At 36.0% G+C, this 140,538-nt stretch overlaps 2 protein-coding genes and 2 long non-coding RNA genes across 31 annotated transcripts; 2 read left to right on the top strand and 2 right to left on the bottom strand.

Moving 5' to 3' along the window:
- Nucleotides 1–18,311: 18,311 nt before the first annotated feature.
- jakmip1 (janus kinase and microtubule interacting protein 1) lies at nt 18,312–84,841 on the bottom strand. Of its 27 annotated transcripts, none has more exons than XR_015507257.1 (21): nt 84,723–84,841; nt 69,082–69,329; nt 61,096–61,590; nt 58,233–58,412; nt 57,973–58,086; nt 55,748–55,894; nt 51,985–52,134; nt 48,911–48,970; nt 46,617–46,745; nt 41,209–41,334; nt 37,664–37,747; nt 31,520–31,582; nt 31,318–31,412; nt 26,802–26,897; nt 25,729–25,782; nt 25,577–25,642; nt 25,424–25,492; nt 25,189–25,266; nt 22,356–22,559; nt 19,536–19,601; nt 18,312–18,760 (listed from the first exon to the last, which is right to left on the bottom strand). XR_015507257.1 is itself a non-coding variant. In XM_087281297.1 (21 exons), the coding sequence occupies exons 2-21, from the start codon at nt 69,223–69,225 to the stop codon at nt 18,601–18,603; spliced, it is 2,553 nt and encodes an 850-aa protein (XP_087137423.1). In that variant the 5' UTR covers nt 69,226–69,329; nt 84,723–84,841; the 3' UTR covers nt 18,312–18,600. The 27 variants fall into 27 exon arrangements, 23 of the variants coding, with proteins under 23 accessions (XP_087137423.1, XP_087137426.1, XP_087137425.1 ...); XR_015507259.1 differs by having other exon boundaries at nt 84,711–84,841; XR_015507258.1 differs by having other exon boundaries at nt 69,082–69,332; nt 84,711–84,841.
- A 13,771-nt stretch (nt 84,842–98,612) lies between these two features.
- LOC147833924 (uncharacterized) lies at nt 98,613–101,286 on the top strand. The gene is made up of 2 exons (XR_015507345.1): nt 98,613–99,860; nt 100,354–101,286. It is a non-coding gene; the product is annotated as an uncharacterized LOC147833924 (long non-coding RNA).
- Nucleotides 101,287–104,854: 3,568 nt separating this feature from the next.
- On the top strand, nt 104,855–123,338 carry wfs1b (Wolfram syndrome 1b (wolframin)). 2 transcript variants are annotated; one of them, XM_087281295.1, is made up of 8 exons: nt 104,855–105,015; nt 109,546–109,788; nt 111,295–111,371; nt 113,122–113,266; nt 114,753–114,920; nt 116,768–116,845; nt 116,958–117,109; nt 121,401–123,338. In XM_087281295.1, the coding sequence occupies exons 2-8, from the start codon at nt 109,554–109,556 to the stop codon at nt 123,231–123,233; spliced, it is 2,688 nt and encodes an 895-aa protein (XP_087137421.1). In that variant the 5' UTR covers nt 104,855–105,015; nt 109,546–109,553; the 3' UTR covers nt 123,234–123,338. The 2 variants fall into 2 exon arrangements, with proteins under 2 accessions (XP_087137421.1, XP_087137422.1); XM_087281296.2 differs by lacking the exon at nt 104,855–105,015 and adding an exon at nt 107,058–107,157.
- A 5,496-nt stretch (nt 123,339–128,834) lies between these two features.
- LOC147833925 (uncharacterized) lies at nt 128,835–132,544 on the bottom strand. Its single transcript, XR_015507333.1, has 3 exons — nt 132,322–132,544; nt 131,161–131,223; nt 128,835–130,572 (listed from the first exon to the last, which is right to left on the bottom strand). It is a non-coding gene; the product is annotated as an uncharacterized LOC147833925 (long non-coding RNA).
- Between the last annotated feature and the right edge of the window lie 7,994 nt (nt 132,545–140,538).

The following is a 140,538-nucleotide window of genomic DNA, read 5'->3' on the forward strand; positions in this document are numbered from 1 at the left end:
AGGCCTCAATCCCTTACTATAGGTTGGAGTTTACTCATATTTCATTTATACTTTTACAGTTCACAAATATTTAAAAAATATTAACAATATACTGTATCAGCCTAATGTAATTTTATGATTTTAAAGGATGTAGTACATTCACAGAGGGCAGAAGGTCTTACTACAGGTGAAACTTTACCCATATTTTTATTCATATGTTTACAATTCAGTTTTTGAAAAATATTTGCGTACTGTACCAAACCTAAAACCAACTTCACTGAGCTGTCAGAGCTATTGCCCGTTTGCAAATATTGCAAAATTTTTACATACAGTTTAAGACTCTTTTATTTGTTTTTAAATGTTTAATTGATCTTGCCCCACCTTATATCTCTGAGCTGATTCACCCCTATCAGCCCATTTGGGTCCTAGACTTCTCATTTAAATCAGCTCTTAAAACTCTTTTTTTTTTTTTTTTTTTTTTTTTGGGCATTTAACACCTGACAGAAATAGCTGGTTATTTCAATCTATATGCCGTTTTAGGTCGTTTAACTATAATTTGATCTTGTATTTTGTGTATTTTATAGACTACTAAGCTGCGGTCACACTGGGCTTTTCCTCCCATAGACTCCCATTCATACCCACGTGAATGTGTCAGACCAGAAACGCAGGGTCATGCGTTAAGTTTCGCAGGTTGCTGCGGTGCAAAGTTTAAGCTAGGTGAACTCTGACCTGCATAATCGCATCACTTGACTGCGTGAGAACAATCGAGGATCAAAACATGACATCTCTGGATGGAAATTTAAAACATGGAGAGATCGCTCACTTTTTTAAATGCCTACTAAGCTTGTTTAATCCCGCCCCTTTTCACAACGCCTTCTGACAGAATTTCGCACACACAAATTCTAGTGTGACCGCAGTTTTACGCTTATTTTGTTGTTTATTTTCTGTACAGCACTTTGGCTCACTTCTGTGTTTGTAAAAGGCTCTGTAAATACAATTTGACTTGAATAAAGTTTACCAGGCAAGATAGGTTAATTAGTCAATTATTAGTGACAGTGGTTTGTTCTGTAGCCAATCAAAAATAAATAACAATTTCCTAAAAGGATAAAACATAATATTAATCTTAAAATTGGTTCTAAAAATGTAAAAACTGTTTTTATTCCAGCCAAGCTAAAAGTAATAAGACTTTCTCCTGAAGAAAAAAAAAAGGTGAACATGTAAAAAAAATTAAAAATTCATAGGAGGGCCAATAATTTCATTTAGCTTTATTTTTCTTAGAGTCAAAATGAAATTTACTGCAACATTCTTTTGTACATTACGCCTACCAAAAGGGTACCCTTTGGCAGTGGAATGATGGAGTGATAATGGTGACACATACCGAATCATATCGTACTGTACTGAACATTACCCCTCAATGGAAACAAGGCATTAAAGAACCATTATACTTCAAACAAAGACACCAAAATGAAGTTCGAATAAGTCTGAGTGGCAATACATTCTGCGACCCAAATTCATACTACACCCTAAAATTATCTACTTTTTTAACAAAGTAAATGTATATACTGTACTTCTCAGTGTGTAACAAAAGAGAGCTTTGAGACATGCTACTTGCTCATAAACAGATCGTCATGCTACTTTTTTACGTCCCCAGTCAATAATCTCCACACATCATCCACATTTCTTTCATATTTAATTACCTACCTTATTGTAAAAGCAGCAGCAGGATAATCTCCCATTCTCTAGTCTTTCATGCAGAGAAATCTTTTCGGGTCTTTCGGTAATTATGCATTCAGAAGTTAAAATCCAAACATATCTTGATATAGTTCACATTGTTGTTGTAGATAAAACATAACATGGAAAACGTGATTTCATTATGTTCCAGTTGGCTAGATATTAATTAACAGTCATTCAAACAAATTTACTGAAGCCTCTGTACCTGACGGTTGGTCTCGCGTGTCTGCCATGTTTGTAGTTTGTTTACACTTTTTACCTGAGCCTGTTATTTTGTGCAATTGTATTGTGGGAAATATTGGCGGTTAGAGTATGGACGCTTCTACATTTTAAGTTTTTACCAGAAATAGTAAACCATACGGGAACCTTTTGCATACTATTTTAAACGTATGGTTTGGGACATGCTAATTCTATTTTCATATACAGTTTAGGATTGATAGTGTGCGAATTGAGCCACAGCAATAGTGTTTTTGAAAACTTTAAGGCAAGGGTTTTAGACTCAGCTCCTGGAGGGCTGCAGTCCTGCACAATTTAGTTCTAACTCTGCTTCAACACACTTACCTGAAGGCAGGGGCGTAGCGGACATTTTTAAAGTGAGTGGGGCAGCTGAATGAGATGGAAAAATTTACGTTCATATAATTAATATTTACCTGTTTCTAAATAGTCTGGCTCTAAAAGTGAGGGGGACATATGTATCCCCCCTCCCCTCTGTTTGCTACGCCCTTGTGTGTTATGTACTTTCAGGAAACTTTTAGCACTTCCCAGATTCTACTTTAGATTTAGGTTGTCAAATAATTATTTTATTGTGCTTGTGACCCCATATTGCCCTAATAATATTTAGGTCTGGACTCTGTGGAGGTCATTTCATGACTGTCTGTGTTTTATCAGCAGTTTTCCTCTCCAAATGATTTCACTGCATTAACATTGTGTGCTTGTGTAACTTCTCAGGATGTGTGTGCTTGTGTTTATCTAATTTAGGTGCTGTCCAGAGGGGGTGTGGCCTGACACCTTACACTTGTTTGAACACAGAGATAATTGTGTCTGGTGAGGTGGTGCATAGTGGAAGGCTCCGGTGATCTTCTTTGGCAAGGAGCTCGACAGACAGGCTGTGTTATGCTGAGCGTCTCACCTGGCCCTGACACGTCACTTTTATTTACATTCAATTTATGTAATTTTGCTTGTGTTAAAACAGTTTGTTAAGTACTGGTTAGTCTGAATGAGTGTTGGGGTAAGTTACTTCCAAAAATTAATTACTATTTGATTTCTAATTACATCATTCAAATTTTGTTTAAATAACTAAATAATATGCCTGGAAGGAAGTTATTTACGGATTTTAATTAATATTTAATTTAAGATAACACTTTTAGTTCTTTAAATTTGAGTCAAACATGGCCTTTTGGCCTTTTTAACAAATGTAATACTTAAGCAGTTTAATAACAAAATACTTCTTTACATTTAAGTTGTCAAATATTTCTTTTATTGTGCTTTAAACTCTATACTGGTCAAATAATATTCAGGAATGGACTCTGTGGAGGCCATTTCAGGATTGTCTGTGTTTTAATAGCAGTTTTTCTCTCTAAATGATTTCACTGCATTAACATTTTGCTTATGTAACTTTTCAGGCTGTGTGTGTGTGCTTGTGTGTGTCAATTTTAGGTGCTGTTCAGAGAGGGGTGTCTTGACACCTTACACTTGTAATGTAATGTAATGTAATGTGTATTTATATAACGCATTTATTGTATATGGCCATACACCCTACCTGTCAACCCTCCCATTTTTCCGGGATTCTATCTGTATTTTTCAGTTTTATCCCGCTATCATCCCGTAAAGGTATTTTCCCGTATTTCTCCCATATTTTCAGTCTTTCTCTGAAGGGTGGCAAATAAACATTAAAGGGCCATGAAACCCCCTCGTTTCAGCAGGGTGTTTTCACATCTCTACTTTGGAAAAAGTCAGAAAAGTGGGCGTGTCCAGCTCTGTTTAGGGGGGAGTGTCGGAGGAACTAAAGTGGGAGGGTGTGGGAGTGTCTATTTGGGCACGCGCGAGTTTCAGTCAAAATACACACAGTAGAAAGTGATGGTGTTTAACCTACATGGACATCTGTAGTCGAATTATTTGCCAAATTATTAAACATTGAACTTTAACTGCAGTTTGGCTCTTTCATTCAGGGAATTCATTCATGCCCCTCGCGACAAACGCGATATTTGATTCGAGGATCTGCTCTAAGCGTGTATTTTTCATGCAATGTTTGATACCGCACGGCGAATCAGAGAAAAAAAAAACTCCGCATTTTCCGGAAACTTAGATGCACACGGCAGGTAGCGTCAGAAAGCCGCGTGTGTTATTCCGGTCACAAAATGCGGTGCTAACATGTTTGCACTCAGTGCAATAGTTAACTTAATTCGATACGAACAAACTGAATAAACAAAGAGCACTGGTCGCTCACTTACCAAATCTGTAGAGACAGGACAATCCCCAGCAACTAGAGCCGCGTCTTTATGAAGAGAATACTACAAGCTAATCCAGATTTCAGCGTTTGCAGATGAGAACAGCTCTCAGGTAAACAATAATCCTCCTTAGACACGTAAGTTATTGTTGTCGAGCGTCGCGTACACTGTTAATCCACACGTGACTCCAGATGAGCTCTCACAGAGAGAAAATGAAAACGAAACTTAACGGCAGCAAACTATAAAAGCAACACTTCACGCTTGTTTTGCCAACACAACGTGGCGTCTATGTGGTGTAAACACGGTGACACTAATGAATATTAATGAAGTTGCACAATAGAGCGCGCTGATTGGTTTGAACCAAGCCTTACTCATGCATTAATGCATCACACTGTAAGACGTAATAAGACTCACTCTGGCTCAGACGCCCAGTCTGCACGCTGGAATACAACGCTATTATGTCATGACCGTGACGCAGCTTCAAAAATTCGTTTCAAACAGGAAGTACGAATTTGCTTGAAATAACGCAAAAACAACCAATTTACACTTTTTAGTGAAATATAGATGTCCTAATAGTGTTTTTAGCAGTGTGGGACACATATACGACTGTCAACAGCTCAAAACATGTGTTTTGGTGTTTCGTGACCCTTTAAAGAGCGGAGCCATCTCTATACGCAATACATACCGCCAAACCACTAGGGGCCCCCTATTGCTCTTAAATGTGAGTCTGTTCTGTGCTTTCGCTTTGTTTAGGCCATTGGTTTAGGTATGAAAACACTTCCTATTCATATGCAATCCTCAAAACAGTCATATAGCGGTGCATGACTTTCAGACGTGCTCCATAGTGATAAATAGTCACTGTTTCCCATAGGGATTCAGTACACGCGACTTGAAGCGGTGTGAAACTTTGGGTTTTGGGTGTGTATTTAAAGGTTCATGACATCCCCTACTTTCGGTTCAAGTCTACCTTAGAATTTTTCCAAAAGATGCATCATAATGGAGCTCTGCGAGCAAAGGGCAGGAGTGGGAAGCAGGGAAGTAGGAGGGGAGCGAACAACTGTTGTCAGTTAGCTCACAAAATGAGACACAAACCGTGAGGAGACCCTTGATTTTATAGTTTACAAAGTTAAAATGCAAATAAACAAACAGTATTTTAATGCCCTGCTACATTTGTTATTCATAATTTAATATACAGATAACCACAATTTATATCATTATAAAGATAATTATGTACATATAAACACTATAAATGTGGACTTTTCCCTCAATCCCCGGGTCTGAATTATAGGTCTGAATGCAGACTCAGTGCAGCAGGTCTTATGCCCTGTCTTTTTTAAACATTAGCCCTGGGAATCATCCCAGGCATCCCAGCATCACTGGGAAAAACCTGCAATAAACCATGTGGATCATGGAAACAAACACATACGACCCTTCATGAACAGCTAAATACTGTATGCCATGGGCCCTTGTCTCAGCTTGGCACTAGCAGATCTGTGTCTTGCCTTCGGAAAGCACGTGCAGTCATGAATAATTAAGAAGCAGGCTCTTCTCATAGGATAAGAAAACTCTGCTATGAATAATAATGAGAAACCACCGCGTCATCTTTGTACTTGCAGTTTTGCGCTACGTTCCCGATTTTGATCCTGCCCCAAAAATCATTTTAAACCCGAAAGCTGAAATTATTTGAAAAAAAGCTCAAAATTATTTCCTACAATTAAAGCTAACAGGTGCTAACATTGTCTTAACTGATGCTCAACACAAACAAATCTGTTAAAATCTCGAAAAAAGTACTCGAGAGTTTTGTGAACCTTCAGACAGACATATACACATAATAATAATAATATCTAAAGATGTCGATCTAGGTGGGGTTTTTTAAACACTACAAATGTTGTCCTAAATGAGCATAAAAAGTTAGAAAAGCAATCGAATGCTTTCATTATAATGTTAGATGTGTGCATTTTTAAAGTGACACCACTGTTATTTAATGTAATCTAAAGAAAAAAAATCTAAATAAATAGGATTCATTTGTTGCTCTTTAATCAGAATGTGTAAGTTATACAGTGCATATACGGCTAATGATTTGATAGCTTAATTCTATTTCAATATAATAGCTATTATTTTTAATAAGCTGAACTGTTTGCTAATGTATTTCCTGCTAATGTATGCTATTTATTTTTTCTTTTGTAAATAATAATAATAAAAAAACATATTACTGATCATTTAACTGCATGTTTATAATGAAACAGCTAATGAAGAACATATTTAGTAATTTGGGGATTTTTTTAAGGGAGGCCGGGGGAGTCCCTTATTATGGTGGGCATATCCCTTATTTTCACATCACAATGTTGACAGGTATACCATTGACACAAAGCGCTTCACCATCATAAGGGGGGTTTTACCACACCACCACCAGTGTGCAGCATTCACTTGGATGATGTGATGGCAGCCAAAGGACAACCACGCCAGTGCGCTCACCACACACCAGCTATAGGTAGAGTGGGGAGACAGAGATCCCCAATTCGGTGGATGGGGATGATTGGGAGGCGAAGGGCCGATTGATGGACTTTGGCCAGGACACTTGTTTGAACACGCAGAATAAAAAACTGCTAAAACAAGTTTTATTTATATTTTACAGCACATAAAAATTGGTGATGACTAATTTCAGATTCAGTACATTTTTTCTTAAAGAGCCCCAATAATACATTCAAAAGGATCATATTTCGGTTTTAAGGGTCTTCAACAACAGGCTGATATGCATGCAAGGTCAAAAAGCACTTTCACTGTCTTATAAAAAGCACTTATTTTTACCTAACCATCCCTGCGACTCCCATACCCTCTCAAAGCCCTCCTTAGCGCGATGCTAATCTGCACTGATTGGACCGATGACAGCCTGTTGCGATTGGTCAACGGTCAGAGTGAAATGCCCAGCACGGCAACAATATTGAAGTAGTCAGAGTACATAGTGTATGTGTAAGCATACCCCCCAACACTCCTTTTTTTCCGGGACTCTCCCGTATTTCAGACTTTCAGACCCATCTACCGCCACTCTCCGGTTTTGCTATTTATGATATCAACCTCTCAGTGTATATTATGAGCTCGTCAGACCAAGTGTACACTGCTTAATGTATCAAATGAAACAGACTATTGTGTGCATCAAGCAGAGTTTATACTAGTGAGTTTCTGAGATGAAGTGTGCACTAGTGAGTAAATCAAATGAAACAGACTACTGTGTGGATTGAACAGAGTGCATACTAGAGAGCTCATCCGATCAAGTGTAAACTACTATGTGCTTCAGATATATCAGACCATGTGCATAAGACAGTGTATACCAGTGAGATCATCAGATGGAGTCTACTGTACACTACTTAGTACATCAGATAAAGTAAGATAGACTACTGTGTGCATCAAGCAGTGTATACTAGTGAACATGGCAGATGAAGTGTGCACTAATAAGTGCATCAGATGAAACACTATTGTGTGCATCAAACAATGTGTAATTAGTGAGTGCATCAGATCAAGTGTACATTACTAACTGCATTACATGAAACAAAATATTGTGTGCAATAAGTCGAGTGTATTCTAGTAAACTTATCAGATGGAGTATACACTGCATCAGATTAAACACTACTGTGGGCATCAAACAGACTGTATACTACTGAGCTCATCAGATGGATTGTACAACTAAAACATAGACTACAGTGTGCATCAAACAGTGTGTGTGAGTGAGCCATCAGAACAAGTGCACATCACTAAGTGCATTACATGAAATAGAATGTTGTGTGTACGCTGTACACGTTAGTGTACACTAGTTAGTGCATCAGATGAAACACTATTGTGTGCATCAAACAGTGTATGATACTGGGTTCATCAGATGGAGTGTACACTACTGAGTGAACAATTTAAAACATACTACTATGTGTTTCAAGCAGTGTGTATACTCGTGGGCTCATTAGATGGAGTATACACTAGGTAGTGCATCAGATGAAACACTGTTGTGTGCATCAAACAGTGAATGAAACTGAGTTCATCAGATGGAGTGTACACTACAGAGTGAATCATTTAAAACATACTACTATTTGTTTCAAGCAGTACGTATACTAGTGGGCTCATCAGATGGAGTGTACACTAGTTAGTGCATCACATGAAACAGTATTGTGCATCAAACAGAGTGTATACTACTGAGTTCATCAAAAGGAATGTGCACTACTGTGTGCATCAGGCAGAGTGTATTTTAGTGTACTCAACAGATCAAGTCTACAGTACTAAGTGCATCGCATGAAATAGAATATTATGTGCATCAAGCTGAATGTACACTTTTGAGCTCAGCAGATGAAGTGTACACTAGTTAGTGCATTAGATGAAACAGTATGGTGTGCATCAAACAGACTGTATACTACTGAGCTCATCAGATGGAGTGGGCCCAACTGACTGCATCATGTAAAACAGACTACTGTGTGCATTAAACAGTGTATACTAGTGAGTTTATCAGATGGAGTGTACACTAGTTAGTGCATGAAGCAGTGTATACTAGTGAGCGCATCAGATAAACCCTACGCTTATCAGATGAAACAGTATTGTGTGCACAAAACAGTGTATATATGTATACTAGTGGTCTCAGATGGATTGTACACTACTAGAGTGCACTAGATGAAACAGACCATTGTGTGCATCAAACAGAGTGTATACTAACAATCTCAAAAGATAGAGTGTGCACTATTTGGGGAGTGTGTGCACTACTTGAATACATCAGATGAATCAGATGACTGTGTGCATCAAGCAGTGTACAATAGTGCACTTATTAGAGTGTACATCAGATGAAACAATATTGTGTGCAACCAGCAAAGTCTCTCCTAGTGAGCTCAGTACACTGAGAAACAGATGAAACACAAACTATTATGTGCGTCAAACAGAGTGTATAGTAGTGTAGAGTTTATCCGGTGGAGTGTACAGTAGTAAATGAATGAGACGGAGTGTATATGAATATATGCATCAGATGGACATCAGTGTTCTGCAGAATGAATGGAAGGATCATATATAGTGTGTGAAGTGAGGAGGGGGCTGGCGTGAATGACTGGAGCTGATTAAGAGTGTGCGTCAGCAGCGTGGGGGTCTGCACCCGTTCCTTCTCATCGTCCCCACTAAACTTCTGTTCCAAACTAAAAATACGACCTACCAGAAGGCTCCCAGAAAGACCACAGAATGTGTGTAGGGATAGTTTTAATGAAGGTATCTAAAGAAACAACAGATTAACAGTAACAAACTGTATCAATCGAACATATGTGAATTTAATAGCTATTTTTGTTGTGTTCGTGTCAGGTGTCCATCATGCATCATCACTCATTCATTTATCCCTCTAGATGAGTGCTAATCTGTGCTGGGTTTAATCATGAAGCTCACACTGATTAAGTCAAATCTCTTATTCTCTGGCCAGTTCTATTTTGGAAAAACAAGTTTGTTCAGGCTTTGACTGAGATCATCTCTCTGGCTCATGAATCTGCACACACACACACACACACACACACACTTGTTGTTATGTATTTTATGATAACTGTCCATACGTGTAATGTATTTATGCTGTAAAAATGCCTATTACTATAGGGCTGCACTATATTGGAAAAGTCTGGTAGTGCTGAATTGTTTGATATGAACGGTAAACTGTAAATTGTGAAGTACTGTAAACAGTGTTCTCCTAATCCCGATTTAATTGTAATGTTGTATATATTTTTTCACTCGTCAGGGAAATTAATCTTTAATTTCTTTGATTATTAATATGCAGGGTATTGAACTCGCATTTAAACGAGGACCAAATTTTGTATATTTTGCAATATATATTTTAATATGAATATAATTTCACCCGATGAGTAATATACTATTTCTGCGGAGAATTTTGGTAAAAATCTGCGGATTTCTGCGCAATTATTTTGGGAGTATCCAGCAGGGTATCATAACTAAAATCTTAATATATATTAAATAAAAAGAAACAAATTACTGAATAAAAACTGAATAAATTCAGATTTACACATTTACTCAAGTAAATAAACAGAATTAATAATAGGCTAAAAATCTGCAGAAATCTGCGGAATTCTGCGGAAAATCTGTGTAAATATCTGCGGAATTCTGCGCGCGCAGATTCCGTGTGGGCCTAGTAATATCTCTATTTGGAAAGAATTTATAATGTTAGATCAAACAATCGTAAACAATCAATTCATTTCCCTGACACATTTTTTTGTTGTGGTCTGAGCTCTTTGCAGAGCATTTCTGTATTAGCATGTGTTCTGGGTATTTTCATGCATAACATCCTATAAATATTATCAAGAAAATGATACAACAAAAATAAAGGGTTTTATTAAGTCCCGAGTCTAACTGTATTCAAGTACAGTAACTGAATGATACAAATAAAATCAATTTAATAAAATTAATCCTTATTAAATTCACTAGTGGTGCAATTTCTTATGCCTGAATGCTTAGAAATCATTATACAATTTAAGGCATCAAAAACATGCAAATGATAAATTATAATACAACCATATATCGTGCACCCCTACTTAATACAGTACATTCTATTACCATACCTTTACCTCTAAATTAAACCCTCATTGGAAACCTGTGGCAAATTTTAATTGTCAAAAGACCCCATTAAGTATTATTTTTAAGTGTTTCAAATGACAAAGAGCCAGGTGTTACTTTGTTAAGGTGGTTTACAAGCACATGTGTACCTCATTAACAAAGCAACACTTACAGTAAGTCATTATGCAATGACTACACACCGTATACAATGTGTCCTCGTAAATCACATAAACAAGCACACACACAAGCATTTTACAAGAACTTTCCATAGACATTGTTGGAATAAGAGGTCTATTATTCCATGTGTGTTCAATACAAACTCAGGCGGAGATCAATTTAAAATATATTAGTAATTTATTAACTACAAATTAATAATTCGAGGTGAGGCAGTGGCACAGTGGGTAGCACGTTCGCCTCACAGCAAGAAGGTCGCTGGGTCACTGGTTCGAACTTCGGCTCAGTTGGCGTTTCTGTGTGGAGTTTGCATGTTCTCCCTGCCTTCGCGTGGGTTTCCTCCGGGTGCTCCGGTTTCCCCCACAATCCAAATACATGTGGTACAGGTAAATTGGGTTGGCTTAATTGTCCGTAGTGTATGAGAGTGTGTGTGTGAATGTGTGTGTGTGGATGTTTCCCAGAGATGGGTTGCGGCTGGAAGGGCATCCGCTGCGTAAAAACTTGCTGGATAAGTTGGCGGTTCATTCCGCTGTGGCGACCCTGGACAAATAAAGGGACTAAGCCGACAAGAAAATGAATGAATGAATAATTCGATTAGGGTCCTGGGTCGCACAAATGTGTCCTATTGGTTATACAATGCTACACACCAGGTGCTCTGCAAGGGTTTTCTTAGGACTAAAGATATACACAGAAAAAGGAGAAGGCAGGTTGTCTCTGTTAGCTTTTCTGCACAGAAGAACTGGACCAGTTAAATGCACATGCTTAGAGACCTCCATAGGCTCCAATATGTTTTCATAAATGGTTACACAGGAAATCAGAAGCAAGAGACACATGCTATTTTTATTGTTTCTGCTGCATATTTCTTGTCCAAGATAACTCTTTCTGCAAAATGCCTCATTAGTTTGCAAAATATATCTCCTCAAAGGGCAGTTTCGTTTACCATATAATTTGACAGAGCATACAAAATATAATAAAGCATACACAACAAACTAATAGAGAATCAGGAATAACTCTTTGGAATGGAAAAAAATGAATATTTTCTGCACATAATGTTTTTTTGTTTATATATATATACTGAACAATCTGTATATTTTATCCCTCTACCCAGTGCTTAAATTGAGCCGGACCTTCATTCATTTTCTTGTCGGCTTAGTCCCTTTATTAATTAGGGGTCACCACAGCGGAATGAACTGCCAACTTATCCAGCAGGTTTTTACGCAGCTGATGTCATTTCAGCCACAACCCATCTCTGGGAAACATCCACACACACACACATTTACACACACACTCATACACTACGGACAATTTAGCCTACGCAATCATCTGTACCACATGTCTTTGGACTGTGGGGGAAACCGGAGCACCCAGAGGAAACCCACGCGAAGGCAGGGAGAACATGCAAACTCCACTGAGCCGAGGTTAGAACCAGCGACCCAGCGACCTTCTTGCTGTGAGGCAACAGCACTACCTACTGCGCCACTGCCTCACCTGAGCCGGATCTTGTTCCGGGAAATGTCACATGTATGTGTTTTGCGTTCCAGTATTTATTTTAATGGATCCAGCACTAATTTTTTTTTGGTGAACACCTACAGTAAGTGTGTGTGTGAGAGAGGGAGAGAGAGAGAGAGAGAGACAAACAGGGAGAGAGACACATGATGGTTGTCACCATGCACAAGTTAAAGCAAAAGTCATGTTAAACTATTGGCCCTCAACAATATTTTCATCCAATCGGCTTTCTTATGTTTACAATCACTCTTATTGGTTGGTTATTGCTTCGTGCACAGTGAGCAGCGAAAATAAATCATGGTACAGTGGCCTACCTAAATAATATCTATATTTTCAAAATGACAACAAGGCAGTCACGCATTTATTTTTTTAAACCAAGAGTAAATCTGATAATGAGCCTGATCAAATGAGGTTTAGAGATGATAAAACTGAGTGAATAGATCAGGATAGTGGGAGACAGAAGCAAAGCGATCTCAAGTCAGACAGAAAACATCACACAAGATGTAACAGTGAGCTCTTCTTGACTGAGTCATTTATTTATTTGTTTTTCACTTGGCCCATAATAGTGATATGAACTAAATAGTGACAGTGCACTATCACTGTTTAATGGCATCATGTTCTGGGAAATCTAAAATTTTTTGGTGGACGTTGGTCAGGGTATCTTTTATTTCTTGGTTTAGTTCCTGGAATTTTTTATTTAAAAATTAAGCACTGCCTCTACCCCAATTCTACATACAAACAATCAGCATTTTAAGCATTTCAAAAAACTTCTTTCTGTGTGATTTATAAGCCGTTTCCCTTAATGGGACCACATATGACCCCAGAAGGTCAAAATGTACTTGTATTGCTATTCTTGTGGGGACATTTGGTATCACAGTGTAAGAAATACAAGGTACACACATACACTACCTGACAAAAGTCTTGTCATCGGTCCCAGTTGTAGAGCAACAAAAATTATAACTTGACTTCTAGTTGATCATCTGGAATAGTGGCAGAAGGTAGATTTTTCGGATGAATCATCTGTTGAACTGCATCCCAATCATCACATATACTGCAAAAGGCCAATTGGAACCCACATGGACCCAAGATTCTCACAGAAATCAGTCAAGCGTGAGGGAAAAATCATGATTTGGGTTTCCATTCATTTTGGGGGCATGTGAGAGATCTGCTAATTGAATGGCAACATCAACAGCCTGAGGTATCAAGACATTTGTGCTGCCCATTACATTACACACCCCAGGAGAGGACAAATTCTTCAGCAGGACAGCGATCCTTCTCATACTTCAGCCTTCACATCAAAGTTCCTGAAAGCAAAGAAGGTCAAGATACTCCAGGATTGGCTAGCCCAGTCACCAGATATGATCATTATTGAGCATGCCTGGGGTAAGATGGAGGAGACATTAAAGATAAATCAAAGGCTCTTGGTGAACTCTGGGAGTCCTGCAAGAACAAATTCTTTGACATTCCAGATGACTTTATTAATAAGTTATTTGAGTCATTACAGAGATGTATGGATGCAGTCCTCCAAGCTAATGGGAGTCATACACAATAATCAGTCTTTTTCCACTGCAGCATGACTTTATATTCTAGACTGTACATTATTTCTCTTAAGTGACGATACTTTTGTCTAAGCAAAGTCAGACCTTACTGTCCTAATTAAATAATTAAAAATCAAGACATGATCATATTTTATTTAGCTAAAATAAACATAATCTAGAGGCCTTTGCCTTTCATATAAGCCACTTCTGATACCAATGATCAACTAGAAGTCAATTTATTATTAGTTGTTCATAAAACAAGACAAGACTTTTGTCAGGTGGTGTACACACACACACACGCACGCACTCACACACACACACACACGCACGCACACACACACACACACACCCTTAGTGGTTTATTTCCTGTTTATCAGTGAGCAAGAGAACATTATGATGTGTTCAATCTCACTCCTGCTGATTTCTTTTTACACTCTGCCACTCCTTCATTCATCATCGTCATCGAAACATGCCTTCATACTTCGTTTTTCTCACCTGTGACTATTTTTATCAATGGTCTGTCACCTTCTCTGATGGGACTGAGAAAGTTGTCATCTCCATTTGTTTGGCCCGGTTATATCAATCTTAGTTTAATTGAGTTAGAGCCTGAGTGTTTTTTTCCATCCGAAACCACATAAAGCAGAGGAATTACTCTTTACTGCCACCTGTTGGCTGATTTAAGCATATTTTTTGTTTTATTAGTCTAAAGAAAGTACTTTTATTCTCCTATACTTATTTTATTTAGATAGTAGTACCTTCATTATGTAGTTCCATGCAGAATAATACAAATGTTTGCAATGTATGAATATCAAGTCATTGAATGTATTCAATTAGTATCCAGTCATTAGTGCTAGTTTATAAAATATTGGTCACATTTTACAATAATGTTTCATTAGTTAATGCTAGTTAATGTATTTATGAACCTGAGTATGAACAACACGAGTATAGCATTTATTCAGTTATTAAATTCCTAGTTCAGCATGTATTAACAAATTATTAAATTACAAATTCATGCTTGTTCACATTAGTTAATACACTGTGAGTTAACATGAACTGTCACGATCACGAGCAATCTAACAACTAGAGATCAACGGTAAACACTCACATTCACATTAACGGTTTATAGACTACAGATCCCAGTCATGCAACACACACATTCACCTGCTCCAAGTCACCATTGATTAGACACTCACAGCTGAAGCTGCTTTTGCACTGATGCACTCTAAATACAGCACACTAACACACAGTTGTTGCTGAGTCTTGTCATCTGTTTAGTGACATTACAACGCGGTTTCCTTGCCTTGTCTTCTTTGTTTTGAATCTTTGCTTTGCTTTGTTTGATCATTCCTGTATGCTGCCTGCTTTCTGACCATTTGTATGCTATTTCGTCTACGACTCTGGATTTCCCTCATACATCTGTTTGCTCCTGTGTTGATCATTGTTTGCCTGACCATTCTGTTAATAAAATCCTGCATTTGGATCCTCCCCCCTGTTGTCAGTGTCACACTTCCCTTGTTACACTAACAATGAACAACTTGATTTTTATGAATTAATGTTAAGCAACTTGAAAAAATACTCCAATGCATGTATTGTTCACTGTTTATTCACATTAGTAAATATATTAACTAGCACATCCTTAAGTGTCACCACAAAAAAATCTACTAGTAAAAATAGGAATAATATTCACAATATTCAAATTATTCTAAAAGTCACTACACAGTAGCTGATGTCTGATTTCCATAGAAACCAATGGCAAACAGTTTGAATTTTTTACCAACAGAGTAGTTTCTAGTCTACATTGAAATAAGTATTAGTAACTAAAGTATTTCGGTCACACTTTATTTCGATGGTCCATTTGTTGAATTTAAGTTACATTGCAACTAATTCTCATTAGATTATAAGTAGACTGTTAGGTTGGAGTTGAGGTTAGGTTTAGTGTAAGTTGACATGTAATAGCAAAGTTTCTTATAGTCCGTTAAATGTCTTTTGAAGGAGCAGTATCAACAGACATTAAGCAGACAGTCAATGAATACTAAAATGAACCATCAAAATAAAGTGTTATCAGTAGTTCAAAGGTAAAAGTATATAATAAATAATAGCATCTAATAATAAATACCAATATAAAGAATAAGTTGTAGAATATAACACTAGTTTGCAATTAATATACTAAAAGCTAATGAGTACTGCGGGTACTTAATTGAAAAGATTGTGGTATCTAAAATAAGTTTTTGCAGCATGAAAACAAACTAGTGCTATATACAGTAGATTAAAGGTGGCATTTACAGTATGGCTCATTATATTGCTCAGTGCTGTTTCTGGATAATGTTGACTTTTTGTAGGTTACAAAGACTCTACATCTTAAATAAGGTATAGCATTTCTTGGCTTGTTATTCAAACAACTTAAAGAGATTGCTTGAGGTTTATCCTCTTACGTCTGATGTTGCGAGGTGCTGTCCAAGCAGGTGTTGCTGAATTGTTTGATATGAACGGTAAACTGTAAATTGTGAAGTAAACAGTGTTTACTTAATCCCAAATTAATTGTAATGTTGTATAAATTTTTCACTCATCAGGGAAATGAATCTTAAATTTCTTTGATTATTAATATGCAGGTTATTGAACTCACATTTAAACGAGGACCATGTTTTAAATCTATTCTCAATTTTTTTGTTATGTTCTCTGTAAAAGGGAAACTATTTTGAAACATAAGATAATTAGGAATGAGCTCAGCATCAGTTAACTAAAAAATACCCCGCCTAAACCATGCTCTTAAGTCTCAATCTGTAATCCGTAAAATCTGAGCATTTATATGGCTGCTATGACCAAACTTCCAATAAAATAATCCCTTTAAATAAGGTAGAATCTTTTCAAGACACATATTTAAAATAGCCTAATTAAACAACGGCTGTACACTACCTGACAAAAGTCTTGTCGTCGATTCCAGTTGTAAGAGCAACAAATAATAACTTGACTTCAAGTTGATCATTTGGAAAAGTGACAGAAGGTAAATTTTTCTGATGAATCATCTGTTGGACTGCATCCAAATCATCACTAATACTGTAGAAGACCTATGGAACCCACATAGACCCAAGATAAGTTTAGTAAAGAAAAAATCATGGTTTGGGGTTACATTCAGTATTGGGGCATGCACGAGATCTGCAGAGTGGATGTCATCATCAACATCCTGAAGTATCAAGACATTTGTGTTGCCCATGACATTACAAACCACATGAGAAGGTAAATTCTTCAGCAGGATAGCTTGCCAGGATTGGCCAGCTCAGTCACTAGACATGAACATTATGGAGCATGTCTGGGCTAAAATGAAGGAGGAATTAAATTAATCCAAAGATGAAATCTTAGAGTCTTGCAAGAACGCTTTCTTTGCCTTTCCAGATGACTTTATTAATAAGTTATTTGAGTCATTGCAGAGATGTATGGATGCAGTCCTCCAAGCTCATGGGAGTCATACACAATATTCATTCTTTTTCTACTGCACCATGACTTTATATTCTATACCGTACATTATTTCTGTTAAGTGACAAGACTTTTGTCTAAGCAAAGTCAGACCTTACTGTCCTAATTAAATAATTAAAAATCAAGACATGATCATATTTTATTTTGCTAAAATAAGAGTAATCTAGAGGCCTTTGGCTTTCATATAAGCCGCTTCTGATACCAAATGATTAACTAGAAGTCAATTCATTATTTTTTGTTCCAAAAATTTTGATAGGCGACAAGACTTTTGTCAGGTGGTGTATATACAACTTAAATAGTTTTATTCATAGAGCTTTAAAAAAAAAAAAAAAAAAAACAGTAATAAGGAATAGCTAAAAGTGATTCAGACCAACGGTAAGAAAGTATAACTTAAAGAAGGTATACTTAAAATAACTTTGGAAATACATATTAACAATAAGGTACACCTTAACATACAACTTAAGAATAATGTAGCCATAAGAGGTATTTGGAAACACAATCCAGATCTGTGCTGCGTCAGAAATTTCATATTTACACTCTATATAGTACGCTAAAAACAGTATTTGAGCCGAGTAGTATGTTCAAATTCATAGTATTGAAAATCAGTATGCGAGATAAACCTGGATGACCTACTTCTGCCTAGATTCTGAAGTGCACATCCGATGGACACTATGCTATCCCAGTGAAGTGATGCAACTGATGAAGGTATAGGTAATGTGATAATTCATGAGTTCCATTCATACTACTCACAATCATACTATATAGAACATACTTTTCTATTGGTTGTGAAGTAAATTCAAATTCAAATATAGTACATACTTACATAGTAGGCGATTTCAGATGGAGCACTGATGTCATAAAAGCAAACATTTGTCCATAATGAATCAAGTCTTCAAGAGCATGTGCAAAAAATACAACTTTATTTATTGAAACTAAAAGCAGTCTGACAAGTGTTGAAGTGTCTTTAAATACTCAATATAACAAATATTTAGGGTGCATTATATATTTTGTTCACACTATTTTCAAATGGACGGAACAAAATGAAGCAGCTTCAACTGGAACATTTGAAATACCAATGTTTCTCTTTGGAAACGTTTCATAAAATATTTAAAAACATGATGTTGTACAACAAACTGAGGAATGTTTGTGTCACCAAAGTTTCTAGTGGTAAGATGAGTTTGTATCTTTCACTCAGATACTGCACCGGTGTCTGTGCATGTGTGTGTGTGTGTGTGAGAGAGAGAGAGAGACAGAAATAGATAGAGAAAGAGAGAATGTGTTGTGTTGGGGGAGATCTTAAGGCCAGAGAATAAAAGCTAGGGAGAAAAACAAGAAAAGGAACAAAAACTATAAATTATAATAAACATAAATTTCAAACAAGAGAGAAGAGAGGAGAAGAGTCAGTCTTACAGCACAAATTAGCACCTTTTGCATTAATAATTCATTTCAGAATCGTGTATTTATTTAAAATGATGGGTCAAAGACTAAAAGGGGTTTGTAATTGTAATTTCTTTGTTCTTTCATCATTAAAAATTATATATATATATATATATATATATATATATATATATATATATATATATATATATATATATGTATATATATATATATATATATATATATATATATATATATATATATATATATATATATATATATATATATATGTATGATATAAATATATATATATGTATATATAATGTATATATATATATATATATATATATATATATATATATATATATATATATGTATATATAAATGAATAAATAAATGAATAAATAACAAAATAAATAAAATGGTACACTTTAAACCACTGTGTTTGTTATATAATTTAAAATACAATTAAAAATATTATTTCACATATACTTAAAAAAGTACATGTGAAATATTTAATTTTCACATAAATCCATATTTATTATGTTCATAAAAGTTGTTTAACACATTAAAATGGCCACTTTACTTGTATATAATATGCTTTCTATGTATATAAAACCCCTTGTGTACATGTAATTTGATGCAGGCACCAAAATGGAACATCTCGTCTTTGACCCATAAATATTTAAGCGACATCTATCTAGAAAGATAAATACGAGAAAGAGAGGCACACATTTATACACACCTTCTCTTCAATCTCTTTGATTTGTCTTCTCTGCATGTCAATCTTATCTTCAAGCTCCCGGATCCTCTGTAAGCCAAATGTAAAATTACTATATTATACAAAAAGAGATTGAGATGTTTTCATTGATTTACGTTCTTTCAATTTTGACTTGCTTCAGATCAAATAGCATTCAAACCAACAATTCTGCTATTGTATATGGGTGGCATGCATGGGTTCTCCTAGTTTGCCGACCTATTTGACCATAGAGGTTGTTCCATTTCTTGAAATAAACTTCCCATACCATCCGTTACTAAATAGAGCCCATACTGTAAGAACAAAACATAATAAAAACTCAACATGTGTGTACAGCTTGATTAGCAACGTATTGTGTTATAGTAGCACAACAGTCATGATTTTGTATCTGCACCTTGGATACAGTGTAAATCCTGTTTTAAATGTGTAGACTTTGTAAATTAGAAACAGGATAAATAGTTGGACAACAGACTGTCTTCTGACCTTATTGTCTTATTCGCTTCCTTTCATTCTGAGTCATAAGCAAACAGCTTTTTATTTAGCTTAATATTAAAAACTAGTATTTCCTTATTATATTACTTTCACTATATAAGCAGTGTCATAAACACATGTGAATGTAAAGTAAGTAGTTTGACCGGTTAATGCTGTTTGTTATTCCCAATGATTTTCCCCATAGAAACATTAATCGAAAGTCCTAAATCGATCCCAGAAAAGAGCTTACTTCCACATTGTAGCAGATAATGTGATGGATTTATTCTGCAATACACCAACTTATCCAGCAAGTGTTTATGCAGCGGATGCACATCCAGCCACAAGCCATCTCTGGGAAACACCCACACAAACATTCACACACACACTCATACACTACGAATAATTTAGCCAACCCAATTCACCTCTACCACATGTCTTTGGACTGTGGGGGAAACCGGAGCACCCGGAGGAAACCCACGCGAACTTAGGGAGAACATGTAAACTCCACACAGAAACGGCAACTGAGCCGAGGCTCGAACTAGCGACCCAGCGACCTTCTTGCTGTGAGGCGACAGCACTACCTACTGTGCCACTGCTTTGCCGACTTAATTTTTATATTTGCTAATTATAAATGCTAATTGTACTCACTTTTTTTAAAGTTAACTAATCCCTTTTTACAGTGTCAGACTGTTTTAGTTCTCTGTTTTCAAATAATTACTGTAATTATCAAAATATTAAATATATAGTGCTTTATTGAGACTGTAAAATCTACAATTATAGCCTGTTTTTAATTTGTCTGGAAGAGCAGATTTATTTTACTGTATGTCATTTTGCTAGATACAGAAAAGCTGGGGGGGGGGGGGGGTGTAATATAATAAAGGTGTATTGGACAAAAGTGTTCGGTCAACTTTTATTTTAAAAAGTGAAAAATTAAGTCAACTTAACAGTTTCAAGTTACAATGGATTTACTTACTTCATTTTTGTAAAGTCAGTTGCTTTTAAGGCAATTAGGTTACTTGCTTTAAGGAACGAATCACTTTTTACAGTGCATGGTCTAAGTTTAGTTAACTTAAAAGATTAAGATTAAAGATTATACTTAAATATTGAAGTTGACTCTCACATTCACACACACACACTAGAGATGCGCGGATGGGCTATTATTTCATCCGCAACCGCATGACAAAATTCATCATTCGTCCGCCATCCATCCGCAGTAACATTTTTGACCAATTTTTAAAACCGCACCCGCCCGCCATCTGCTGATTGGGCTCTTTATTTGAATGGCTTATTCCTTTTTATTATTAAATGAATGTTTCTTTATTGATCATTATAGAATAGAGAATGACTTTAATGTAGACATGCAGTTAATCCAAACGTGCAAGTCATTAATTGACGACGCTTTGAAGTGACGCTAAAGATACGAGGACGTGTCTTTTCACTTGATTCGATTCCTCGGTCCTTGAGTCTTTTCCTTGCGTCCTTCCCTCGTATCCCGGTGGGGTGGAAACACGAGGAAAGAAAGCAAGGAAAGGAAACGAGGATGCACAAATAAGAAATGAGAAGCACCCGAGCTCTCAGAATATCAGCAGTGAACTCCGTCTCCAATCGGCACACAGGGACAAAATTAAATAAGTAGCCTAAATTAAACGCACTGTACTATACAACTTTTTTTATTGTAGCCTAATAGAAAACGCATTGACACATCATTTCAACGTGCTGCTATTTAGCCTACTACTAAATGCCTATTTCACTTTATTTTTTTAGTAAATAGATAGAATAATAAGACATTTACATTATAGCCTAATAATGTTTACATTTGTAGTTGTCCATAGCAACCCCAAAAACGTACCTGCTTGCCTTGCACATCTAATTAATGGGCACAGTTTTTCGACTATTTTTTTATTTATTATTTTTTATTTTTTACTGTGGATGTTATTGAGCTTGTAGAAATCGGAAACAACACCAGTTCTGCGACACAGATGAACCTTTATTTATATCTCTATCAGACAATACCTATTTTATATGCTAAAAGAAACAGGCAGTAAAAAAATATTAACATAAATATCTTAATGTAGGCATAGGCTATAGTCGCATGCTTTGGCAAACAGTTGAACATTTTTTTTTATAAAAACGTCATATCGTGCCTAAGCCTTATAGGCTCAGTCACCCCCACAATTAGAAATTAAATTAGAAAAATAGATTTGCCATCCCTCTTTGAGCGAACATAAAGTCTACATAAAGAGCATAAAGAGAACTAAGACACAAAACTAAGACACTGAAAAGAGAGCAATCCGAACAAATGTGTTTTGGCTTTTTTTGCAGATGACAGATCCTGACCTGCTGTGCAGACTGGAGGAGCTCCATGCGCTGTTGTAGGACCAGTGTGTCTGCATGCCGGCTTTGCCTAAGGATCTGTCTCCGCACTGCATCCATCGACTCTGCCAGCTTTGCCCGCTGTCTGTCACTCAAACTCTCGCCCACACAGCTGTCTGGATCCTGCTGAAGCGCTGCATATAATGTGGCCTCCAGCTCCTGCACCCTCTAAACACCACAAATACACATGTAAAAACACCGTAAAAATATACACAATAAAACTGTCACATGTCATTCACATGATTCACATTTACTGTATGTGCTGTCATGTTTTTCTTAAGTCTATTAATATGATTTAGCATAACATTTTTGTTTATATTTATTAGATTTGTTAAACCAGAAAAAACTTAATAATTTTAACATATACTTTATTGGTTTATTAGACTTTATTAAACCCAAAATTACTGTAAAAGACTTACTAAACAGATTTGCTACTATTCAGATTTTTTAAGGTAGACATGAAAACTTCTATGTAGCCAGAATGCATTAAACTGATTTCTCATTTGAAACATTTCTAACTAACTAACTAACTAACTAACTAACTAACTAACTAACTAACTAACTACTATAAATAATAACATTTTTTTTTGTTTTTCTTTGCAAATAATATAAATGTCACACTCGTAGTACTGCGATATGGCAGTACATGTATATCAGCAGAGTGCCTTAGTGTCCCAGCAGTGCCGATATACAGCCATATCACACTACAATGAATGTGATAATGTTTATACAACAGTTCAATGGCATAATTGTGTATATAGAAAAGGAAATCAAACACGGAGAGTCTCAAAAACCCCTTTGTATGAGAAACTACTTTCTTCTGCCATTCATTCACCTCTTCAGCATACCGTCAAAACAGCAGAAACCTTTGCCAATAACAAATGTCACTTTAGAACTAGTATTTGAATGATTCTCTTGCATAATGTAGAGTCTTGTATTGTCTAAGTGATGAAAAAACATATGAGCTTGGTCACATAATAAGATTTTAAAGCTGAACTGCATAAAATGCCATCCGTCTACAGAGATCTCCTAGTAACTAGTTATACAGTTGATAAATCCATAAATCGACACACTTCTAACATTTTTTTCTCTATACATCAACACAATGGATTTGAAATTAAACGAACAAGATGTGCTTTAACTGTAGACTGTCAGCTTTAAATTGAGGGTATTTCCAAAACAGGTAAATTGTGTAGGAATTACAACAGTTTGCATATGTGTCTCCCACTTGTTAAAGGACCAAAAGTAATTGGACAGAATAATAACCATAAATCAATCTTTCACTTTTTAATACTTGGTTGAAAAAACCTTTGCAGTCAATTACAGCCTAAAATCTGAAACGCATAGACCATCACCAGACGCTGGTTTTCATCTCTGGTGATGCTTTGCCAGGCCTCTGCTGCAACTGTCTTCAGTTCCTTCTTGTACTTGGGGCTTTTTCCCTTCAGTTTTGTTTTCAGAAAGTGAAATGCATGCTCAGTCAGATTCAGGTCAGGTGATTGGCTTGGCCATTGCATAACATTTCACTTTTTTTCCTTCAAAAACTCTTTGGTTGGATTTGCAGTATGCTTTGGGTCCTTCTCCTTCTGCACCATGAAGCACTGTTCAATGAGTTCTAAAGCGTTTAGCAGAATATGAGCAGACAATATTGCCTGAACACTTCAGAATTCATCCTGCTGCATTTGTCAGCAGTCACATCACCAATAAATACAAGAAAAGCAGTTCCATTAACGGCCATACTGTACATGCCCAAGCCATGATACTACCACCACCATGCTTCACTGCTTAGGATCATGAGCAGTTCCTTTCCTTCTTCATACTCTTCCCATCACTCTGGTACAAGCTGATCTTGATCTCATCTGTCCATAGGATATTGTTCCAGCACTGTGAAGGCTTTTTTAGAACTCTAATCTGGCCTTCCTGTTTTTGAGGCTCACCAATGGTTTACATCTTGTGGTGAACATTCTGTATTCATTCCGGTGAAGTCTTCTCTTGATTGTTGACTTTAGCACACATACACCTCCCTCCTGGAGAGTGTTCTTGATCTGGCAACCTCTTGTGAAGGGTGTTTTCTTCACCAGGTAAAGAATTCTTTGGTCATAAATTACAGTTGTTTTCTATGATCCGCTGGGTCTTTTGGTGTTGCTGAGCTCACTGGTGCATTGTTTCTTTTTAAGAAAATATTCCAAACAGTTGTTTTGGCCAGCTAATGATGGCTTGGTCGACTGATAGTGACAGCTCTTTGGATCTCATCTTGACAGTTGACAGTAACATATTCCAAATGCAAATAGCACACTTGAAATGAACTCTGGACCTTTTATCTGCTCATTGTAATTGAAAGAAAGAGGGAATAACAAGCACCTGGCTATGGAACAGTTTAGAAGCCAATTGTCCAATCAATTTTGGTCCATTAACAAGTGGGAGGCACATATGCAAACTGTTGTATTTCCTACAGCAGTCACCTGATTTGGATGTAAATACCCTCAAATTAAAGCTGACAGTCTGCAGTTAAAGCACATCTTGTTAGTTTCATTTCAAATCGATTGAGTTGATGTATAGAGCCAAAACTGTTAAAATTGTGTCGATGTCTCAATATTTATGGACCTACAGTAACTATAGATGTTTTTTTTTACTAAATACATGACAAGTTCCCTGCTGAGCTTGCCATTTACAACAAGTTTTATGGTGTTACATGGAAGTTAATTCATAATATAGCATAATGTTTTTGTACCACTAATGCTTCTCCTCTGGTTATAAATATCCAATAGTTACACTGCTACCGTACATATGGTCCTACCAGTTGGGCATGATCCAACGCTTGCTTTCTGTAGTCAAGTTCCTCTTCCAAGAAGCCTTTCTGTTTACTGAACAGCTCCTGTTGATAACATCAGTACACCGAGGTCAACGGCAGCAGAACACACTAATGATACATTTTTAATCGACTGTCATCAGGCCTCATCTTTCACTAGACAGGCTGTGAGAACAAACAGTTCAGCACATTGATCTCAGATGGCAGAAGCGGATGTTCTCACCTTCTCGTTCTCCAGATCAATCATCTTCTGTGTCAGCGCCGCTTCAGTGCTGTCGATCTGCTTCAGCCACTGCGCTCACACACCAAAACAATAAAACAAAACTACTGCCAACATAATAGACATCTCATCTTTAGAGAATGAAGGAGAAGATACCTTTTCACATAAAGACAGCACAGTGCCCGCCTGAATCACCGTCACCTGCTCTTCGTTTCGCAGGTTCTGTCAGGTAAAGGAGAAAAGTGAATTTCTCCATTGTGAGATACAAGACAAACGAGTAGACAACAGCCGAAATGTACAATTCTTACCCCATTATCCCCAAGAATGTCAAGCTTTTTCATGAGGTCAGGAATGATGACATCCTAAACCAAACACATGTGAAGGTTAACAAACAATAAATGATTTGTTATCGCACAGCACATGTATGACTTCACCAGAATTGCGAGTATACATTTCAAGAATATTCCATTCATTTTCCTTGAACTGGATTGATATACTGTACAACAAATGTGTAATTTACAAATTATTAATGTAAAATCATGTAAAATGCTTAAATATGATGTAAAACATTTGATTCAGTTACTAATTACTGTTGACATTATTGTTAAACTTCTTAAACTACAGCATGTTTCACCATTTTGTGCTGTAGCTCAAGATGCTAACCTCAAGCTAGATACCACATGACATCTCTAAAACTGAATTTTACGCATTTTTCATATTGCTATTAATAAAGTGAATGAAATATCACAATAACATACTGTAGTTGACAGGTAATCAAACAATTTTTGCAATGTAAACATTTTATAAGAGAAGAATAGCCTAAATGCATCAAATCAGATTACACAACATCATCGGAAGCAGGTCACATGCCTGTGTTTTACAGGCTCTTATCCCAATGTAACAGAGTTGACCAGAATGTAGAGACAAACATACAACGCATATTGTTTTTTTTTATAACTGAAATAATACAGAAAATATGTTTCATGCATATTTTTATTAAACCTTAAGTAAACACATAATACAGAAACCAATTAGACTTAATCACTTCAACATAGCTGATGCTGAATGTGTGATTCTGGAGGCAGAGACAGTCAAAAATAGGCATAATGAGAGTCTCAAGGTAATATTTTCATGAAAAATGTCCCTAAATACACAGTAAAACATTGTTTAAAGACGAATAACCATAACCTGATAACATGGAGATGTAAAATGTAAACGCAAATCTCGCATATGCAACTCTGTCAAGTATGAAAGTTTTTGTTTTAATTGTATTTCATTTTTTGAACCTTTGTTTTCTTGGCTTTATCATCAGTCTCTGTTTTTCTTGACAGACTATATGTTATATTTGTGTGTGTGTGTGTGTGTGTGCACGGGTTTTTACCTTAACACCCTCTTGTTGGCAGTGTAGCTGTAGACTACTGTTGTTTTCAGAGGCAGAGATTTGCAGGTTAAAGGCAGGAGAACGGCGTTCCCTTTCCTATTGGTTAAACAAAGAATTGGTGGTGAAATATACAAAGTATTCATCTCTGCTGAGAAACTTTTAAAGAAAGAGCTTACCCTAAAATGAATAATTTCTGAAATTGTTCATCCAAAAGTAAAACTTTTTTCTTAAGTTGAAATCTTTGTCAACATTTTCAAAAAGATCCACATACACTTTTTCAAATCCGTAAAGTTGGTGTAACTTAAGCTTTTTTATCACGCAAAATAATTTCAATAATATTACAGACCTCTTCATTTCATGATGATCTTAATTTGAAATGCACCTTAATTTAAATACTATTTAATTCTTGTTTTAATAATCATTGGTCCTCCAAAAAGGTACACATTTTTTCTAAAATGATGTCTAACATATTGTAATACTGTAGTTTTACTGTAGTGTGTTATTTGATATATAATTTCATAATGTGATTTTTTATTTTACATTTCCTGTTAATAGTTTAATCAACTCACATATGTGCAATGACATTTTTTTACGTTATACATGTAGAAACAATATGTCACATATATAGTATATTTTAGTTGTCCATAAATACAGAACAATGAGCTGAACCTTTCAACCATATTCCAGGGGCAAAAGTATTATGAAATTAAGTATTCAACACCTACTTAGTGGGTAGAAACATTCAAAGGCTAAATTAATTTAGTCTAATATCAATTTAAACTATATTCAATTCAAATTTCTGTCAAAGTATTTACCTAAAAAGCACAAATTGCTAAATTATAGTTCAAACTTGTTCAAATCACATTAAATGCAAAGATATTATGAAACCGAACGTACACTGTGTATTTGACTGAACACTGGCTCTGTCAAAAATTGCTTAAGGTACCACTTTTGTAAGTTGCAATTTGGATAAAAGTGTCTATTAATGTGTAAATACGTGTAGACACCTCTGTCTGTGTGCATCACATGAGCTAACTGTTATAAGAAGATACACGATGAGAATGTTTTAGATGTGTGAAAACAACCAGAAGAATGGTGTATATGAACACAAACTTTTAATTTCTGTCAGCCAGCCGCAGGGCTTCCAGTTCATTGTCATCCCATACAAAATTGCCACGTTTAAGATCTGATTTCTTTAAAAACAGTGATTTTTACTGCCTGGCTGAGACATGATATGAAGTGGGTATCAGACCAAAGAAGAAGCATTGCCTTAAATTATATTTTTCTGCACCATACTTTTAAAACACGGAAATTAATTTGAAACAAGTATTTTCAATGGAGTTTCTGCGCTAGTCTGCTGCTAATGACGCCGCCTGCGTCTAAACATTTTTTCATCCCTTTTTACGCTTTAACAATCAAATAATTGTGTAAGTCTATTTAACCGATTATATTTGAATTACATTACAGCATCAATGCTGTAAAAGGAACCTTATATAACTGAAAATAGCCACATAAAGCTTTCACCAGAAGTGTATCATTGGCTGAAAAACACTAGCTGTGCATACAGTATATCCCATTGCAGACTGCTGAATGCCAAATTAATACACTTTTAAAAGACTGTGACACACTTCCAAATGCATTTTCATTTAGGTAATTGCTTACATTTTCTTAGATCGACACCAGGGATGCTCAACTCTGTTCCTGGAGATCTACCTTCCTTCAGAGCTCAGCTTCAACCTTGATCAAACTTATTTTAATTACTCACACCTGAAGTGCACAATATTGAGAAAAAAAATATGGCTACTTTCATCTCATGTTTTACTTTAAAGCCTTTAATGCTCTGCCTAGATGTTGTGTACATCACATCTTCAGTTACTATTAACTTTAAGCAACTGAAAAATATGATCAAATCAACTGATCGAAGTGTGTACTCGATTAATGTTACATCAAATATTTCCACTAGATGTCGCTGTGTTGTGAAATTGTTTACCCTAAAAAAATACCATCAGGCTTATCACTTCATAACACTTTTAACGATTTAAAGACTATTTATGAACGTATAATAATGTTTTATTTACCTAGTGTTATGTCCTAGAATGTGTTTAGTATTATAACAAAATTTGGATTTCATTTGGATTTCAAACTCAATCAAAATAACCTTTTGAGTTCATTGAACTTGTATTATGTTTACCTAACTTAATTTTATAACTTGCATAAGTTATAAAATTAAGTTAGAACATGATTAAATTAGTTTAATAAGTTACAATAAGCAAAACATATTTGCTGTAATGACTAAATGATCATAATTTTTTTACAGTGTGAGTATTAAACAGGCTTGCATGAAAGGAATTATAGGTTTTTATTATTTATAAAAGGTCACGCTTGACGATTCTCGTAATTAAAAACCTATTAGGTGTGACCTTTGCCTCAAACTGTTTTGCTTCAATAAAATTTGCTGCTTATTGTTAGTTAATAAGGTAGTAGCCAAATTCAGATATTGGGGAGGATTGGGGATGTAGAATAGGAACTTGCAGAAAATGTACTTTATTAAACAGCCAATAACTAATAAAAGTCATCCTAATAGGCCCACAACGAATTTGCAAGCGCAGAAATCCGCAAACCTTTAACCCATGATTGAGTCTATTTTTTACTTGTGTAAATGTGTGTAAATTTCAGTAATATTATTGATCATTATGAAAATCTTCAAATGTATTATGTATAATACAGTTTGTAAAGTAATATTTTAGTACATATATTATATGAGATACTTGCCTTGTTTACCAAATAAGTAGATCTAATGGTCTATTTGCACAGCTAGTGTTTTTCAGCCAATGATGAATTTCCGATGAAAGCTTCATGTGACTTTTTAATTTCATGAGGTTTTTTTTTTTACAGCATTGATGCTTTAATGTATTATATTGTTAATGAAATATGTATTGTCTCAGCCAGGCAGTAAAGATTACAGTTTTTTTTTTTTTTTTAAGAAATCAGATAGATCTTAGACGTAGCGATTTTGCATGGGATGACAATTAACCTAAAGCACTTGGGCTGGCTGACTGAAATTAAAACTCTGTGTGCATATAACCAATTGGATTTGTTTTGTAAACATTAAATAAAAGTTAAAAATGTGTTGTTATTTTTTTTTCATTTCACATATTTAGTTATAATACTCCCAAAATCATTCAGCAAAAATCCACAGAGTTTGTACAAAATTCTCAGCAGAAATAGCAAAAAATGTCTGCAGATTCTGTCTGGCCCAATTAATAAGCAACTTTAACAGTTAGAATTGGTCCCTTTACTGAAGTGTTACCAAATTAATATACATTTTACTGAATCTCTCTTTAAAAAAAAACACACATTTGCAACTAAATGATTTGGCTTATACAAAATAAATGAATAAATAGACAATATTTAGTCAAAGTTTTCATTATTGTAATAAAATTGCAAATAAAAAAGTTAAATAAGTGTAGTGCTATAATCTTATATTTCAACTCTATTACTTCTAAAAGATCACGTTTTGTGTAATTTCTACAATAAAATAGGTCAACAGGATACACTAAAATGTATACTGAAATCTGAAGAAATGTGCAGAAATACAATGATCTGAAATCTCAATCTGAAAAATATTCCAAAAAATAATAATAATAATTTTACAAAATGTTTTACAACATTCTCCACAGAAATAGAAAAAAAAAAACATCTACAGATTCTGTCTGCCCCTATTTATAAGTTAGTTGACAGTAAGAATTGGTCCTTTTACTGAAGTGTTACCAAACTAATTTCCATTTTATTGGATCTCTCTTGGCAACTAGTTAATTTGGCTTATACAAAATAAATAAATAAATATTTAGTCAAAGTTTTCATTATTGTCTCAATGTAATAAAGCAGCAAAGGAAAATGGCTAAATAATTAAGGGTAGTGATAGAATCTGATGTTTTAACTCTATTACTTCTAACAATTCATGCTTTGTGTCATTTCTACAATAAAATAAGTCAACAGGATGCACTAAAATGTGTGCTGAAATCTGAAGAAAGTGCTTTTCTAAATTGATATGTGCAGAAATACAATGATCTGAAATCTCATTATCAAAAACACAATGCTCACAAACAAAACAGTATAAAGACACAAAACTGTTGGGAGATGGATGATATACATACATGACAATTAAATAATACTGAAACTGTGCATGTAAACAAAAACTGGATAAACATCACACACAAATAAACCACAACATGCGGGAGATGCAGTCAAAACCAAAAGATTGATGAGGAGTTTCATTCAAATACATTTTATTCCAGCCAAATGTATATCTAACAAAACAACAGTGGTATAAATATACAGTTATTAAAATAGAAATACATTTAAAATGCGTATGAAAATAGATTTACCATAACATGAACACAAAAACAGTGCATGTAAAAGGGGTGAAATGGGTTCATGTGTGTAACTTGTGCAGATGTGGACCGGGTTTTGCCGCCATTGTTTGCTGCTGTGGAACCAAAACAGATTCTCTTACTTCCAGTTCTAGAATGCGGAATTCAAGTAGTTCGTTCTGATCCAGAGTGTCTCGAACTTCTGAGCGCAATCGGATCTCACACTGCTCCAGCGATACTATCTACCACACACACACACAAACAGAAACACACAGTAGAAGAATCGTGAATGTGTGGAGTATATGTTGAGGCCTGTTTTAGGATATTTAAAGATAAAGGCTGTACCTTTTCTCTGAGCTCCTGGTTTATCCTGATGAGATTTTGTTTTTCTTCCACCCACTTTGAGTCCTGCGTCACACAAACCCAAACACACACACACACCACTACACATTACACTACAAGAACTTTCCTGTTGATCACTACTAATCACATCCACACTCTCATTCAGTCGCGTCACAAACAATCAGTGCAAAATATTAACAAAATATATACAGCTGTGGAAAAAATTAAGAGACTTTTACAAAATCCTCAGTTTCTCTTGGTGTACTGGATTTTGTGATAAACTGTGTGGGCTTGAGTTAAATGTGTATATTTATTTTATTCTGTAATGGATTGATATCATTTGATGCAAATTAAATTCAAATAAATATATTGTCTAAAGTTATTGACACTATATAACCTGTCGTAAAAAGTTTTTTCTTTCTTTTTTTTATTTGGATTAGGACCTCTCCTTCATTTGATATTTCTAAATCCATTTCTAAAATATTTTCCAAATATTTTGAAGAGCTCACACTTAGCTGATGATTGATTATAAAGCGAGTATGGCATGCTGTCCCGGGAGAAAGCCCTGAGCTCATAAGATCTCCAGGGCTCCCTCTCGCTGACAAGGTGAGGAAAGGTGAGGGAAGTTCGAGCTCAGGTTGGTTTTGAGAACACCCCCCTTTGTTAAGAGCTGATGGCAGAATATAATTGCTATGTAGAAATACTGCTGGTTAAGAGCTTGACTAAATTTAGATTCATCAATTAACTCAAATGTGGGAGAAAACCGGAGAACCCGGGAGAAACTCACGCAAGCACGAGAAGAACATGTAAACTCTGCACAGAAACAACAGCTGGCCTGTTAAGGACTAGAACCAGTGACATTCTTGCTGTGAGGCAACAGTGTTAATCAATGGGCCACTGTGCCGTCCAATGAAGGGAAAGGTGAAGGAGTAAGGGTGGAAGGGGGATTCTTCAAGGCAAAGATAACTGTAGTGAGAAACCCTGCCTCTGTATAGTGAGTTAGGAACCATCTGATTGGTGAATCATGCATTAGGTAATGCGGAACCAGCTGTGTTCAATCATAATCACGTGATCCTCTCAAAACTATTCATTCATTCATTTTCTTGTCAGCTTAGTCCCTTTATTAATCCGGGGTCGCCACAGCGGAATGAACCGCCAACTTATCCAGCACATTTTTACACAGTGGATGCCCTTCCAGCCGCAACCCATGTCTGGGTAACAATCACACACATATTCACACACACACACTACGGACAATTTAGCTTACCCAATTTACCTGTACCGCATGTATTTGGACTATGGGGGAAACCAAAGCACCCGAACGAAACCCATGCGAAGGCAGGGAGAACATGCAAACTCCACACAGAAACGCCAACTGAGCCGAGGTTCGAACAAGCGACCCAGTAACCTTCTTACTGTGAGGCGATAGCACTATGCCACTGCCTCGCCGAAATTAGTTTATGAATAAACTTAATTTATTAAAAAATATCATTTGTCTTTTCTATTGAAAATCACTTTAGATCAAAGTTGTGTTGAAATTGTGCTCTGTAATTAAAGTTTGTCTTACCTCACCATATCTTTTTTCAGAAAATGATAATTGGTTTTATTTGTTGTGATTAAAAATGAAAATCATTCCACCAAATATTGCTTTAAAACTTTGGTAAGTCTAAAAATTAAAATCAATATGTCTGAAAACGGGACCGTATCTGTTATTTTATGCAAATTTAGATTTAAAATAAATCTAAATGACACCATTTTCCAGTACATTTGAAGATTTGAATATATTCGGTTTTACAGTATAAAACTATAACATATGCTTTACTCAAACATATAACTACAAATTCTATTTAAAGAGAAACTGATCATTTTATTCCACAGGTATATTAAATATGTACAAACAAGGTGTCTTAGTTACACATATAATATATGTATACTGTCTATACACCAGGGGCCTCATGTATCAATGCTGCGTACGCACAAAAACTTTGTGTATGCCAGGTTTCACGCTCACGTTTGGATTTACTAGCGATGAAATGAACGTGAGAATGTGCGTTAGTCCGCGCCAACTTCATGCCTGGCAAATGTGCATTTCTTGTGTGTGTTTGTTCAGCCTGATCTCACGAGAAAATGTAAGTATTTTACGTTTTGGCAGTTTAGTGGCTAATTTGTACGAATTCGTACGAGTTCAGTCGTAAGAAAATGTACGATTTTAAAAAGGAGGCGTGGCACCTAACCCCACCCCTAAATCCAACCGTCATTGGGGGATACGCAAATCGTACTAAAATGTACGAATTAGATCGTACGAATTTGTACGAATTAGCCACTAAATGAAAAAGTTAGGAATTGCCATGAGATTGTGTTGGTTTGTTTTATTTCCAATGGCGACTCCTACAGGCAATTGTGTTAAATTGTACACTACAAAGTCCTTGCAATGGCAGCTGCATCATCCGGGATCATCCGCATGATCCCGGATGCATGTCTAGCAGGTATATAAAGTTTCCATACCATGCAGTTGATCAGCCAAACATTAAATCGCAATTTAAAGCGATTGCCAGTTTTCCCAATGTAATTGGAACGATCAACTGCATGCACGTTAATAAAGGTGACATCTGAAGACGAATTTACATACTGTACGTGAATCGGAAACATTTTCATTAAATAAATGTGTTAATAAAATGTGATGTTCAAATGCTCTTAACAAATATTGTGGCAAGGTGGCCTTGGTTAACCCATGATTAATTCATCCTCACAAACCGCATGGTTGGGATGAGGCTCCAAGGTGGCAGGCACTCGATCAGTTGTAGAGCGGGCGATTGGGCAGCAGAAATGATGGTGGTGCTGCTCTGGTAAGAGCGGGAAGGGTTCTGCTATACCGCTCTAACAAAGTAGTCCTCTAATACATCTGTGTCTCCCACAGACACGGATACTAATCCAGACAGTAAAGTGTCGCCCACAATTGACGCAACTCTCTCCTCAAATGGTGTTAGTTCAACATCCCCTGTTCCCCTGCCTGTTCGATCCACACTTTGACGGTGCGCCACTGTTCTCCTTTTAACCTGCACCTTTACATGGGACCATTTCTTTTTTAATTCACTCACAGTGCGATGTTCAGACCCCACTGTGTTAACCGCATCAGCTAAACTCTCCCACTCTATTTTTTTTCTTGATTCCAGAGGACAAACTTGCAAATTTTCTTCGGTCTACCTCTGATAGGAGCACCTCCAATTCACATTCTGTGAAGTTTCTGGTTTTGCTTGCTTTTGCCATTGCTTTTTCGTTTGGTTTTGCCAAAGAGGAGTCATTACCATATTTATAGGGGGGAGGAGGCAAGGAAGGGTTCTGTGCTCGTGCATGTGCGCTCAGTTTTACGTTAATTCCGCATACGCAGTGTTTCATTCATCTGAATTTTTTTACTGCATGCGCATATTTATAGCTTTGTCCGTACGCAATGTTTTAGTATTAATTCAATGTAAGTCTTTGTACATGAGGCCCCAGATGTTCTTAAACTCAGTCCTGGAGGTCCATTGTCAAGTAGATTTTAGCTACAACGTGCCTCAACACTTCCGCAAGGATGTTTCTAGAAAGCCTATAAGAGCTTGATTAGCAAGCCCAGGTGTGTCTGATTGGAGTTCGATCTAAAATTTGCAGGACACCGGACCTCCAGGGTTAAGATTGAGAACCCCTGCTATACACTGTCAGAAATGCTGGGTTTCACACAATTTCTTTGTCATCTCAATGCATTAAGTTAACTTTTTTTTTTACAATTTTATTTTGTGCCAAAAAACCTTAAACTCAAAAACCAAAAAGCTTATTTTAAATAAAAACTGTGTGTTTTTGAGTGTAGTAATTGCAATTAATTAGGCATAATTACTTGTAACTAACCACAGACCTAACCTGCATTCTAACCCTGACCATATTGTAAGTGCATGTAGTTCATTAATAATTCTCAATACAATAATTAAACGAATAGTTAACAAGGACACCTTAAAACAAAACATGACCTGAAAAAGTAATAATTAATAAATAAAGAGTTAAAGATAAAGAGATGGCTGAAATTTATTAGGCTGCATGCAGATATGTCAATATCCATATTTTAAAGCACAAAACACCAAGCAACCAATTTCAGACGAGCAGAGAACAGAAAGGAAACACATGCAAGAGCAGTTTGACCAACGATGTACACATTAGGAACAAACCAATAGTTAAACCCAAAAATGTCTGTGCTCGGAATAGCATACTAATAAACTACTGGTACTATTTCAAATTTATGTAATATGATTATTTACTACAGTATGGTATACAGACTTCCTTGTCTAGTACAATAAAGAAAAAAGTTGTTTAATTAATTTATAGCAGCACGTGATGGATGAACTATCAGTGGAAGAACATGGAAAAAGTGCTCAATTGTAAGACATTTTAAGAACCTAATTTCTATTTTAATTTTTTTTAAGAATTCTGGTTAATTTTGAGCTTTTATGGCATATTAATCTTACAGATTTAACATTAAATCTTGTCAAACATTTTCCAGCAGTGGACATAGTAATGTATGTACACATGAAACAGAACTAAAATATAGTGTTATTTTATAAAAAAAAAAAAAACTTTGTGGAAAAAAAACTTTGTGGAAAAAATACTTCCAGAATAAAGTGAATAAGCCGTTTATGACCCTTAAAGAAACAGTAACAGTAAACTAGTACTCTATTCCAAGCAAATCACAGCAACACCATGGCAGACAAACAGTCTATTTGTGCCATGGTACAGTAAGGGATAATTTACCAAAACAAAATGAAAATTTACACACTGTTTACTAAATAACGAGTTTCTTTCTACTGTTTAACACAAAAGAAGATATTTTGAAAAAAAAAAAAACTGAAAAACTAACTGTTAGGGGGGTAACGGTACCGGCAACTTGATTTTATCAATTCTGAAACAACAATTCAATAAGCCAATCAGAATTAAGAGATATGTTTACCATTTATAATTTTTGGGTAAACTATCCCTGTAATGCATGCCGTGAAGAGAGATGGCATGGCACAAATAAAGCAAAATGAAGCTTATACCTTACAGTTTTTCTCAAGTGCTTTGGCACATTTTTCAAAACTCAAATGACAAAACAGTTTGGTGGAACTTCATAACTTTATTGCATGTCTGCAGTTGTAGTAATGTAACTTGTAAATTGTAGTTGTGAACTGTTGCTCTTGTTGGCCTGATGTAGCACAGGCAGGGGTAACATTGGTGCCGTGACCCGGATGAGAGTGAGGTTTAGGGGGTGAATGTAGCAGAGGCCAGTTAGTGAAGTGCTGTGCAGGTAAAACCCTTACTCTTTTGACCTCTAAAAAGTGCTCTAGTGACAGAAGCTAGAGGCCATGGACTTTAGCCTCCTTGTTAGAGCAACCAACTCATATGTGCAAGTTCGCCAGTTTGATCCCAGCTCGGAATAGATTGGGTGGCGTAGGACCAGCAGGGATTTAGGACCAGCAAACAGAGCTCATTTAGCAATTTAGCAGGCATTACAAGATCAATATCAGATATTTTATGGTGTAAACATGCATGTATACGAATGTTTGATAATTGAATAGTTTTGAGGGTGATGGCTTGCAGTAAATGATGAAAATGATTAAGACGTTGTTTGACAGTCTATAAGAATAGAGAAAATCGACTCATCAGTTTTGATCAACAAGCCATATGCAATTAGTGTTTGTCCAAACTACAGACAATTGTACTTACTGTACATGTGCCAAAGCATTGGCAATTTGCTTAAATGCCACTATGAAGTGACAAATGAGCTAAATGTTCAGAGATCTAAACATCATGTTTTGAAAACTAAAAATTTAAATCGAGAATTGAGCCTAAGCAGTTGAGAAAAACTGTAGTACTGACCACATTTAGTACAAAAGCTGTGCGACAGGTATGATCGATCGACAATTATACAAGAAACATGCATCAGTCAAGCAAAGAAGAAGTAAAGAACAAACACTCTGAGAAAACAACACAGTATGACTGATCCTGAGGGTGAAGTCACATGATTTGGAGCCATATCCTCTCTGTGTAGCGCCAGCACACAAGCATGGCTGTCAGAAAGACAAGCAGCAAAGCCAATGTGACTGGAGTCAGGGGTTTCTTCTCCCCGCCCTCTTTCTCATTTACCTGCCCCTTCTCTGCCAAGCTCCGCTCCAGGTCGGCAATCCGTGCCTGACAGCCAATCAGCTCCGTCTGCAGCTGCTCCCGCGTCTGACGGACAGAGCACAGAGCTAATAAAAGAGCCAGCCTGGGGCATACCTACAGTACGCATGATGGGTACGTTTACATGGACATCAGTCATTTCACTATTTACCTTATTCAGAATAAGACAATATTATGGTTAAATTGTTTATTTGAGTTGCTTTAAGAATATTCCTTTCATGTCTGATATGTTATAGTCAGAGTTGACAAGTTCACACTCACAGATATTTGACTGAATAGAATATGCTTATATGGCGTGCTGTCCGGGGAGAGGGCTCTGAGCTCGGAAAGACACCCTAACTAGGTTATTCCCCCAATCAGGATAGAAAAAGATAGGGTTTGAGTGCAGTGTCTAGCCCAGCTCCAGAACACTCCCCTCTCAGATTTAAGTAAGTATCGGGTTTAATGGTGTGGAGTTGGGGTGGTGGAGGGATGCTGAAGTCAAGAGAAAACAGATGCATGACGTGTTTGACTATTTATAAGGATTTGGTCTTGAGCTGATTAGATAATAGAATTATTGTGCAAGGTGAATTAGCCAGATTGTGCTCCTCCCGAATTCTGTTTATAAAACATCACATGGATTAATTGCACTCGTCATTACTACTGTATGTTCCCATGTAATGCCATCCAATGTTCCCTCTAGAATTTCTCATGCTAACGGGTGTTTTGTATGGTGCTGAAACTTTGGCATCTTAGATGTTCGTTTTTAATTTTATGAATGCATTTTTACATATGCAGTTAATTGTTTGTTGTGCTAAACTTGCTTGATACAAAGTTTCAAAACAGTTTTGTTAACTGTTGAACTGTTAAACTGTTGACTGCTGTCAAGCAGGGTTGCCAGGTCCAAGGATTATCTCTAGCTAAATGACAGTTTAAAACCTCCTCAAAAGGAATGACAAGTAGCCATTTTTTCCCCTTGTCCAGTCTGGATTCCTACAAATAGAAAGGGTTACTGTATTTTCTATGATATACACGCACCAGCCACTTTAATAGGTACACCCCATTTATTAGGAACCCCATTTTGCCTTCAGAACTACCTTAATCCTCCTGGGCATAGACTAAACAAGGAACTGGAAATATTCCTCCAAGATTTTGGCCCATAATGACATGATAGCATCACGCAGTTGCTGCAGATTTGTCAGCTGCACATCCATGATGTGAATCTCCCATTCCACCAAATCTCAAAGGTGCTCTATTGGTTTGACATCTGATGACTGTGAAGGCCATTTAAGTACAGTGAACTTTTTTGTCATGTTCAAGAAACCAGTCTGAGATGATTCATGCTTTATGACATGGCGTGTTATCCTGCTGGATGTAGCCATCAGAAGATGGGTGCACTGTGGTCATAAAGGGCTGGTCATGGTCAGCAACAATACTCAGGTAGGCTGTGGGGTTGACACGACGCTCAATTGGTACTAATGAGCCCAAAGTGTGCCAAGAAAATATTCACACTATTCCACCATCACCACCAGCCTGAAGCATTGCTAAAAGACAGGATGGATCTATGCTTTCATGTTGTTGATGCCAAATTCTGACCCTACCATCCAAATGTTGCAGCAGAAATCGAGACTCATCATACCAGGCAACGTTTTTTTCAATTTTCCATTGTCAAATTTTGGTGAGCCTGTCCGAATTGTAGCCTTAGTTTCCTGTTCTTAGCTGAGAGGAGTAGCACCCAGTGTGGTTTTCTGATGCTGTAGCCCATCTGCCTCAAGGTCTGACGTGTTGTCCGGTTATAATGAGTGATTATTTACTTTTGCCACTCTATCAGCTTAAACTAGCCTGACCATTCTTCCCTGTCTTCAAAGGCATTTGAGCCCACAGAACTGCCACTCACTTGATATTTTCTCTCTTCGGACACTTCTCTGTAAACCCTAGTGATGGTTGTGTGTGAAAATCCCAGTAGATCAGCAAATTCTGAAATACTCTGTCTGGAATCAACAGCCATGCCATGTTCAAAGTCACTTAAATCACCTTTCCTTCCCATTCTGATGCTCTGATGCTCGGTTTGAACTGCAGCAGATCGTCTTGACCATGTCTACATGCCTAAACGCATTGAGTTGCTGCCATGTGATTGGCTGAGTAGAAATTTGCTTTAATGGGCAGCTGGACAGGTGTACCTAATAAATTGACCGGTGAGTGTATACAGTACAATAAAATACAGTACACATTCTATCTGACTTACTATTTTCCTCTTCAGTTCTGTCAACACAATTGAAATTTACCAACACTGGCAAACTAAATTAACTCGCTAATTCTGATGTTATTAACTTTATTGATGTAGTTTGAACATTTGTCAATTTTTTTTTTTTTTTGGTCTTTTTGGTTTTCTCTTTTTTTCCAGATTTTAAAAATTCTTCTTACATTTACTGTATGTGGCCTATAGCTGCACAGAATCCCTTTGAATCTAACTTTGAATAAAACCATATGCAATATCTTGACTGTGTTCTTTTAAAGATTTGCATTTTATTGACCTAATTCTTCAATATGGAGGTGTACTCGTTTTTGCGATTGTTTAAGAACTTCCGAATCAGCTGCCTTTGGGAGAAATGACTAGGAATAATAAACCGCAACAAATGATCAAACTGCTTGCTCTACAAACGAGCTGTTTTTAACTTCTAAAAATGAATGGAAGTGAATGAGACCCGGAAGTCTCAAGCCAAAAAGATTTAAATGGCTGCGCCCCCTTGTACGCGAAGAGTAAGGTGAATACCACACTTCCTCAAGTGATAGTGAACAGATTCATTGGTCTGGACATTAACACTTGCTTACTTGCAGTGGTTTTTGGGTTGCCAGGTATGCTTTCCGGGATCAACGTCAATTAAAAAATGATTCGGTTAATATTTTGAATTTGTAGCTGTGAAAATAGCAATAATGCAACAGGCAGTTTCATATTTATTTTCCCACAAATATTTTCAAATTATCTCATCCATACAGGAAAACTGTGTTTTGTGTATTCTCTCATAAAATGAAATAAAAAATCCAACATGATGGAAATATTGTGCTTCAAGTGTGTACGTTTATACTGTAGTTTAATAATGTAACGAGCATGAGCAATGAATGGAGCATTCCATTATTTTAATTCGATTTTTGTTTACATTGAGTATGAGAGACATATGTAATCAAAAATCTGATTATATTATAGATTCTTAACCAAAGTATTGTCCTAACTGTGTTAATATCTGAATATTGTTGTTGTCCATGTAAACGTACTGATTGTCTATTGGCTTCTTTTGAATTTCAGATTACAAATTTAGCTTTTTCATTCATTTATTTTTATTTTTGAGGCAGGAATTTTCGGGCCATGCTTGCTACAATGCTGGCTGTAATATTTCAGTGTGGGGACAGGAGATTCTGAGAAGGTCTCGAAATGCATTTAAATGATTCAGATTCAGAAAAGGATCCTTCAGAATATCCAGTGTGGGAGAGGTTAAACATGCGTCTGTGGTTTTGCCGTCACAGCCTCTCACCCTGCAGTGTCTCTCGGGGTCCAGAGGCCCTGTGGTCTCCTGCAGAAGGGCATACGCTCGCTGAAGGGCCTGGTACTCGCGGGTCAGCTGCCGAAAACGCAGTTCTGCCTCCTCTCGGGAGAAGCCCTGATAAAGAACATATGCAGTCCCGTATGTTACATTTGTGCATGAAAACTTTGACCAAGTAATTCCCAGCTGTTATTGTACATGTAGAATATGAAATCATTTAATGATTCACTAGTAGTTCCTATACAAATTCAAGGGAGCTTCTACAGTACAGTACTGTAAGTTTGTCTGACACATCTTTTGAGTATTATTTTGCTTGCCTGAAGTGAAAAAATGTTTTGAAATGATGACAGTGGTGAGTTATGGTTGAGTGATGGTTTATTACTCATCAAATGAAGGAAAATATATGCAAATCAGACATTATTTACTCACCCTTCTGTTTTTCAAATGCCATATGTCCTTTCTTTTTCAAACCACAAAAGGAGGATTTTGTTATTCTACTTCTCATCATTTTATGCAGTTTATTACATCGAAGCCTCACACAGGCACACAATATTCATTCATTCATTTATTTTCCTTCGGCTTAGTCCCTTTAATCATCACAGGTCGCCACAGCAGAATGAACCACTATCTATTTCAGCATATGTTTTACGCAGCAGATGCCCTTCCAGCTGCAATCTAGTACTTGTAACCATCCATACATACTCATTTACACGCATACACTATAGACAATTAGTTTATTCAATTCATCTATAGTGTGTGTCTTTGGACTGTGGGGGACACCGGAGCATCCGTAGGTAACCCATGCAAACACCTGGAAGAAATCCACATGAAAATGGGAAGAACATGCTAACTCTACAGAAATGCCAACTGGCCAAATTAGCCTTCGAACCAGCTCCTTTCTGTGAGGCGACAGTGCTAAGCACTGAGCTACCGCGCACCCATGCACACAATATTTCAAAACCAAATTCATAATGAATTCATGGGCAATTTATGGATGAGTATGAGCAAAACATTTTCTTCTCCTTTTCTGGTATTAAAAGCTAGACAAAACTAGCATGTGGACATTTTTCTATTTTAATTTTTGGTTGAATTACTCCTTCGACCTCTCCTTGTTATAGCCTCCCATGCCAGAATCCCCAGGTAGAACCCTGCTCAGAGTACGCAGATCTTAGATTAGATTGGTGCCATGATCCGGATGGAAATAAGGATTATAGAGGTGAGTGTAGACCTCACCTTAATCTAAAGATGTTAGAACATCAGCCTCCCATGCCGGAAACATCATTTTGAATCCTTGTTTAGAGCTGATGAGTGGGTGTCAATTCAGTGTGGGTTTGATTTTGGCAAGTAGGATGCAATCTTTTATTAACATCTATACTGATCCTGAAACATCATTCCTGTTTGAAAATGTAAAGCATACCTAATCCCTACCCCAAACATAACCCTAACTGCAAATTTGCATGTTCTCCCTGTGTTCGCGTGGGTTTCCTCCATGTGCTCCGGTTTTCCCCACAGTCCAAAGACATGCGCTATAGGTGAATTGGGTAAGGTAAATTGTCCATAGTGTATGTGTGTGAATTAGTGTGTAAGGATGTGTCCCAGTGATGGTTTGCAACTGAAAGGGCATTCGCTGCGTAAAACATATGCTGGATAAGTTGGTGGTTCATTCAGCAGTGGCAACCCCTGATTAATAAAGGGACTAAGCCAAAAAGAAAATGAATGAATGACTAGAGGAGGTTTAACAGTTGGATAACAATAATGTTGAAGCACATAACTCAAATATACGTTTTAAACTTTTCCTTTAAATCTGATTGGCTGATTTGAATGTGGTTCCACAATCAACATAGATGTTGATTCAGAAATGTGTCCTACTTTTTGAATTCACAAAGTATAAGTAACAGTCGATCCAGATGGGTTATATTGGTGCCGTGAGCCGGATTGAATTTAGCTTTATTATGGTAATTGTAATGGAGGCTACTTGTTGAGTACTGTGATTAAACCTCAATACACTGATCTCAAGAGGTTAGAGCCCCCACCTCCCATGCCAGAATTGTTGCTCAAAAAAGCCATGTGAGTGTTGGAGTAACAAGTAGTTGTTACTTACAATATGGTTACTATGAAAATGTCAAATTATGATTATAGTGACTTTAATTATCATGTTATCACTTTTTTCAACACCAAGTTATATCTGTAAACGAACAAACTAAAACTAAACTAAAATGTAGAGATTTATGCATCTTTGTGACAAACAACAAACCTGGTTCCCTGCAATTTGGATTTCTTTACTTATGTTAGTATTACTTCATATACATCGTTTTTTGTGTGTTTTTTTTATAATTAAGGTATTGTTTGTTAAACCTACAGTTGGAAAACTGCTTCACAGGAATCCATATTTGCACTGCTTTAGTACTGCAAAAAGTTGCTTTATATAAGCCAAAAATGGGTTGTGTGATTTGACAAACATATGTAACTGCAATTGTTCTGACTGATATTGTGATTTAATTTGGCAAAGTCAATCTTCAGCTTCATATTATCAGTAGTGTGCAAGACACACTTTAAATCAAAGGTGTAAAACTCAGTTCCTGGAAGGCTGCAGCTCTGCACAGTTTAGTTTTAACCCTAATTAAACACACCTGATCAAACTAATTGAGTCCTTCAGGCTTGTTTGAAACTTTTAGGTAATGTCGCGTTCACATTAGAGTTTGTGTATGCGAAATTCTGTAGAATGGCGATGCATAAAAAGGCTGGATTAAACAAGATGATTAAACATTTAAAAAAGCGCGCAATTGGTCCATATTTTAAATTTCTGTCCAGAGAGGTCATGTTTTTAACTTTGTGATTTTGCAGGTCAGAATTCAGCAAGCTTGAACTTTATAACACAGTGAACTGCGAAACTTTTCGCACAAGCTTACATTTCCGATCTGACGCATTCGCATGCGTATGAATGGAAGTCTATTGGTGAGAAAAGTCCAGTATGATGGCAGTTTGAAACCTCTGCTTTAAATGAAAGGTATACAACATACTTTGCGAATAAAGCTTGCCTTCTAATACAGGAGTGAATCATCAATCGCTTTAGGCTGACGATGCTCCGGGGAGGGGCTTAGACCAGACATGAGTTTCTGCAGATTTTGTGTGACACAGATGTTTAGAAATGAAACTATAGAGACGGTTGTTGTTTAATTGTATTGCTGATTCCTAATATGTACTGTGATTGTAAGCTTGACAAGCAATTTTGGAGAATTTTATGTTTCCCCATTTAGGCAGAATACCCGAGCATACTGCCAGAGAGGCATTTCAAAGATGGGCGCTGAGTGAAATTACTTGTCTTAAAGGGACTTTGTTTATATCCAAACACACGTCCTATTCTTATGCCCCATATGGTGATCCATACATCTCCAAAACCCCACAGATGAACAAATCTAAATTTGTTTTAATTAAAAAAAATATAAATATGCATATATTAAATAATACTGCTATGAATATTAACATTATACAAATGCAAATGGTCATGATTAAGCTGAAAAAAGCCCCCCAGACACGAAAAAGGCATGGGGGTAGTGGTTTTATATTTATGTAGTAAATAATAATCTTTGTAACATGTTAATCCATTTTTTTATATGTTAAGATATTTGTGTCAATTATATATTGTATACAATACTGTGTGACAACTACAATTTACACTTTGCATGTTACAGTCATCAAACAGATTTTTATAACTGTAAATTAAATCTGAATTTGAATGTGAAGAAATTTTTTTTTAATGAAGAACAGTGTATTCAGGAGTGTAGAGAACACAAGAACACACTGTTATGATATGAGATCACCTTCTGTGTGCAGTTAATGACTCGTTTAAAATCCCGCTCCTCATTAACCAGCTCTGCATATCAGTAAACAACCTGCAGACGGAGGCCACTTATGAACAGGAGAACTGCTGAGACGCCTCTTCACGTTCCCTGGAGCACAACACTTAACTACATCTGACCAAATAATACCGCTAATTCAAATAAATGCTTTGAATTAAACAAACACACTGGATTTTGACATCCGTTTATGAAATGAACATGCAGGCTGCAGTTTTTTACTTTCAGATGAAAATCTAAATGTTATGGTGGGGTTAATTATTTTCAATTATTAATTATATTGTGGTTGTTAGGGTGTGCTGTGTTGTTGCTAGGCTGTTTCTTGCTTCAAGATAAAGTCAATATTTTTATTTTATATTTTATGTGTAACATTTTTTGTTGCTACACTCTCAAAATCAATCCATATATATCTGTAGCTTTTTTTTCAAAATTCTGTGCAGAAATAGCAACAAAAACAAAAAAAAGCCGGGCCCCATAATGATTACCAACTGTGATTAAGCTTTTCCTCCATTTTAACATACTGCTATTCTCTGAGGTTGCATGAACGTAATTGGATAGCATCAACACTAGTTTTGCATAAAATGATTGGCTGACACCTGCATCGGCGCTTGAACTTTGAATGTTTTTTAACTTCTGCAACATGCGACAAATCCAACACATTAGACAAACCCACAATTCAGTTTGCCAATGCTTGACGTCACTCCATTCAAAGTAAATGAGAAGTATTAACACAGAGGGCCCTATCATACACCCAGCGCAATAAGGCGCAAGATGTGTTTGGTGCGATTTGTTGCTATTTTCAGACCAGCGCAACCCTAATTGTCACATTTTGCACCACGTTGTTTAAATAGTAATCCATTTGCGCCACTTTGGGTGTGCCAGTCTATAAAGGTGGAGTGTTAAGGCGTATTGTTGGCACGTTGCTATTTTGAGAAACTGAAATTGACCACCCCATTGACCAAGTAAAAGATTGTTTAAAGTCCAGCGCAGAGCGTGTTAGTTACCATGAAAGTAAGGCAGTAAAGTAAGGAGTAAAAGTAATGTAAAGAGAAAGTAAAGAGGCCAAATGGAGGAGACTCGTTCTTTCTGTTTTCTCGCTAGTGAAGCATTTTATCCAGTTTTTACACTTACAAAGTCCACTATGTAATAGCAACTGACTCTTAAAAAAGGGAATGGGAGATAAAACTCTGATTGCTTTACAGCATGTTATGCTCAAAACACACCCATAACTCATTTTGAAAATAAGCACAACCCTGTTAGACCATGCGTCAGTGCGCACACCATATTTTTCCATCCTAACAATAGTAAAATTCGGACTTGGCCTTAATGCTTTTGCGCAATGCACTTTAGACTTTGCGCTTAGATCATTAAAATAGAGCCCAGGCACATTGTGTGAAGGAGGGTGAGAGATTTCTTACACAAACATCTTACCATCTTTAAAGATTTTAAATGATTCTGTTGTTTGTTTTGTTTTTTAAGCGAAAGTGTCTTCTTGTTAGTGTAGGGATTAAGGATTTGAATATAACTCATTGCATTACATACATCCTCAAGATCCTCTTCGGGTGTAGCAGGGGTGTAATCTGTGCGGTCTGTGTTATATGATGTCAGAGATGATGTTTCCGAATCCACAGATTCTTCATCAAATCCAAAATATGTCTCCACAACATGCCTCTGAAACAGAAAAAGAAGTACTTAAACTCTGCTTTTCAGTACTTAAATATTTTACAGGTCAAAAACAAGATATGCAGTTTTGGTGTCTAGTTTTTCAGCATAACAGATTTAACCACATAATTATTCTGACCAGTACTACAAATGTATGAAATAATAGGTGGTAATACAGTTTTACTCGATAATACATATACTTAAAATGATTAAAAACCTCTTGCTAACAAATGGGTAAAGCAATTATGGTTTAACAGTGTAAATATAAAGATTTAAAATTACAGATGATTAGTGTATAGGAACAGCATTGTAATCCTCACTGTGGTCTTTTAATAGAACATAAGATTTTTTTTTTTCATATTTAGAAACTATTGCTACACTGAATGACAGTTTGGTGGATTTGTTTATCTGTAAATTGTGGCAAAAATATCTGATGGGATTTTTGCTCTGAAAAACACAATAAAACAGGACATATCCAAACATTTATAGGTATTACCCTTTTATTGTTTGTGTGCTTAAAAAAAATGTTGTCCTGTTTATTCAAAAGGATAGTTCACCCAAAAACCAGTTCGACTGTCTTTCTACTGTTGAACAGAAATGAAGATACTTTGAAACTGGTAACATACTGGTAACAATTCTTGTAACAATTCTCATCCACGATAAGAATAAAACAATGGAAGGAATAGCTGCAGCAACATTCTTCATCAAAATATATATTTTCTGTGTCAAACAAGTCAAACAGAGAAAGCAAATAATGACAAAATTTAAATTTTGGGGTGAATAACCCCTTTAATCAATGAATCAATCAATGAATCAATCAATGAATCAATCAATGAATCAATCAAAGAATCTATCTATCTATCTATCTATCTATCTATCTATCTATCTATCTATCTATCTATCTATCTATCTATCTATCTATCTATCTATCTATCTATCTATCTATCTATCTATCTATCTATCTATCTATCTATCTATCTATCTATCTATCTATCTATCTATCACCCATCTCACACACACACACAAAATCCAAATGATGCAGTCCCATGAAATAAAAAGGTCACACAGAAGAACCTAGATGCCCTTATAATACACCATGCTTCGCTCTTACCATCGTGTTTGTAGGTCATTTCCTGACAGCCAGAGAAATACAGACACACCAGAGCACACAGACACAGGAACAAGGAGAGATACAGCACCAGCAGGACATACTCTGGCATACTGAAGCTTAAGATAGGCTCCTCAGTCCATGCGCTTTACCATTCCGAAAATTCCCTCGCCCCAAAAAACTACACAATCTTATCTATCCAAGACAACCATCTTCCCCAGTGGTCATTAAAAATGACAAACACAAACATGTGTTTAATAATAATGCCTGATGTTTTCTTTTACTTGTGTTTATAGTCAAGTGCACTGACTCCTCCTCCTTAGCAACAGTTCAGGAGAATGAACAACTAAACCACACCTCACAGCACCACACAGAAACAATTAAAGCCAGAACAAACAGTACCATATTATGTGAAGCTAGTCATATTTTAGTGACTATTTTACTACTTTTTTTTTTTTTTTTAAATCAACTGAAACATAATTGTATTTATTTTGAGATCATGTTGAATTCAGGACATCCAAAAATGCCCGCAATGAAGGGTTTGTCAGATTAAGTTTATAAAATTATATCTTAAAATGTCAAATCCAAATTGGTGGTCATTTTGTACCCAACAAACATTCGTAAAACCCAAACACACAACAATTATGATATTACAAATGTGTTATAAAAGCTTTGTATGTGTTTTAATTGACTATTTTGAGTAGTTTGAGTGAATAGCTTAACCTTTTGAACGAGAACAGAAATCAGAGAGCATTTCAATAATGTTAAGCATGAGAAATAAAGAAGTTGGCTTGATTTAAAAGTCTCTAGAGGCCAATTAATGTGCTGATGTTACCAGCAAACACACACACACACACACACACACACACACACACACACACACACACACACACACACACCCACATACACGAATGAACACACACAATCATTCACAATCCTCAGAGGAGACGGTTGCTTAGTGACAGTGTTCATATGCTATATAGAAAAGAGGAAATAACTACAGCAAAGCTTCCTTAAATTGGCACACTATGGTTTGGCTTGTTTATGAATGAAAGGATCAGCTCACCTTAGGTAGCTTGATGTTTTTTCGCCGGTTCTTTTTGTTGATTATCAGCCTGTCCCGTTCCTGAAAGCAAACCAAGTCATCAATATGTACTGTTGGGTTTCTAACAATACAGCAATAAAACACAAACTGCGCTCAAAGGCACAATTAAAGATTGAGTTAATTTCACATTAGATACACTGCATAAGTGTATCACTTTCACGTTCACACTAGTTTTCAAGAGTTTGAGTGGGTTTTTAAAATTTGTGAAAAATGTTTACCACTAATGCTCACCAAAGATGTATTTATTTGATCATACAGGCCTCCTCACCCTTGTGTATTACTCAACCGATATAAAGTGATAGCAGATCAATAAACACACTGCAGTTTAATAAATATTGCAGCTGTTAATAATGTAGTTGTTTAGATTATATCTATGCAGTTTTTTATAAGGATAGTGCTTATTTTAAATATTTATAATCTCTGAGATAAAACGTGTCAGGACCCATTAGCCAATCATAAACAGCAGAGCAAATACAGTTAACGTTCCGCCACAATACGGCGACAAAAAGCATAATAAGTCCTTAGAGGAGAAAAATGTTGCGTAATTTCAGCATTTCGTAAACTACAGCTGATCAAATCATTATAAAACTGGTAAGTGACTTTCTAAGTATATTTCTCTCTTTTGTATGGTGTAGTGCTGTATTTATACGATAGTAATCTGCAGCAACGAATTTAGGCATGGGCAATATGGCCGATCGCCCAGGCTGGCATCTTGCTAGAGAGGCGGCACGAGGAGACATTCCAAAAAAAAAAAAAAGTGCCCCAGTTTAAGTTTTAAGATATGATTTACTTTATGCAAATATTAATTTAAAGTAATCCCAGAACAAAAGCGTTAGGGGCCATTCACATTTGCCGTCTTTTGCATGCGCAAAATTGTTACTCTATGTGCAACCAAAACAACACTGGTAAACCAAACTGATGTATGCGTGTAAAGAACCATTCCCGCACTCCCAATGCATTGCTTCTGATGTGAATCCCGGTTGTTTACATGCACACTGATAAAATATGTGCCACCCATGCGCTGTGAAACTGGAGTAACAGCCTTTTATGCAGAGAGATGTCGACACGCAGCGAGTGTTGCAAGTGAACAGAACCAAAGTTCTATATATTGAATAGGTTGTTTAATACGTTAGTTATATATAATGACAAAGTTTGGCTATAAAGCAATAAGGTGAGATGATGAGTCAGTGAGTTAAGACTTAAAATTAATTATAGAAGTCTATTAAAATCCTTATAGATTGTCATAATATTCATGAAAAAGATTCTTAAGTGATTCCTTATCTTCCATATCACTCCAGTCGTGGAGACTGTTGTGGAAAAAATTACCTTTTTTGGGGTATTATTGTGATATTCCTATTGCAACAGAAAAATACTGGGGAATATCTGTAGACCGATGGCATTTTATGCTGTTCAGCCTTATAATCTTAAAATGTGAGTATTACGCTATGCTATATTACGCAAGAGATTCATTTAAAATACTAGCTCTAATGTGACGTTTGTGAAGTAACAATGGTTTCTACAGTTCTGAAGTCAGCTGCAGATGTGAATGAATGGCAGAAGAAACTAGTTACTCTTACAAAAGGATTTTTAGACTCTCCGTGTTTGATTTTGTCTGTATATCGTCACTGGTGGGACAATAACACATTGGTCTCCCACCAGTTCCAATATAAAGCCATATTGCACTGTTACTTGTGTGATATTGCTCATATGTAGTAACATTGTTATAAATGATTTTGAACTAAAATGTCAGATTTTATGGTGTCTTTTCTCCAACCTTCTGCAATTGTGTGTATTAGTTCTTTTGTTTTGCTGTAAAAATACACAAACATTTTGTAAAAATGGACACCAAAAAATCCCGGAGGGACTGATTATTATCATAATTAAACAGATTGACTTTTTCATATATAATGGTACTATCATATTCTTTTTAAAACTCTTTGAAGAATAGAGATTCCAAAATAGCTGCTTTTATTTTTTGACTTTTATAAATGGATTTTTTTGGAAAAACAATTGAAATTAGTTTTTTTTTAATAAATATAGTTTTTGTTACATTATAAATTACTCTTACTTTAAATACATTTTAGATTGAACAACTAACACAAATATTCATATTTCAAATAAATGTTTCAAATGCTACTTTTGATCAGGTTTTTGGAATTTAATGCAATCTTTGCAGAATAAATGCCTTCATTTCTTAAAAGCTGATGATTTTGCAAGTCGTGTGCTGATCTATTATTTTCAATGCTATAATATCAGCATGTGTGTGAACAGAAGTCAAGAGGGAGAGAACAGAAAAAGAAAGTGAGGCTGTAATTCACTTCTAATTAGGCTTTGTCCTAATGAAGTAAACAAACCAATTAACAGACACAGCGCTGATAACTGAACACAAATAATTACAGGGTGAGACCATTTAGAGAATAACAAGCACACAATGACACAAACACACATTTATAAAGCAGGCAAGGACGCAGAATGAGCAACTGGAAGTAGACTTAGAGTCAACAAGTATTCAAAACTGAGAATCTTTAAAATGAATACAACAAATAAACATTGATTCATTTACACAAATCACCTTTTCAATGCGGTTTATGTCAGATTCTAAGTGTAAACATCCGTGACATACATCACTTATTATAAGAAAAGTGAGGACATACAATAAAAATGTCAACAATGTATGAAGACATTTTAATAAAGCATTACATTGGTAGCATACACTGAGTGAGCAAAAGGGGCGGGCTCAAGCCAGTGTGCAGGGGATTGTGCAATCTGATGAGAGGCAGAGCTCCTGGTTCTATGCTGTAATTGAACTATAAATGCACAAAATACAGCGATTTTGATCATAAAAATGATTAAAATCATTTAAATCATACATAAATAGCATTTAAAGCACAGATCAGAGGACAAATATTTATTTTATCATTAGCATACTTCTCATGATGGCACTGGCTCATCTGCGCCCCCTGACCGCACGTCTATGGCATACACATAACATCTCCCAAAAAATGTGTAAACTCCAACGTATGTATGACACAAACCTGTGTGAGCTCGTCTATAACGCCACGCTGCTCGCTGATTTGCAAGCGCAGGTACTCCACTTCCTGCTGCTCGTGGGCCTGACTCAGGTCCGTTAGTGATGTGTGTCTCTTCAGACCTCCAGACTGTGAGCTCTGCTTGGATTTCTCCCTCTGAACAAACACACACACACACAGAGAGAGAGAGAAAGAGAGAGAGAGAGAGAGAGAGAGATATTATCTCTTATCTGTATTACTATTAATTTTTCAATGTTTTTAATATATTTTATATTTGAAGTGCTTTGGCAATACTGTACTTAATGTCATGCCAATAAAGCAACTTGAACTTGAACTTGAACTTGAGAGAGAGAGAGAGAGAGAGAGAGAGAGAGAGAGAGAGAGAGACACGTTTTTCTATGTTCTAACAAAAAAGCAACCTACAATGTTGACATTTATTTTTTTTGGGTTGTTTTACTTTCAAAAGGCACAATTACCAAGCATCTTCAATGTGTTTATTCAATTCAATTCAATTCAACTTTATTTGTATAACGCTTTTACAATGTAGATTATGTCAAAGCAGCTTCACATAAAAGGTCATAATAAATTGTAACAGTGTACTTCAGTTTTTTAGTGTTTAAGTTCAGTTCAGCAGTTTATGTAAGCAAGTTGCAAAATTGTTAATCACAAAGCTGTCCTGACATAGTTCAGTGTACATTTTACATTTTATCTATATTCTAGAATTCAGCTTAAAGGGTTAGTGAAGCCAAAAAAATTTAAATTTGATCATCATTTACCCACCATTCACTTGTTTCAGTTTTTTTTTTTTGTCAACACAAAGCATGGTTTTTCAAACAAAGCTGAAAACCTGTAACCATTGACTTCCATACTATTTATTTTTCCTGCTATGAAAGTCAAGGGTTACACGTTTCCAGCTTTCTTCAAAATAATTTATTTTGTGTTCAGCAAAAGAAAGCAACTCATAAAGGTTTGGAGCCACTTGACAGAGTAAATAGTGAGTAAGATTTTTGATATCATTTGAAAAGTCTCAGTGTGAATGGAACAATGGTCTCATTCTCATCATACAGTAGGTATAATCTAAATAAACACTTGAAACTTCAGGCATCTTTGACGCCCTGCCGAATGTGTGTCATTTGTTATCTACCCAAATTACCTCCTGATTCTAACAGCAGGTGGGCTCTCTACTTGGAGAATGTTTTACTATGGGTTGACTATTTAAGGAAAAGTGTCAAGAAGCTCAGCGCGATTCTGTATCCAGATTAGTCTGTATGCAGCTCTCTTGCTCTATAATATGTCCAGTATATTATTAAAAGTCAGGTATGCATATTTTGATCTTAGATTTATCTTTGAGGATTTTGATGTCTTGTATTAATTGTTTATGAATTGACTAAATAACTAGCATAATACACATTTACCTGACTATTAAAATGTTATGTTTGAACACATTCTTCTAACTCTGTAATAACACTGTATTCTTGTTTCCAGACTTCCTGCTTCAGGTCAGTAAACAGACTAAAATCCAGTTGAGATGGAGCATCAGGCACAATAACTGCATTTAAGGGATCTGACAGACACTTGATATTGATTCAAGTGTAAGTAGGTGGAAAAGGACTTATTTCCGTCTAGGGTAACAAGTTGTTGCATGACTAATCTAGATAGGGTGTCTGACCCTTGTTTGAAAGTAATGTTGTTCTGAATTAGGTGTACATGGGAATCCATGAGCTTGGCTAAACCAAAATTATTATACAGAACAGTAGTTGGTTATATTTATAATATTAGCCTTGACCTCTGATTTAAATTAATAGTACCTTTAATTCAAGGGTGAACATCTAAGGAGACTAATCAAAAATACTGTAGAATGAGCAAACAAAGGAGAAGCTATCTAAAAGTATAACATTTGTTCAATAATCAAGACTGACGAGAGTATGACCTTGAGGGATGCCACCTTTTTTTCACTGAGCATCCGAATGAACAAATGCAATAGTTACAAGAGAAAAGGTTCAAACATTCATCTAAATTATATATTCATATAATCCTCTTAATGTTTTATTATTGGAGTCAGATAAAGCGAAAGATAAATATATTAATATTCTACAGTAAATCACCTCATATTAAAATTGGAGTCAGATACGAGCTTAATTGAAACTAAAACAATATTGTGCATCCACCTTCATCCACCAGTGGACACCTTCATTGGACCAACTTGGTGGACCTTATAGTGAGTAAATTTAAACCTTTGTGTGAACAACTCCTTTAAACTGTTGTCCATCAAAATGCCTTGTCTGTTGTTGATACACACATATTTATAAGTGATTGGTGCTTGATTGCCATCTTCATAAATGTCTAACCAAACCAAACTCTGGTAGAAAACGTGTCAGGTTCTGAAACACAAGATCCAAACCAGGCTAATTAAAAACACCTGTACTCACTAAACACCAAAATAGCTGGATTGAGTTGACAATTTCCATCCCAAAAGTTCTCCAAATCGCTTTCACTGCTAGAAAAGCTCATCCAAAACATTCACTGCCATAAAATGTGATAGAATTGTGTTTACAATTTATATAATAAGGCGCATGAGGACACTTTTAGCTCCTTAAATCTAAAGAGTGACAACATAAATGTATACAAGTAAATGAAAACATTTCCCAGGTAATAGAACAACAAAAGGAGACAAAATATGGCAAAAATATGGCAAAATTTTTGAAAATCAGCAAACTGATCCCAATTCAGATAAGCCAACCACCAAAACAAATTTTAGTCATGAAAATACCACCCAAACTGGATAGAAAGCCATCCATCGAACACTGTCAGAAACTACTTGTAAATTTCACAAGCAAATGCATCAAAATGACAAGTTACATAGTATATTAAATATTAAAATTCGAAAAACAAAATAGTATTTTCTTGTGAAACAAACTCCAATCTTATCTACAATGCCCTATAAAAATGTAGTGTTTTACCTATACATTGAAAAAAAAATTCCTTGGAAGATTCATTGAAAAGTAAGTGGTTTTAAACAATTTATATGGGCTGAATTTAACAAATTAAGTCAAACATTACTAAATGTAACTTATTTGTTTTCATTCATTCATTTTCTTGTCGGCTTAGTCCCTTTATTATTCCGGGGTCGCCACAGCAGAATGAACCGCCAACTTATCCAGCAAGTTTTTACACAGCGGATACCCTTCCAGCCGCAACCCACCTCTAGGAAACATCCATACAAACATTCACACACACACACTACAGACAATTTAGCCTACCCAATTAACCTGTACTACATGTCTTTGGTCTGTGGGGAAAACCTGAGCACCCAGAGGAAACCCACGCGAAGGCAGGGAGAACATGCAAACTCCACACAGAAACTGCAACTGAGCCGAGGTTCGAACCAGCGACCTTCTTGCTGTGAGGCGACAGCACTACCTACTGCGCCACTGCCTCACCCTTATTTGTTTCAGTCCATTTAAAATTATTTATAACCACTTACCTTCAAAACATGTAGGAAATCCAATTAATAATTTTTAGTATATGTCGAATAAAACAAAAGTGAAGTGTTCATTTTATTATTAATTAAAATTTTTCAAATAAGAAAAACCTAATTCAATTATTGCAATTAAAGTTATTACAAATGTAAAATATAATAATTTTCTTCTCATATTAAGCAAATTTTCATTTCTGATTATCAAGGTCAAGCCAATCATATGCTGAGTGTTAACTCAAGTCCAGTCCTACATTTTTCCCAGTTATTTTCACACTTCTGTCAGTAACACACCTGTTCTGCGTTCTCTCTGCTGAGCGTCTTCAGTTTGTCCTCCATGCGCTGTAGAGTTTGCTGCAGCTCTTCATTCTTCTTATTCAACCGTTTGTTCTTCTCAAACAGAGGCTTCATTTCTCCTTCTGCTTCTCGCACTCGTTTCAGCTGTAAAGCAGAGAAAAGCCTGATTGCATACATCCCAGAATGCAAGATCTATTGTGATTTCCATCAAAATGTAGAACTGACATTTGTCTTATAAATTTGAACACAAAATAAATGTAGAACCGTGGCTTTAGTATCGAACAGGTTGAAATTTAAATATCAAAAAACAACTACAGGTGCCATTACCCATAAAACATTTACATGTTAATGCTCAAAATATTTACAAATGCAAGTTTGATATTTGTTTGGCTGCTATCTGACATAAAATCTGGGCCCTGAAGCAGAAAGAGTGTATAACACATAAAAGCTTGAGCATTAGCAATAGTCTGCACTTCAAATAAAAAAGTAAAAACATATAAATATATATATATATATATATATATTCATATTAAAAAAAAAGTTTTGCAATAACAAAAAAGCCTTCCAATCTAGTAAAATGTGGTTTGTTAATTAAATTTGACATACTAATCATTGAAAATACTACATATGTTAATTTTAATTAAAACACTGATAAAAATTAAACATTCCAATAATAATACATTGCATATTTAAATTACAATTTTGAAAGAGTTTTGTTTATTTTTACTTTTGTTTTCAGTACATTATATTTAGTTTTCTGTTCATATGTTAATTAAAGGTATACTATGCAATTGACAAATGATTTGAACACCGTGTCAGACCAACATCAGCAGTAATAGGCGTGTCTGTTCATATGTTAATTAAAGGTGTACTATGCAACTGACAAATGATTTGAACACAGTGTTAGACCAACATCAGCAGTAAGAGACATGTCTAGTTGCAATAACAGAGATTTAAAATAGGTGTGATGGGTGGGTTTGTTTTGGTGCTTTCAAATCATTATATGGCAAAAGAATCACTTAAAGTGAGCCTTTAATTAATTCTTAATGCAATGTTTTAGTATTGTGTTTTGTACCAAATTAATAATATGGTTTTCTACTGTAGCACCTGTATTATCATTGTTAACGATAACACATTGTGAAGGTGAAGCATCTTTGTAGCTCATGTAACTAGCTATATTACAATTACTGTATCATTTAATCGGGATGTATTCTGCCCCTTTTACAACATGTAAAACAAGTCTCTGATTTCCCTATGTGAAGTGTGTATGTGAAGTTTTAGCTAAAAATATCCTAAGGGGCCCATCACACCAAATACACTTTTTGCGTTGAGAGAAGCATCTATTAAATGGTTTACCAATGGTTGAATGGTTGTGCGCTCGCAGTTGAAAAATGTCAACTCTGAGTGTGATACGTCAGTCACATCTTTTTTATTCTCCAATCAAATGAAAGCAGAGGCTGGGTTTCCATTGAGGTGACAGCAGTGTTTGTGTTGTCAAGACGACTACAGAGACTTTTAAAGATGGAGGAGAGACTAGTGGATGCAATTTTTAGTGTTATCCAGAGCTGTATGACTTTACAAATCTTGAATATCACAATATTTTTAACTATTAAAATTATAACAATATCAACACCAACACAAACACAATATGCAGCTGATTCAGTTTTTGCCTTGTGACATCAAAAAAACTGCACTGTGCTTCTTTTTCCTATAATGCTTTTGAACCATGCGCTTTTTGGACTTTGTGCCTGGATCGTGAAATAGAGCCCAATGTCTATATCTAATAAGGGAGAGATCGTCACTAATAGGTGGGGTTTTCCCCCTCTGATGGCATGTATAAAGGGAGAATGTAAATCAAAGTGTTTCTGCAGACTGCAATTATAAAAAAGTGTTATTATAAAAAAAAGAATTAATACTTTTTACCAGTAGCAGTTGGTTATATTCACAGTCTATTGCTACACAGCTGTGTTTAAACCACTCATAAAAGTGATTTTGCATAATAGATCCCGTTTAATAAAACAGTTATGGGTTGTAAAATATATATATGCCACGCACTAATTTGAAAAATTGTCACTGTTTTTTTTTTAAAGTGAAATTCTAAAAATCACAGGAGTCATTTTTTTTAAACAAAAGTTCCACAAGATATTTTTAGTGTGTAAGAAGAATATTCTATCATACATAGTATTAAGTGTGAGAGAAAACATTATGTACAGTATGTGTACCAGTTCGTTTCTCTCATCTGACAGCAGTGTGTTTCTGTCCTCGAGTTTTCTGATGACAGACTGCAGTTCAGCAATTTTCAGCTGAAACCTGCGTACATCCCTCTCATCCACTTCCTGTGAACAGAAAAACATGCTTTATTGAGTGATGGAGAGGTAAAGCTGGCTCTATATGCAATTCAATGTTGGATGTGCTCTAATGGATGCTAATGTTGCTGATGATATAAAAGTTTTTTTGTCAGTGGTCACAGAACACAACAGACCTGATTAATGACAGAGTCTGAGTTTTCCCCGAGAGACGGCACCACCTCTCTCTTTGGACTGCCATAATTGCGCTCTGATTCCTCTTTCTGCAGCAGGAGGCGCTGTGTTTGACCCGCCTGTACACCCAGCTCTTTTTCCAGTGACTGAACCACACGATCTCTGCTCTTCAACTCATCCATCTGAAACACACACATACAGCTGAAGTCAGAACTGTTACATTTGAATTCTTTTATATTTTTCCCCAATTTCTGTTCAACGGAGAGTTTTTTTTTTAACATTTCTAACCACAATATTTTAATAACTCATCTCTAATAACTTATTTATTTTATCTTTGCCATGATGATGGTACATAATGTTACTACATACTTTTCAAGTTACTAGTATTCAGCTTAAAGTGCAATTTAAAGGCTTAACTAAGTTAAGTAGGTTAACTAGGCAGGTTAGAGTAATTAGTTAAGTGATTGTGTAACGATGTTTGTAGACTATCAAAAAAACTGCTAAAGGGGGCTAATATTATTGACTTTAAAATAGTTTAAAAAATGCAATTATTTGTTAAAAAAACACTGTAGGAAATACTTTAAAATGTCCTTGTTCCATAAAATATCACTTGAAAAATATTTGAAAAATAATTTGGTTGTGTAAGTATTTGACAGAATTTACTTATACACTTATATATACTTATTTATATATTTATTTATACATCAGTTCTGTCTGGTTCTCAAATCTGATTGGCTGATAGCCGTGCGATATTCTGCAATATCAGAACTCCTGCAGCCTCTTTACCCTTTGTGTATTACTCCGCCCACATACAGCCAGCAAAAAGCAGACACTACAGATCTAAAGTTTAAAAGATGCACGCTCAAATGTTTAATTGTCAGCTTATGATTTGAATCCGGAAGAAAGTAGTTCCTCATACAAAGTTTTTGAGACTCTCCATGTTTGACTTAGTTTTTATATACACAATTATGCCATCAAACTGTTGTATAAACGCAATATCAAACTCGTAGCAGTGCGATATGGCTGTATATCGGCACTGGTGGGGGCACCAAGTCACTCGGCCTGCTGCCTTGTGCCAATGCACGCCTCCCACCAGTGCCGATATATATATCTGATGGACTGACAACTAAAATGGTTGTGCCCATGTTATGACATATTATGTTTTGTATATCAGTGTTATAAAATATTCATCTGCCACTTTATTAGGTACACATTACTAGTACAGGGTTGGACCCCCTTTTGCCTTCAGAACTGCCTTAATTCTTCGTGGCACAGATTCAATAAGTAATACTGTAAATATTCCTCAGAGATTTTGTTCCATATTGACATGATAGCATCAAGCAGTTGCACATCCCTCGTTCCACCACATGCCAATGGTGCTCTATTGGATTGACATCTGGTGACTGTGGAGGCCTTTTGAGTTCAGTAAACTCATTGTAGTGTTCAAGAAAGTCTGAGATGAGTGGCACTTTATGACATGGTGCGTTATCCTTCTGGAAGTAGCCATCAGAAGATGAGTACACTGTGGTCAGTTACTGTAGCCTTTCTATCAACTCATACCAGTCTGACCATTCTCTTCTGACATTTGGCATCAAGTAGTCATTTGCAACCACAGAACCATTCTCTGTAAACCCTAGATATGGCTGTGCATGAAAATCCCTATAGGCCAGCAGTTTCTAAACTACTCAGCCCACCATGCACCAGCAACCAAGCCAAGTTTTTATAAAAGCATGGTGCCTGTCAATGAATTTGGTGGGCAGGGAAAACCACACACATTACGATGGGCCTCAAAACCATTGGGATTTAGGTCTTATTTTAACATCTGGAAGTTTAAAAAAAGAGACTTGTTTGGTTTATATAACACCAATATGACATTGGACACATAATACCTACTAAGTTATGCCAAAACAGCTTACAAAAGTTGATTATCATCATAGGTGCCCTTTAAAAAAATTACCTTTTAATTATTGACATCAACGGATATTATAAATGAAATATTGTGAGAATATGTGTGGCCATAATACCCAGTAAAACATTTGTCGGTTGATTTATTCAATGAAATAAACACTAGGGGTGTGACATGACTAGGCGAGACGAGACACAAGATTGGGTTCATGAGAACGAGATGAAACGAAATTTTTACACTCATTTTAAGAAATTGTCTTTTATTCAACTGCAAAAAAAAAAAAATCACAAATTGCAAAACTATTTAGGTGCTTTTTTTAAATTAACTTGTAGTGAATGTTATTTTACTTATATTTTAAATAATTCTATGGAGTAAAGGACATGCAAACACTGCAAAATATTTTGCTAATAGCCTATGTGAATGTAAAATCATTTTTTAGAATTCTAAATATTAGCAAATATTTGCTAATATATAAAAGGAAAATAGATTTTTATTCAACTGAAAACACATTAAGGTGCTTTTTTAAAAATGTAATGAATGGAATTTTGTTTTATATTTTAATTAATTCTATGTCATTAAGGACACGCAAACACTATGTTTAGCTATAAACTCTACTGACTGGCTTCTCACCCAAGCAACCAAGTGACACGTGACACAAAGCTTGAGTTATCAGGTGTGTGCAAAGCACTTCATTTGCAGTTAAAATCCAATCCTACCTCCAATATGTAATGCTAATTTCACTCTCATGCTCCATCATAACATCACAACTCAAGAGACAACATTTCACCTCAACAAGAAATCTTGTTGCGATTTAATCTTGCAAAATCTTGTCACACCCCTAAAAAACATATAAACATTGTGTTTGTTTATTTAAAGCAAACACACTGACTGAAAACAGACTATCTTTCATGTTTCCATTTTGGTGACATATATGTATGTATTTAATTTATCATTCTTACCAGCCTCCGTATTTCTCTCTCACTCTCGCGTTTGATTCTCTGGATCTCATCTTGATGAGCCTGATGGGCTACTCTGAGATCAGCCGCTTTGGCCCGGTCCGCCTGTACAGCATGGGCCAGTGCCTCTTCTGCCTGCCTCCGTGACGTCTTGGCTTCCTGAAGCTCCTGCGTCAGTCTGAGTTTCTCAGCCTCGTAGCTCCTGCGGGCCTCCTCTCGCGCCTCCTCTTTCAGGGCATTTCGTAACTCACTGCTGGCCCCGTCCCGTAAAACGCACACCAGCGCCTGCAGCCGGGCCAGTTCTGTCTCGCGGACACGTGCAGACCGGGCCAGCTCAGCCTCATGCTGTCGGGACAGGCTCTCTCGTGCGGCCGCCACCTCGCGCTGCTTCTCCTCATGGAGTTTGACACGGAGTTCAGTAAGTGCCACCGAGTGCTTGTGCTGCTCAGTTTCACGCTGGGCCCGTAACTCCTGGAAACGCTCTCGTAATTTGGTCATCTACACAAATGACAGACAAGATGTGTGTATTTCCTCTCTCACTACAAAAGAAGGTGACATTAGCATTTCATAATTAAGGTGCCATAGAAAGCATTGATCCAATATGTTAAATTGTTCTCATATCTAAATAGAAGGTATGTGGCTTAGGAAAGTGAAAATAAAAAAGTCCCAAATATAATACGGCTGGTTTTGACCATATTTGGAAGGGTCATGAATATTATTGAGCTTTACTCTGATGCTTCAGCAGCTCATTTCAGTGCCTGATGCTCACACACTCATACACACACACAGGGTTGGGCGATTTGGCCTAAAATCAAAATCTCGACTAATTTTAACTTGATTAGGATTAATGAACGATTATTTTATTTAATATTTAATTTATATATTTATTATTTATCAATATTTAATAAGTTTAAGTTTTGTAAAGTGAATATGCTCATATTACAATGAGAGATTTCCTAATAAAGGGTGCATTATTTGATTTTAAAATAATTGAAGGAGACACTCATTACTTACTATCTATGATTAGTTATTAAACATCAATGCCGAACAACTGAAATTAGAACACACATTGCCTGAAACGCAGCTCTCCACGCCAGTCACCATTGTCACCGCTACCAAACCAAAGAATCACAAAGCTTGTGCTACGTGCCGTTGTGACGTGTCGTAAAATTTTTTGAGAGGTGCGTGGGTGTGCGAAGGCTGTGTCGGAACGCATGTGTGCACTTGTCTGAGGTATAATCTCAGAATAATATGACAAGTAAAAATCAACTTTAACAGAGTGGGGTCACGTGACTCCACACACGGTAGGGAAAGTAATTGAAGAAATTGACCTGGACAAATTTGAACGATTATAGGTTGTGACGGGCAACGCGGTGGTGCAGTGGGTAGCACATTCGCCTTACAGCAAGAAGGTTGTTGGTTCGAGCCTTGGCTGGGTCAGTTGGCATTTCTGTGTGGAGTTTGCATGTTCTCCCCGTGTTCGTGTGGGTTTCCTTATTCCTTGCTCCAAAGACATGTGGTACAGGTGAAATGGGTATGGTAAAATTGACTGTAGTGAATGAGTATGTGTGTTTACCAATGATGGATTGTGGCTGGAAGGGCATCCGCTTTGTAAAAACATATGCTGGATAAGTTGGCGGTTCATTCTGCTGTTGCCACCCCAGATTAATAAAGGGACTAAGCCGAAAAGAAAATAATTGAATTAATGAATATAGGTTATGAATGTCGATTTTGATTACCTTTTGATTAATTGCTCAGCCCAACATACACAATAATCATAGTTTGGTTGTCGAAAGATATTTTAATAATCTCTTTAAGTGGAGTGGTAGAGATGTTTAATTTAAGCAGAATTAGTGCTTGAGCTATCTTTTGCCGCCAGAAAATGACTTACACCAACTTACATGTGTGTGTTGCCTCATTATAAACAAATCTGCCAAATTTCACAATATACACATTTAAGTAATGAAAAAAAATGCCTCTTAGGGATGGCACTGAATGAAATTATAATCCATATGTATAGCAATTTACATTCTGATGAACTGCAAACATGTGATGCTTCGCAAAACTGGTTATTTTTTTATTTATTTATTTTTTAAGCCTGTCCCATTTTCAACAATATTATAACATAAGCTTAGATCTACTTACAAATTAGGGAAACCTTGGCATCTTTAATGTTCACATTATGCTTTACTGGGATAGAAAATAAAAATAAAATATAAAACATATATATAAAACATTTTTATATAGAAACATAAAAATGAAATTGTACTTAACATTTATTAACCTCATGTTCTTGCAAATCTGTAAGAATTTGACATGTTTGACATCCAATGTAAATAAAAAGAAAATATAAAAAGAAAATAAAAAAAGTTATGGAAGCCAATAGAAACCAATAACTATTTAACTACCTACCAGCACTAATCAAAACACCTTCTTTTGTGTTTAGCAAATACAAGAAATTCACATACGCATAGTAAATAAATGTTGGGAGCTTTTCCATGTGTGGTAAGTTCAAGGAACTAACCAACTGGACAGGTAGTAGTTCCCAAAGAACTACCTTTGTCCTAGACCCTTTTCTGGTTGCATTTACAGTCTCTAGGAACTCTAGGAAGAACTCTAGTATGCTGGCCAACAGCGACACCAAGTGCTGCATTTGAATAATACAACACTTAAAAGATAAAGGATTATCAAAGTTATGTTTTTGTTTTGTGTCTCATGATAACAAGGATGAAATGCAGAGATGGATACTGCAACAGCAAATTATTAAAAATACCTAAATTAATGTTTCATTGATAATATTATTTGGTGGTTTCACGGCATTATTATTTGTCATTAACTACTACAGTATGTACTTATATCAGAACAAATATGCATTAGTTGCTACTATATATTTATGGTGAATTTGTGTGTACAAATTAATATTTTTTTCAGATTCTTTACTGACATTTTACTCAATAAAACAACAATTTTAAAAAGATTTGAAAAAGTACAAATGCATAATTTCTATACATTATATTATGCACATTTTTAATCTGTTTTACATCACGTCATGATACTGTATATACTTACATACATAAGCAAATACAAGTAGATAAAAGCTCCCTTATATATTCTCTCGTCTGTTGTACATACAGTGCTCAGCATATTTCAGTGTATCCCTCACAAATCTCTTTTTTAAAGTTGATTTTTAATAGGAAGCTATACAATATTATATTTGTGCATACATATTAGATTAGTCAGTACTGAAGCTAAATCTGGAGCTCTCTAACAAAATAACTCACAATAATGATCCAAAAACTAGTACACCCAAATTTATATGTTATAGAAAAACATTAAATACAATTTTAAAAAAGAGAAAACATCAAGAGAAACAAAAAAAATGAAAAAAATTAGTTGAAATTTTGTAGGTTGTACTTTTTTTTTTTGCAGTATTTTGCTTGAATTTAATTGTAATATCCTTCAATTTCTAAATAAGTTTGGTGACTAAAATATTATTTTAAGAAATATATCAGTTTAATAAATTAGTTTTATTTAAATGCACTAAAATACAGCCTATATTCACTGAGAAATGGATAAAATATTCAATTTTAAAATGGAGTGTATTCAATTATGCTAAGCACTGTATATACACTCAATTAATCACAATAGGCTTAGCAAATGTAAATTAAAATAATAGAATAATATAGGTAGAAATTTAAATTAAATAAAATGGAGGGAAGAAAGATGTAACACATAAATAAATAACAGTCAAACTGTAAATATTAAGTTTGAATTAATTTGCTTTAAATATGTCAGTAAATATTTGACTGGAACCTTTGTTTGTTTTTTTCTCTGTAAAGCACTTTGTGCAGTCTTGTGGCAGTTGAAAGCCTGCTAAATTGAACTTGAACTCGAACTAATCCATTGATTAAAAGTTGGAAGAAAATGTCCTTCAATTTAGGCAGTATAAGATGTCTAGATATCAATGTTGAACAGTAGGTCATACTTTTTGTTTTATTGTGTAAACTGGAATCTGTAATTAAATCAAATATTCCTACAATAGGGCAAGGGTTGATTAATACATGCAAAAAATACATAAAAATAAATACAATAATAACATGATCAAATTATAGCTGTTTTACTAACCAAATTTTTAGTTTACCTGAAGTAGAATTTTAGAGCTGCTAAAACATAAATGAATTCACAGTGACAGTTCACAGTTTCCAAATATTTTAAACAATAACTAGCTAAAAGACACCAAAAACCCCTTAGCAACACAATAAGATTTGCATACACAGAAAATTTCATAACATAACCTTGATTGTTTACATTGTTTTGGTCAGTCAATTTGAAGTCGTTATAAAATTCAGCACAAATTTTATTTTTAATTTAAACTGTAAAATTACATTATATTAAACAAAATTACATTATTAAAATTACATTATATTAAATGTGCAACCTTTGAAATATGTGTAAGTAAAAGTTTGTGTAGCTAAAGACAAAACCGAGACAAGCTTATTTGCACTTCAAATCTTTGCATTCATTTAAAGGCAAAAAAAAAAATGGGAAGTAAAAATACTTTAGATTTTCCTTCTCAATCAATCATGTCAGCCTACTATTAGTTTTATAATTTTAATATTCAAAGCCTGTAACATGGACTTACAAGCCTTGTTTGTATTTATAATTGGTATATTTCAATATTTGGCACCTATTCATTGCTTCCAATATTAGCCAAATCTTTCTTCGCCAGTTTTTTTATAATAACTTAAAAATGAAAAGTAGTGAGAAGGCAAAAAGAGCTGAAAGAAATAAATGGTTACAAACTGCTCTGGCATTACGATAAGCTCAGAGTAAAAACATTCTTTCAGAGATTTATTTTACCAGGTCCAAAACCACGTTTGCACAATTTGATTATGTGAAATAATTCCCTCTAACACCATAAACCACCACATTTGTCCAGGCTTTCCAACAATGTTAAGCTTCCCCATTGTTTGACGCTTTCAGAGGGTGTTGCATGTTTTCTCTTCTTGTCCATGAATAAATCACTGGCACACAGTGATTCTGCTGATGGATTTTGGGATAATATGATTAATTACAGGATAAATCTTCCAACTGAACAGACAAGATTTGTGTTAAATAAAGCAAGAACTGAAGCTATATTCAGAGAGCCAGCAAACTAGTTGTTGTTTGCTTTGTTTAAATTGATATATTTGTTTGTAGTCCAAAAACAAGAAATCTGACAGATTAGGAGCAAAATTGTGAGTAATTTGGGACGCCACATATGCATGAAACAGCACGGGCTCAGATCTTGTCGCCTGATTCACAGAAGAATGTCAAAAAAAGAGCATGAGCAGAGGGCAAAATTAATTTCCACAGTGACTTGCGAATCAGCATAATGCCAGGAGAAACAAGTCATTACTATGGCAACTAGTGTTCTGGATACAAATTACCATGTTACTCGGCTCCATTTAGATCCAAAAATCAGATTGAATCAAATATAAAGACATTTCCTTTTGAAAATGGAGTACATGTCAGCATATTTTGCTATTTATTATAGAAATAAGATCTCTTGATATGATAAATAGAGAAATTCAAATATACATTTGGATTTATACCACTGATATTCAGAATATGAATGTGTAATAATATAATATAATATAATATAATATAATATAATTTAATTTAATTTAATTTAATTTAATTTAATTTAATTTAATTTAATTAATATAATATAATATAATTTAATTTAATTTAATTAATATAATATAATATAATATAATATAATATAATATAATATAATATAATATAATATAATATAATATAATTAATATAATATAATATACAGTGCATCTAGAAAGTATTCACAGCGCTTCACTTTTTCCACATTTTTTATGTTACAGCCTTATTTCAAAATGGATTAAAACATGTATTTTCTCAAAATTCTACACACAATACCCCATAATGACGATGTGAAAAAAAATTATTTTGAAATTGTTGCTAATTTATTAAAAATAAACACACCATGATGCTGCCACCACTATGCTTCATTGTAGGGATGGTATTAGCCTGTTGATGAGTGGTGACTGGTTTTCTCCAAACATAACGCCTGGCATTCAATCCAGAGTTCAATTTTAGTGTCATCAGACCAGAGAAGTTTGTTTTTTTATGATCTGAGAGTCCTTCAGATGCCTTTTGTGGGGCTTCTATCTGGCCACGTCACCATAAAAGCCTGATTGGTGGATTGCCGTACAGATAGATGTCCTTCTGTGAGGTTTTCCTCTCTCCAGAGAAGAAAGCTAGAGCTCAGACAGAGTGACTATTGTGCTACTGATCACCTCCCTGACTAAGGCCCTTCAACCGGATCACTCAGCTTAGATGGGCGGCCAGCTCTAGGAAGAGTCCTGGTGGTTCCACACATCTTCCACTTACAGATGATGGAGACTGCTGTGCTTATTGAAACTTTCACAGCACCATCAATTTTTCTGTAACCTTCCCCAGCCTTGTGCCTCAAGACAATCCTGTCTCAGAGGTCTAAAGATAATTCTTTTGTCTTCATGATTGGTTTGCACTTTGACATGCACTGTCAACCCTGGAATCGTATAGACAGGTGTATGGCTTTTAAATCATGTCCAATCAACTGAATTTACCACAGGTGAAATCCAATTAAGCTGTTGAAACATCACAAGAATGATCTGTGGAAACAGAATGTACCTGAGCTCAATTTAGAGCTTCACGGCAAAGGCTGTGAATACTTATGTACAGTTGAAGTCAGAATTATTAGCCCCCCTGAATTATTAGCCCTCCTGTTTATTTTTTCCCCAATTTCGGTTTAACGGAGAGAAGATTTTTTCAACGCATTCCTAACATAATAGTTTTAATAACTCATTTCTATTATTTTGCCATGATGACAGTAAATAATATTCCACTAGATATGTTTCAAGACACTTCTATACAGCTTAAAGTGACATTTAAAGGTTTAACTATTAAAGGTTAATTAGGTTAACTAAGCAGGTTAGGGTTATTAGGCAAGTTATTGCATAACGATAGTTTGTTTTGTAGACTATCGAAAATATATAGCTTAAAGGGGCTAATAATTTTGACCTTAAAATGGTTTTGAAAAAATTCAAAACTGCTTTTACTCTAGCCGAAATAAAATAAATAAGACTTTCTCCAGAAGGAAAAAAAAAATATATTATTAGACATACTGTGAAAATTTCCTTGCATACATAGAGAAACATGAATTAGTCTTTAAAATTGGGCTCTGTTCAGATTTACAAAGGTTTCTGTTATGCTGAAATGAGTAGGAAATAGTGAATATTAGGTCCTGTGGTTAGGTTGCAGATGAGCTAAAACTAGTAAGCTGTTAGTTAACACTTAATTGTAAAGATTTAAGTTACTTTAGTGTCTATGCAAATAAAATGCACAACTCAATTTATTTAATATTTCAATTAAATTGTAATTAACATTATGGTGTGACCAAGAGCTTCAACTTGTGTTAGTGAGAGACAAGTTGTTGTAGTACAAAATAAAGTATAAAGTTCTAAAAACTTAAAACATTTGCAGAAACGTATGACATCAAAACATTTGAGTAAACTTGCTAATTTGTTTTGAGTAATAAGAACTTATCAGGTTTTATGGTGAATTTGATAGAGTTTAATGGTTGGTTTACCCCCCAAAAAAGAAATTTACTCACCATCATGTGAACCTCATTAAAACATTAATGAGATTTTAAAGAAAGCTGAACAACTGTAACCATTGACATCATAGTAAGAAAAAAATACTACGGAAGTCAATGGTTACAGGTTTTCATCTTTCTTCATAATATCTTCTTTTGTGTTCATTAGAAAAAAGAACGTCAAACAGGCTTAGAATAATTCAGGGGACATTGCATTATATAATTGTAGACAGCCTACTCATTCTTGAGTGAACTATCCCTTTAAGCACATTTTGTGAAGAAGGTCAACATATTGGATATGAAAATCAAAGAGTAATTAGTGAACATTGGTGTACCTTCCCTCTTTCCTGTTGCAGTTCATTTTGTACATCGCTCAATCTACTCTTCAGCTCTTCATTGGCCGTCTGTAGAGTTTCCATCTCCTGTTTCCCTCGGCTCTTCTTAGGAGGCGGGGCTGCGGTGGGCGTGGTCGCAGCCATCCTCTCCAAAAGGTGCTTTTCCAGTCAAATCCACACTTCAGATCTCACTCCAAAACATCTGTAGCACTGGACATGGACCGCACCACCACCATCTTCCTCTTCTTCTGCTGGACACACAGAAAGAGTAAGCATGAAGCTAGCTTTCACAATGACCGCAGGGAACACACACAGTTGTTCCACTAAGTAAGAGTGAGGGTGTTGCCTTTACACATGCTCACAGACTGCAGTTAACACAAACAATCTGACACACACACACTCACATGTGCCATTTGTTCACTGGAATTCGGCTCAAATGTATTTGGCATGTTTGTGTCTCCCTCTAGTGGTGCCTCATGATACTAATTTTCTACAGACAGAACATTCACTGTATGGTGAAAGATGTTGGTCAAATACAATGTGTTTTGTGTGTGTATATATAATAAATTGTAATATTATTATACTGTATTTTGATCAAACACAATTACATGAGGCTTTGCCACTTCAAATAATGTAAAATATCTGTAAACAAGGTATTGCAAGACTAATTCTCTTTTTTCCCCTCTGTTTTGCAAAATAAATATTCATTTAAAGCTATATATTATCATTTAAAGCTATAAGCTCCAGGTCAATGTTCTGCCAAGCACATTTGTAAAGCTAATATACGCTTTAATCTAATTCAATTGAAAATTGTTTCTCACGTCTTTAAATTTATTTATATTGTAATTACTAATTTTTTTAAGAATAACCTTCCTTAGCTGGTTAAAATTACATATTTAGCTTAAGAACATGGTATTAGTTTTAAACTAGATATTTTTATTCATACACTATGAGAACTTATTTTACATGTAGCTGTACTCAAAATCCATCACACAAATCTTAAGTAAAGAACACAAGTGATTTGCAGTACATTTCAAAGCTTGCACTATAAGAATCAATAATTCAATTATTGTAACTAAATAGACACAACGATGACTTTTTAACACGATAAATCATGATGATAAAATAATCTTGAATTGTAACTTTATAGTCCTTTACTGTATAAACATATACTCTAAGGCATGGGTGTACAATTCTGTTCCTGGAGATACCTTCCAGCAGAGTTCAGCTCCAACCCTGATCAAACAGTATGATCTGATGGAGCACTTGGTAATTAAAGGCAGGTGTGTTCAATCAAGGTTGCAGCTGAACTCTGCAGGAAGGTAGATCTGCAGGAACAAGGTTAAACGCCTCTGCTCAAAGTACTGCACAATATTGAAAAACAAATTGAAATTACAATATTTTGTTTTTCGATATATATCGCGATACGAATACAATTTCACAAGATTACTTAACTCTATTTGAAAATAATTCCTAATTTTAGATAGATTGAGATAATTTTGGAGGGCAGTGCATCTGCATAAACTATACTATTTATGCTTTTGAATTACATTATGAGACCTTGATCTTTCCTCCAACCACTTTTTACCTTAAAAAGTTGGAAAAAGTGACTTTTATAAACACTTTTAATAGTTTATAGTAATATGTTGTTTTGGTTGGTGTTGTACTATATATTACTGTACAAAAACCGTGTAATTAACTGCCAGTACATTTTCTGTTATTTTACAGACTTATTCCTCTATAATTGATTATACATTATATTATTTCATTCATTCATTCATTTATTTTTTTCTTTTCAGCTTAGTCCCTTTATTAATCTGGGGTCACCACAGCGGAATGAACCGCCAACGTATCCAGCGGATGTCCTTCCAGCCACAACCCAACACTGGGAAACCCATTTACGCACATACACTACGCCAATTTAGCTTACTCATTTCACCTATACGTCATGTCTTTGGACTCTGGACCCACGCGAACAGGGGAAAACATGCAAACTTCTCATATAAATCCCAACTGATCCAGCCGGGGCTCGAACCGGCAACCTTCTTGCGGTGAGGCGATCGTACGACCCACTGCACCTGCGAGACACCCACTATATTATTTAAAACTACTAAATGTCAATAAAAGTAACTTAAACTGAAGAGTTTTCTGGCTAGTAAAATGACGTCAAATACATAAACGTAGCACAATGTAACATAAAATATCACTGTATAGTTTTAATAGTATAAATAATATAAATTAATCTTTGTTAAAACTACAAACTTTATAATTTCTTATGACCACATCGTGGTTTAAATAAAAAAAAAAAACTCAAACAGTGACTGGCCTTAAAAACATATCCTGTCCAACAGTTTTTCTGCTCTCTAACACACACAGGCTACGAAATCTCTCCAATAAGCAGCACAAAGCACTAAAACTACTATAACACACTATAAGGCACATTTGGATCAGGATTGTAGTTCAACCTCTTGGAGAAAATGAGTGTTCTGCAAACTCATATGAACTCTTAATGACATTTCATAGTTACGTCATCTGTTCCTAAGTGTTTTTTTTTTAAGCAAGATGACAGCAAACTAGGGGCTTGCATCAGTGAAACATTTGCTAAATATATCCGCCAAACTCACACACAAACACACATTTGGCTCCCAGATGTCCAGCCAGTCACAAGAGTTTACTGCCGGTCTTCAGATATTGCAAGTTTACGAGGAACATCAAAGTCATGTTCACTATGAAAACAGGAGAGTAAAAAAATAAAGCAACTTTAGTGCAATTTGCGCTTTTAAGTAGTCAGGAATCTGCAGAAAGACTATAAACTCTTTCTCTTAAAAAAAAAAAAAAAACAGAGTCGGTCGTAAATATGGTGTTTAAAACTAGTATTTGAGGTAGAACAGACACACATGCAAACACCAGGTTTATTATTTCTGACTAAAAATACAAGTATATTTTTGCTAATGAAGATAAAGGATTGAAGCAGAAATAAATTAAAAAAGATCATAAAAATATGCATGTGGCATATTTAGAGAGAAAAAAACAATTAAAGTAAATATTAAACGTGCAACAAAAAACACCTAGAACGATGTATTTACACAGAAATGTGGGCATCTATTTCCAATGGGCCTGGCTGTAAATATGATTATAGCATGACATGTTGGTCAAAGATAGTGAACATTCTGTCATCATTTCCTCACGCTTTACTTGTTTCAAACCCTTATGAGTTCCTTTCTTCTATTAAATACAAAAGAAAATATTTAGGAAAATGTTGGAATCCTGTAACCATTAACTTCCATTGTATCGGTTTTCTTATTATGAAAGTGAAGTTTACAGGTTTCCAGCTTTTTTCAAAATATCTTCTATTATGCCCAATTGAAGAAATCCATAAAGGTTAAAAGCCACTTGAGCAGTTGAGGGAGAGAAAATAATGAGCAAATTTTCATTTTGGGCTGAACTATCCCCTCAATGCAGGTTATTGTGCAGTTCATAAATCCTTTGGCTGATCTGTTGTGCTGGGTATTGCTTTATTGTGTTTGAAGATAACATCTACAATAAAAAGTTATGCATTTGATCCACAGATATTGTGCAAATTTAAGAACAAAACTTTGTCGTATAATTTCTACAATGACCAACACAATGCATAAATATTCAAAAATTACACCACAAGCAAGCAAGCATATCCTGCTTAATACATGGCTACTTCCCACAAATATATATTGATTTGGGCCCAAATATTTTTGAGTCTAAATAAGTGTTTGTGAAGAAAGTAGTTGCTATAGCAAAAAGTCATATAAATCGATCCCTTCTTTCATAGCTTTTTACCATATAAATAATTATGGGTGCAAGATAAATTAATTTGTATTAAACTGTTTTTTAGTCATATACTGCACCTGTTTGTTATTTAAGAATGATTACATTAACCATTCCATTACAGTGTACAAAGCAGTAATCTAGACAGTTAGTTGCAGTTCTGTTAACATGCCCTGCAATTTCATGTTCAATATAATAACAACTATAACAAAGATTAAAGACACTAACAAGAGATATATTTAAGTACTATTTATACAAAATATTTATAATGTTTTTTTTTTAACATTGTAGAAACTCACCAAATGTAAAGCTTTCTAACAAGCAGACCTGGATGAGCCTGTGCTATCAATTTTTATGTGACCTAAGCATAACAAACCTCTGGACCAATAAGAATCTACTAATCCAGATACTGGTGTAATAATAGTGTATAAAAAATAAAAAAAATAAAATAAAAAAATAAAAAACTAAAGTAATGCTGGCTGATGTAGCAATCCTGAACACTGTAGGCACATGAACATTTTATTGAGTTTTATTAAAAATACAAAACCATGTAGCAAACACATAAAAACAACACTGCTAGCACTTTTCTGAGAAACAAATACAACAACAAATACTCTCAATTTTGAACAATCTGAAATCATTTTGCACATTAGTCTTGTACACTCACCGGCCACTTTATAAGGTACACCATAAAAGTACTGGGTTAGGCCCCCTTAACTGCCTTAATCTTTCGTGGCATAGATTCAGCAAGGTACTGGAAACATTGCCCAAAGATTTTGGTCCATATTGACATGATGGCATCACGCAGTTGCTGCAGATTTGTTGGCTGCACATCCAAGATACGAATCTCCTGTTCCACCACATCCCAAAGGTGCTCTATTAAATTTATATCTGGTAACTGTGGAAGCCATTTGAGTACAGTGAACTCATTGTTATGTTCAATAAAAAAGTCTGAGATGATTTGCGCTTCATGGCATGGCTTGTTATCCTGCAGGAAGTAGCCATCAGGAGATGTGTACACTGTGGTCAATAAGGGATGGACATGGTCAGCAACATTACTCATGTAGGCTGTGGCGTTGACACGAGGCTGAATTGGTACTAATGTCCCCATATTGGGCCAAAAAAATATCCCCCACACCATTACACCACCACCAGCAGCCTGAACCGTTACAGGGCAAAATGAATCCATGCTCTCATGTTGTTGACACCAAATTCTAATGCTACCATATGAATGTTGCAGCAGCTTTTGTCCAATTTTGGTGAGCCTGTGTGAATTGTAGCCTCAGTTTCCTTTTATAAGCTGACAGGAGTGGCACCCAGTGTGGTCTTCTGCTGCTGTCACCCATCTGCCTCAAGCTTTGACATGCATTCAGAGATGCTCTTCTGCATACCTTGGTTGTAATTTATTTTTTTAGTAACTGTTGTCTTTCTACCTGCTGGAACCAGTCTGGCCATTTTCCTCTAACCTCTGGCATCAACAAGGCATTTGCACCTACAGAACTGCCGCTCAGTGGATATTTTCTCTTTTTTGGACCATCCTCTGTAAACCTTAGAGATGGTTGTGTGTGAAAATCCCAGTAGATCAACAGTTTCTGAAATACTCTCTGTGGCACCAACAACCATGCCACATTTAATGTCACTTATATGACCTATTTTCCCCATTCTGATGCTCAGTTTAAACTGCAGCAGATGTCGTGACCATGTCTACATGCCTGAATGCATTGAGTTGCTACCGTGTTATTGGCTGATTAGAAATTTGCGTTAATGAGCAGTTGGACAGGTGTCCCTAATAAAGTGGCCGGTGAGTGTATATGTACAAAATTAAATTTACCATTAAATTTACCCTCATTTAAAGGGATAATTTGCTCACCCTTCACTTTTCCCAAACACAAGTTTTTGCTTCTGTTGAATATATAATATACTGAAGAATGTTGGGAAAAACAGCTGTTGACTTTAGTTTTTGTTTCTACTATGGCTATCAGCTGCTTTTTTCCAACATTCTTCAGAATGTCTTGTTTTGTGCTCATTAGTGTTACACTTTACAAAAGTTTAGTCACTTGAGAGTGAGTTAATGTTAAAAAAAAATATTTTATGTGTGAACTCTCTTTAATATTCTAATAAGTCAAACTCCCTGAAGTAAACTACTACCAGAGGAACTACTACCAGAGAACTTTTCTGCTGACCTTTGAAACATTACATGCCCTGATATCTTAAGAACTTACAAAAAGTTCATAAATCTAAATGGCTGGGGACTAAAATGGCAGTGTGTTATATCAACATATTCAAATTCAGGAAGCTGGTCATGAACACATGTGACCATGCAAATTTAAGCTCCAGAGATATGCAGACTCTTTCTTTAAACCTCTCTCGAGGAGTTAAAGTAAGTAGACTAAACAGTTTCAGTGTACATGGAGAAAGGTTTGTGTACTGATGAGGACAGGTTCTTTTAGGGCGTAACAGTTGTGTTGACAATGTAAACGCTACTGTGTGTGTTTGGCAAGGAGGGTTGCAACAGTAATGTGCAACGTCTGGGACCTTGTTGAAGCCAACCAATGAAATGTAATCAAATAAGGAACTGTAAAGAAACCCAACAAGTAAAACAGGACAGCATAAACTGGCTACAGACCAGTATTTGACAGTCAGTCATATTTAACCAAGCAAATCTGAATATGTTATTTTAACTAGACAAATGATCTATGTAGTTACAAAAAATCTAATAAAGTAAAGTCTAATAAAGTCTAATAGACTAACTTAGCAACAATATAACATCAGCTATATCTCAGCATCAGAACATCACAGAGAACCAGGGATTGGCTCGTTTGACTTTTTCAAACTGTTTTAATCTATCTATCTATCTATCTATCTATCTATCTATCTATCTATCTATCTATCTATCTATCTATCTGTCTGTCTGTCTGTCTGTCTGTCTGTCTGTCTGTCTGTCTGTCTGTCTGTCTGTCTGTCTGTCTGTCTGTCTGTCTGTCTGTCTGTCTGTCTGTCTGTCTGTCTGTCTGTCTTTCTATCTATCTATCTATCTATCTATCTATCTATCTATCTATCTATCTATCTATCTATCTATCTATCTATCATCCATTCATACATCCATCCATACTTTTTTAAATTGTTTTAAACTAAATAGACTATTGCCAACAGGCTTTCTCAAGCCAGCCTCAAAGTTTGTCTCAACAAACTTTAATAATCTTGTTTTTATTGCCATTTTGGTAAAAATTCTGTTGAAAAAGTCTTTAAGATCAAGCAGAATTCTCTGTTGGCTGTCACTTTGGTATGACTTTAGCTAATCAATTTTGGCCAATGCTAACATTTTTTTTTCCATGGATCAAACATCCAGCTGTGCAAGAAAGCCTACAATCTGACATTAAAGAAGTCATCTTTCAATACTGTATTGTGACAAAACATATTACAAGTAACTTTTATTTTATTTCTCGGACCTTGAAAGGCATGAGGCACCAAAAGCGGCCCATATTAAAATGGATTTGAATACTATTTTGGCTAAAATAGTCAAAAGAGTGGTTATGATACCAAGCTAATTCAGAATAGTGCTTAAAATGTCTCTAAAATGAGGAGTCCAAAAAAAAACACCCCTTTGACCAGGCTGTTTACAGGCCTGACTCAGGTTTTTTTTTCACAGAATACGAGAGCCCTGTACTTCTCATAACAGCTGTCAGGGTGTACTTTATCCCTTACATTAGCAGTATAGTTTTGTATTGCTAAAAAGTCAATTTTCAGCTGATAAAACTAAAAATTGCATGTTGTATCCTACTTTAAAGTGGCCCTATTATGTTTTCAATGTCTCCTACCATTGGTTTACAGGCCAGATCAATAAACAGTGCAATTTTCTAAAAACATTCATTGTGGTATGACCTATTTCTCACAGTGTCTGAAATTATTAGTTTAAGGTACAGGTGTCCAATTTAGTGAATAACGAAGGGCCGTAGCTCTGCACAGTTTAGTTTAAACCCAAATGAAACATCTGATCAAACTAATTGAGTCCTTTAGGCTTGTTTGAAACCTACAGGTGAAGCTGTACACACTGCACTTTTCGACAAAATACTTTTCGTGCAACAAGTTTCGCAGTTCGCTGTGTTGGAAAGATCAAGCTTGGTGAGCTCTGACCTGCAAAATCACATCACGTGGCTCTGTGAGACCAATCAAAGATCAAAATGTTACCTCTCTATACAGCAATTTTAAATATGGACTAGGGCTGTGCAATTTGGGGAAAATATCTAATTGTGATTTTTTTAACAGATATTGCTATTTCAATTTGATTTGCGATTTTTAATTTTGTAATCAAGCTTCAGCTCAATATTCTGTATCGTAGCTTCTTACGTCTAAAATACAGCAAGTGTTAGATACAAAAGAAACTGAAAAGATATTAACTAACTCCATTATTTATTTAAATTTGTTTATAAGTATGCAGAAATTAAACACAAATTTTTCTATAGAGCAAACCGTCGTGCGTTATGCCGTTACTTGCCTTTGTGGTGTTTTTTCATACTGTGTAACAGCCGCTAATTGAGTGTCACTAGCAATACTTTTAGTTGACTTTTTAGCAACACACTTTTCATATAGCCACCTGTGGTGCTTTTAAAGGTGCTGGTTGTTGTATTTCCTGCAGTGATTTTTTTTTTTACTTGTTGTGACCTGTTTTTGTTTGGTGTGTGACTTTGAAACTAAAATATTCCCATATTATCGACATGCTGTTTTTCTTTGATATGAATTTGTCAATTAATGCTTCTGAAGCGGCAGGCGCTATCATCCCATTTGTCTGTGCTTTGCTGTTTGTTTTATTGTGGGCATAGTTTGGTTGAGCAATGCTGATTGAAAGCCAATCGCTCACTTTTTAAATGTCTAATCATTGTGTTAAATCTCGCCCCATTTCGCAGTGCTTCACATGCTCAAACTGTATTGTGACTACGGCATGAGTGTGTTGAAGCAGGGTTGAAACTAAACTGTGCAGGGAAGCAACCCTCTGGGAACTGAATTTGACACCCCTGGTTTAAGACATAGGTCTCAAATGTGATTCCTGGAAGACCACAGCTCTGCAAAGTTTTGCTCCAACCCTAATCGAACACACCTGGGGCTCCATTTTGACGATCCATGCGCAAAGTGCAAAGCGCTGGGCGCAAACGCATTAAGGGCGTGTCAGAATTCACTTCTGCTCTTTTAAGGATGGAAAAATCCGCTTTGCGCTGCGGCGCATGGTCTTACAGGATTGAGCTTATTCTCTTACTGAGTTATAGGTGTGTTTTGAGAATAAACCAATCAGAGTCTCATCTCCCATTCCCATTAAGAGCCAGTTGCGCCTCGCCATAGCGCATTTGCTATTTACATAGCGGACTTTGTAAGTGGAAAAACTGAACACTTCACTAGAGAGAAAACAGTTGAACAGAGCATCTACAGGGTGAGAATGGGAGATGAACCTCCTCATTGTTTACTTTCGCTTTCACTCTCATGGATAGGGAAACCTGTTGTACGTACAGATATCCATTAGCCTATACATAATTAATTTTGTTTATTAAGAGCAAATATTTGTTTCAAAACTATTTCCAAATTCAGTTCTAATGGGCGCACATATGAGCGCAAATACATTTGCTATTTAAACAGCTGGTGCAAAACGTCAAAACGACTCTTGCGCCGAGCTGAAACTAGCAAACAACAATTGCGTCATGCCTTGAGCCGCATTGCGTCGGGTGTATGATAGGACTCCTAGTTTAACAAATCAAGGTGTTCAAGACTGCAAGGAACTATTAAACAGGTGTGAGTAGGAGCTGCATGTAGGTAAACCCTGCAGATCTGTGGCCCTCAATAAGTTTGACAACACTGGTTTAAGGATCTGGTCCCTCTAAAATCCTCCTTTCAGAGATTCTGTTTTGGTCAGTTTTGACTGGTCTCCATATGGGTTTGCAAGTTCAATGGTTGGTCGGTGTTTTGCAGATTTTAACTCCAACCCTGATCAAACAAACCTGAACAAGCTAACTAAGGTCTAACTAAGGTTAGCTAACTAACTTCCATAGGTGTGTTGAGGCAATGTGGAGCTAAATTCGGCAGGACACTGCCCTGCAGGAACAATTTGGTAAGCCCTGTATGGCTTGTAGTCTGTGTCGGGAACAAACTTTTCCACATCTGGAGTTCCAGAGGCTTCCTCAGCACTACCAGAGATATGAACAATAACAATGTCAGTTTTACTGTATCAGTTTAAGATTTCATGCTTTGGAAATGCATGCATGCAGAGAGAATTTGCTTTCAAAGCACAGAAAGTCTTTTCGATGTCAACAACATAAATCTAAATATTCCATCCCTCACTACAGTGATTGATGGCCAGTTTAGATGTATTTCATCGGCAGCAATTTTTTTTTTATTATTTTTAAAAATTACAAATGTATCTATAGTGTTATTAGACTGTAAATATTGACATTCTCAATGTTCAGTTTTACATCATACAATTTTATCATTAAATACAAAGAGTCAGACCCAACTCTACCCCTTAGCCCTTCCCTTAATTGGGACACCCCTACCCCTTTAAGTGAACGCTGAAAACGAGGGGTAGGGGTGTCCCAATTCCCTTTAGCTTGAAGGCGTAGGGCTAAGGGGAAGGGGTAAATAGCCTTTCGAACAAAGATTTTCAGAACCACACTCAAAACCAAGGGGTAATTAAATTTCCCAGAATACACCAGCCACAACAGCAGTATAGCTGCACCCAGAAGTAAGTAAGATCCACAATTTAGTATTTTTGTCATTTTTACAAATTTTTATAACAAACAAGCACGTGTTTTTAATACATTCATAACTGCGTTTGTGTTTTATTGTCATGCTTTAAAAAAAAACATGCTAAATGTTGCTATCTATAATCCCTAATAATAACTCCTGTATAGCAGTCCCACAACATTTAGTCACTCGCTGACACTCGAATCCCTGTCAGAAAAGTCTAGTGTCTGGGAATGAGCTTTTTACGATGTCTGCTATAATGTTTATGTTGTTTTTTGTGTGTTTACCTGAATATGGCCACGGTGTAAATGCGCAGTGTAGTTACGATCTTATTGCCACATTAGATTGTTATGATAACATGCTACAGTTTATGCCTTCAGTTATTTCCTAAAGATAAATACCAAAAAATAACGCAACTGAAATAACTACAGCAGTCATGATCATCGATCTCATATGAAGCAAGAGATTGCGATGCCACGTGTGCAGGTGCCGTAGTGAAGTCCCAGTTCTTAGGGTTAAATTTTGAAGACCTTCCCTTTTACACTCTGTTTTAAGGGCCAAGGGAAAGGGGAAGGGGAAGAGGTAGGGGTACAAAAATAGAATTGTGATTGAGCCTTGATCTTTTATTTTTCCTGCTCAAAGAAAAAAACACTTCTTGAATGTATCAAACATCAAATAAAAATATTGGCCTAGTTCAGAATTGTGTTCTGCTGCTCAATAAGCGGGAGAGATTGAGCTTTTTAAAGTATGCTGGAGTACCTTTGGCTCTCCTCTCTTATGCATCAGGCACTTTACTACATTAGTAACACTTCTATGTTTCTGTTTGTACAGACAGCTCTTTTATATTGTCGTACTTTATACTTTTTACTACAACCACTTACTCTATATTGAAAGTCTTTTAACAGCTTATATTTGATTTTATTTTCTATTGCATAACTTCTATTTCTGCAAATTTAGATTCTTATTGTTGTTATAATTATAGTTGTTGTTGTTGTTATTATTTTTAAGGTCATGAGCGGTTGTGTAAGCATTTCACTGCATATCATACTGTGACTCTGTGTGTGACAAACAACATTTGAATTTAAAACTTGAATTTCCATTGTACCTTCAGTAGAATGTCCCAACGAACTCACAAACAGCTAAATGTGTCCAGATGTAGGCATTTAAAATAGTTAGAGCTTTTTAATTACTTCCACACGCATCTCACCTCTTTTGTCATAGTATGCTACCCTCACATGTCTCTCGTTGGCCTCACCATAGTGCTACCATAACAAATGATGAAAAACCATCAGTTTATCATAACCAGTTATGGTCTGTTTCTAACTAAACCTATCCAATTATCTACATTGTGACACACAATAGAAACAATTAATTTTGACACTCCAAAAAAGATTCTGTTTGTTCATTTAAAAGGAAACAAATAATCAATAACAAATAATTGTCCAGTTATGATAAAGGCTCAATCTCCTCTTTGTACAAATTTTTCTTACGAATCCTCGAAATCAAAACTAAGGTTATGGAAAGAAGATAAACAGCTGAAGTCTATATATATATATATATATATATATTAGTATATATATATATATATATATATATATATATATATATATATATATATATATATATATATATATATATATATATATATATATATTAGCGCTGTCAGAATGAATGCGATTAATTTGAAATAATTAACGCGTTAAAAAAAATTAACGCAATTAACACTTTTTTTTTTTTTTCCTGTTGTGGCCAGGGGCAGACGCCGGGCAGTTTCCCGCTGTTTCGACGTACTTTTTGGGCCGGGCTGATCATCTGCTTATGATTTGATCGGCCCATAAAGCACTTAACAGTCTGTTATGTTTTTCAGCCTCAGTGATTGACAGTGCTGAGAGCTGTCACGCTCTGAAAGTAAGATGTTTCTTTTCCGGACAGAACGGCCGAGTGACATAATCTGCAGCCCATTAGTTATTTTCTTTACTGACATTGGGCTGACCCAATCACAAACTTCCATGTCGGGCTCTGTGTAATGTAGGTGTGCATTCGTCAAAATAGCCGAGAGTCCCGCCTGTTTCTTATGCGTGGGTCCGCCCCGCGGGAGAGCAGGCTTTTGCATCTGCACTCTGCAGCGGGGCACAGATCAATATACTCCTGTTTATTCTATCTAGTTACCTATCTGTCCATATAAATATACTTTTTTTTTTTTTACTTTTAATCTGCACCACGGCCGCGGCAACTTCCTCCTGCTGTTTCCTGAACCTGCAAGTCTTTATTTTACAAATTATAAAGAATGTCTGCTTCTCAATTTCTATGAGTAGTGTCAGTCATGTATTTTAAGATGCACTCGGTCAGAAGACAAACGCATAAGATATCATGACATTGTGTTTTTGATCGTCAGCATGATGTAGGCTTAAAGTGACAATAATATTTATACAATATGGTTAATATAATGATATTTATACATGACCAAACTAGTGTGCAACTTAAGCAACTTTCTTTTTTAAATTTAGTTTTGTAGTTCTGCCCAAACAAATATTTGTTGCATTTTTTTATTGTTTAAGTTCATTTGATTGACAATGTAAAATATTTTAGCATCGTTTGATGTTTCATTGTTGAGTTAAAAAAATGTAGGGTCTCTGAAACATTGCTTTTATTATTTATCTTTATTTTATTAATCAACATTAACTGTGTGCATCAGCAGGCAGTTTTTGTTATGCTCATTATTTTCTTGGCTCCCTCAAAACACACAGGCACCCACATTTCCAGTGTGGATTATAATTTTATTTTAATAATAAATAAAAAAAATGTAGTTTTTTAATTAGTCAACTCTCGTTATTTCTTATATATGGCTTTTGTGCTTTTATAGAATGGGAGTTCGTAAACCTATTCAAGGGCATGCACAGATTTTCAATACTTTATTATTTTTTTGCAGTCCACTTAGAATCCAACATGGAAATCAATGTTTTCTTTATTGGCATTGATTGTTTTGAAATTCAAATGGCTTTAACATGCCTGTGTTTTTATTTCTGTAATAAATATGGCTGTTAAGCCAGGCTATTGATGGTTTATAGTGGGTATGTTGTTTACATGAAGAAATCTGTGTTACAAGTTAAACAAAAATTCTAATAATGAATTATATTTTGAATTTAAACAGTATTTGTCTTGCGTTTACATAAATTTTACACTCGAATAGCCAAAATTACAAGTTTCAGCCTTTTAAATGCGATTATTCGCAATTAATTTTTTTTAAAAAGTGCGATAAATTAGTTAAATTTTTTTAATAGATTGACAGCACTAATATATATATATATATATATATATATATATATATATATATATATATATATATATATATATGGGAATGTGTGAAAGTGAAACCCTTTTGGCAAGGTGTTATTGAAGTGATTGACCAAATCTTATCACCATTACCATTGGATCCTAAGATTTTAATCCTGGGTATACATCCTGTCTATACATCCTGTCAGCCCTCTCTAACAAAGCAAAGAGGTCAGATTCATGTACATTTTACAAGCTAAACATATTATAGCTCTTAATTGGAAAAATATAATTGAACCTAGAATTGCAAAGTGGAATGAAGAAATGCTGTCACATATGTGAATGGAAAAGATCACATATACTGTCAAAAAGAAACAAAATGTGTTTGACGATATCTGGAGACTAGGCATAGGATGATAACCTGTTTCAAGGTTTACCACGGTTTGTAAAAGTCAAGGTTTTGTTATAAAAAATTTTGTAAAACCATTTGTAGGGTATTTGTGAAGTTTTTTTTAAAGTGTTGTAAGAAAATTTTGAAGCAAATGAAGATAGTAGAAGTCAATGGTTTATTTTAATTACCGGTATGTAGCCTGACATGTTTACTGTTCCAAAATATTATAAATGGTTCTTAAAAATTTATATATGGTGTTAAATGGGGGAAAATGTTGTTGTTTTTTACTAAGACATTTAAAATAAATTATTTTGCAGCAATTATAGATAATTTTATGATAATAAGCATAAAACTGTGATATTTTTATCTAAGGTTATCATACCGTCAGAAACTTATACCTGCCTATGCCTACTGGAGCCCTTTTAATTACTTCCTAAAATACAATGTAAATGTTGGCAGTCTGCTACAACAAGTACAAGCTCTGAGGGAGTAGGGTAGTATTATGGTCTAAACATAGACTTGGGAAACACTCTTTACTTGATTTAAACAACCCAGATAATTGTTTGTTGAAATTCAATGACAATTGGAAACTGATGCAGTTTACCCAGGAGCTGCAAGTCAATTTCACAAACAATTACAGCAAATAAGACACCGCAAATAATGCTGAAAATGTATTATATTATCAATTACACTCCAAATATCTTTCGTTTTACAACTTTAAAAAAATAATCAGTGTCCACCTTGTGAGAAGTCCAAATCTGTTTGTGTGACATCTCCAACACGATTCTCATCCTGAAACTGACACAACATAAATGTATATTTATAGTCTGGAGAAATTATTTTCAAGTTTTTCTTCATGTTTTGAAGGCTTGTAAATCACAATTCTCCTTTATTCTCAGGTCTTTCATCACCACGGGAAGCTTGTGCGATGCATCCAGACAGACAGAAGCAGAATTGATCAGCACCGGGCGGCCAGAACCACACCCACAGCACCGGCCATCACATACCCACTGCAGCTGAACATCTGTGCTCATCAAAGCACCGCGCATCACAGATCAAACCCACTGACCGACTGCCTGCCTGCCTGACATCATCATGACTGACAGCCGCGAGAGATGACAGAGGATCGCCGCTAATCATGTGTGTTCTTCCAGCCCGGATCTACACCGTTTACAAAGCATCACGAGGACAGATGTCAGTGGCACATTACCGGGCCAAATGCAATGAATTAAACATGGGTGTGATGTTGCAAGCGACGAGCGCACGAGCAGGGTGATTAAACTCTCTGGGTGAAAGTGATGAGACAACCAAATTCACTGATAACGCTCATTCAACCATTTATCGATATATTCGTTTAATTATGCTTCCCCATACAGCGGAGAATCAAACGGAACCATGCACCGATCCCGGTTATAATGAACATTTGTTCGTACGATACCCAGTAACTTGCCGTGAGCGTCTCAGGTGTCCGCGGTCGCTCCTGCGGGCCGATAATTTGTCCTTAATTCGGCTCTGACCGGAGAAACACACCGGGCGACGGCATCTCACAGCAGTTGCGGAAGTGTAGAGGAGGGTGGCGTGTGTGTGTTGATGCTGTTGTAGTGCCGATAGCGTTACATTAGTCTCCACTACACACGCAAGAGAAATCCGACGGCGAATTTTTAAATCCTACTACCGTGAAGGTGGCGTGTTCAATATTCATGAGCAGCGCTTTCGCGATTGGAGGAGGGCGACGCAGCGTCGTTATTACTATGTATTTAACATACATGAGCTAAGCAATTTCTCATATAATGTATTAGCGAAGTCACATTAGTTTGATGAATATTCATTAGCACAGCCTCCCTCATAGTAGGCTACTGTGTGTAATTTCAGCGAACACGCCCACTGTAAGGCACAACTCATGAAGAGCATCATTTAAAACTAAAATAGAAAAAGTACATTCTAAATACTTAATAAATGTTTAATTAAGTGAACATGTTTGGGTTGTTTAAAAATAAGCAATAAAAGCCATAGACAGACAGTAAGACCAACTAAACTGAGTTGCTTAATATAAACATTAACATATTATAAACACATAAAGATCCTGCCAGAGCAGTTTTATAATAGAAATTCATTGATAAAACTTGTATTAATTTTGTATTAAATAATTCCAAAAATGCTTTTAAATGACTGACTTCTGTATAACACTTTAAAACATGAATATACTCATTTATTCATACACAACAAATCATTCATCTGTAATAAATAGTATTGAAATGAATACATTATATATATGTACATATATATGTACATATATGACACTGTATATATACATATGTATGTATGTATGTATGTATGTATATATGTATGCATGTATGCATATATGCATGTATGTATGTGTGTGTGTGTGTGTGTGTGTGTGTGTGTGTGTGTGTGTGTGTGTGTTTGTGTGTATGTATGTATGTATGTATGTATGTATGTATGTATGTATATATATATATATATATATATATATATATATATATATATATATATATATATATATATATATATATATATATATATATATATATATATTATGCACAATATATGCAACTACGATATCACACTCGGCACTGGTGGGAGTCGTGCCTTAGTTTCTCACCAGTGACAGTATAGAGCAATATAGAAATAGGTCATTATCTATGCTTGATAAAAGAAACAAAAACTGATTAAGCAAAAAGAACTGTTAATTATTTTCAAGCCCTAAATTTTGTTTTTTTGAATAATTGTATTATTTATTTATTTTTTTTTCTTTTTATATTGTACTTGTTTTGATATCAATATATTGTTGTTATTGCCCTTATATGTTCTGTGTTCTAAAATTGCAATTAAAAAAAGAATACAGCAATAGCGCACTGCTAAGTGTGATATTGCTCATTTATACAACAGTTCTGTCTGGTTCTTAAATCTGATTGGCAGATAGCCGTGCCATATTCTGCATATCAGAACTCCTACAGCCTTCTCACCCTTCTGTATTACTCTATCCACACAGAGTGACAGCAGATCAATAAACTCATTACAGTTTGACAATTATTGCAGCTGTTGGACAACCTAATGTACTTTTGAGGCTTTTTAGGCAAGAATGTAGTTGTTAAGATTGTAACTATGCAGCGCCATCCACAAGATGGCGTTAGAGACTGCATGATAAGAGCTTAGGGGAGGAAAAACCCATCGTAATTTTAAACTACAGCTAATCAAATCATTATAAAACTTGTAATAGACTTTCTAAGTCAATCTCCTTCTTTTGTGTGTGCTGTATTTAAACCATAGTAATTGTAGTGTGTTGAGTGTGAGATGGAAGTTACTGCAGACTAGTTCAGTAAACAGAAAGAAAGAAGAAATGCCTGCATGTGTTTAGCGCAATCTGGTAGTGTTTGCACTGCTTTAGCTTTTTCTGGGTTAATTATTGTGATATCCCCATTGCAACAGAGATATTAAAATGTCAGCAAAATCACCTGTTTTGTCTTCACTTTAGACATTATGCTGAAGAATCATTCAAATACTTGCACCGCAGGCTCATTCTAAAAATGTAGTCCTATGAACGTTTTTGGAGACTGCGAAATATGTCTCAGGAGGTACGTATTTTTGCAGTTTTTGCAAATCTATGAGAGGCCGTTGTGTGCACTTTTTCATATCTTAAATTTCTCTCTCAAGTGTCATTCGCGCCCGCTGTTCCGTGTAAATCCACCAGGGGCCGCTGTCAACTGACTGTCTGACCGACCGACCAATAGACTGACCCACCCTCCTTCATCCCTAAACCCAACCAATTTTATCAATTAAAAAAAATTGATAAAAAACTTTTATTTTTCCCCAATTTCTGTTTAATGAAGAGACGATTGTTTTCAACACATTTCTAAACATAAGTTTTAATAACACATTTCTAATTTATGTTTATCTTGATGACAGTAAATCATATTTGACTAGATATTTTTCAAGACACTTCTATACAGCTTAAAATGTCATTTAAAGACTTAACTGGGTTATTAGGTTAACTAGGCAGGTCCTGGTAATTAGGCAAGTTATTGTATAATGATGGTTTGTTCTGTTGACTATTGAAAAAAATATATATAGATTAAAGGGGCTAATAATTTTGGCCTTAAAATATTATTTAAAAAATGTAAAAAAAAATGATTTTATTCTAGCCAAAATAAAACAAATAAGACTTTTTAAATAAGAATTTCCTTGCTCTTTTAAAAATCATTTGGGAAATATATATAAAAAAAAAAAAGTCTAATTCCGATAAATATATATATATATATATATATATATATATATATATATATATATATATATATATATATATATATATATATATATATAGCTGCTTTCGACTTGAAAATGTATTTTTTTTTGTAATTCAAGAACAATGCAATATATTAAAACTACTGGTATTTTCTTGTTTAATAATGTGAAGTTGCTTTGAATCATTCAGTAAATTTCTTAAAACGTGAATTGATTTCACTAACAACATACAACTTACAGTTCTTCAAACCTTCTTCCCAGCAGTTTAGCTCAGGTAACGAGTAAATGTGGAAGTAGTGAGAGAGGCTAATGTGGTTACAGCCTGAATGAATGAAACAGTCACAGCTCAGGAAAGCACCACCGTCCACTGCTGTGTAAGGAGGAGGGAGGGGTCAAGAGTGGCTCTTTGCTGAGTGGAGTGGAAAATCAGCCTCAGAAACATTACTAAAGTGCCATCATTCTGACCTAGATTTTCGCGTCTGCCTGTTTCTCTCTCTGACTCTCCGCTTGTATATGCATGTCAGAGTGCAGCTAAACACAGACGTTACTGCATGCATGATTAACACCACATGTGGACCACTACTCCGGGCCAAACACATACACACAGACACACAGACACACTAACACTACAACTTGATTTAGCTCATGAATAATATATTTATTTTTGCTTCTTTCACAAGAATCATAAGATAAAATCTATGACACTATCCACAGCCATGTCACCCTGCAGCCCAAGACCGGTTACTCACTGAAGCTAAGCAGGGCTGAGCCTGGTCAGTACCTGGATGGGAGACCACTAGGGAACACTAGGTTGCTGTTGGAAGTGGTGTTAGTGAGGCCAGCAGGGGGCGCTCAACCTGTGGTCTGTGTGAGTCCTAATGCCCCAGTAAAAGTGAAGGGGACACTACACTGTCAGTGGGCGCCGTCTTTCGGATGAGACGTTAAACCGAGGTCCTGACTTTCTGTGGTCATTAAAAATCCCAAGGCACTTCTCGTGAAAGAGCAGGGGTGTAACCCCGGTGTCCTGGCCAAAGTCCCTCTATCGGCCCTTACAATCATCCCCTCTCCACCGAATTGGCTCTATCACTGTCCCTCCACTCCACCAATAGCTGGTGTGTGGTGAGCGCACTGGCGCCGTTGTCCTGTGGCAGCCGTCGCATCATCCAAGTGGATGCTGCACACTGGTGGTGGTGTGGAGAGACCCCCCCTCATGATTGTGAAGCGCTTTGGGTGTATGGCCATACACAATAAATGCGCTATATAAATACACATTACATTACATTACATTACATTACATTACATTACTGGGAGTGCACAAAGGAATTTATTAATGCTTAACCAGCTTCTCATGAAAAATGTAACAATTCGTTAATGACTGACACATCAGCAGCTAAATTTAACTGTCACCATGAATGAATTCCCTGTGAACACCTATGTTTAATTAATAGTGTAATTAGTTTGTTAATTGCCACAATGTGCCAAAACTGTGTTTCATCCTCAAGCTGTTTAATTAATCATTAGCTAATCATTTGCAAATATATCATTATGGTATAACTAATAGGAGCAATATTTATTTATTTATTTATTTATTATCTATTTATACAATTTTAAACAGCAAAAGATTGAAAGATAATCAGGCCTGACTCAGCCTGTATGGTGTTTTTCAGCAGGTTCCTGCTCTGCAGAACACAAAAACAGACAGACATCTCATCCATCAACACAGTACATACAATCACCAAACATATAAAATAGAGAAAAGCAGGCTACTATCTCAGTGGCTACAGCGATAGCTGACCATCAGATGACGAGCATTTGTGATTTTTTAAAAAGCGTCAGTGTTGGTATTGTTTTTAGATGTTGTGAGCTCTCATTCCATGGCTTTTGTGAATACATAAAAGAAAGATCTCTGTCCATAACAGTTTTTAAAAGACCGTAATGGCAAACATCCATTTGTTACAGATCTGGTGGAACGATCAGTCCTTGTGTTGAGTTTTGGTACCAAAGCACAAAGGGCTGCTGCGATAATGTAGTTTTAAAATGTTAAAGCATTAGAAAGTGATAGAGCAAAACAGTGATGTGTCCATATACAGAAAGTCTGTTGTGGATCTTATAGGCCCAATTGTACAGTCTAGCTATCAGCTCCAAGATATCATTTGTTATGAGAGACCAAACAGGCAAACAGTAAGACAAGGTAGACAAGATTGAAGATTATGGCATGAAGACAAGTTTCTGAAAACGAAAAAGACAAAATTTGTCCTAATTTTCTTATAAAGAAATAGTTTTTGTTTCAGCTTTTTAGAAATATTTTGAACATGGTAGCAATACGTGAGGTGAGAGTCCAGACTGATTCCTAAATATTGATATGTGAATACAACAGAAAGTTTTTGATTTGAGAAAATGATGGGATATGATATGGATAAATTTCTCCTAGGTGATACACTCTGTTGTCTTAACGTTATTAGTCAAATGATCGGACTTTGACTTTCGGATGTCTTGCAGCCACTCATGTAAATGCTGAAGATCTGTATTTAATTTATTGTTAATTGTGTCTGTACTTGATCCACAAAAAGTACAGTGTCATCTGCGTACAATAAAGAATCTGAATGTTTAATTACCTGAGGGAGTTTATTGATTTACATCAGGAAAAATAAAGGTCCCAAAATACTTCCCTGTGGAACCCCCATAGAACAACCTAATGCCTGTGATGTTGTTTTACCAATTTTAACAACCTAAGATCTATTTGATAAATATAATGAAAACCTATCTATGACAAAAGAAGAGAGATTAATTTGTTTAAAAGAAAATTATGATTAACTGTATCAAAGGCCTTTCTAAAATGTATGTATACAGGTCCAGTGACATGACCTTTATTTAGTGCAATAGGTATATGTTCAGTAAATAAAAGCAATGCTGACATGGTTGACCGCAATGGTCTAAAGACATGCTGGCTATCACCAAGCAACTTATTGTCTTCAAGATACTCAATTAACTGATTATACAAAGCTTTTTCAAGTTTAAACATGTAGATTTATGCTGTAAAAAATGAGGAGTAGGGTCCACTTGAAAAAAGCTTGGACATGTTTTTTACTCAGAAAAGGCTAGTAAATCTTCAAAACCTTGCCAAGTAAAAGATTTACCATAATTATATGTACATTTAATTTTAAATTTTAAGCTTACTTGGGGAATTCTAAGTAAATTTCATTGACTTTTTGTTTATAAAATTTATTTAAGTCGTACATTTAAATATATTACTATTTTTAGATTTATATTTGATCCAAAATTCCTAGTTATCTTTTTGGTTATCCTGTAAACTTTACTTCAAAATGTTAAATAAAATATGATGATGCATTGCAACTGTTTCGTATTTAAAAACACTGCCAGACGTTTTCATTGAGTTCTTTAATTTGAATTAAAATTCTCAATAAGCAAATTTAAAAAGTCCTTTCAGAGGAAATGATGGCATCATTTATGTTGGCATCTTCCTCTTCTGCCCAGTGATCTTCGCAACGATTGGTGAAACAGTCTTTAAGCAGGTCTCTTGACATCCTGTCAAATACACAAATAAGTGCAAAGTGATTAAAATACTGTCCTGTTGATTGCAATGTTATCAATGTTATCTCTTGCCATGTCATGTCATTTTCATCCGCTTATCCGGGGCTGGGTCACAGGGACAACAGTCTTAGCAGAGATCTCCAGACTTCCCTCTTCCCAGACACTTCCTCCAGCTCTTCTGGGGAATCCCGAGGCTTTCCCAGGCCAGTCGAGAGACATAGTCCCTCCAGCGTGTCCTGGGTCTTCCCTGAGTCCTCCTCCTGACTTGCCTGGAACACCTCCCTAGGTAGGCGTTCAAAAGGCATCCGCAAAACGATGCCCGAGCCACCTCAGCTGACTTCTCTCCATGTGTAGGAGCAGCAGCTCTACTCCAAGCTCCTACTGTGTGACAGAGCTCCTCACCTTATCTATAAGGGTGCGCCCTGCCACCCTGCGAAGGAAACTCATTTCAGCCGCTTGTATCCGAGATCTTGTCCTTTCGGTCATGACCCTGCTTTATGCTTATAGACTGTAATGATGTTAGGACATGTGCTCTGTTGCATAAAGGGGTTAAAGTTTTTAAACGTTAGCCAAAACTTACAATTTTGGGGGATAAAAATATTAACATGTCTTTAACACCCATTTAAGCCCACCGGCAACTAGTTGCCAAAGATCATAGTTGCCATTTTCCTTTTATAAGTAATTTTCAACATGTTATGCATGCTAATTTTTTTCAGTGACATGCAAGCAGACAATCAAATACAAGAATTCAAGAAAGAAAAAAAGGAATTGATTTACTTACTGTCACATGAGGCTTTCAACTTCCTACCTCTAATTCCAAAATGCAAAATGGAGGAAAACCCTCCCAAATAAAGGCAATTTTCATGTTTCATGTTCACAAACAGGGGCGTCACAGACATTTTAAAAGTGGGGGGACAGCTAAATGAGATCCAAAATTTTATGTTCATTTTATTATTAATCACCTGTTTCTAAATGGTCTGTCTCTAAAAGTGAGGGGGATGTATCCTCCCATCCCCCCTGGTTGCTTCACCCCTGTTTACAAATATATCGTCACCTTGGAATTATAAGGTTCTATCTGCATTCTGAATGATTTTGAGATATTGAGCTTCGAAGTTTTTGCATTCCATATAGCAAAATGTATGCATGTAACATTTGTTTTTTAAATAAAAAGTCTTAAAAATGTCAGATAGAACCTTAAATTTCTAAAGGTGACAATATATCAACATAATCATGAATGTCTCTAGATTCATCTAAACAAAACAAATCTTTCAAGAGATCTAGTTTTTTGTATGGTTTGTCAAATGTTCAAGAGGCAACTAAAGTTGCCGGTGGGCAAATACCTTGTACATAATGGCGAATTAGGGAATAATGTGTTAATAAGTTAATAAATCAAGGTTATTAACCTTGTTTATTGTTGATTTTTTTTTGCATTAATATTCATTTTAAAATAACCCTAATATCTTTACTTTAAAGTAGTTTTTTTTTTTACAATTTGATACACAGCAAAACCGACAGAGTAAAAATAACCCTCTACCGCACGCATTAAGATAAATCTATTAAAATATTTGTTTTTCTTTTCTTAAAATGGCTTAACTTGAAGTGCTGTAAAAAAAAAAATGGAAAACTCTTCATGTCATGTGAATTAACAAAAACACATCATTGGCTACTCTAAGGTCTTCTCTTTCCAACAAAAAATAAAATAATAATAATGTTAGTCTTAAAGAAACAGTGGCAGCTCCTGAGATGATTCTCACAGGTAGGAAAGCAGGCAGCGGAACACAGCATCTCACTTGTCTTCAACTTGCTGACTAAAACAAAACAAAATTTCTCTAGTCAATAACCACTAACAGTGTCATTTAACTGCTTATCTAATAAGTCAGGAAGTCAGCTGAAGATTGGATGCACAATATATACATTTACCTGGTTGAGTGAAAGTAGTCCAGTTTTTGCAGAAAGGCTGGCTACAGGGAGGTTGTGGTTATGCTTCATTCATTCATTCATTCATTCATTCATTCATTCATTCATTCATTCATTCATTTATTTTCTTTTCGGCTCAGTCCCTTTATTAATCTGGGGTCGCCACAGCAGAATGAACCACTAATTTTTCCAGCATATGTTTTACGCAGTGGATGCCCTTCCATGTAGCTGCAACCCATCACTGGGAAACATCCATACACTCTTATTCACACTCATACACTACGGACAATTTTAGCCTACCCAATTCACCTGCACCATATGTCTTTGGACTTGTGGGGGAAACCGGAGCACCCGGAGGAAACCCACGCAAATTTGGAGAGAACATGCAAACTCTACACAGAAACGCCAACTGACCCAGCCGAGGCGCCACCAAGTCGCCAAATGAATAAACAAACATAAATAAATTAATAAATAAATTATAAAGTATAGAGAAGTGACGGACTAAACATACATAAGGCAATTCTGTGTGTAAACTCATTATCTTAAACCTGCTGTAAGCTGTATTACTCAAAGACGCCTGTAAACTGTATGTGAACCTTCTGTTCAGTTAAACCCTGTTACAAAGTCCAACTCAAATAAGGTAAAGACTACATATGTTTTCTTTGTCCCATTCTGTGAACCTAAACTAAACACAGAAACCTTCATCATGTATGTCTTTATGAAAACGACCCAAGTGAAAAACAAACTCATCCATATAACTCAGGGTTTATGTATTGTGTGTGAAAGACAGGCACAGATTTTAAAACCTGACTGGGTTAAACCCCATGGCATGGTATGGTTTAATACTGTGTGATTTTTTAAAGCAAAGCCAGTAGAGGTGAGGCCAGTTTTATGTATGATTATTGTTTTGAAAGAGAAAGACCAACTCAGGTTCATTCAAAAAATGTACCGCTATATAGATTTCTGGAGAGCGCCAAATACATCAAAGGAGGTACATTCTGTTTTGTATTTTTTGTTTTCGCGAATCCACCAGAGGCCACTGTGAACGCTTTTTGAAATCTCAAATTCATCTTGCGAGTGCTATTCGTGTTACTCGCGTAAATCCACCAGAGGCTGCTGTTGACTTACTAAGAGCCCTATCCCACACCCGTGCAATAAGCCGCAAGACCTGTTTGCCCCAACGTGTTGCTATTTTCAGACCAACGCATCCTTAATTTTATATTTTACATAAAAATAAAAAAACGCTGCCTCCATGACTTTTTCATCTTGGGGGGCTTTTTTAGTTTATTCATGACAATTTGCTTTTGAATAATGTTATTATTAGTAGCTGTATTAATTATTATATGCATATATATATTTGTTTTATTAAAAACAAACTTAGATTTGTCCACCTGTCATGTTTTGGACCATATGAGGAATAGGGTGTGTGTTTGGATACAACTCAGTTTTTTATATAACTCAATAAATTTTATAACTCAATAAACACTTTGTTATTATTGTTTATTTATTAGCTGTAAATTAGAACTGAATTTAGAAATAGTTTTCAAACAAATCTTTGTGCTTAACAAATGAAATTATGTAGGTTAACGGATGTCCATGCGTACTACACATTTCCTTATCCACGAAAGAAAGTGAAATTAAAGGCCAATTGGAGGAGGCTCATTCTTTATCCCCTCACTGCAGATGGTATGTTTAACTGTTTTCTTGCTGGTGAAGTGCTCAGTTTTTCCACTTACAAAGTCCACCATGTAAATAACAAATGCGCTACGATGCAACTGACTTTTAAAGGGACTGGGAGATGAAACTCTTTTATTCTCAAAACACACACATAACTCATTAAGAGAATAAGCTCAACCCTGTAAGACCAGGCCCAGAACACAGAGCGTATTTTTCCATCCTTAAAATAGCAAAAGTGTATTCGGACTCACCCTTAGTTGTTTTGGCGCCCTGTGCTTTAGACTTTGCGACTAGACCGTAAAAAAAGAGCCCTTACTAACTGACTGACTGAATGATTGACTAACCCAACCTCCTCCTTCCCTAAACCCAAACGATGGTGATTTCCAAAAGCACAGATTGACTTACCCACCCACTTCTCTAAATCTAACTGATAGTTTTAAAAAGGAATCCAGAAAAATAAAAGCCCATGCCTGATTTTTAACCACATTTTCAGATTTTACCACATTCTCACTCTGTTATTTGCTTGGTTTTTTTTTTAGTTTTGGTCTCGGTTTTTGTCTTACCCACTTTCTGGAATCGTTCTTAGCTGGACTCGAACTCATTGTCCTGGTCAACTCCTCTAAAGTCCGCACATGGCAAGCTACTGGAGAAACTGGTAATAGCGGAAAAGCCGTCTATACGAAGGTAAGCGGTCAGCTGGTAAGCATGAAAAAGAACAGCGTCTTAGTGTTCATTTTAAAGATGAAATGAAACATACGTACGTCTGTCTACATAACTCATGATCTCTAATATTTCTGACTTCAACTGTATATAGGGCTACGTTTTTAGAATGAACCTATGTTTAGAATGGGTTTCTATCCCAGACGAATCCCCATTTGCTGCATCCCAACTTCATGAACAAAGAGAGTAAATTCCCAACTAAGCATGTATTTTAATTCAGAAATTAGCAGAAATAAAACAAAATCTATAGGGATTATATCAAGGCTTGACTGGAAGATTGTCACATTGAAGACAAAAAAGATCACCAAATCAAGTGACCCTTTGCAATACTTGACTATTTCTATGTTGGACTGCTTTTTTTACTCTCCATTACACTCGCCCTGTCAATTTGAGCATTTGCAGGAGAAATAATTTTTCTGGAAAAAAACGATTTCAGATGGAAAGGTCTGCGAAATTAATTTGAATAATAGATTGGGGATATAGAGTCAAAACCTACTTAAATCTAAAATCCAAACAATATGAACTTTAAACTTTATTAAAATGACATGATATAACAATGCTAGAACTATATACAAATTACTGCTACTACACTCTGTACTCTATAATGAGTCAATATAATGACAAAATATGTTTAAAAATTATATATTAACCACTAAAGAAATTACAGTTTAGAACTTTCATAAATATTGCTACTACTGCTGCTGCTGCTAATAATAATAATAATAATAATAATAATGATAATAACAAATGTTACATTTTTTTATTTATTTTTTTGACCAATGGTCAAGTTTTCCATATCTGACAAACTAGATCTAAATCATTCTAGCATATTTTAGATAATTACTGGACATCTTAAGCATTGTTTGCAAAATGTATAACTTAAAAGATATTAAGATATTAAGCATTTGTCTCAGCCTTCTCAGTTTATGTTTAGTTATTTCACCTTAAGACAGTGAAAAGTATCTTTTTATTGCCAAAAAAGTGAAATTACAGAATCTACACACATGGAATCTGAGAAAAATGGTCATTTAGAAAAAAATTTCAGATGACACTTATAGAAGCCTTTGCATTGAATCTCTTCACATTCATCTCAGTTATTTCAATTAACCAATTTCATTTCAAGGTTTTTTTTTTGTTTGTCAAAACAGCAGATGGCAATGTGAACACATAATATCACAGCTATGATTGGTCAGATGTGTCAATCGAACTCTGAGAAAGATCACTCCAGTTACATTTATCTCTGAATCCAACAAATGGCAAATGCATTGGCCACACCCTACACTCACAATAGGAGAATAATCCAAAAGTTGGAACATGATAACTTAAAAAAAAGAAGAAGAAGAAATAAGATCTGATCATTAAGCTCTTGCCATTGTGTGCTCTTCCTCATTTTATTAAAAACTGGTGTCAGTTTGTTGTAAACTTATCTTCATCGTTTACTGGCTGGCAGGAAACTGAACTTGAAAGAGTTAATAAAGAGTGCTGAGAAATATGTGACACTGGAAGAATGTCTTGTGAGGGAAAGCATTTATATTCTGGCTTTGGTTGGGGGCTGCACTGGCTGATCTGTTCAGTAATGCAGCAAGCTCTGTCGCCATGGTTACAGCACACATCCTTCATCAGCAGATCATGCACTAAACACTCACATAGCTACGTAAACACCATATACAGTATATGGTCAAAAACAGCCCTTAATTTAATATGGTTATGATTCTGATTCTGTTTGTGATAAAAGCATAAGCGGTAAAATACAGCCCCTGACACATTCTGCTTACTGTGGATAAACACACTGTAAAATATGCCCTTCTAAGCAGTTTGATATTTACACAAGGGAATACTTCAGCATTTTTGTAATCACTTGAAAATAATCTGATCAACAAATGTAAAATTAGTTTTGTTGTGAAAAAGTATACTTGTGTTATGAGAAATTTCAGAAAAGACAAAATATAAGACGTAATGTCAGACAAACATGCAATACTTTATTCATTTTCTTTTCGGCTTAGTCCCTATTTTATTCTGGGGTCGCCACACGGCCACACCGGAATAAACCGCCAACTTATCCAGCATATGTTTTACACAGCGGACGCCCTTCTAGCTGCAACTGGGAAAACATCAATATACACTCATTCACACATATACACTATGGACAATTTAGCTTATTCAATTCATCTGTACCGCATGTCTTTGGACTTGTGGGGGAACCCGGAGTATCTGGAGGAAACCCACACGAACACGGGAAGAACATGCAAACTCCACACAGAAATACCAGAAACTGACCCAGCCAAGTCTTGAAACAGCGACCTTCTGCATGTGAGCAGAATCTGCTACCCATTGCGCCACCGTGAAGCCAAAGTGTACTACTTTTCATACAAAAATGTAGATGAGCTATATTGGCTAGTTTAAACGGTCATATAGCTACATTAAATATGCCGTGTAACCTACCTACCTATATATATAGTACTCCTATCTGATGTCATTAGAGAGCCATAATTACCGTCACCTGGACTCAGCTCATCAGGAATCATCACCAGCACCTGCAACCAATGAGAGGGAGAGAATTTAACAAGAAGACACTGGCTGCGTCCGAAAACGCCTACTACTCAGTAGGTACTGCATTTGAATTTAAACGTACTACTCGGCCGTTGGAAAAGTACGTTATATAAGGTATGAACGTGAAAAGTATGAATGGAATTCGGACGTACTACATCCGCCATTTTGTCATGGTCACGTGACCTACCTGCGTCAATTGCGTCACTTTACTCCCATTCATGAATTCGCTCGCGGGGCATCATGGGATAGCCCAGCATGCATGGGATGCACACTCTAGAATTTCGCTGGAAGTAGTAAGTCATCCGGGTACTTCTCGCATACTGATTTTCGAATTCTATGAATTCGGACATACTACTCGGCTCGCATACTGATTTTAGCGTACTATATAGTATGGAAGTATGTGGTATACTGCTTCTTCGGGAACCTCCAGACACTAACATTTATCTTCCTCTCTACAGAATCGAGCAACTAATCTTGACATTCACGACCCTCACCAGACTCCACTCAAATGTGACAGGATACACATTAATATAATGTATGGATATCCGTTATGTCCGTTAATGTACAAAATAAACCTGATTTACAATCTACAGACCGGGATTAAAGCATCTGCTTTTATAATTGTAAATCGCTGTAATTCATCATGAACCTGCACTGTATTAAAAATGTTTTAAGCTTGTAAAACTCATTCTTGATCACATTTGATGATGATTGATGATCACAAATCTTTTAACCCCAGTTACTTTGAGCATGCCCTGCATTGTTGATATGATTATAAGCATTACTGCAGAGACATGTTAATACACAGCTGTCAATCAATTCAGTGGGCAGGGATACCGCACTCCTATGTCACGTTCAGGTTGGCCTCAAAATGGGAGGAACTTAGTCCTATTTTAATAACAAGATTTTTTTAAAAAGAGACTCATTGTCCCTAGGGTGCTTTCACACTAGCACTTTTGGTCCGCACCCGGGTTTGTTTGACGTCATAGTATGGTTTGTTTAGCTCGTGTGAACGTGTCTTCTGCGCACCTGTGAACCCTACCCAAGTCCGCCTGAAAGAGGTTGTCTGGGGTACGGTTCATGCGAACTCTGGTACGATTCACTTCTGATGTGAATGCAATCATACCAGATAACGGAAGTGAAGCGCCAACTGTACAACAAACTATTGTTTTCATAGCGTTCGTTTGTGTGTGTGTCTTGTGTCGTACCTTGGTGACATGTGCGGGATTGAGCCAGGGCAAACACAGTGATACACAGTGATGTCTGCTTGTCTCCTCCAAAAACAGCTTCTGCAGACACTGTGTGATGTTCTGAATGTTTATAACATTTTTGCGGCAGATGTACGCGAGTCGCTTTCTATATCCAAAACCAAAAGGTTAAAGCAGAATGACCGCGATGTGCGGACGTCTTTCTATTTCGGCACTTGCTTGCGTGACCATCACCTAGCAATGGCCATAAACAAAACAGCAGTTCGATGATGCAAGCGTACCAGGGTTCAGAAAGAAAAAAGACAGTGTGAACACAAACCAACCAGGGAGGTGGCAAGGGGAGACAATCGAACTTGGGTTAGGTCCAGGCAAATGAACCAAGTGTGAAAGCACCCTAAATCACTTCAAAATGACTGTGGACACACTATACCTACACACAGTTCTGTCCAAACAGCTTACAAAAGATAATTTTCATTATAGGTGCCCTTTAAATAATGAAGTGGTTTGAAATAGGTGATGTTAACAGGTGATTGTAATTAAAATTTGGTACAAGAGCAGTATCCAAGAAAGGTCTAGTCCTTTGGGAGCAAAGATGGGCAGAGTATCGCCAATTTGACAACAAATACATGAGAAAATTATTGAAATGTTGACATGTTCCTCAATGAAAGATATAAAGACATTTCTATATTTCACCTTCAACAGTGCATAATGTACATGTAATTAACAAAGATTGAAGGAATCTGGAGGAATTTCAGTGCATAAAGGATAAGTACGCCCGCCTAAACTAAAAAACCATGATTGCCGGTATTCATCTATAAGTGATATCACCACTTGGACTCAGGACCACTATGGCAAACCTTTAACAAGTACCACAATACATAGTTACATCCACAAATACCAGTTAAAACTATACTGTGCCGAAAGGAAGCCATATATAAACAGACTAAAGGTTAGTGAGGGTCACCAGAAGACACTGAGGGTTAATGAGGGTCACCAGATGACAATGTGCAATGGTGAGGGTCTCCGGAAGACACAGGTTTGTGAAGGTCACCAGAAACACTGAGGAGTTGCAAGGTTCACCAAAAGTGACTGAGGACTAGCGAGGGTCACCAGAAAGTACAAAGAATTTGTGAGGGTCACCGGAAGACAATGAGGAATGGTGAGCATCATCAGAAGATGATGAGGGTTAGTGAGGACCACCAAAAGACACCAAGGGTAGGCAAGGGTCTACCAGAAAATGCAAAGGGTTGGTGAGGGTCACCAGAAAATACAAAGGCCTGGTCAGAGTCATCAGAAGACAGTTAGAATTAGTAAGGGTCACCAGAAGACACTGAAGAATGGCAAGGGGTTAACAGATGACAATAAGGGTTGGTGGGGGTCACCAGATGACACTGAGGGTTGGTAAGGGTAACATGAAGACACTGAGAGTTGGTGAAGGTCACCAGAAGACAATGATGGATGGTGAAGGTTACCAAAAGACACTATGAGCTGGTGAGAGTCACCTGAAGACACTGAGGAATGGCGAGGGTCACAAGAAAATACAGAGGGTTGGCGAGGGTCACCAAAAAACACTAAGGGCAAGTGAGGGTCACCAAAAACACAGAGGGGTGGCAAGGATCACCAGAAGATACTGAGGTTTGGCAACGGTCACCAAAAGACACTGAGAGCTTGCATAGTTTACCATAAAATACAAAGGGTTAGTGAGGGTCATCAGGAGGCAGTGAGGGTTAGTGAGGGTCACCATAAGACAACAAGAAACGGTGAGGGTCACCAGAAAACACTGAGCTTTGGCAAGGGTCACCAAAAGACACAGAGAGCTGGTGTTGGTTAACAGAAAATACAGAGGGTTGGAGAGGGTCATTAGAAGACATTGAGGGTTGGTGAGGGTCATCAGAAGACACTGAGGGTTGGTAAGGGTCACCAGAAGACACTGAGGGCTGATGGGCATCACTGAAAGACTGAAATGGTGAGGATTTCTAAATGACAATAATGCAGTAAGGGTAACTGGAAAACATTGAGGACTGCTGAGGATCACTGGAAGATATTGGACATGATGATGAGAGACATTTGCATATTTATTATGAAGACAAAGACAAGGCAGATGCTGATGCTGATTTTGACTGAATTGTATGTCTGTATTCTGCAAAGTCTTTATCTTGTAGTTATTCAGGCAAGCTACTATTTTTTCTTCATGCGAATGTTACATTTAAATGCATTTATTCAATTCTTTATAAATTTATCTTTATAATAGAGATGGGAAGTTCGGATCATTTTACTGACTCGGATCTTTGAGTCTCGTTCATTAGGATGAGCAAATCTTTTTTCGAGGCATTTCGTTCATTTGGTTCAATTTGCCAAAATATTATTAAAATGTTATGAATTGCTTCCAAACACATCTACAACTAGCCCAAAAGGTTGATTGCATGACAAATAAGTCATAAATAGAATATAAGAAGGAGAAAATAATAATTCAATGTTGACCTGCTGTTTTGTCTATGAAGGTATTGTTGTCTCCTTGCTCAGCTCACCTCTTCATGTCTTCAAATGTCAGGGGTTCATTCACGTTACACTGACAGTCACATATAATCTTAATCAATGCACAGTCTAAGCCGATAGGAGCCATATTGTTCGTTCATCACGTGACAGAATGACTCAAACCCGAGGACTCGAGAGATGAACGGTTCAATTCTTTTTCCGGCTCTAAACCCGTATGATTGGCCCGTGATGAATGAGTGACTCAGACCCGATAGAGGATAGAGGTGAGCGCATGAATTCTTTTTCTGGCTCTAAACGCATATGATTGGCTTCTGCCAATGTGATGAAGACTTGAAATTAACGATACTACCTGCACAAATGAGCGCACGTGCGGATGAAGGAATCACTCTCTGAGAGGACTCGTAGTTCCCGAGTCATATTGAAGATTCGTTCAAAATGAACGAATCATTCACGACCCATCACTACTTTATAAAAACATCGACATGGGTAATACAAAATAACTAACATAAGAACTTTACTGACATAAACCCAATAAGTTAACAAAACTCAGATTAAGGCTACTTACTGTATTAAGTGTTTTTAAGCGCACAAACTTAAGTGTAAACTAAAAAGGTTTTTTTTCATCTTTTAATATTTGGTTTAATCATTAAATATTATTATTAACTTTATCATTAAAGTTCTAAGTCAGTTTCCCATGCCATTCATTTGTATACAAAGATTGACTGCAGCACAGAAAACTATTTTTTTTATTATTACACATAACTTTCAAAAATTAATAAAAAAAAGTTAAACTCTAAATTATGTCACTCTAGACATAATGACACCTATTACTTCAAATACAGTGATAAGTGTCAATTATAAGAATTATTGTGAAAAACCCAGCACATTGAAAAATCTAACTAAGGATCTGAGAATCATTGTTGCAAACTTGTGTGTGTGTGTTGTTTCAAGAAAGCAACTATTTATTTGTGTTGTGTTTTATTTTCATTTGTTTTTATTCATTTATTCTTAATTTAAATATTTTATTTAATCATATGATCATCAGTCATTTATACAATTATCATATTATTTTATTGATCATTAGTTAGTGATTTGATTATCATTGTTGATAATTATTTTAATTTTATTATGTTTTTATATTTTATTATTACTATTTTAATATAATAATTGCTTCATTATTATTTCCATTTTTCCATATTGTTATAATATTATGACTGTGGATTCAAGCAAAACTTATTTTCAGTAGTAAGAGAAAAGAGAATGTCACAATTTCAAGGTCTGTATTGTCTCTGGACAATGTTGTGAAGCAGTAATTTTCCATTGCTGTTACTTGTAGTATAAAAACACTTGTTGGATTTATCCTGGTCAGACGAAGTCTGAGTGTTGAATCATACGCAACTAAGATCATTCAATAAACTGATCTCTTTATCATCATTACTTTGTCTCCTGCTTCTGCTCCTCTCTGGTCTGCTTCACAGACTGGATAGCTAGGGACCGTGACGCCTGTGTTCTCTGAACAAGAAAATCCTACAAGCAAACGATCCAACTTGAATTCATTAATAAGTTTCTTACTAAATAAACTATTAACTATACTCCTCTAGTTTATGTGCCTTTTTTTTTGGTACAGAAATAACTGTACTGCTTCAACAGTGCAGTTATCTTTTGTTGTTGAAAGAATAAAACAAAAATCTCATTAAATAGCCTATTGGTCCTAAATGCATGCCCAGCACATTCCTTAATCAATCTACCACTTATATTCACAATTTTACTCTTGTTTGAAAATAATAATCACATCCTTCACATTAAAAAATACACATTCACTCCCTGTTTATTCATTCATTTTCAATCCCTCTATTTCCTGTTTAAAATCTAATCTGAAATAACAATTTTTTTAAATGTGTGACAAAACTGTAGCTATAGCTATATGACATGAGTCAATTTAACAAATTACTTTTCTGACCTGTAATTATACATGCATGCCATCCCATTTTCAATTTCAATTGTCCATGATCGATAATTGTGGAGCTAACAAACAGACATTCCTAAAATCCTGCTTATATTGTTTACAAATCTTTTCTTCTTTTCAATGAAGGGCATCTGCTGCATAAAACATACACCAGAGAAATGGAGAAATTGGGGGTAAATTCTGCTGTGGCAGTCCCTGATTAATAAGGACTAAGCTGAAGGTAAGTGATTGAGTCAGTGGCTTACACTTTAAATAAATAAATAATTATAAAAAAATATATACACATAAGGAAATAAATGTCAAAAAAATAATAAAAATGTGGTCGCCACAGTGGAATGAACCGCCAACTTATCCAGGACATGTTTTATGCAGCGGATGCCCTTCCAGCCGCAACCCCTTTACTGTGAAACATCCATACACACTCATTCGCACACATACACTATGGACATGTTAGCCTTCCTAATTCACCTGTACTGCATGTCTTTGGAATGTGGGTAAACCGGAGCACCCGGAGGAAACCCACGCAAGCAGGAGAACATGCAAACTCCATGCAGAAATGCCAACTAACCCAGCCGAGGCTCGAACCAGCGACCTTCTTGCTGTGAGGCGAACGTGCTACCCACTGTGCCAATGCGTTACCCTCAAAATAATTATATAATCATATTTTTTATTCAGTTATATATGCATTTCTGTGGAATTCTGTGGCATTTTCCTTGTTTATTAGCCGATTTTTTTTTTTTAATGTTTTAGAGTTACTGTAAATGTAAACTTAAGTTAACTAACTGGCAAAAATTCTTCAGTACCTCTTCATCTTTGTTTAAACCTATAAACATATTATTTAATTAGCAACTAGCATCACATAGACCTACTGTATGGTGTGTCCTGGTGTTCAACAGTTCATTCTTTGTTTTTTGTGTCACGTTTCAAAAGCTGCTTAAAGTTACCAAAAACAGCATGCATGATTTTTTTATTTAATTTTACATACAACAATTATATATACAGATGCCAAAACAAAGGCACATTATTTCATAACATGATATACCTAAAGTTTTTATTGCACTTAGATGAAGATACATGTCCAACATATATGAAATGCCCATATTGAAATCGGTATGTACTTTTTAAAAAAAATATTTATATTATACATTTTTTATATATTTTATTTTATTTTTAGGTCTTTTATTTTGAAAAGCGACAGAGGCAGCAACAGGAACTTGAATAGGACATGTCAACATTCTGGTCCAGTCAGTCAGTCAGGGAAGGAGGGTTTATTTAGTCAGCTGCATCTGGACAGGCCTTTTCTCATCACTTACTTTACTTAGATCGTGTCTGACTAAAATACCAAAAGCTGTGCGGACAGCACTGCCAAATGATGGACTGATCGAGGAGCTCAGGTAAGTTAAGAGAAATAAAGCTGCAGAAATTACACTGCAGTCAGGGAATGAAGACTCGCTGTATAGTTTTAATTATGTATTTCTGTAAAACAAAACAAAAAAGAAAGAGAAAAATAAGGCGTTTACAAACAGGCTACGTGTGCTTTTTTGCTGGGGTGTTTGGGAGTTTGTTAGCTCCCTGTTGCTTTGTTGATCCGTTTGACGCAGTTTTGCTCAAATGTGTGTTTGTTTACTATAGTGGAAGTTTACTTTCTGTTCAGCCGGTGTTACGGTTTAACTGGTGACCGTGTTAACTGGTGTCCCTTTCCAGATGTAAGCTATTCACGTTTGCAGATTGGCAGATTCGTCACTTTTTCACAGCAACAAAACATGTCCATACCAAATAAAGATTCTTATTACTTGGTGTCAGTGTCATTGTGTGCATTATTGATTTTAATATCTGTGTAGCAGAACAGTATATAACCAAAATAAATCTAAAAAAAAAAATTAGAATTTACACGTCTTCAACAGGATTCGAACCCGTGTAGTGTAAAGGTTTAGCACACGTATCAATCAACTTATCTCACTGAGCTACTCGGAACTTCAAACGAAGCGGTCTGTTTTAATATTTTTGTCAATTAAAACATGCCTTGCTGTGGTTGTGGACCCGTGTTAACATGTTTCCATCGATGTTAACATGTTTACATGTTGTTTAGTTACATGTACTCGCATTAACGTGTTTCTACAAACTCTCCCGCTGATAGAATAGCTCTCTGTGACTAAACGATGCTTCATCAGTTTTTCAAACCATGTTTTTTCTTAGTTCTAGACTCATGTCTACCTGTGCCTTTGGAGTCGTGTTATCTCGTGACCCATGCTCATACATGTAACGTAAATAAAGATTTTATAAAAAAAAGGAATACAATGACGATATTATTATGCAACATATTATGTCTAATATATGTAATATATATTTCATATATAATATTATGCAACAGAATATTAATTGAAAATCGCAACATTTCAGTGTATTATCTTGGTCACATCTGTATCAAGGCACATATGAACATGGTTTGGCTAACTTACATGCGATAAAATTATTAAAAGCTGCTAAGCCTACATCAGTGCTTGATAGCTCAATTAGATTACTCATGTGTTGCTTTCTAGTGTCTCTTTTGTTAGAAGGTTCGAATCCACATACGAGTTTTGTTTATGTAGCCTGATTTTTTTAAATTCTCTTTCAGATAAAATGGGGGGGGGGGGGGGGGGGGGGAGGAGAATGCGATTTATAACGTATGCTTATTTAGCGGAACATCGTAGTCATTTAGAGCTATTCTGAGAAAATATCAGCTCGTGTACTTTTGTAGACACAGGATAACACGAGTCAATGGGACTATTATATTCTGATCGCATTCTAATATTCTGTTGCATAATATTATATATGAAATATATATTATATATATTAGACATTATGTTGCATAATAATATCGTCATTGTATTCCTTTTTTTTTTTTGATAAAATCTTTATTTACGTTACATGTATGAGCATGGGTCACGAGTTAACACGACTCCAAAGGCACAGGTAGACAGGAGTCTAGAACTAAGAAAAAACATGGTTTGAGCAACTGATGAAGCATCGTTTAGTCACAGAGAGCTATTCTATCAGCGGGAGAGTTTGTAGAAACACGTTAATGCGAGTACATGTAACTAAACAACATGTAAACATGTTAACATCGATGGAAACATGTTAACACGGGTCCACAACCACAGCAGGGCATGTTTTAATTGACAAAAATATTCAAACAGACCGCTTCGTTTGAAGTTCCGAGTAGCTCAGTGAGATAAGTTGATTGATACGTGTGCCAAACCTTTACACTACACGGGTTCGAATCCTGTTGAAGACATGTAAATTCTAATTATTTTTTTTAGATTTATTTTGGTTATATACTGTTCTGCTACACAGATATTAAAATCAATAATGCACACAATGACACTGACACCAAGTAATAAGAATCTTTATTTGGTATGGACATGTTTTGTTGTTGTGAAAAAGTGACGAATCTGCCAATCTGCAAACGTGAATAGCTTACATCTGGAAAGGGACACCAGTTAACACGGTCACCAGTTAAACCGTAACACCGGTCAGCAGTGAAGGTGACACGGGTGAGCAATGAATGACAGCTCAGCTTCATCGAGATAAAGTTGGTTTTAAATTCGCACATTCATTTAGTGACAACTTGTGACACACTCTCTGTATTGTTTACCTCGGCACTTTTGAATATTCGGTCTGAAATGACCTGCAAGTGTGACTTGAAAACAACATTAACACAGTTTGTTTGACTGTGAACAATGTTGTACTTTGATAGTCATTGGCTGCTAATATGATTTCGCTATTTAGAGTCAATATTTAATTCTAATAATAATTATAATTCTTCAAATAATACTTTTATGAAATTATATTTAAGAGAAAGTCCGAATGTGCGAATATAAAACCAATTTTATTTCTAATTTAAGGCAGTATTACCACTATAATTGACGGTAAACAATGCTGCACTTTGATGGTTGTTGGCTGCTAATATGATTTCACTATTTAGAATTTGCAACAAATACTTTTCTGAAATTATATTATGGAGAAAGTGTGAATGTGCGAATATAAAACTAACTTTACCTCAGTCTCAGCTTCATATGCGACTCTGGCTGTTTACCAAGCAATAGCTTGTATTAAAAGATTTCCAAAAAACAGTAACTTAAAGTCAGTAATTTAACTATGTTAAAATCATTATTGTGATCCAAAAAAGGAAGTCACTAGAAACGTTTAATTTGATTGATCTAATATGGAATTAAGTGAAATGTTAATATTTGTTTTATCTTAAAAGTCTAAATGCTTTATTATAAAGATCTGTAATTGACTTTTTTTTTTTTTTTTTTTTTTTTTAGAAAAAGACAATTGGTCAGAATAACAAATGTTTTCATTTATTGCTATCTGTAAATTTTATTTACAGTTATTCCACCAAATGACAGCATTTTATCCATTCATTTTATTTAAACTAATAAGTTGTTTATTTATTTATTTAAAAAATAAATGTATAATATTATTATTAATAGAGGTAAAGTTGATTTTAAATTCGCACATTCATTGATTTAGCAGTCTCTATATTGTTTATCATGTTACTTTGAATATTTGATTGAAATTAGCATGCAAGTATGGCACTTTGATAGTCATTGGCTGCTTATATGATTTCCTTATTTAGAATATGCAAAGAATACTTTTCTGAAATTATGTTATTAAGGAATGTCTAAATATCCGAATATAAAATCAACTTTACCTCTATTAATTATTAGTAGTTAACAGAATAACACAAACATTAACTCAATCTATAAGTCAATAAACAAGATAACTGTAAGAAATTAGTCAGCCTCAACTAGGCATAGGACGATAACCATTTTCAATGTATACTGCGGTTTGGAAAAGTCAAGGTTTTAAAACCACCAAAAAGTTCAGTAATACTGTTACTAAAGTATGTGTAAGATTTTTTATTTACATGTTTGCTTTTTGTTTTTTAGGACAAAAGTATCTTCAGCAGAAACACATTATCTAAAGATGCTGTTTTAAATTAAAGAAATCTGTGTTTTTAAAACCAATGAAGGCAGCAGTAGTCAATAATTCATTTGAATTATTTTGCCTGACATGTTTACTGTTCCAAAATATTATAAATCTTTCAAAAAATAAAATATATTGTTTTTTTAAAGGGGAAACATTTTTATTACCCAGACATTTAAAAAGAATATTTTTTAGAGTAGTAATCACAAAACCGTGATAATTTTATCCAAGGTTATTATACCGTCATAATCTTATACTGGCCCATGCCTAGCCTCAACCCAACTTCTTCATTTTGCAAGTGTGTTCTGTGCTCGATAATTCACTTACAGTAGCATCTGTAATCAAATCTGTTGATCAAAAGGGATTCTTTTAACCATCTATTTTAAACAGTGAGTGCTCTCACTTGTAAGTCCATCAAAGATCTGGGAACGGAAGGCTATTGTTATGCCTAATTTACATTCAAGGAGAAACCATGCTGAGTGAGTTTACCAAAAGGTCTGGGTTTGTTCTTAACCAACATTCAAAGAGAATTCTTATTAACATGATCAAATGGGAAGAAGCTGTATAAAATGTCTGAACGGAGAATCATCGGTGTTCATTCCAACATCGCTGTATCTGAAGTGCTGTCTCTACTTTGTTACTACTATTGTGGAATAAAGCTTTTTTTTTCTTGAAGAGGTCCTCATCTTTTTTTCTTACATAACTCTTTTAAAATTAATTTTAGAGTCACTATTTTAGTTTTTTTTATTAACAAATTTAAGTTTAAGTCCTTTAAAAAAGTCACTTAAAATATTTTTTAAACGTTAAAAAGATTAAATGAAAGAATATTTCTTTTATTATCAAAAAGGAGAAGGGTATTTTATAGATTTGCTTTTTCAACAAAGGAAAATTAACTCAGTAATTTTCAAGAGCTCTTGTCATTTTCTTTATGTCTTTTTTCTTTGTTCAAGGCTTAAAAATGGACACGTCTCTGCTTGAATCCCAGCTGTCGGCCCCAACATCACCTGTTTCTCCAGCATTCTCTGTGTCTGGACACAACATTCATCCAGTGTCCTCTTCTTCAACACCCAGCCCCGCTCCTTCAGCCATGACTCCGCCCCCACATCACGCCTCTCAGATGGGTCGATCCCAGCTGAACGCAGCCAGCAATTCCAGCACTGCCTTTCCAGGACAATCAGCGTTTCCTCCTCAGGGTACAGATTCACCTCACACTTACTAGCTCACAGTTTGCTAAACCACCACAGAGATAACATTTAAATCAGTCCCATGTCAGTGATTGTTTTATCCGGTCAAGAGTAGTCAGATGACTTCCACATTGGTATTCCCCAAGAATATCTTGTGTCATGAGTCATTGTGTTCATTTAGTTCAGCTATTCTATTACACAGGCACCAGTGTTGTTCTTGTCGGGGGAGCTATTTTTAGATTTCGGAAATCCTTAGCTATTAGCAAGTTAGCAACACCGGTGTCTGTTAAAGGGATAGTACATCCACTAATTGTGTCATCGTTTACTCACTTTTCCACCTGTTACAAGTCCAAATTAATTTCTTCTGGTTTATTCCTCGGGTTAATTTCTTCTGAATTATTTTGGTCCCCATTGACAATATTAGTTTTTCACTTCTATAGAAGTTACAGGAGACCATAAACGTTTAGATTACATGCAAAATAATTTATTAAATATTTCTTCTAAATATTTTTTTTTCAAGCACCTTGGACTTACAATCACTTTGTTTATTTTTATGAATCCCTTATCCAAAGAGCATCGACACATTAACTTCTCCTGAAGCACTTTTGGTTTGATTTAGGATCAAAACAATATTTTTTTTTTACTTGATCTAAGAATTTTTAGATATTTCCATTAGAAATGAGACAAAGCAAAGTAAGTTTTTTTTTATTGTGATTATTCAATTTCTCTACCAGAATACTGCTAGACTCCCCAGAAAACCATCAAATACTGCTATTTAATCTTAATTCATTCATTCGTTTTCTTTTCAGCTTAATCCCTTTATTAATCTGGGGTCGCTACAATGGAATGAACTGCCAACTTATCCAGCATATGTTTTACGCAGTGGATGCCCTTCCAGCTGCAACCCAGCACTGGAAAACATCCATACACACTCATTCATACACATACACTACGAACAATTTTAGCTTGCCTAATTCATCTACACCACATGTCTTTGTACTTGTGGTGGAAACCCAGAGGAAACCCACGCGAACACTGGGAGAACATGCAAACTCCACATAGAAATGGCAATTGACTCAGCTGAGGCTCGAAACATAGACCTTTATGCTGTCAGTCAATCGTGCTACCCACTGCGCCACCATGTCGCCCCGCTATTCAATCTTGTTAAACTGTATCCATATCACAATATTTATCACAGAAAAATTCAATATTGCAATATTTTCAGTATCGTGCAATCCAACTTCTGAGTTTGCAACACACACAACTATCACATATCAATACACGGTTTATTTGATATAATGATATGTTGACAGCTGTCGTTATGTTTTTAATGGTTTCTTTTAATCTTTTCCACTTTCAAGAAATCAATGTGTAGCACCCTCAGCTTAAACACATATTATAAAATACCTGAACACACTCCTTGAACACTTGCAAATAAGGTGGTGTGTGCAGTCACTGCTGAACATCTGATTTGAAAGGCAAATGTGTGTCTGTGTGTGTGTTTCCTTTTTTTAGGGGAAAGCAAAGAGGAGCTGAGCATTGATGATCTTAAACAGAGGGCAAAGAATGGAGATGCTAAAGCACAGACAGAGGTCAGAATGCTACAAATGAACAAAAGCATGTCGTATCTCTAGAGCACAGGTGTCAAACTCAGTTCCTGGAGGGCCGCAGCTCTGCACAGTTTAGTTTTAAACCTAATCAAACACACCTGATCAAACTAATTGAGTTCTTCAGGCTTTGAAATCTGCAGGGTAAAGTTGCGGTCACACTAGAGTTTGTTGTAGAGTTTGTTTGTCAGTTTCTGTTGTAAGGCGCTGCGAAAAGGGATAGACATTTCAAAAAGCAAGTGATTAGTCCATATTCTAAATTTCTGTTCAAGAGGTCATGTTTTGATCTTCGATTGGTCTCACACAGTCATGTGATGCGATTTCGTAGGTTAGAGTTCACCAAGCTTGAACTTTGCAACTCATCGAACTGCGAAACTTGTCGCACGAGCTTGCGTTTCCAGTCTGACACATTTGGGTGCTTATGAATGGAAGTCTACAGTCGTGGCCAAAAGTTTTGAGAATGATACAAATATTAGTTTTCGCAAAGTTTGCTGCTAAACTTTTATCAATGGCTTTTATCAACAATTACATGACATTTATGCAAAGAGTCAGAATTTGCAGTGTTGGCCCTTCTTTTTCAGGACCTCTGCAATTCGACTGGACATGCTCTCAATCAACTTCTGGGCCAAATCCTGACTGATAACAATCCATTCTTTCATAATCAGTTCTTGGAGTTTGTCAGAATTAGTGGGTTTTTGATAGTTCATCCGCCTTTTGAGGATTGACCACAAGTTCTCAATGGGATTTAGATCTGGGGAGTTTCCACTTAGATATCACTTTTGCCTTATTGCACGGTGCTCCATCATGCTGGAAAATGCATTGTTCTTCACCAAACTGTTATTGGATTGTTGGAAGAAGTTGCTGTTGGAGGGTGTTTTGGTACCATTCTTTATTCATGGTTGTGTTTTTGGGCAAAATTGTAAGTGAGCCCACCCCCTTGCATGAGAAGCAACCCCACACATGAATGGTCTCAGGATCATGACACAGGACTGATGGTAGTGCTCACCTTTTCTTCTCCGGAAAAGGTGAGAAAGGTAGCAAAGAAGCCACTTCTCTCCAAAAAAACAAACAAAAAAACATCAGGGACAGATTGGTCTTCTGCCAAAAGTATGGCGAATGGACTGCTGAGGACTAGGGCAAAGTCATATTCTCAGATGAAGCCCCTTTCCGATTGCTTGGGGCATCTAGAAAAAGGCTTGTCCGGAGAAAAAAAGGTGAGCACTACCATCAGTCCTGTGTCATGCCAACAATAAAGCATCCTGAAACCATTCATGTGTGGGGTTGCTTCTCATGCAAGCGGGTGGGCTCACTCACAATTTTGCCCAAAAACACAGCCATGAATAAATAATGGTACCACCCTCCAGTCGAATTGCAGAGGTCCTGAAAAAGAAGGGCCAACACTGCAAATTCTGACTCTTTGCATAAATGTCATGTAATTGTTGATAAAAGCCTTTAAAACGTATGAAGTGCTTGTAATTATATTTCAGTACATCACAGAAACAACTGAAACAAAGATCTAAAAGCAGTTTAGCAGCAAACTTTGTGAAAACTAATATTTGTGTCATTCTCAGAACTTTTGGCCACGACTGTATGTGGAGAAAAGTTTAGTGTGGCCGCAGCTTGAGTGTGTTGAAGCAGGGTTGGAACTAAATTGTGTTGCGGCTCTCCAGGAACTAAGTTTGACACCCCTGCTAGAGAGTAATCAAAATTAATTAACACTTGTCTTGTTGGGCAGATTGGTAGATATTACCTGAGACTAGCCGAGCAAGAAGATGAAGAGGTGAATGCTGTTACTGCTGTAACATGGCTACTCCAGGCAGCCAAAAATGGACGAAAAGATGCAGTGAAGTTGCTACAGCGCTGCCTGCATGACAGGAGGGGTAAACCTGAGACTTCTTATCATATCTAGTTTAAAAACATGAATCTCTTTCTCTGTGCTTGCAAACAGTGTTTAAAGTAGTTAGTTACAAAGTTTCTAGTAACTATAATTAAATTACATTTCTCATGAAAACTTAAAGTAAGGGATTATTTTTTCTTTGGTCATTAATTACAGTTACGTATACTTGCACATATGGGACATAAATTCAAAAGTCCTATATAAATCAATTCAGAGAAGCACAGTAATGTATAATTTGCAGAATAATCATATTTATATTTATTATTTATTTGTTTTATTTATTTTAATTATATTTAATTATATTTATTTTAACAATAATCAAGACAAATGCATATATGTATAAATACAGCGAAACAAATAATTGTAATTGTAAATGTTATTTTTTTGCATCTTAACTGGCTGTAATTTCTAAACTAGTGAAGGTTTTAGTTGTCTAAAAATTATTGTTACGTTAAGAAACACTGAGTATTTTTACATGGACACCAATAATTAGAATAGTAATTTAAATACAACTGTAATTATGTAATTAGTAGTGCTGGGCCAAACATAATAATACTTAATAGCATCCAAATTAAAAGTTTGTTTTTACATAATATATGTGTGTAATATGTTTATGTGATACACACAAATACACCAAAACAAAACCATACAAAACAAATTTGTTACATAGATATTTAAATGTGTAGATGCAGTTTTTATCATATATAGTTGATGTCAGAATTATTAGCACTCGTTTAATTTATTTTCCTCTTTTGAATATTTCCCAAATAATGTTTAACAGAGCAAGGAAATTTTCACAGTATGTCTAATAATATTTTTTCTTCTTGAGAAGGTCTTGTTTTATTTCGGCTAGAATAAAAGCAGTTTTTAATTTTTTAAAAGCCATTTTATAGACAAAATTATTAGCCCTTTTTAGCTATATATTTTTTCGATAGTCTACAGAACAAACAATCATTACACAATAACTTGCCTAATTACCTTAACCTGCCTAGTTTACCTCATTAACCAAATTAAGCCTTTAAATGTCACTTTAAGCTGTATAGAAGTGTTGACAATATCTAATCAAATATTATGTACTGTCATCATGGAAAAGATAAAATAAATCAGTTATTAGAAATTACTCATTAAAACTATTATGTTTAGAAATGTGTTGAAAAAAATCTTCTCTCCGTTAAACAGAAATTGCTAAAAAAATAAACAGGGGGGCTAATAATTCTGACTTCAACTGTGTGTGTATATATCTAAAAATAAATAAACATTTTATTAAATATATAAATGCAAGTGTGTATTTTTACGTACCTAATAAATACACACTGTACACACAAATATTGTCAAAACAAACTTTTATTATAGATTTTTGCCCACTACTAGTGACTCATAATTAGCAATCAATTACTTTTTTAATGTAACTTACCCAAAACTGCATGCAGTTAGACTGACTTTATAATAAATGAGATGTTGTGTGTCAGGCATCACAGCGGAGAACAGAGAGGAGGTGTGTTCCCTGGCATGTGAATCTCGTTTTCAGCGCAGCGTAAGGAAAGCAGCTCTGCTCATGTATTGGAAACTCAATCCAGACCGCAAGAAAAACATCACAGCCTCTGAACTTCTGGAAAATGTGAGCCAGCTCAACACAGGTAAAACATTACCTTCTTGTCATCTTGTAAAACTTGTCACCTTCCAGAACAAATATGTCATTGTAAATCCAAAATAAGTCTGACTTATTGAAAATAAGGATAGGGTGCTCTGTGGACCCTGCTGAAAGATCACACTGAAAGAAAATATGAATGTCCGTGCAAAAATCTAAATGAACAATGTTTATTTCGCTAGGGCACATTGTTATTCTGTAGGTGAACCCTTATTCTGTGCAAATAAATCTACTTAAAACATTTATTCATCTATTTATATCTTCGATCAAAGTCTGACCATTTGCTTCCGCGTTTGAAGTAGCGGTTCTTTTTTGAAGTCAACTTCACTGCTTTAGCCACAACATTCTGAACCACACCCCTCTTACCGTTAGTTTGCTATGAGGGAGTGATGCACAAAACAAAAAGAAACCTTTCCCCCACTCATTATCTTGTTTCAGTTGGAAATACGTCAACATACTGAAATACAACTTTCTTCAACTTTTGGTTCATGTGGATTTTAATTGGCATAAGTAACAATATCTGATTGAATTCCTGGCCATCGGGAAGGAGGCGTAAAACAAGTTAATTAATTAATTTTGTTAAATTAACATAAAACAAACAGGTGGGTGTAGTCTTTCACAGAGACTACAGCTGAACTGAAAACAAACCAAAACAACACAAAGTGTCCAGGTTCCACTCTCATCATCCTCTGTTGTCACTGTCGTTTATGCTTCCACTCCTCCATGAGACTCGAGACCGGTGCGCAATCAGGTGACGTTCATTAGCACTCGCACGACCGCTCTCTGACATTGATAATTAGCCTAACATTAAAGACTTTGCTGCCACTATTTCCACAGAAACTAACAGTAGCTAGTGTAAATCTCATTCCAAATTCAACTTAATGCTACTAACCTTATAATTTTGCTAACAAATACAGCTTTAGGTTGACTACACTGTACTGGCATTTCCCCAACAAACTTTACAAACTTTTTACCAGATATTTTAATCAATTTGATTTTGATAGTGCTTAAGATTAATTCAAACATTCATGAAGATTTTTTAAATAACAATTTAAATAAATCAAGCCATTTTATCCAAGAGAAACATCTCAGCAAGCAATATTATGTTTAAAAGGCATGTCCAAACATGGATGTCTTGTCTCAAAAAAGGCTAAATTTGAGGCACGAAATGGCAAGTGACTTAGCACCTCGGGTGTGAGGTATTTTCCTTGTTTCCTTGTCAAACCGTTCTGCTTGTCCTTTGTCTTAAATGTAACAATTTAGTTTGACTGTTTATTCTTTTCTTGTTCACAATCACTAATATTTTAGTGACAGTTTCGGAACTTGTAAGGGTTTATTACATCTGAGAGATTACTGCAAATTCGTTACACATCTATACTGATATACTGTGTTCAAAAAGCAATACATTTAGTTAAGTAGACATGCATGCATAAAGTGTAGTGCAAATATAAATACCCATTTTTTAACCATAGACTGTTAAAGAAAGAGAAACGGTTGGACGTGATGGCTTTAGTAAGATGCAAATTGACGTATGATGTAATCTAGCAACATTTAGTGACTTTTCGGGTAGGGCTTGGCACCTTTTCATTGAAAATAGTTGGCAACACTGGTCTAACAGTCCAAAAATGGGCTAGCCTTCAGACAGACAGAAATTTGCATGCATAGGGGTGTTCATGATGGTTTTAGGGTGAATGAAAGAACAGAAAATGCTACAATTGAATTAAAAATGTCTTTATTTGTATTCCTAATTTAAACAAACAGGGTATGTATTTGAAATGACATAAAGGTTATTAAGGGAGGTTTACTAAAACTGACATGTGATGTGTCCCCCTGTAGATGGCGCTTCCCGCAGCCCTCTCTCCAGCCCAATACAGAAACAAAGAAAGATTTTGGAGAGTTTGGTGTCAAGAGATGGTAAATGCATCATTATCTTTCCTTTTAGAGTCTGTTTAGTTCTATACCGGTATTATTTATGTGATAAAAAACTAATATAATAACCTGAATTTGTGTATTCGTGCTTTGGCAGAGACTGATTGCATTGGTGTAGAAGAGTTTGTTGAGAATACCAAACAATACGCTGAGGGCATTTCACCATCCATGGAAGGGGTAGCAGGGGATGATGATGACGATGATGAAGAGCCAGTAAAACATCCAGATGAGCTGCCTTTGCACCAGAAGGTGATCTTATGTTTTTGTTTGGATGTTAAAACTTGCTGAACTGATTCATTGTGGACTGCCTATGTGGTGAGCTGTCCACACAAATGGTAACCAAAGTGAAACTGATTATAATTGTGAAATACTCTTTATAATCCTTAAGATGGAATGGGAACAAACTGTGTAAAACACATTTTTTACACAAGATTCTAAATTAAATGTTATATAAAAACCTTAGGCTATATAAAGTTTTCCAAGTCAATTTGAGCTTGTGGTAAATGTCATGTGTGCAATACAAATACATCAAAGTAACACCATCAGTGTTGCATCCTATCTCTATAGGTAAAAGTTACCTTGTTTACTACAAATACAGGGATTGTATTTTAAAGTTCAAATCTAAACCCCAAAAAATGTAAACTGATTCAAAATCTTGCAAAACTCAAAATGTCATAATAACAGTATTTATGTTTTTATAATATTAATAATTGGCATAATTTAATTGAAAGTGCGTGCAGCTAATTTTTTAAGTACATAAGGGTATTGTAAAATTCTGTCTGTGAAATGATTTTCTCAACCTGCACTTGTTTCAAAGATATTTTAAGGATGTTAGGAACATGTAACCGTTTGCATCTATAGAGCGTACAAACAAATAACACAGAAGTCAATGGTTACAGTGTTCTAACATTTTAAAAATAGGAAAAAAATCTTAAACTGGTTTGGAACAAGTCAAGGATGAGAAACGTTTCCATCCACCTATTTTTAGGCGCATTTTAGATATGCACATAAAAAAGTGTTTGATGGAAACGCCAAGATGTGCATACATTTTGAAAATGTGCATAAAAAACATGCACATAACTGAGTAGGATTAACTTTTTATTTAATTAAAAAAAAGATGCACATAAACTGAAGATGGAAACATTTTTACAGAACAAATTCTGTAAGGGCTTAGTCCCTTTATTAATCCAGGGTCGCCACAGCGGAATGAACCACCAACTTATCCATCAAGTTTTTACGCAGCGGATGCCCTTCCAGCCACAACCCATCTCTGGGAAACATCCACACACACACACACTCATACACTACGGACAATTTACCCTACCCAATTCACCTGTACCACATATCTTTGGACTGTGAGGGAAACCAGAGCACCCGGAGGAAACCGACGCGAAGGCAGGGAGAACATGCAAACTCCACACAGAAACGCCAACTGAGCCGAGGTTCGAACCAGCAACCTTCTTGCTGTGAAGCGGCAGCACTACCTATTGCGCCACTGCCTCGCCCCAGAACAAATTCCAATATGCGAATTAAAAAAGTCGACATGTTATTTTGTTGCAAGAAATCATGTGATGGTAAAAATGTCTATGAATAGACAAACCAGCAAGCTGAGCACACTGTAAAACATATGAAATGCTGTTTTGGTCATTCTAAAACACATGAACCATTTCAGAATTAGTATTATTATATTAATAATAACCTCCAGAACTGTCAAGAGCATCTGTGCTCCGCGTCTCATGCCTTCAAACACCACCACATGTTCATTGCGTGACAGGATTGTCTTCTGAGGTGCAAGTCATTTATTAATTAAAGAAAAGATTGACGCAGCTTCTCCTACAGCAGCAGATCCATTTTTACTTTTGATATTCGGTGCTAGTTAATCAGGAATCAGTGACTATTTTGTTCTCTTTGACTTGCTGGATGGAAACACTGCTTTATTTGCCTGTTTATATGCGATATTTCAGTTATCCGCATACATTTATTTGCATCTTTGGATGGAAACATAGCTAATGATGGCCTTATTTTTTTGGGGGGTGAACTCACTAAGTGGGTTTAATCTTAACACATTTAATTTAGGGGTTGTTAAAATGCTGATATTAATCAACATGTATATGGCGACAATAAATAACGTAAGCTTAACAGGCTTGCTTGACACTAAGAAGTACTTTTGATTGTTAGGATTTTCAATGGTGGCCAAAAATTAGAAATGAATGTTAATTTTCATTTAAATCCATAACAGAAGTATTATGGGTTTAAATTTACAAAAGACATTTATAGTTTTGGGTCAGCTATCTCTAATTAAATACAAAGTGTAAGGCCCAATCCCAATTCTACCCCTTAGGGCTTTCCCTTACCCGTTTTGCGCGCTCACGTGAAAGGGTAGTGGTATCTCAATTCTTTTTAGCTTGAAGGTGTAGGGCTAAAGCCTGGTTTATACTCAACGCATCTGCTATTTCGCTTGAGTGTGCTCGGTGAATGTGATGCCATCGTGGAGTTTGCAGAGGTTTGCTTAGGGTGCACACGACATGATTTCGGCCGGCGGAGCGCATGCTTTTTTTTGAGACTTGAGCGAACAGTGCGTGTGGCACCGCGTTTGATTTGAGTTGAAAATAAACCACTTTGAAGAGATTTTGTCTGAAACAGTACGAATGTACAGACATCCTTATGATCCGTAATCATAAAGATTACCTGTTGATCAATAATTCTTGACTAGAAATTGCAACAGCTGCGGGGAATGAGGAAAGTTTATGTTAAAAGGCTTGAAAAAACCTGAGGGATCAGTTTGTTAAAGCCAAAGAGGCCATGCAAAAGTGGAAACCCAGGTACACAATTACAGAAATATGTTTTTCCACTATTTATAGGTTTTGCACTGATGTATATTTTACCATTTTAAATGTAAAACAATTTAATAGTTATAAAAGTATAATTAAGGAACAAATTATTTCTTTGATAACTGGAAAGGAACATTTGAAGCTATCGGTTTACAATATACTGATGCTCTGCTTTTCTAGGCTTTCTTGGTGATAATAGTCAGGAATGTTGGACCATTATTGCTTTTTTTATCATAAGAGGACAAAAACTAGCCAGACAGTAATGTGTGAATTGTGAAGCGGGCTAAATCTAAAAATAACATCAGTATTTTTTAGTAAGTGTACTTTTATGCTTTTATTCTTGCCATAATAAAAATATATATTTGTAGAGCAGCTCATGTTCTGTTGTCAATAATATTTAAATACACTTTAATAGGTAAAACTGTCCGAGATATGAACAAAAGCAAGTGATGCATCAAAATCTTGAATGGTTATAAAAATCTTTATAATCATTAAAATAATTTATTTTACCAGAGATGGGTTGCAGCTGGATGGGCTTCCGCTGCGTAAAAACTTGCTGGATAAGTTGTTGGTTTATTCCGCTGTGGCGACCCCGGATTAATAAAGGGACTAAGCCGACAAGATTGAATGAATGAACATAATTTATAAAAACAATAAAAATAATTAGTTTTAAAATATTGAATGATATTAATGATATGACGTAGTTCCAGAAACTTTCTACTTCTCCATTTATCCATCTGACTTTATAGTCATTTTCTTTTGACCGCCCCCTGTTGTTTACAGAATATCACAACGGCAAACGCAGCAAGTATAAAAGCCTCATCCGTTTCGCAAGGTGCGCGTGCCGTCAGCAGAGGTGCACAATGCTGCACCAGGCGAAAGTATAAATCCAACTTAAGGGGTAGGGCTAGATAGCCTTTAAAACTACGATTTTTCAGGACCACACGCGAAACCAAGGGGTACATAATTTCCCAGAATACACCAGCTTCAGCGGCAGCATGAAAGTCAGAAGATGCACAAATTAGTTTTTTTTTTTGTCATTATTGTGAAAAATGTGTTTTAAAACATTCATAACAGCATTCATGTTTTACCGTCATGTTTAAAAAACAAAACAAAAACGCTAAAAACACTAAATTTCGCCATCTCTAATCCCCAATAACTCCTTTATAGTAGTCCCACAACATACTTTCAAATCAGACACTGGAATACCCGTGTCAGAAAAGTTTTATGGCTGGGAATGAGCTTTTTACAGTGTCTGATATGACGTTATTGTTGTTTTCGTGTGTTTACATAGATGAATATGACCATGGTGTAAATACACAGTACAGTTACGAGCTTATTGCCACATTGTATCATTATGATAACGTGATATTATTGCCTTTGGTGATTTCCCTGAAGATAAATATCAACAAATAACACAACTGGAATAACTACAGCAGTCGCGATCGTCGATCTCATATGAAGCAAGAGATCGCGATGACAAATGATGGCGTCCTATTTCTTAGGGGTAAAATTTGAAGCCCTTCCCCTTCACCTCAGTTTCAAGGGGAAGGGGTAGGAGTAACAAAAATAGAATTGGGATTGGGCTTATATGTGCTATTGACATTGCTAATATTTGGATGTAGTTCCCCATCTTTTGAGGTGCAGCCATCAATTAAGAGAAACAAATATTGTTTTTAAGTTAACAATATTATTTTTTATACCTACAGGTGTTGAAGTTTCCTCTTCATGCAGTGTTGGAGGTGAAAGAGGTGTTGATTGACTGGGCGTCGCGTGCAGGCATGCAGTGGATTAGCGCCCTTATACCTACTCATCATGTCAATACCCTCATCTTCTTCTTCATCATCTCCAACCTCACCCTGGAGTTCTTTGTCCTCGTCATCCCCCTAATTATATTCTACCTCTCCTTTGTGTCAATGGTCATCTGCACCCTCCGAGTCTTCCAGAACAGCAAGGCATGGGAGAACTTCAGAGCGTTGACCGTCATGTTGTCTCATTTTGAGCCGGGGATTGACCTGGAGCAGGCCGAGTCTAACTTCACATGGAATCACCTTGAGCCATACCTCTACTTTCTCCTTTCTACGCTTTTCCTTATCTTTTCGTTTCCTGTGGCTGACAAGTCCTGGTTGCCATGTTCAGAACTGGCTATGGTTGCAGTCTTCTTCACTGTAAGCAGCTACTTGAGCCTGCGACCAACGGCACAACAGCATGCCAAATTTGCTCTACTTTCCCAGGTTGCTTCCGCCATTTTTACATTCATTAATCGGTTGCTGGGAGGCTGGGTGGGTCGTATAATTGGCGGCGCTTGGTTCAGCATGCGCCTTGGTGACTGGTTGGTAATGCATGTAGGTGTGCCTTGTGTTCTCTATCTCTACCTTCTGTTCTTGTGTACCCGTATGGCCACAGCAGGTGGTGCACGTGGCACCTACTGTGTGCTTCTTCCCAACCTAGTGTGCTTCATCTGGTGTGAAGTGTGTGTTACGCTGCTGCAAGAGTCCACTGTATTGGGGCTAATGCGCTCAGTTGTGGGCTACCTACTTTTTTTCTTTGCTCTGCCCGTGCTGTCGCTGGCTCTAGCAGCTGTAATGCTGGTTCAGCTGGTGCAGTGGTTCCTCGCCCTGGAACTGACCAAAATGATCGTAACAGTGTGCATCTGCGTGCTGCCTGTCCTGCTTCGCTGGTGGACTCGTTTTAGCGTGTCACCTTTGGCAGTGCTTCGCTCTTTGCGTCGTAGCAGTGTGGTGAAGTTGATCCTTGTGTGGATTTCAGCGCTGGTGCTCTTCAGCTGGTTCTACGTGTACCGTTCGGAAGGGATGAAAGTATACAACTCCACCCTGACCTGGCAGGAGTACAGTGACCTGTGCGGCCCTCGTGCCTGGAAGGAGCGTAACATGGCACATGCCCAGATCATCTGCAGCCACTTAGAGGGACACCGAGTGACGTGGGAGGGACGGTTCAAGTATGTTCGTGTCACTGAGATTGAGAATGGGGCACAAGCTGTCGTTAATCTTCTACCAGTCTTGATAGCAGACTGGGTCCGATGTCTGTATGGAGAGGAGTACCCTGCCTGTGATGAGAATCAGACGGGACCTGCTGAACCTCTGTGTCAGCTCAAGACACTTGCAAAGCACAAGTGTCATGTCAAACGTTTTGACCACTACAAGTTTGAAGTGACCATGGGGATGCCCCAGAAGGGGCGCAATGGGGCACAAGATTTTGATGATGGCACAAAAGACATTGTATTGCGGGCAAGCAATGAATTCCGGAGAGTCCTGCTGGTGCTCAGCTCAGGCAGTGTGGTGGAATTCAGTACAGTTCTCGAGGGCAGACTGGGCAGCAAATGGCCAGTGTTTGAGCTTAAAGCCTTGAACTGCAAGACTTGTGCCTCACCTCTTATACCAATACGACGACAGGTCAAGATCGAGCAGGATTGGAGGGTTAATGCCAGAAATGCCTTAGCATTTGCCTTCAATTTTGTTTTCCATCCTCTACTTTCAGCTGAGATGGATGCTACTGCAGCTACTACAGAAGTATCTGTGTAAAAGGACATTTGGTATACACTGCAGTATTAGACTAAATTTTTATGTGCAAGAGACTGTTGATATTTGATAAAGTGCTTTTGATGAAGGCATGATCAAAACGCCAAAGGCGTTGTCATCTTGTTTTGTCCATTTCCTATTTGAAAATGAACAAAGATGTAATCGGAGCCTTAATATATCCTAGGGATACACTACTCTACACATTTGGTAATTCTTTTTTACACTCAGTTAATGGAGCTTTTTCCTAATGTGCTGTTGATCTAAATCAATTTAGTTAAATAGGCTGCTATACATACTAACTGTGCAGAGTGCTGGCTCCTTAGGACTGAAATTTAAAACCTTTGCTTTAGCAAGCAGTGTCCAATACTTTTAGAGCAGTGATGTCTAATCCTACTTTTGGAAGGACACTGTCTTTCATATTTTGGCTCCTAACCTAATTAAACACACACATGAAATAGCTAATCAATTTCTTACTAGAAATACTAGAAACGTTCTTACAGTTGTGTTGAGGCAAACTGGAGCTAAACTCTGCAAGACAGGAGATCACCCCCCTGGGCATCATTTGGGCCTGCATAGTTTAACTGCAGTCTTCTAGTGTACACCTGCATGGAATTTACTTGTACTGTAATTCTGAAGATCTTTATTAGCTGGTACAGGTGTGTTTATTTAGGGTTAAATCAGGGGTGTCTAATCCATACCTGCCAACACTCTTGTTTTTCCTGGGAGTCTTCTGCATTTCAGACCCATATCCCGCCACCCTCCCGTTTTTTTAAATTCTCCTGGAAAACTCCCATAATTTCGCCCCGAATCTAAGCTTTTTCGTATTAAAAAAACCTTTTTGGTAATTTAATTTTGGTATAATATCTGATCACAGTGGCCGCCCAAAACCCGGTCCATAGTACAGTTACAAACACATTAGTACAGTTACTAACCCGATCCTCAACTGTGTCATTCAGACAAACACACACTTCCGCTACACCCCTCCACCACTCTCCCGGAATCTCAGAGACAAATGTTGGCAGGTATGGTCTTATCTTGCTTCTGGAGGACAACTGTCCTGAATACTTTCGCTCCAACACACTTTTCTGGAACATTCCAATCAGTACAAATTTTGATTAGCTGATTGGAGTATGTGTAATTTGGAGCTAAACTCCAATAGGACAGTGATCCTCAAGAATCAAGCATGGATGCCAATGAGTTAAAGATAAATGTTTTGCAAATGGGTCTACCAGGACTAGATATGGACATCTTTGTGAGACGAGAGCCAAATAATATACCACTACAATCCCTGAACTACTTTACAAAACTGATTCAAAACGTATGCTTACATCCTAAATATCATAAGGAAATGTGAACCGATGCCAAAATTTCTAAAAAAGCTTCTACAGTGAGAGTTATATGCACTTTCTTTCCTTTATTTCACTGATGTTGAATAGATGATGCTATGTCTAATTTAGTTTGTGTTTGGAAAACAGTGTTTGGGTGTGCCGTGGATTTAAGTAACTTACATTTTAGAAAAAATAGAACAGTTGAAGATGATTTCTGTGGAAATTCTGGACAATACAATCAGGGTCTAAGACTTAAGTTTGGGATTGTTTTTGTCATATATATATATATATATATATATATATATATATATATATATATATATATATATATATATATATAAACAATATAATATTTTTGGGATTTAAGAAGACCTTTTAAACCCTGAATATGTTTGAACATAGCTTTGAAGGTACAATCTGACTACTACATTGCACATTATTAAAACATTGCCTAGAATTTGAATTTGTCCTGTGTGAACATAAGCACTTTTATAAATTCCATTTGCGGTACTATAAATATGTGAATGTGTTTTCATTGCATTATATAACAGTCAATACTGAAGTGCCACTTATTATTTATTATCCCTATACAGCTAGAGGGAAAACACCCACACAAATGCCTGCATATCAACTCTGTTCTCTCAATTTACTCACAGTAAGCCTATTTTGGCTTTATGTCTTGCTACGATTCCAATCTGTATTTCATAACGTCTTAAGAGATTATGAGTGGACACATTTGACTTGTGCCAATAAATTGCCACAAAGAACCCTAGCAACTGTTTAACAACATTTTTAAAACACTCTGAATATTAAAACAGTCACATAACAGCCCATAATAATGGCAACAAGTTTTAGATGTACAAACACCACTCATATTGTTTTAAAAGGATGTGTAAATCTAGTTTGTGCAATGAGGTGGCAGTTATTTCAGATGTTATGAACTGTACAACCGTTAGATGGCAGTATAAATGTATCTCCTGAAATCTGAATGCAGTAAAAAAATAAAAACATTTAACCTCTGCTTAAAAAGATAATTAATAAAGTCTCAATCCAGCATTACTTTCGCACTGTGTCAAGGACTGTAAATATGTACTCGAATCTGACTCAAACGTCAGGTATTAGATTTAGTAAATATGACAGACAATCAGGATATCTGCATTGATTTAAAGGCTGTTCAAGATATCAAATATTTAATTAATATTTATATATATATATATATTTTTAAATAAATACTGTAAGACATGGTGGTGTTTAAGATTTTGCCCCTCTATAATAAATAGTAGCAGTAGTGATGCTGATTTTAGCAAGCAAAAAAAAAAAAAAAAAAAATTTATATATATATATATATATATATATATATATATATATATATATATATATATATATATATATACATACATACATACATACACGTGTGTGTGTGTAAATAAGTTAAATAAGTGTGTTAAATAAGTTAATAGTTAATTAATAAGTTATTAATTAAATAAGTTAATATTAAATAAGTTAATAATTAATTATTATATATATATTTGTATATATTTAAAGGACAGGTGTTTTTATTATTACATTTAGCCATTTAGAGTATGCATAAACCTTAGGATCTGTTGAAACCGTTCTGGAAGCTTAGGTTTGTCAGCCACAGACATCCTTAAAACCATACTTTTTCCAGACATCCTTTTCCCGAGTAACTAGAAGAGTTAGAGTGGCTGGCAGACATGTGGCTTACTTCATCTGAAAGCCAGTGATACCGGATAAGTTTCTGAGTTTAGAAAGGGAAAAAAAAAATCCTACAAAAATACACAAACCGATGGCACCAGCTCAAGCGCAGGATTACCTGCTCAAACCACAAATAACATCCAAATGGACTGATTTCCCCTTCTACAATATCAAACCGAGCTGCTAATGTTTTTATAATCATCATACATGATGATATCGAATCCATTAATGGTATGAAATAATATGTGCAAAATTAAACATAATCAGAATAGTCTAGATGGAAAATAATTGATTCGATCAGTTTTATTTGGAGAGAAAATGAATATGCCCTCAGCACAAAAAGTGGTCTAATTTCATTACGTTGGAGAACTTTCAGGCTGTTAACTGTTTCAAACACATTAGAGGTGCTTTTGGAACTTTTTTATTTTACAGTTTGTGAATGTTTGTGTGCATACACTGGTATAAGATGGAGCTTGCTTAGAATAGTTTTGTATTTAAAAAGAAAAGTCTATATAGTGCAGGAAACTCTTTCAATGTCAGAAAGAAAATAAGCTCTACTGTCGATAAAGAACTCATCTAAATTTGAAACGTATGATTATTGAGTCCTAAAATGGCAAAAGCAAAAAGTGAAACTATAAAATAATAAAGAACATCACCACCAAGCTTTTAATTTTAGGGCTTGACACTTGAAATGATTACATTTAGGTCATGCTTCACTCTATGTAAGTGAAGGAGAGTTTGGGGATACATTACTACACAGCGCTCATGAGCACTCTATACTGACACTACAGAGAAGGAACAGTTAAATAAAGGTGTTTTTTCCCCTTAATTTGAAGTTTAAAGGTGCTGTAGATGATCTACTTAAATGCTAAACGGTTAACATAATATAGTTAAAACACAGTACCTTCCCTGCCGTCCACAACCATGCCTCTTGAAACACGAATGTGCACATTAAAGATGACAGAGACCCACTGGATCATGTCATTCACCAGCTTTATAGTACTTTATATTACTACAATTCTGAACGAAAAACTATTATATCTAGCAAGTTTTCAGTTGTGTAGCAAGCAAAACCTGTCAAAATGTGCAGTATTTCATCCATGCAAGGATCACTGGACTCACTCTCATATGCTTGATCCTACAGCAACTATGCTTAGTGGTTGGCCGGCGGGTGCTGGAATTACACTAATTGCTAAGCCATACTTACATGCTATTTTAAACCCAATATTCAGAATAGCGCTAAACATATAGGGGGGCGCATCACAGGTTGTCATTGTTCAAAAATTAACCAATGTGAATATTAAAGCAACTTCACCTCAGTCAAAAAGCATAGAATTACCAAGAGGCGACACTCTAGTGCAATTTGGAAAACAGCCACTAGATGCCGCGGCGGCCATTTTGGAATGAAAACTCCAATAGAATGACAGCATATTATAAGTCTGTAAAATAAACTATTAAAAGTGCCGATGATTGTGATCGTTAGTGTTGTATTGTCGTCTTTCAGGTTGGATCCCGGCCTTAATGCGCTTTTAATATAAATAAAAAACAAAGCAGCTGCTTGCCATCGCAACAGCAATGAGATCCAATGGACAGCCCATGGCTTTCACTCCAAAATGGCGGAATCCGGGGCTGTTGCTGGGCACTGCTGTTGCAATGGAACGTTCTATTAAGTGTCGCCTCTTCGTCATTCCAAGCTCTTTGTCTTAGTAAAGCAGGCTAGGTGGAATAGCGCCATTTGCTGCTGTTTTGTTGTTGAACTAAATAAAAATCTACATTATCAATGCTGTAAAAGGTCCCTTATGAAACTGAAAATAGTTACATTAATCTTTCGCTGGAAGATTTTAGTGGCTGAACAACCTTTCCGCACATATAACCCATGTGTAAAAACAAAATCTACACATGTTTTTTGTATTTAACCAGATAGAAAAAACCCATTGAGATCTCATTTACAAGGGTGACCTGGCTAAGAGGTCTGAATCACACAACTTATGAAAAATAATAATAATAAAGTAAGGATAATAAAAAAATTGAGTTTAGTGAATCAGCTACCATATTACAACATGTTAAAAACACATACATTGAGAAATGGACTGTTGTTGTTTGTTATAAAGGAAAGCAAAATGATTTGATTGGGATGAGCTCCACTCAGCTTGACTAAAGGCTCTCCTCCCATTTCAGTTTGAACCCAAGGAACAGTCAAACGATAACATTCACTTCTGGGTTTTTGACTTATGAAGAAGGGAACTTAGGTATAAAGGCACCAGACAGTCTTGTAGACCAGAGTCATCCAGTGGGTGTACCATCTTACATTCAGAGAAGGCCACTCAGCTTTTGCATACTGTTCATGATGGTGAGTTTTTCTCTGACAGCCTGTAACAAACCTCAGAGTGCTGTGATAAACAGCGTTTAAAGGCTGAAGACATTTGGTTGAAGCATTCATATATAAAACATCACCATAGTCAATCAATGTTAAAAATGTTTACAAGTTTTACACAAGCTCTGCGTGACTAAAATACTTTCAAAACAGAACATTACCTGACTCAAAGGAATACTTCAGCCATGGTGTCATCCTTCCTCCAGTATTTATTCAGGATTTTAAAAAGATTTGATTCAGCATTTTTTACCGCTGTCACTTTTGTCCATGTGGTGCAAATGCTGAATCTGCATGAACAGAGGTGTGCAGATGTGCAAATCTACATTTGTTGACAACAAGTTTGGACTACTTATCAGAAATATGGGAATTATTGGTCCGACAATAATATAATTGGATGAACATTTTTTTGTCATATGCCTTACCCAGAATATAAAAATACATTTAGATTATTTACTGTAATCATTACTCATGGAATGTGAAGAGACTTTCAACCAGCACAAGAAAAAATGTTTGTGACAACAATCACCTACTGCACCTTTATTATTCTGATTGAACCACTGAGCTCTCAAATTTGACTTAAAATATCTTAATTTGTGGTCCAAAGTTGAACTACAATCTCAGGCATTTAGAAAGACATTAGGTTGAGCATTAATAGCAGCTTATTTGGGGTAAATTAACAGTTTAAAGGAACCTGTTGTGATTAAACTATAGATTCCCAAAGCATGGCCCGTGTGCCAAAGTTGGCCTATGGTAACCTTTGATTTGGATCACCATCCCATCTGAAAAGAGAGGGAGAAAGGATGGGAAGGTGGTTTGGGTGAGTACTTTGACAGAGATTGTGATTTTGAATTTAACATAACCCTTTGTTTGTTTTATTGCTGAGCAACAAAAAAGCCAACTGAATTTAAATGTTGTAAATAAACCAGACTTTTAAAATGTAAATATGTGAACAAATCAAGGCAATAGCAGAGGCAGCTCGACTGTATTATAAATGAGATTGTTTATGTAGTTTTCTACATTTTCTAGTTATTTTTAAATATTCCCAAATTAATTGGGAAATTACCCATGGCAAATTTTACATAATACGGTTTGGAGTAATATATTCAGCCCACAGCCCTCAATCAAGGTTGGTTTTTGGCCCATTATAAGAAAAACTTTGGGCACCCCTGGATTAGACCATTAGCATCTTGCTCAAAATGACCAAGGTGTTTTAATAATTTTCCTATTTAAAGGTTGACACTTCTGTAGTAACACTGTGTACAAAAAATTAATTCATTCATTCATTTTCTTTTCGGCTTTGTCCCTTTATTAATCTGGGGTCACCACAGCAGAATGAACCTCCAACTCCAGCTGCAACCCATCACTGGGAAACAACCATTCACACACATACACTTCGGACAATTTAGCTTACCCAATTCACCTACTGTATAGCGCATGTCTTTGGACTGTGGGGGAAACCAGAGCACTTGGAGAAAACCCAAGCAAATACATGGAGAACATGCAAACTCCACACAAAAACGCTCACTGACCCAGCCAAGGCTCGAACCAGCGACGTTTTTGCAGTGAGGAGAATGTGCTACCCACTGCACCACCGTGCAGCCATACTAAAAATTAAAAACTAAAAAATTGCTATGTTGTAGGGTTATATGCAACACAGGCTCCTTGTGGATACATACACCTGTTTACATTTCTGGAGAACGCGAATTATTTAGCCACAGGTACGTCTGGATGCATTTTTTTGTCTTTAAAATGAACGCTGGTGTGGTGAGCCACTGAAGCCTTCTGTTGCTTTTCATGCTTCCAGCTGACAGCTTCCCTCTATGTGGATGGCTTTTCCAATTTGCCCAGTAGCTCGCCGTGTATGTCAATGGACTTGGGACGCAGAGTGGAGTTGACCACGACGACAGAAGAATGGTTCCAAAAACTAGGTAAAACAAAAGCAAGTAATAATAAAATGGTTTAAAATGTTGTGAAATCACAGCTTTTTTTTTCCTAGATTGCTTTTGTAAACACTGTCAGTTGGGTTTAGGAAAGGGGATGTGTGGGTGGATCAATCAGTCAGTAGACAGCAAGCTGGCCTCTTCAACTGAAGTGTACATTGCGCCCTCTGGTGGATTTATGAGAGAAGAGGATGCGTGAGAGAAATGTGAGATCATCAAAAACCTTACACAGCGGCCTCTGGTGGATTTGGAAAAAACAAAAACTGCGAGCAGATCTACCTCTGATTACATATTTTGCTGTCTCTAGAAATGTAGATCTGGAGTATGTATCTGCAGTGAGTCTGGGTTTGCAATATCGCTAGGAACTATACTTTCATTGCAAGCAAAATCAAGGAACTTTATTGCAGCACCATGGCTGCAGTAGGCGCATTTATATTACACAGATTCTAACCGGGGATGCATGTGTAGGGCTTGGTGCTGGGGACTACTTTCAGGCACTAAATAATATAATTGCACCTACTGTAGCCATGTTATAGCAGCAAGGTTCCTTGACTCTGTAGGACTAAACTTACCTCTATATCACAGGAACAGGATGAGACACCTCTGATCTTGCCATCACATTCAGATTCCCAATCCTAAATGACAACATAAATCTTTTGGCAGAAATAAATCACCTTTTACTCATATAGTCCTTTATGCATTACAGATTGTGCCAAAGCAGCTTTACAGAGAAAAAAAAACAAACAAAAAAAAAAAAAACCCGGCAAAAACAGAGAATTAGGTATGAAGTTTCATCATAGTGAAACAGATTCTGTTGGGGAATTCATTGTGTCTTGATGAATTTCTGATGAATGTATTACTCTCATTTATATGCTTATTAGAGTGATTTCAGTATTATTATCATTATTATTATTATCTATTTTATTATTACCCATACCTGCCGCATTATTATCAGGTATGTGTGCTTTGGTAAATGAAAAAGTCGTTCTGTGTAAATGCAGTCAGAGATGTGAAGATAAATTAGAAGAACATCATTAATGTCACAATGAGGGTAGACTTATGGATGCATGGGTGAAGTATTAAGACACAGAAATGTATTTAAACTGTGTGCAAGCCTATGCTCAGGAGACACTCGAACGACCTGTCTCTGTTGTTACTGATGCTGTAACAATAAACTGCTTTGCCTACAGACTTCGGAGATGTCAGACTTTGTCATTTTTTTAAAAATTGAAAATCCTTTTTTTTTTTTACAACAATTTAATAAATCAAACACATTAGGTTCTGAGGATACTGGTTTTGAATTAGTTTGCTGATGATTCAGTTCAGCTGAAAATTTAATGTCAATGCTAAAGGATGGGATTCACTCTAGGGCAGCTCTACCTAACCCAAATAAGCAAGACAAAGAAACAGTTCGGAACTCCAACAATTTCACACAAGCACTCTTCAGAAATCTAAAATTTACAATCTCATGGACTTAAGCCCAGGACACACCAAGTCAACATCAAAGAACTAGTGGCAACAAAAGTGTACTGTTGTTGGCTCACATCGATAGTGCCAAAAAGCTGCAGGAACACACCAAATGGATGAAAGGTTACTGAAACAAACAAACAAAAAAAATGTTCTGCATCTACATGAGACATGTGCTTTGGGTGTATGGCATAAATGTGTAATTTAAATGCACATTGCATTACATTACAAAGCAGCATTTGCAATAGAAACAGTGTCTTGCTCACCTCAGAAGGCCTCACTCACTGTAAAATTTGACATGACGAAACAGCCGACTTCTTTGTGGTCTCTTGTTTTGTGCCTTTTGCTTAGTTTTGTCACCTCAGATTTTGTTCTTGCACTTTGATTCATAGCTGAACAACCAATCACAGTGCTTTATTTTACCATTGACCAACACAAGCCAAACCAGGATTTCCTGCTTGCTCAGTTATTTATTTTTTTTTTTTACTTGGAATTAAAAGCAATGTTTAGAACCACAGTAAACCACTTAAGTGCAGCGTGAAAAGCCCTTTTAGTGTTCGTTAAAAACATTTTCTCAGAAAGTTTGAGTTAGAACAGTTTTCGAGATTTTGACTTATAGCAACTTACAGTGTGTATTGATGCCAGAAGAAACGTAGCCTTGATTATAAAATATAATTATTTTTGGAAATATACAAAAACTACATCACATCCCAATTGCAGATAAGTCAATCCTAAGTGTTTTATTTATTTAAAAAAAACAAACAATTTTTTCAAGTTTTTTTCTTTAAATTAAAGATCTCGTAAATGACTGATTTTGGACAGAAGCCTCGTTATTGCAAACACTTGTGTAATTATGTTGTCCATCACTGCTTCCAAAAATGGCTCTTGCTTGACCCACATTTCCAAAGTTTTTGCTTTCCGTATGTGTATAAAGTAGAGTTTGGCTCGTAATTTGTTCATAGACCATTACAAAACACTTTACAATCCAAGTAGACCATTTAAAACTGTTATGTAAATATTTCTAAAGAGTCTTGAGGACAGTCTGGAGGGTTTGGCGGTATTTCAGTCAGTGCCACTCTGAAGCTGATTTAGTTTACGTTTGCAAATTGAATCCACGCCGTCTCACTCGCATGCTTGTAACATCGCACGTGAGACACAACTGACCTCTTTCTGAAATGTTTTCTGCTGGTCTTTCTTGAACAAGTGGGCCACACGTGGGTATCTCTGGAAAACGCACGTGAGATGTTATGATCACGAAAGAGCAGACTGATTTTCCACTAGTTATGCCAAAAACTGTGTAGATATATTTTTTATGAGCTGGCTTTACAATCTGGTAAAACCAAATTCCATGCTCAGGTAGTACCACAGTATGATTATATGAGCTTCTTGAACTTCTCTTGACACCTTGTCTAGCCCAAAGATGTGGGTTTTATTTTTTTTTTGCCTGAAGTCTGGGTCTTTTTAAGGTTAGCCAACACTTAAAAGATTTGTTTATGTTTCAATGTTTAATAGACTTTAATAGATTTAGCTTCAGCTCCATCCACACAAAGTTGCAGCTAGGTTTGTAAGGTTTGTTCAGACAAATTATGCCCCACAGCTTGCTATAAGCAAATGAGAACTTGAAGCTTTTTATCAAACTCACAATGACCAATTCTTCTAGCTCAGGATTGCTTGCAATGCATTTACACAACAACTGTTGTGGTGATCGTGAGCGGGCCTCCAGCAACTTTGTAGCTGCCTGTCGCTCTGGGTGGAGATCTGCTGCAAACATAACTTCTGTGTAGGTCTACAGCACGGAGAATACAACCAGCCTCTATGCGAGCTGAGAGAGGATCACGTGAGCTTTACTGGTGGCCCTATTGGCTGTCACTCAAGAAAGTTACCCTTCATTTGCATAAAGTTGAAGGATTCTCAACTTTGTTGTGTTGTTCGACACGCCCACCTGGTGGCCAACGATTGCTGTCGCTTGTATAGACCTTTTATAATGGCTGCTGCATGGAGGGCGCCATAGCGACCGTCTTCCGGTAGAATGCTAAAAACTTCAGTTTACATCGTGTACAACTGATAATTTGCGCTCCGAAAATGGGTTTCAATAACGTTTTTAATGGATAACAGTGTTTTTGTGACACACAACTTAGAAATGTGTCTGTTAAAGCCGTTATAATTTGTCACATGTGGTTCAAGCGCGTCAGAAATACGAGAAAAACGTTCTCCTAGTTCACGTGTCTGCCGTCAGAAATACAGTGCGTGTGTGTGCGTTCCTGGCCTGTCAGCTGTTAGCTCAGCGGCTCTTTAACACACACACGCACACACACAGAGAGAGAGAGAGAGAGAGAGAGAGAGAGAGAGCAAACCAGAGTACTGGCATGAAACTTAGCAGGTATGAAAGTCGTGCAATTTACAAAAATGACCAATAAAAGTCTGTTACTGATCCTCTGCTGGCTGATTTGCTGTTCATTTTAATCGCGAGCAGTTTGTGTTTTATTTCGTGTGTTGTATTTACCACGGTTTGTGTTTTTCTGTCATTTCGAAAATGACACTAGCCTATATTTTCACTTTGTCACAGTTATTAAATCAGTGTGTCAGTGGCACAGTACAGGCTACGTGTGTGTCAAATATTTTGGTGAATTACATTTGTTTGGGCTGGTTATATATTTATAATAAAGAGAAAATCCTATTAGATTGCATTTATTTAAATGATCAGTCCAGGAGATGGTGCTGATGGACAACAGTATTAGTTCAAAGAGGATAAAATAGAGTAAAATAGGTAAAATAGACTAAAACTATCGTTTCAAAGCTGTCCAAATGTGACCGTTTACTGACCGGAAGTTCTTCACATTCTCCTTTCGCATACACGCAAAGCATGGGTAATTTTGCGTTCCAAGAAAAAGGTCTATAGATTCAGGTTGCCAGAAGTCGCTTGCTCTCCTTTAAAATGAACAGTTGCTTTGTAGTTGCTCGTAGTGTAAATTATATAGATATACTGTATAATGCTTACAAGATCCCTGTCCTGTCCTGAATAAGTGATATAAATATAAAACAAATATCCTTATTATTGTAACTAATATTACAAAATAGGCTTAATGAACAGAACACAACAGAGATCCCTTGAAAGCTCCCAATCTTTGACCCTTGATGATACCTTTTGATTTTTTTGCACAAACAGCAGTAGCCTAAACAACAGAACATTGTTGCCTAATTTTACATGCAGTGCTTTTTGCGAAAAGAACAATAATCTACATTCATTAAAGGGCCACTATGATAAAAAATCTTCTTTTGTAAGCTGTCTGGACAGAACTGTGTAAATGTAGTGTGTCCACAGTCATATTGGTGTGATATAAAAACATAAAGTCTATTTTTTTATTTCCTGTTGTTAAAATAGGATCCAAATCCCTCCCATTTTGAGGCCAACCGCAACATGATGTAGGAATGCAGTTTCCCCGCCCACCGAATTGACTGACAGCGGCGTATTATTCACATGTTTCCATAGTAATGCATATAATCATGTCAACAAGACAACAATGCACAAAATGAGGTTCATTATTGATTTGCACAAAGATGTACAAAGAGAATATGCATGGGATTCAGCGTACAAAGTGTTTCATACGTCTGAAATTTTTATTGCGTGCAGACAAAGCTGTAAATGTGCGTACACAGTAAAAATTTCAGAGGTATGAAACATTGCGTACGCTGAATCCCATGCATATTATCTTTGTACATCTGAATTAATGTGAAACTAAGTGCACATGCACGAGCACAAAACCCCTCCCTGCCTCCTTCCCCTAATAAATATTTAAATGACTCAACTTTGGAAAAAACCAAATGATACAGCAATGGCAAAAGCAAGCAAGTAGAGATACTAGACAGAATGTGAATTGGAGGTGCTACATTTACAGCTTTGTGTGTACGCAATATTTTAGTATGAATTCAACACAAGTCTTTGTACATGAGGCCCCAGGTGTGTAAGTTTGATCAGTGGTTCCTAATTACATAATGACAATTTACAATACTTAAAGAGCCCATATTATACATGAAATAGGGTCATATCTTGGTTGTGAGGGTCTCCAACAACAGTCTAATATGCATGCAAGGTCAAAAAACACTTTCATGGTCTTATAATCTGCATTTATTTTTACCTTATTATCCCAGCGACTCCTGTATGAATCGTCCAGTGATTCATTCGTTCCCAAACCCCTCCTTAGTGCGAAGCTAATCTGCGCTGATTGGACCAATGACAGTCTGTTGCGATTGGTCGACTGCCTTCAGTGAGAGAGTGAAATGCCCAACAGCTAATCAGCAATATAAAAGTAATCACAGTTCATACACGCTCGATAGTGTAGACGTGGATTTTAGCTGCCAGTGGATCAATGTAAATACAGACCATGGACTTGAAAATACCGACGACTAACTATTTTATTGAGCAAAAACTCCAATAACAGTTGAGGAGATTTTCTAGCTTGTCTCACTCTGCTCTTTCCACAGACACACACACACACATATTGCACACACACACACACACACACACACAAACACTTAACCCTGCTCCGGACGACAACACGCGCTCACACACACACACACAAACACACACACCTCCGGACAACAGCGCGCACACACACACACACACACGCACACACAGACACACACACTACTCCTCCTCCACGGAGCTCCGTAAACAAAGCAGCACGCGTCGCGTTTTAAACGTGGCTTTGCACCCGATATGAGAAGAAAGCGAATTAACCTCATACAGTACACGCGGTTACAAGTAACAAATCACAACTAAATACATTTGCAAGCTAGAGTAAACGAGGCAACAACTTTAATCGCAAGTACTTACACTTGAGAAATGGAGGAAGAAACCCATCCTGACGTCCATCAGTAAGTTAATCTTTACTGATCCTTCCTTTAACAAACGCTGATGAAGTATTCTTTGTAGCATGTAGTTTCCAGAAGTTTCCAGTAGTTTCCAACTGCTTGGCTATAATCCAGAGGTTTCATCTTTGGGTAGAGACTCAATAATATCCATCTGCAGTGTGACTTCAATCGACCGGCATGTTTGTGTGTGTGTGTTTGTGGGTGTGTGTTTGTGGGTGTGTGTGTGTGTGTGTGTGTCTGGGTTTCTGCGTCAGAGGGCGGGGCCGCAGGTTTGAAATCTCCCGGGTTTGCGCGTGCACGTGAATAACTTGGTTTCGTTCGTACGTCATGGCGAAACACCTAATGACTCGGTATCAAGGCGACTCGTTTGAAGCACTATGAGTCGACTCTTTTATAGATGAATCAACAGTTTTAAACACTGTATTCTTACAGATTTAAGCCTTAGCTGGATACTTCACTTCACTTAGAGCTGTGTTACAAACTACATGGAAGGGCATTTTCAAAAACCCATAATATGGGCTCTTTAAGGGAAAACTTGTAATCCACTGTATAGGTGTAATCTGTTTTTCTGTGATTCATTGACTTGCTTCCCCCAAACACTTGCAAAAACATAAAACCTACTTAAAACATAAAACCTACACTGCTTATAATCATAAATCTCTTAAGGAATAACACAAATACATTCACATCTTATGATTCTTGCAAACAACAATGTGTAATGTTTTTCCTAAGATCATTTCCAAAACTTTTTGGCATAAATATGTGCACATGACTTTTTCCTTCAAAAAGCATAAAGATTTAACGTTCCACTAAATGTACATGCACACAAACACTTAACTTTTTTCCAAACTGACACAACTTGTGACATAGGCATGTAAAACCGCATGCATTGTTGGGTTTAATTCTTCATGACATATCGATGAAGTCACATTTGGCTTAAATCAACTGGAACTAGTTCACATTTATATCAGCCTCTTTAAATTCTACTTACCCGACTAATGCCAAAAACATTCTTCCTCTTAATCAATATATTGACAATTGTTCTGACAGAAATCAAATGGGATGTAGCAAAAAACGCTGTGTTGGCCTTTAGCTTCAGCTTGGACATTTCAGACATGAGTCCAAGTGAGAGTTTTAATCCAAGTCTCGGGTTATAACCTCTGAGTAAATCAAGTCTCAAGTAAGGAGAAGTGAAGTAATAAGGTTTCAAAAACAATTGGATATAATCTTATGCCTAGATGATGATGAGTTTACATGGATGAAAACACAAATATACGCTTTCACAGCCAGAAATTTCAGACCCAAATTCAGATCAGTGGCTAAACTTTATATTGAGTTGCCAAAGTTTTAATGGTGTCCCATGGGAGAGTTTACAGACAGGGCATGATTGGCTATCGAGGATAAAGAAAATAAAAATGTGTGATTACTCCTCCACATGTAACTTTTAGCAGTCCAAAACAAAGAACCAAGAAGAAATGGCTTTTGAGTACAACTCAAAAACATCCTGAAATCCTGATTTTCCAGCATTATTATCTCCAGCACGATCTCAACGGGAACATTATTGTGTTGACTGTTTTTCAAGAGCAAGGAATATTCAATAAACACTGCACTCCAAACATGATATATCTATCTCTGGATGGCCCTTCAGAATTAAAGATTTCATAGGTGAGCAACACTTTTTAGTCCCATGGTAATAATTCAATTGTGAAACTTATGACACTTTTTGCTACTGCAAAATGTCTAGCAAGGAAGCTCTTTTCTGATCCCCTGTACTTGAAAGTAAACATAGGGAAAAGATAGGGAAAAGCTCTTCAGAATGTAAGTCAGATATATTGTACAGTAATGCCAAAACAGTTTCTATCATTGATGGAAGAGGTGAATGTAATGCTCAAACATTCTTCACTTTAATCAATATACTGACAATTGATCTGACTGAAACATATGGAATAGAAGTCAGTTATACTGTAAACAAATATTATCAGGATAAGTTTACACAACAATAGCACTGAAATAAAGATTTTTTTTTAAATACAGGTTTTATTTTGGGAAATGCTTTGAAATAAATAAATGAAACATTGCAAATTGACTACCCTTTTGTTATGTTCATGCCTGCTTTTGCCCTATTGACTTCCATTATAATGACATTTTTAGATTGCAAATCCATGACACCAAATAATCATGCATTCTTGATTGCTGCTGGTTTTTCCTTTTGGCAAGAGGTAAAATTACAAATATTTACTGTTTATCATTAGTTGCTGTGCAGTAGGTAGTGCTGTCGCAATCCTCACAGCAAGAAGATGGCTGGTTTGAGCCTTGGCTAGGTCATTTGGCATTTCTGTTAGCAGTTTGCATGTTCTCCGCGTGTTCGCAGTGGTTTTCTCCGGGTGCTCCGGTTTCCTCCACAAGTCCAAAGATATGCGGTACAGGTGAATTGGGTAGGCTAAAATTATATTGCACCAGTGACTAATAACACATTGTGTTTCAAATACATGCCATAATTTTGCTTCATTTTTTTTTTTTTTTATATCAGATCTATGTAAATCTTTATATTTTGTTTATGTTCATACTGTGTTTGGAATCTGGAACATGGAATGATATAATCAAGGTTCTCATTTCTACTCACTCAGGTGGTTTCTGTGTTTATATGTTTCTATTACCCTGCAATGTGATTTTTGTTCCATAACGACACAGTAGGCAGTATTAGTGCTAAGCCGATTGGCAAGGTAGCCCAGGTACACATAGTCAGAAGAGTTAAGCTATTCACTAGTGTTAAGGCAGTCGACAAAATAGCTTATGCACGTTACACATTCAATCCTGTGGCTCAATCCTGGCTTTGGGGTTACAGTATATCTGTTTAATGTTTGCTGCAGCAGTGCTACAGTATATTCTCAGACAGCATGTCTGTGAACATGGTATTATTCATCCCAGCAGTGAGAGTTTCAGAAAAAAAAAAAATCACTATGCATCTACGCACATATGACACTGATGATTTGCTTTTCAAGAACTTGACAAGGTCTATAATCGAAATGAGTGTAATGTTTGCACATAACAAATTCACATATCTGAAGTTAATTTGAATATAAAAAATGTAGTATTTTTAAAAACTCGCCCTTTAAAAGACACCAAATGATTTTGTCATGTAAGTGAACATCCAACATTCATAAAGTTTGCCATTTTTGTATAAACAGTGTTGTCTAAACAACATGTCGTATTTACAGTTTCCACCAGAGAAGTCAAACTGTTGCATGTAACCAAGAACACAAACACAACACAAATGTAACACAGTGTCAGTCTCGTTTACTTAACTGTATTACACACATATGTTTATTCATTGTCCCTATAATAACTTAAGATAGCAACAAAACAACACAAACAAACAAACAATTATACAAACAAACAAAAACTTCTCTTTAAAGATTCAAAGCTTGAGTTCAAAACATTCTATTTTAAATGAGGGCCTCTTTTACCTCAGGCACTGTTCAGGCTTTAAAGTCCTAATAAAATAGCAGGTGCTCTTTAAGATTCCATAACAGAAAATCTGGAGCAGATACAGAAAGTAAGGAGGTGTGCAAATAGGTTGGCTTGGCAGTAGAGTTTGGTTAGTTTACATC

This window comes from Danio rerio, chromosome 14 (genome assembly GCF_052040795.2).
Source record: "Danio rerio strain M-AB ecotype USA chromosome 14, GRCz13ab, whole genome shotgun sequence".
Taxonomy (NCBI): Eukaryota; Metazoa; Chordata; class Actinopteri; order Cypriniformes; family Danionidae; genus Danio; species Danio rerio.

Coding starts and splice junctions, on each gene's coding strand:
- jakmip1 (XM_087281297.1), bottom strand. CDS start 69,225: ATGGCTGCGACCACGCCCACCGCAGCCCCGCCTCCTAAGAAGAGCCGA. Junction 61,591..69,081: donor TGCAACAGGAAAGAGGGAAG/GTACACCAATGT, acceptor TCATTTGTGTAG/ATGACCAAATTACGAGAGCG. Junction 26,898..31,317: donor TCCGCATTCTAGAACTGGAA/GTAAGAGAATCT, acceptor TTTAACCAATAG/GAAAGGGAACGCCGTTCTCC.
- wfs1b (XM_087281295.1), top strand. CDS start 109,554: ATGGACACGTCTCTGCTTGAATCCCAGCTGTCGGCCCCAACATCACCT. Junction 109,789..111,294: donor ATCAGCGTTTCCTCCTCAGG/GTACAGATTCAC, acceptor TCCTTTTTTTAG/GGGAAAGCAAAGAGGAGCTG. Junction 117,110..121,400: donor AGCTGCCTTTGCACCAGAAG/GTGATCTTATGT, acceptor TTATACCTACAG/GTGTTGAAGTTTCCTCTTCA.